This window comes from Bos taurus, chromosome X (genome assembly GCF_002263795.3).
Source record: "Bos taurus isolate L1 Dominette 01449 registration number 42190680 breed Hereford chromosome X, ARS-UCD2.0, whole genome shotgun sequence".
Classification (NCBI taxonomy): domain Eukaryota; kingdom Metazoa; phylum Chordata; class Mammalia; order Artiodactyla; family Bovidae; genus Bos; species Bos taurus.
The window spans coordinates 118,807,388-118,951,566 of NC_037357.1; the positions used below are offsets into that span (position 1 = coordinate 118,807,388).

The 144,179-nt window shown below is 41.8% G+C and overlaps 1 protein-coding gene across 2 annotated transcripts; it reads right to left on the reverse strand.

Annotated features, from left to right (window-relative positions):
• Window positions 1-8,360: 8,360 nt before the first annotated feature.
• Window positions 8,361-90,861, reverse strand: PDK3 (pyruvate dehydrogenase kinase 3). 2 transcript variants are annotated; one of them, XM_005228353.4, is made up of 12 exons: window positions 90,548-90,861; window positions 62,959-63,100; window positions 58,841-58,912; window positions 54,654-54,838; window positions 52,056-52,145; window positions 38,275-38,352; window positions 29,845-29,921; window positions 28,452-28,553; window positions 21,173-21,283; window positions 18,032-18,145; window positions 15,544-15,675; window positions 8,361-9,064 (listed from the first exon to the last, which is right to left on the reverse strand). In XM_005228353.4, exons 1-12 carry the CDS (start codon window positions 90,651-90,653, stop codon window positions 9,047-9,049), a joined length of 1,227 nt encoding a protein of 408 aa, XP_005228410.1. In that variant the 5' UTR covers window positions 90,654-90,861; the 3' UTR covers window positions 8,361-9,046. The 2 variants fall into 2 exon arrangements, with proteins under 2 accessions (XP_005228410.1, NP_001095404.1); NM_001101934.2 differs by having other exon boundaries at window positions 8,362-9,064; window positions 15,536-15,675; window positions 90,548-90,681.
• Window positions 90,862-144,179: the final 53,318 nt, after the last annotated feature.

Here is a 144,179-nt window from a genome sequence, read left to right on the forward strand (position 1 = left end):
CAGCCTGGTTCCTTGGCAGTGGCAGGTGGTCCCGTGTTTTCAGATCCCTACAGGCTTCAGTTGTAATGACTCTAAAACATTTGTCCTAATTAAACATGGCAGACAGTGACCTCAGCAGTGTTTTAGGTAAAAGTGAAAGTGAAGTCACTCAGTTGTGTCCAACTCTTTGGGACCCCACGGACTGTAGCCTACCACGTTCCTCTGTCCATGGACTGTAGCCTACCAGGTTCCTCTGTCCATGGGATTTTCCAGGCAAGAATACTGGAGTGGGTTGCCACTTCCTTCTCCAGATCATCTTCCTGACCCAGGGATTGAACCCGGGTTTCCTGCATTGTAGGCAGACACTTTACCGTCTGAGCCACCAGGGAAGTCCTAGGTAAAGGAAGTTTTAGGTAAAGGCACAGGCCAATTCTTAATGTAAATATAATGTCTTTAAAAATACTGACTGAGGTTTCTCATGGATATAAAGGTTCAAAGGGCAAAAGAAAATGGAATTTAGAAGAAAGCGGTGCCATGATGCATTCTCAGCAGCAATGTAACATTTTATACCCATTCTGCCTGTTTTTGCCAACTCTTCATCACTGTCCTTGTACATTAAGCATGGCTAAACGGCAAATGTCTGTGACTTCCGATCATGGCATGTATGAAGAGCCAAAACAGAACTGAATGTTAAGAGTCATTTTTTTCTCAAAAAGAATCTCAAGGTAAGACTATTTTAAAACATTAAGTAGTTCTGTTATTAATAAGCATTCCATTCTGAATGTGCCATTTTCAACCAATTTGGAATGCAGAGATAAACCGAAAGCCATTAAGCCACTTCTAAGTGCTAGGATTAGACATTTCTTTACTTGGCTAACTACAAGGCAAACACAGAGCTTATATCTTTGACATTTGTGCTGCTTTGGCCCATTTGCAAAAATTAGCAGGCCACTTGGAGGTTGTCAAAAGTTAGAATTATCTAACAGAATGTGCTTTTAAGTGAAATTTTGTTATCCCAAAAGGATTCAATTCCAGTGGGAAACAGAATCTTCAGTGAAAAGTCAAGAAGCAAAATGATCAAACAAAATCAAAATGCAGGGTTCTTCTATGAAAATCTCAGAGAAGAGTGATAAGGAGGTCTTTATACCTATTACACAAAGGACTTTTAGGTGTCCTTTTATTATGAAAAAGCACATCGAATCTGAGTGCCGATAAGGATGGAGTTCAAGTTTCTTGGGTAACCTTGTGTTCCTGAGATGACAACACGTTTCAAACTTTAGAAGTTTAGACGAGAATGATCAAATCTGAGCACACCAGGATAGACTTCCAGAGATATCCATGAGGAATCTTATCAAAGGCTATTCCCTGAGACAGGCAAGGGTAGTGAAAATGTAATTCTGAGCACACACACACACACAAAAAAACCTTCTAAAATCAATTGGATCTCTCTCTCTCCCCCTTTAAAGCAATTGTTAAAATTAGTTGGCATATTAAAGAATGCAACTATAATTCATCACTTTTGGAAACTATAACATGAAAAAGTTAAGCAGACTTAATGGAATCCTCAAATGATGAGAACTTTTAAAGAATGCAATCGCAATTTTGTACTTTTGAAAAATGTGATGTGAAAAACAAATCCAAAATACTTCTCTATGTAAATTAAAGCTTCAGCCATGGTATTCAAAATTAAAATGATTTATATAATCTACTATACTTTTTTTTTTGGTAATTAACCTTCCTGAGGCTGATTTTGTTCTTAGTGTTTGCTTAACTAAAGTGCCTAATAAAATTTCTACAGAATATATTACCCTCTTCATAGATGAATATTATTTTGAACTACAATCTGACAAAAATCTAACTACATTTAATTATGCTTGATTAATCCAAATGTCACTGAGAGATTTATAGAATAGAGAAATATTTTACAGGTTAAACTCATCCTCTTTTTCACTGCAAGCTTCCTGGATCCACTATTACCACAAACCTGCGACTCAGTTCTCTAACATTTTTTTAAAAATCCCACCCCAAAAAAAAAAAAAAAAAATCCCACCAAAAATAACTAGACCACAGGACTCCAGACATCAAACTCTACTGCTTATCCTTTTCCAGAGATGTGCAGACTCCACCAAAGACTTAAGGCACCACTTCAAATTGGGAAGCGAGCCACCCCTGTGGAGACAGCAGTGCTGGAGGGAAAAGAATAGAGACGAGGAGTTGTCAAACACTAATATGCGTTTATTAAATGCTGCAGAGTCTTAATGTGAGATAAGAGCTGGGCTTTCTTTTAATACAGGCACTTAACTGTATCCCACTTTCGAAGGCTTTCAGTAGTGATGCCCTAAGGTGCTTTCATTTATATGCAAACGCACGCCTAGCTACCCTCCCTAGAAACCAGCCGGGTAGGTTGTCAGAAGACCTCCTGAGTGTCCTCCTCAGCTCTGAGGGAGCAGGATCTCTACCGAGAGCCCCCACTCCCGCCCCAAGTAGCTACTTGCGCCCCAGCTCCACTGACCCATCACCGGCATCCTGGGCAATTCAAGTCCAGGTTTTAGAGATACATGAAAAGGCATAAACAAAGGTTTCTCAAGGATTCCAGGACCTCGATATTGCTGTCCTTTTATTTTCTTCATTTGGGGGGTGGGTGGGGGGCACGGGTTGAACACCACGGAGGCCAATTTGCAGACTTGAGAGGAAAGCCTCCTCGGCTAACCCTCTCCCCCACCTCTCAGACCAGTTTGCCAGTGTTCTAGACAGTCTTTCCTCTTGACAAGCGGCATCACCCTCCAGAGGCTTAGAAGTGGGAGGATCTGGTTTCGGTCATGAGTTCTGAAGTTCTGCAAAAACCCATATGGGGTGTGGCTTGGCCTGCATTTCCGTTGTGAGAAGACAGCGGCCCACACCATCAGTGCAATGTGATGATCGAACCTGGCTCATGCGCCCACCATTCCCCAATGGCCAGCGAGACAAGGAAACGCCAACGGGCTCAGCCTGGACGCAAGGCAGCAGAGCCAGGCTGGGAACACGGCCTCTCCAGATGCAGAGGAACACACACAGGAGACAGGGTGTCAGGGCCCACCGATGCCACCTCGTTGAACACACACAACCATACCATCCGTGAGGATGGAAATGCTTGCAGGGTTTTGTGTCCTCCCCCCTCACCTGGCCCTTGCCGGCCCCTTCCCGCCCTTTTCTCCCAACTCTACTAGAAACTCTCCCTGGTGAGGGTCTCGTCTGACTCGCCCACCTGAATGTGGACTTGAGAGGCTGGGACTCAGCCTGCTGTCGCCACAGTGTGTGCCCAGCACTGGGCATTTCAAGTGCATGGGAGACACTAGCTATTTAAAGGGAGGAAGGAACACAGCTTTCCTTTCCATGAATCCTCTTTCCACTCCCTTCACTTCCTTCGTCCCTCACATGTGGACACATGATCCATGCCGCGCTTCACACCAAGAGGGAACCAGAGCTGAGTCCCTGAATTGAGGGGAAGGCGGTGGCCAGGGCAGAGTCAGACACACTGAGCAAGACTGTTAACCCCTGCTTGTGGATCGTCTGCTTGGCTGAAGGAGGAAAGTGTGCCTAGTGGGATACGCAGTCCGCTGAGGGAAGGCGGCTTCAATTCTACAAACAGGCCAAATAAAACACTCCACCTGTGATCACCCTGTAAATGCACTTTCGAAACACCAATTTGTGTGACAGTAGGTCCCAGGCCTACGAACCATCTCACTGTACACTTGTGAATATCAGCAACCATCCTGATGAGGACTTAATGCCTTTCTATTTCTTAATGAATCACATTTTGAGATGGGTTGCTGAAAAGACAAGACAACCTGTGTCACAGTAAAAGCTCTCATAGGAACACCTCTCTCAGTCACGCAGTTTGACTAGCAACCTGTTAGTAAAAAAAACAAAAACAGTTTAAACTTCTCTTGATAACAACTGATTATCTGCTAGTTTGAAATATTCTATCATATTTAATGAACTAATACATCTGTCAATGGCTAGTCACTTTTGAAGTTCATTAAAACGTCATCTGCCCTCTTGTTTTCAAGCCAGAAGGTACTGATCTCTCTAAATGATGGACCAGGAACTCAAGGTAAAAGCTATCTTTTTACAAAGAATAAACAAACATCCGGTATTGATGAAGTTATTAATGGTCCCTTCCTAGCTAGCAGCATGGCTTCCATCTGCTGACTAACATATAGCTTATGGTTGGGAAGGACATTATCGTCAAAGTCAATGTTTAAGCACCTGGACTGCTGGGAAGATGGCAGAGTAAGTCCATGTTTATATACGTGCTCCTGCCCTTCAACACACACATCCAAAAGCTGAAAAGGAAGCTGTCTACGGGGAAACTAATAAAAGCCACCACGCCATACCAAGGACTCCAGGGAAGCATCTGATAACTAAGCTAGGACTCATCAGAGAAGGCTTCTTCAATCTGTCAAGCAGTCCACAGTTGCTGGGCAGTCGCTGAGAGGGTTTCAAGGGACTTGACCAATTATCCCTCAACTTGGAGAAACAAAGCCTGGTGGTGGTCAGGACAAGCTGAGGGCGCATTTCCCCCAAGCAAACCTAGGAGGGGAGGTTGACATCTCATGTGCCCCATCTGTGTGAAGAGCAGACCAACAGTAACGCAGGAGCTAAACACACAAACGCTGACTACAGGCGCAGACCCTCTGAACTCGAGGGGGCGACCTCTAGTGGAGACAGGGAGACTCGAGGGGAATGTTGAATGCTCAGCCCAAGGGCAGAGCATTCAACAGTGTCCATGAAGGCACTCCGGGAGGCTTTGCTTCCCCGCTCCTTCCCCCGCGTCCAGAGAGCAGAATGGAAAACAAAGACCGCCTCTGCCCCCACACACCATCAGCATCCAGCCTGCCAATTTCAGGGCTCAGGTGATCAAACGTGTTTCACTTGAAAAAGGAGGAGTTCAAGGACAACTTACTCATACTCTTTTTGGCAGACAGAATTGGTCCCATGCAAAGACCAAAATAATAAGCAGAAAAAGCTATTGCGATACTTGTGCAACAATAAAAAAGCAAAACGACACAGAAGAAAAGGAATGAAAGAAGCAAAAGATAGATACACACACTCTGGAAAAAAGAATGATCTCAGAAACCACAAAAATGGTAGACCACATAGGTCAGCTTTCCAAGAAATGAAATTAAGGGTCAAAGAGGACAACACAATGAGAGAAAAAGCTGGCAGAGCTAAGCAAAAGACACAGAGAAAAAAGATAAAACTGTAGCCAAAGTGAAAGCCACACGGAGGCCAAATCGAGGCCTAGAATCAACATCACAGGAAATGGAGTCAGTGAAATGGGAGGTTAAGATTGGAGGAAAAACATCACACAGCAGGAAGAAAAGACAAGGAGACCAAAATGATCAAAGGCAAGATAAACGTGGAGGACAGAGAACAGAGAGCCAATATAGGGGCAAACTGCTGAACAAAGAGAACCAACAAAGGGTAAGAAGTGAGGGAAGGCACGAGTGTCAATGTCTGATGCTCACTGCATACCAGAAAAAGCCAACAGATAACTTGGCTCCAAGATACACTCGACTGAAGTTACTGCATGTCAAGGACAAACATGAAATCACAAGTACTAGGGCCAATGAGCAGATCATCTACAAAAAAGGAACAAAAATCCGTTTGGACTCAGCTCTCTCTGAACCACCAGACACTAGAAGACAATAGAGTGATGTCTCTAAAGAACCGAGGGAAAAAAAGACGTGATCCAAGAATCTGATAGCCAGCCAAGTTACTGTTCATAAAAGACGCCATCTGAAATGATGTGAGAACACTCAACGGAAGCTGTAATCCCGTCCACTGAAAGATAAAAGCAACGACTCTCAAGTGTGGAGTCTTTGTATGAGAGGGCTGGCAATAAGCACTGACTTCATTCAAACACAGAATTAAGCCTAAATAACTCCAGTAATTACCTACAGTTAGATACTTTCAAGTTGCCTATCTTTCTAGGTAAAAGCTGCCAAATCCATTCGATGATCTCTAACTCTGCAAAATGACAATGCACCAAAGAGAACCTCTCCCAAATGAAATTCTCTGACACTAAAGAAAATTTTTGGTTTCTGTCTTACCCTTGAGGGTTAATATACTCAGGAAATTTCTCAAAAGAGATCATGCTAATTACCTGGGGCAGTGCTGAGAGCACAGGCCGAGGGCCAAGAAGACCCAGCTGCTAGCTTTTGTTCTTCCCTGCCACTGTGACGATCCACTGAACTGCTTTGGAACTTATATGAAAAACTGAGATAATACCTGCATGGTTCAGCACACAGCAGCGAAAGGATCAAACGGGATGATGTACGTGAAAGTTCTTTGGAATGTGTAAGCAAGGGTATAAAACCATGTTACCTGATTGGATGGAAAGTGAAGTCGCTCAGTCGTGTCCGACTCTTTGCGACCCAATGGACTGTAGCCTACCAGGTTCCTCTGTCCATGGGATTTTCCAGGTAATAGTACTGGAGTGGATTGCCATTTCCTTCTCCAGGGGGTCTTCCCGACCCAGGGATCAAACCCAGGTCTCCCGCATTGTAGACAGACGCTTAACCATCTGAGCCACCAGGGAAGTCCGACTGGATGGAAAGAACTTACTATATTAAGGAGTCAAAATCAGTCATTCAGAGACAAAGAAAGGATCAGATGGCTCCCGTGAATCCATCCCTAAGTCCATCCTTTCATGTCTCTCCATTTTCAAGTCATCTCTTAACACTTTTATAAAAAGGAAGTTCTGTACTTTCACAGCTCCTGAACAGAATTATTTTAAATTTGAAAACAAAGATAGTTTAAGAAGAAAGATGCTGCCCACCATCCGAGGTAAATGTCTGTCCACTTCCATTCACTGACTCAGCTAATATTCATTAAGCACCTACTATGTGCCAGCCCCTGCTTCAAAAAGTAGATGCTTGAAATTGAGGAAATGACAGGGAAGTACAGGGGAATTGGGAGAACTAAACAAATTTAGCTGAAAAACGGTTAATGTCTATGTATATTATAACATGTAGAAAGATGATAAGATACCTAGAGACAAAGCACAGCAAACAGAAAGGAGAAATGAATACTTGGGGTGGCCGAACTGTGTGAATGAAAGATGTTCCTGAAACTCTTCTTATGATTGCTTTGGAAGCAAAGTTAATTTCTTAATTCAGAAAACAAAGACACAATTTAAAAAAGAAAAAGAAAACAAAGACAGGAGAGGCAAGACTGTCCTGGAGTCAGACAGTTAAGCCAGAACGTACATCAGCAAAGGACTATCAATGAAGTCATTAAAACACTGAAAGACATCTTCAGTTTCAAGAAAGACCTAAAAAGAGAGGAATGTGATCCCCTCCAGTGTATCATGCATAGACGTGTAAAGGGCTGTGGCTGGAAAGGGAGGCCAAGGAAGAGGCTGAGAGACGAGCTGACATTTATAGGAAAGCTGGGGTCTTTAAACTCGAAGGCCATTTTTTTTACGTCTTTATATCACATGGAAATAATCACATGGAACAGCCCCATTCCCAAGACACTGACTCGACCTTCAAAAAACAGGCCTTTATGCAGACCATCTCATTACTTGTATCTTGGAAGTAATGTTGGTCTTTTTCTTACCAGACTAGATTATGAGTTCCCTGATGAGAGTCTTCTAAGGATGGAAGAGATGAGGTCTTCCGAAAGACAAAGGAATCACCATGAGCTCAGGTAATGTAATGAAAGAGTATTAGCTTTGGTGGAACAAAGAGAAACAGAGTCGTCCTCCATGCGAGTGCAGTGGGTCAGAATACGGCTCCATCCAGGGAAAAGCCCATTGAGATGGCAGCGGCGAAAAGAGGGTTAGTACTGTCATATGTCTAGAGGAGGAGGAATACTTTACCAGTGACAGCTTTTAAATCAGTGGACTCAACACTTCAACACTAGATGGAGAAACATTTATATGGATGTTAAAAGAGGGCAGAAGTCAAAGTAGATGATAAATATATGAAAAATATTAGTGAAGAGAAACACACCCTGCAGAGCTGTTTAAGTTGAGGGTTTTAAATCCAGACTCTCAGATGGCTTGTGTTTCTAAGGGTAAACATGACACGACGATTCTAAAGCAGGCTGAATGTTATGAAAATATAAACGATGACGACCTGGGGCATGTTCCAAATAAACCAGAAAGAACTCTTCCCTTTGATGGCCTATTTCACACCTAGTAGAGTGCATCACCACAGGGACTTAGAAAACTGCAAAGGAATATGACGTGACAAAAGGACCATATTCACTGGTAAATTGTTACATGAGCATAAAAACTTCACTTCCCACTCTTCACAAACTTGATAATGACTTGAAGGTAGTTTTTCACTTAAGATTTTTGAAACCAAGCAGCTAAGTGAAAAATCCCAAGACAACTTTTGGAACACTTTAATCAACAGAATGGAAGTATACAAATGAATTTCAAAATGAAATCAATGCACCCAAGAGGGAGATCTAACATGAGAGTATCTACAGCTCACAATGAGAATCTGGTCAGATGGAAGAAGGCCAGAGTCCAAAGCAGAGAGTGAAGAGGGATGCATAAGAGAGAGGAAGGGCTCTGGGACCGAAATATCAAGACGTGCTCATCTGATGTCTTCAAATTCCAGACTCCCCAAGGCCACAGTTGGTGGTTTGGGACAAACATGGTATTTGGTCACAAAGAGCAGCAGTAGAGATCGGCTGTATCTGGAATGGGGAGGGAGGCAAGACATCTGGGGAGACTGTAGATAGTCTATGATAAAGAAGACGGAGGTATGAGGGCACGGGCACTAATAAGGCTCTGTGTCCCCTTACGACAGGCGCCAACCAAACCACAGCAATGTACTATGAAAAATGACTCAAGTTACTGCTTTAGTGGAAGATATGAAGTAGCTACAGGAAACTTCTGTGGAAAAGGTCCAGCTTATATGGAGAAAAATACACATTCAAGCACTGGATTATCTATAGCGCCACATTCAGAGTTGGTGGAGGAAAGGAGCTCTTTCTGGGTGACTTGCAGAAGGCCATCTTTTCTTCACGGAGAGGACTGAAGCATTCAGTTCTTTACAAAGTTCTGTTAGTCTTCATCTTGTCCCTACAAAGAAAATAATGGGGACAGCTCCAGTGAGTTTATGAGGACAACCTTCTCTATTGTAACTGAAATGTATTCAGAGCATTTAGTTACAGTGACAATTCAAAAACCCACGTCTTATCTCAGAATTATTCTCTATAGTTACTACAGAAAAAGAATTAGCATTTAATGACATATATACTCTAAAGCTGTTCTTTCCTCTCAGTGAAAAACCTGCTTAGAAATGAGGAACCACTGCCAATGGGCATGGGGTTTCTTTGGGGGCTGGTGAATATGGTCTAAAATCAGACAGTGGTGAGGAGCACACCACCCTGGGAATTTACTAAAAACCACTGAGTTGTATGCTTTCAAAGGGTGACTTTTATGATATGTGAATTATATCTCAATAAAGTTGTAATTCAAAATCTGCTTAGACCTCAACATAATAAAAGCTATATATGACAAACCCACAGCAAACATTATCCTCAATGGTGAAAAATTGAAAGCATTTCCTCTAAAGTCAGGAACAAGACAAGGGTGCCCACTTTCACCATTACTATTCAACATAGTTTTGGAAGTTTTGGCCACAGCAATCAGAGCAGAAAAAGAAATAAAAGGAATCCAAATTGGAAAAGAAGAAGTAAAACTCTCACTATTTGCAGATGACATGATCCTCTACATAGAAAACCCTAAAGATTCCACCAGAAAATTACTAGAAATAATCAATGACTATAGTAAAGTTGCAGGATATAAAATCAACACACAGAAATCCCTTGCATTCCTATACACTAATAATGAGAAAACAGAAAGAGAAATTAAGGAAACAATTCCATTCACCATTGCAACGGAAAGAATAAAATACTTAGGAATATATCTACCTAAAGAAACTAAAGACCCATATATATAAAACTATAAAACACTGGTGAAAGAAATCAAAGAGGACACTAATAGATGGAGAAATATACCATGTTCATGGATTGGAAGAATCAATATAGTGAAAATGAGTATACTACCCAAAGCAATTTATAGATTCAATGCAATCCCTATCAAGCTACCAACAGTATTCTTCACAGAGCTAGAACAAATAATTTCACAATTTGTATGGAAATACAAAAAACCTCAAATAGCCAAAGCGATCTTGAGAAAGAAGAATGGAACTGGAGGAATCAACCTACCTGACTTCAGGCTCTACTACAAAGCCACAGTTATCAAGACAGTATGGTACTGGCACAAAGACAGAAATATAGATCAATGGAATAAAATAGAAAGCCCAGAGATAAATCCACGCACATATGGACACTTTATCTTTGACAAAGGAGGCAAGAATATACAATGGATTAAAGACAATCTCTTTAACAAGTGGTGCTGGGAAATCTGGTCAACCACTTGTAAAAGAATGAAACTAGACCACTTTCTAACACCATACACAAAAATAAACTCAAAATGGATTAAAGATCTAAACGTAAGACCAGAAACTATAAAACTCCTAGAGAAGAACATAGGCAAAACACTCTCTGACATACTTCACAGCAGGATCCTCTATGACCCACCTCCCAGAATATTGGAAATAAAAGCAAAAATAAACAAATGGGACCTAATTAACCTTAAAAGCTTCTGCACATCAAAGGAAACTATTAGCAAGGTGAAAAGACAGCCTTCAGAATGGGAGAAAATAATAGCAAATGAAGCAACCGACAAACAACTAATCTCAAAAATATACAAGCAACTCCTACAGCTCAACTCCAGAAAAATAAACGACCCAATCAAAAAATGGGCCAAAGAACTAAACAGACATTTCTCCAAAGAAGACATACAGATGGCTAACAAACACATGAAAAGATGCTCAACATCACTCATTATCAGAGAAATGCAAATCAAAACCACTATGAGGTACCATTTCACACCAGTCAGAATGGCTGCGATCCAAAAGTCTACAAATAATAAATGCTGGAGAGGGTGTGGAGAAAAGGGAACCCTCTTACACTGTTGGTGGGAATGCAAACTAGTACAGCCACTATGGAGAACAGTGTGGAGATTCCTTAAAAAACTGGAAATAGAACTGCCTTATGATCCAGCAATCCCACTGCTGGGCATACACACTGAGGAAACCAGAAGGGAAAGAGACACGTGTACCCCAATGTTCATCGCAGCACTGTTTATAATAGCCAGGACATGGAAACAACCTAGATGTCCATCAGCAGATGAATGGATAAGAAAGCTATGGTACATATACACAATGGAGTATTACTCAGCCATTACAAAGAATACATTTGAATCAGTTCTAATGAGGTGGATGAAACTGGAGCCTATTATACAGAGTGAAGTAAGCCAGAAGGAAAAACATAAATACAGTATACTAACGCATATATATGGAATTTAGAAAGATGGTAACAATAACCCGGTGTACGAGACAGCAAAAGAGACACTGATGTATAGAACAGTCTTATGGACTCTGTGGGAGAGGGAGAGGGTGGGAAGATTTGGGAGAATGACATTGAAACATGTAAAATATCATGTAAGAAACGAGTTGCCAGTCCAGGTTTGATACACGATACTGGATGCTTGGGGCTAGTGCACTGGGACGACCCAGAGGGATGGTATGGGGAGGGAGGAGGGAGGAGGGTTCAGGATGGGGAACACATGTATACCTGTGGCAGATTCATTTTGATATTTGGCAAAACTAATACAATTATGTAAAGTTTAAAAATAAAATAAAATTTAAAAAAAAGAAATTAAATTTTCTTAGCATTTCTCGTTCACCTAATGAATTTAATATAACTACTAAATACTTCCCCAGGTTGCCACCAATTATCCTATTTCTGTTAAGTGAAAAACTTTCAGCGTCAGGGTAGCCATTTTAGAATCTTAAAAACTGCTTTCTGATAACATTTGTTTGCCTAATAAGATATCAGAAATGAAGACTCAGGGACTTCCTTGATGGTCTCAATGCAGGGGGCATGGGTTTGATCCCTAGTCAGGGAACTAAGATGATGCATGCTGCCCAGCATGATCAATAAATAAATAAATAAAATTTCCCCTAAATAATAATGTATCATCCTTTAGAAAAAAGAAATTAAGACTCATACTTAATTACAGTATACAACCCGCTAAACTATTTAAATAGGCTTTAAAACAATATTCAACTAAAACCATCTTTTTACAATCCAAATGGACCTTAATGTTCATAAAGACCATTTTCTGTGCTACCCAAATAATTCCCCCTACCAGAGCCATCACTGGAATTAACTGCTCATACTGATAACCCAATATACTACCTGACTTCTACGAACTGAAAATGGAATCAAGGGAAATTGAGCCAGGTGTTTCAAGCTCATTTAGCTTGACCTTGGCCAGGGATGGTGTGTATATGTGTATACACACACCTGTGTGCACGCTCACACTTACGTGCATAAAACAAACTCCTCTAAATTTCATCATTTGAGGTGAGTGACCAATGCAACAACACTGCACAGAGGCCCATCACAATACTTCCAGAGGAAAAAAAGTAGCAATATAAATAACCTTTTACATCCTTCATCGGAAAAGATCAATGCTACTATAATGGTACAAAGTCACAAAGCTATATAAACTCTGCTGCTGCTAAGTTGCTTCAGTCGTATCCGACTCTGTGCGACCCCATAGACGGCAGCCCACCAGGCTCCCCCGTCCCTGGGATTCTCCAGGCAAGAACACTGGAGTGGGTTGCCATTTCCTTCTCCAATGCATGAAAGTGAAAGGTGAAAGTGAAGTCACTCAGTCGTGTATGACTCTTAGCGACCCCATGGACTGCAGCCTACCAGGCTCCTCCGTCCATGGGATTTTCCAAGCAAGAGTACTGGAGTGGGGTGCCATTGCCTACAAATACCTGTCTGTTGCACTGTGTTAGGAATCAAGGTTTTCAGGGTAAGAGGAAATATATACAATTAAAATAGATTAGGGAGAAATATTACAATGTTAAAAGAGAATTAAAAATCAACGTGAACTTATATATCTTAAACCATGTTTTATAGGTCTGTCCAGAAAACAAGACTAGAAAAGATGTCATGTACACCTCCAGCTCCCAGATTAGGGTCTCTAATACCCATTAAAAGTAAACAGGAGTCTTAGTATGAGATGAACTTAGGACATCCTCTTGGGCCAGAAAGTAAGGAAGCTTTCAAAGACCAACAGGATTTCACCAATGGAACATAAAGGATATGGCTAGAAATAGCTTCCAATGGCCAAAGGTGTGCCAATTTTAGCATCAAAAAGATGGCCACTACATGCAGTGACAGGGTAACCTCACAGAGAAGAGAGCCAGACACAAAAACAGCATGCACTGTATATTCCATTTATTTTAAATTCAAGAAGAGAAGAGAGTCAGATATAGTGATAGGTGATAGAGTTGGAGTAATGGTTACATGGTGGGGAGGGAAAAAGGAGAAAACTGTGACTAGGAAGTGGCCTTTTCGGGTCCTGGAGATACAGATGTAAAAATTCATCATGTTTCAAACTTTGTATCTGTACACTTTATATATATATATATGTTAAATACTGACCAAAATACACCAACAAAGCAATAAAAATCTACCACATCCATAATACTACTTAAAAAAAAAGGAAGCCTGAAACCCACCCGTCACCATTTAAAGTGGTTTCTAACTCAGCATCCGCCTGGAAAATTTGCAATTGAAAAGAAAGATTTAAATGCCTATCCTGCCTTGCCAGGAGGAACTGTACTTCAGAAGGTACCTAAATGACCTTAGTTGATGAGGAAAAACTTGATAGGAGAATGTCAGCTAATTGTCAAAGGAAGGACACTAACAAAAAACTCATCATTTTATACACATTAACAAAATTACTGATTCAGGCCAAGTTTTTCAACTGGTCTTAATAACCCCTAAGTGATGGTTGTATGGTGGCAAAGTAACACTACGCAGATCATTTTCTGATTAAGAAGGGAAAATTAACCACACTGTGGAGGGACCAGGCAGTCACCATCTGAATTATGGGCAGTCTTAACATTACTAACACTGGATCAACCGAACTGCATGGGTCTCAGAGTGTAATTCTGCATCCATATTTATGAAATATTCTAGAAAAAAAAAAATGCTCCACTGAGCCTTTAGATGAACTTCCAGTTTACGGGACAGCCAGGGTTTCAAAGGAAAAAAATCAAACAAATCAAGGTGGGACATTTTGCAGGACAACTGGTATGGTCTTTCAATAACAAAAAATTGTTCTACATTAAAATCTAGAGACCTATTCAGATGTGTTATGTGGTCCTGGAATCGATTTGTCTTTGGGACAAATCAGGGGAATTTTCATGATGAAAATATAATGACACAGAAAGATGGAGACGGTTAAATGAAATAAAACTAGGCTGCGTGACAGTATGAAAAGTCTGATCTCATTTGGGAAAAGATACATATACAAATAGAAAACACCTGGAAGGACACAGATACAGCTCTAAGAATGGTAATCTCTGGATTATCAGAATACAATAGTTTCTATTTTTTTGCTTATTTATATCTTTTAACAGTGTACATATACTGCTTTTTGATTATTAAAAGATTACTTTAAATTAAACAAATAATCAGAACCCTTACTGTTGCCAGTAGAGTTGGAGCTTAAAGGTTGTCAGAAGAAAGAAAACTGGAAACCAAAGACTGGATTATTTATTGTCGTTATTACCACCAAGTAGTAAAACTCGTTATTCTGTGATTGATCATTTTCTTCATTTCTTTTATTGTGGTAAACTATATGTAAAGTTTACCCTTTGGTTAAGATGGAAAAAAATGTTTTATTAAGTGTACAGCTCAGCAGCGTTCAGTACATTCACAGTGTTGTACCACCATCCATCTCCAGAACTTTTTCATCTTTCTCCAATGAAACTTGTCCTCATTAAACGCTAAATTTGCTTTTCCCCTACTCCCCAGCCATGGCAACCACCATTCTACTTTCTTCAGGTGCCTTACATAAGTTGAAGCATACAGTATCTGTCCTTCAGGGTCTGGATTATTTCACTTACCATAAGGACTTCAAGGTTTATCTATACTGTAGCATGTCACAACTTTATTCCCTTTAAGGGCTGAATAATAATAATTGGATATGGATAAACCCACTGTTTACCTTGATTGATAATTTTAACTTTTTTATTTTTCTGGTTTCAATCCATCTACAGACTTTCTCTAAACATTCTTCTGTCAATTCTATGGATGATGACAAACGGAATTACTTCTTAAATAAGATTCGTGGCAGGATACACACCCGGCTTACTGCTTTTAATACCTCCATAGGGCAAGGACTCCCAGAATATCAGGTCCTCTACTGAAATGGCTACTCTGGTGACCCAGTTCTTGCTATACTTCCTGTCTGGGGTGAAAAAATACTCCCATCTTTCTTTAGGGATCACTTTGCCTTTCCAGTGGCAAAACCACAAAGATGTGGCTGAAAATATCAATCATCTGAGGAAAAATCAGATATTTTGTAATAGAAAGAAAAGTAGTCAATTACTGTTTTGCCTTGTATTTGGAAGCGTCCCTGGGCTCACTGCTGGGATTGCTCCAATCGTCAGCTTCAGCTGTGCTCTTGTAATGGCGCCATGCGGACTTGTTAAAAACCGGAAGTCTCTCAAATGATTCACTTGAAAGGGCCTAAGGAGAGAAACAAAAATGTATACTAAAGGTCTACAGTGTCATCTTGCTCATGTGAAATACTAATTCAAATTTTACTATTCAAAGCATCAGAAACCTTAATGTGGAGGTACACTAAAATTACATTTTAGCATTTTACTTAGACTGGACAGGATGAAATTAAAGCATTTTTTAAAGGAATAAAAACATTCACTCATGAAAAACCAGTAAACATGACGAGAACAAAAACCATTTTCGTTCAGTTAATACTAATAAAGATATCCAATCGTCTTAAACCAAACACTATTGTCCACTGGGTAAATGCTCTCCCAGAGGGCCCAGAAGAAATAAAGTTTCACAGTAGATTTATAAATATAAACTCATAAAGTGATATCAAATAGCATATCATTTCTGTGTACTGGCATCTAAGATAAACACCCCAAATAAAGGGTTATTTTATGATACAGCATATAAAACACTACACAGCTGTTAAAAGGATGAGCCAGTTCTATGTGAATTGATATGGAAGTATCTCCAAGAGATATTGGAAAGTAAAAAAGAGCAAAGTGCTAAAATAATCACTGGTGTGAAAACAATTAGATTCTCTCTCCATATGTTTATCAATACAGAATCAACTTCTAAGAGGATTCACATGAAACTGGTACCCATGGTCACCCCAGAAAAGAGAACCCAGTGGCTCTGGGCCAGTAATGGAAGACAGTTTTCCCTTTCACAGCTTTAAAATTTCATACCATGTGCCCCTATTAGATAATGAAAAAGTACTCCAAATATTCTAGAGTTTCAGTTCAGTTCAGTTGCTCAGTCATGTCCAACTCTTTGCGACCCCATGAACCGCAGCACGCCAGGCCTCCCTGTCCATCACCAACTCCCAAAGCTTGCTCAAACTCATGCCCATTGAGTCGGTGATGCTATCCAACCATCTCATCCTCTGTCATCCCCTTCTCCTCCTGCCTTTAATCTTTCCCAGCATCAGGGTCTTTTCAAATGAGTCAGTTCTTCACATCAGGTGGCCAAAGTATTGGAGTTTCAGCTTCAGCATCAGTCCTTCCACTGAATATTCAGGACTGGTCTCCTTTAGGATGGACTGGTTGGATCTCCTTGCAGTCCAAGGGACTCTCAAGAGTCTTCTCCAACACCACAGTTCAAAAGCATCACTTCTTTGGCACTCAGCTTTCTTTACAGTCCAACTCTCACATCCATACATGACTAATGGAAAAACCATAGCCTTGACTAGACGGACCTTTGTTGGTAAAGTAACGTCTCTGCTTTTTAATATGCTGTCTAGGTTGGTCATAACTTTCCTTCCAAGGAGTAAGCATCTTTTAATTTCATGGCTGCAATCATAATCTGCAGTGATTTTGGAGCCCCAAAAAATAAAGTCTGACACTGTTTCCATTGTTTCCCCATCTATTTGCCATGAAGTGATGAGACTGGATGCCACGATCTTCATTTTCTGAATGTTGAGCTTTAAGCCAACTTTTTCACTCTCCTCTTTCATTTTCATCAAGAGGCTCTTTACTTCTTCTTCACCTTCTGCCATAATGGTGGTATCATCTGCATATCTGAGGTTATTGATATTTCTCCCAGCAATCTTGATTCCAGCTTGTGCTTCCTCCAGCTCGGCATTTCTCATGATATACTCTGCATATAAGTTAAATAAGCAGGGTGACAATATACAGCCTTGATGTACTCCTTTCCCTATTTGGAACCAGTCTGTTATTCCATGTCCAATTCTAACTGTCGCTTCCTGACCTGCATACAGATTTCTCAAGAAATTTCTCAAACAGATCAGGTGGTCTGGTACTCCCATCTCTTTCAGAATTTTCCACAGTTTGTTGTGATATTCTAGAGTTTAGAAGTAAATAAAAGTTTGGTATCACCACTGAATGAGAAAACTTGTATTACAGAGAACTTTGTTATCTGATCAGACTTTTAGGTAAACATATTATAAGCACTGAAATCTTGCAACTTTAAGTCAGCAAGTCTCTAAAATAAAAGACTTCAGTTTATGAAAATCTGTCTTTTAAATGAGTCCTTTTAATGGATATGCAAATTTTTAAAAAATCACAACTTAGAATTAAGGTTTTTAAAAATCAGTATTAAATTTTCATATCTCCATATTTCCTATTTGCTCTGAGCATAAAATCAAGGGTCATAACTTGGTTTTCACATAAAAGTGAAGTAAATCCTAGTTGAATATAAGAATTCATATATATATATTAAATCATATATATGATTATTCATATATTCATATATAATATGAGATGATGATACAGTGCTAATCTGCTTTAGTTATTAGAACTTACAGCTTTAAAAAGTAAAGATGCTTTCCTGTAACAGAAATGAAATGCAGTACCTTTAAATAAATGACAGCATCAGTACCCACGCCTTCCATAGAATAGAGCTTTAGATCTCCTTGAAAATATCTAGCATACAGACGAGAAATTGGCAAGCCATAACCAAATCCAGCCTATTGAGAAAAGAAAATTAATATACTGAGAAAGGCACAAAATGCTAACACGTTGAGTCTGAGAACCATCTGAAAGATTAGAATTAATTCTTGATTCATATTTAAAGCAAATACATTGACCCAACCCATACTATGATGTACATACATGGCATCTATGGCAAATAATCTATTTTCATCCTCCAAAAATATTTCTCAAGTGTTTGGAAAAGAATAGAAACACTCCTATTTTGACTAATGCTTTTTTTAAATATCACAAATAATGCTTTTAATTATTTAGCTTCTTATAGTACTCACATAACAGAAACTGACAAACCCATGTTGTTGTTATTTAGTCACTAAGTCACATGTAACTCTCTTGCAATCCCATGGACTATAGCCCATCAGGCTCCTCTGTCCATGGGATTTCCCAGGTAAGAATACTGGAGTGAATGGGTTGCAATTCCTTCTCCCAGGAGACTAATGCTTTTTGAATGTTTTAAGGCAACTGTTTTGCATTGTTTAAAAACAAATCCCAAATCATGTGGAATTTGAACTGGAAACTCAACTAAACGACATCATTCCAGAGTTCTATTAACTGATTTCTTTGCTCTTTATAGTGAACATTCAATTGAGTAGCACAGGAATTGAAACCTACCAGTACCAAGGCTAACACAATGAAAAGAAAGTGATCTCCTAAGGGCTACTTCCTAAAGCTGTGGGAACACTACAGTATTTTGACATGTGGTCATCCATGTATTTTTAGAGACAAGAAAGCAAAGCCAGTACCCTCCTGTACCTCTGTGTCATAGAACCCTGACTGTAACAGGTTGTTGGTGGGGGGGCGGAGATCTCCAATACTGACAAGAATAAGAACAATTGAGACTAATTTCAAAACCTCTGGGTTGGAGAGGAAAGGGCTGTTCCTCAAGCTTCGGCCCCTCTGATTAAGTCCACCGACAGGTTAGTGAAGGAGGCAGTGGGCAAACACACAGCAGTGGCTGGTGGGCTTTAGGCTCAGACAGGTGAAGCCCACTTTTTGTGCAACGAGCAGTTTGCTCAACCTAAGACTGTTTTCTTATCTGAAAAATGTAATAAAAAGCTTACATAAGAGCTGCTGTAAGAATGAAATGATATAAGGAGTGTAAAGTCTTGGGACAGTGTCTAAGACACAGCAGAATGAAAGAAATGGAAGCTGCTATGATGGCTACCACCCAGCAGTAATTTTACTAAGTTCTGCAGCTTTCAACTGTTTTCTAACAGCTTTCCTAGATTCCCTCCGTGGGGTTAGGGCCTAAACAAGGGTTGGGTGTGATAAGAGTCCACCATCATGGAAGGGCTGCAGGACAGGCAGAACACGGCCAGGAGCAAAGACGAGACAGCCGAAATGGTGACTGAGGTCACCACAGCAAAGAAATCAGTGGACTCTGGAGGAGGCTGAGGAAACCTGCCTCCTCCAGTCAAGCAAGGCCCGGAGCCGGCTCCCAGGGAACAGCTGAGACCATCTGAGCCCGATGCAGTCACGAGTGTGAGGAGACGGGTGACCCCAGGGTCCCACGGAATGCAAAGGAGGGGCCTCTACCTCAGATTTGGACAGGTTCTGGAAAGTCTTCCCAGGGTGTCAAAGGATCAATAGGAGTTGGCTGGGATGACATTTCCAAAAAAGAAATGCATGTGTCACAGCACAGGGCTGTAACACAGTAAGGTGCTTGATGATGAAATTACATTTCCTAGTAGTACATACCCACATGCCTGCTTACAGGCTGAGGAGAGCTAACGGGGAGACATGCTAGTGGAAGCATTTCTTCAAAAGTAGAGCCACACAGCACACTGGGAAGAATGTAGACAGACATGGCCAGCGCTGGCTTGACCATCACGAGCTCAAGGACCTTAGGCGAGCAGGTAACCCCTCATCTATAACGTGTGAGGTTGGATGCACACTTTTTACAACTCTTACTTCAACTGCTCAGTTTCATTCAAAAAAAATGACATCACAGCTGTCCTCAAGATGCTATTTTGAGACCTGGAAGAGATGATCCATATCCCTTTTAAACAACTGGTGAAGGCTCTAGATTTGCTTGTGGCATTTTGTTTTCCTTTTGACATGTGTTTAAGTAGGTACCAGAAACTAGTCAAGGTGATCAGTTTCAAAACTGATCTCTCAAATATTTTCTTGAATCCTATATAAACGACTTCCTCTCTGCTTTCAATATGCTGTGTTAACAAACTCTGTCTTGAATAAATGATGTTAAGTGTTGGATTTTATTCATACAAGTAAAACATAATCTCATGTGCTTATCAGGCAGGTAAGACTTGAAAATGAAAATGTACACCCTGAACTATTTCGCAGAATCATAGCTATGTTGCTGTGTTTAATGACAAAGCGTTCAACTGTTGTTTGTCAATTAGAAACACTCAGCGGGGGAAGAAAGTGTGGCCCTACCAGGATCTAAATGCTGCCATGGTAACCAGAGGCTTTCCTCACTGCCTTAATAGAGCTGAAGATTTTTTCCACATTGAGACAGAAAAGGCTCTGAAAATGCATACACAACCTATATGTTTCCTGCTTATGTTATTTCATGTAAAAAATGTAATGTGTTCATAATTTAACATTTAATTATATAAACAAATTTAGCAGGGGAAGTTCTAAGGCCCTGGCTGATCCAAGCCATGGAGGTGTGCAGCGCCCAGGGCCTGCTGCAGCCAGACACACGGTGCTGTTCCCCGTTCACCTGCTATTAAACTCCCACCCCCGCCAAGGGGAACGCCAGGTGGTAAATGGTGCTCTGGCAGCCGCCTTAACCATGACGTTTTTCTCTCTATTGGGAAGGTAGGCACTCAGCTCTGAGTGTTGTTTACACACAAATTAGAGAAGAAATCTGAGGCCAAAGAGTCATAAAGAAAGTGGCAGTAGCATAAAGCTCCCCCTCCTTCAAACCAGGTGGAAAACATGCAAATTCAACAAGGCTAATGCAACACCCTGGGGAGACAGCCTGCCCTGCCCGTCTCCTGTTAATGGTCCTTCCTCCAACAAAAGCTTGAGAGGCTTACCAATGGGGCAGCTCGGGTAGGCTCCAGGCTAGGTCTCGGAGCAGTTGAATACATGTAGTTAAAAAGGCGATCTATTTTTCGGAGTGGAACCCCACCACCTAGGTCACTTATCTGTAACATACAAAAACATTAAAAGCAGAAAAAGTCATCATCAATATACTTAGCAGGTGGCAAGGAGTTCATTACATAAAGTATATGACAGATTACTCTAAACTGTGCAAGGGCTTCAACTCCCAAAGAAATGTGGTCCCTTTGTGAATGGTATAAAACAAAGGAGGTGGGCAACTGGGGTCAGCATCCAATAGGCTTGGGTTTCAGATCTTGATCAGCTCCCTAAAAATGGGGTTCTAATGAAGTTTAAACAAGGAAACTTAAGCCAAGGATCTAATGTAGTACTTAGAAATAAAAACTCCCAAACTCATTCTATGAGGCGACCATCATCCTGATACCAAAACCACAGGCCAATATCAATGATGAACATAGATGCAAAAATTCTCAACTAAATTCTGGCAAACAGAATCCAATAACACATTAAAAGGATCATATATCATGATCACATGGGCTTTATCCCAGGGATGCAACGATTCTTCAACATTCGTGAATCAATCAGTGTGATATACAATATTAATAAACTGAAATATAAAAACCATATGATCATCTCAATAAATGCAGAGAAAGTCTTTGATAAAATTCAATACTCATTTATGATAAAAACTCTCCAGAAAGGAGGCATAGAAGGAACCTATCTCAACATAATGGGCTTCCATGGTAGCTCAGATGGTGAAGAATCTGCCTGTAATGCAGGAAACCTAGGTTCAATCCCTGGGTTGAGAAGATTACTAGAGCTAATCAATTAATATAGTAAACTCACAGGATATAAAATATACAGAGATCATTTGCATTCCTATCAGCTAACAATGAAAAATTGGAAAGAGAAATTAAGGAAACAATTCCATTCACCAATGCAGCAAAAAGAATAAAGTACTTAGGAGTAAACCTAAAGAGATAAAAGACCTGTATGCAGAAAACCATAAGACACAGATGAAAGAAATCAAAGAAGACACAAACAGATGGAGAGATATACCATGTTCTTAGATTGGAAGAAACAATATTGTGAAAATGACTATACTACCCAAAGCAATCTACAGATTCAATGCAACTCCTATGAAACTACCAATGGTATTTTTCAAAGAACTAGAACAAAAATATTTCACAATTCATATGGAAACACAAAAGACCCTGAATAGCCAAAGCAATCTTGAACAAAGAAAAATGGTGCTGAAGGAATCAACTTTCCAGACTATACCACAAAGATAGTCATCAAGACAGTATGGTACTGGCACAGAAACAGAAATATAAAGCAATGGAACAAGACAGTCTAGAGATAAACCCACACACCTATGGGCACCTTATCTTTGACAAAGGAGGCAAGAATACACAGTGGAGAAAAGACAGTCTCTTCAATAACTGCTGCTGGGAAAACTGGACCCCTACATGTAAAAGAATGAAACTAGAACACTTCCTAACACCATACAAAAAATGAACTCGAAATGGATTAAAGACTTAAATATAAGGCTAGAAACTATAAAGCTCTTAGAGGAAAACACAGGCAGTACACTTTTTGACATAAATCACAGCAGGATCCTCTTTGACCCAGATCCAAGAATAAAAATAAACAAATGGGACTTAATGAAACTTAGAACCTTTTGCCCAACAAAGAAAACAATAAACAAGATTAAAAGACAACTCTCAGAGTGGGAGAAAATAATTTCAAACAAAACAACCAACAAAGGATTAATCTCCAAAATATATAAGCAGCTCGTATAGCTCAATACCTGAAAAATAAAGAGCTTAATCAAAAAATTGGCAGAAACAGCAAAGGAAACTACAAATAAGGTGAAAGGACAACACTCAGAATGGGAGAAAATAATAGCAAATGAAACAACTGACAAAGAATTAATTCCAAAATATACAAGCAGCTCATATAACTCAATACCAGAAAAACAGCCCAATCAAAAAGTGGGGAAAAGACCTAAAAAGACATTTCTCCAAAGAAGACATACAGATGGCTAGCAAACACATGAAAAGATGCTCAATATCACTTATTATTCAGTTCAGTTCAGTTACTCAGTCATGTCCAACTCTTTGCGACCCCATGAATCGCAGCACGCCAGGCCTCCCTGTCCATCACCAACTCCCGGAGTTCACTCAGACTCACGTCCATCGAGTCAGTGATGCCATCCAGCCATCTCATCCTCTGTCGTCTCCTTCTCCTCTTGCCCCCAATCCCTCCCAGCATGAGAATTCTTTTCCAATGAGTCAACTCTTCGCATGAGGTGGCCAAAGTACAGTCAGAATAGCCATCATCAAAAAGTCTACGATGAATGCTGGAGAGGGTGTGGAGAAAAGGGAACCCTCTTGCATTGCTGGTGGGAATGTAAACTGATACAGTCACTATGGAAGACAGTATAGAGCTTCCTTAAAAAGCTAGGAATAAATTTAAAGAGGAGAATGAAAAAGCTGGCTTAAAACTCAACATTCAGAAAACCAAGATCATGGTGGCAAACAGACGGAGAAACAACGGAAGCAGTCAGAGACTTTAATTTTGGGGGCTCCAAAATCACTGCAGATGGTGACTGTAGCCATGAAGTCAAAAGATGCTTGCTCCTTAGAAGAAAAGCTATGACCAACCTAGACGGCATATTAAAAAGCAAAGACATTACTTTGCCGACAAAGGTCCATCTAGTCAAAGCTATGGTTTTTCCAGTAGGCATGTATGGACATGAGAGTTGGACTATAAAGAAAGCTGAGTGCTGAATAACTGACGCTTTTGAACTGTGGTGTTGGAGAAGACTCTTGCGAGTCCCTTGGACTGCAAGGAGATCCAACCAGTCCATTCTAAAGGAAATCAGTCCTGAATATTCATTGGAAGGACTGATGCTGAAGCTGAAACCCCAATACTTTGGCCACCTGATGCCAAAACCTAGAGCCTACTATACAGAGTGAAGTAAGTCAGAAAAAGAAATATAAATATCAAATACTGACACACATATATGGAATCTAAAAAAAATGGTACTGATGAATTTATTTTCAGGGCAGCAATGGAGAAACAGACATAGAGAACAGACCTATGGACATGGGGGAGGGGAGGAGGGAGAGGATGAGATGTATGCACAGAGGAACAAGAAAACTTACAATACCATATGTAAAATAGATAGCCAATGGGAATTTGCTGTATGACTCGGGGAACTCAAACAGGAGCTCTGTGACAATTTAGAAGGGTAGGATGTGGAGGCAGATGGGAGGGAACTTCAGGAGGAAGGGGACATTGGTGTACCGATGGCTGATTCTTGATGATGTATGACAGAAAACCACAAAATTCTGTAAAGCAATTATCCTTCAATTAAAAAAAACAGGCAGAAGACCTAAACAGATTTCTCCAAAGAGGACATATAAAAGGCCAACAGACACATGAAAAGATGCTCAATATCACTAATTATTAGAGAAATGCAAATCAAAACTACAATGAGGGAGGTGGTCCTAAGATGGTGGAGGAACAGGACGGGGAGACCACTTTCTCCCCCACAAATTCATCGAAAGAACATTTGAACGTTGAGCAAACTCCACAAAACAACTTCTGAATGCTGGCAGAGGACATCAGGCACCCAGAAAAGCAGCCCATTGTCTTCAAAAGGAGGTAGGACAAAAATATAAAAGACAAAAAGAGAGACAAAAGAGTTAGGGACAGAGATCCATCCCAGGAAGGGAGTCTAGAGGAGAAGTTTCCAAACACCAGGAAACCCTCTCACTGGTGGGTCTGGGGGAATTTTTCAAATCTCAGAGGGCAACATAACTGGGAGGAAAAATAAATAAATAAAACCCATAGATTACATGCATAAAGGCAACTCCCAGCAGAGAAGTACCCCAGATGCTCGCATCCGCCACCAGCAAGTGGGGGCTGAACGGACAGGAGGAAGAAATAGAAAATATTAACAGATCCATCACAAGCACGGAAATCAAAACTATAATCAGAAATCTTCCAGCAAACAAAAGCCCAGGACCAGATGGCTTCACAGGTGAATTCTACCAAAAATTTAGAGAGGAGCTAACACCTATCTTACTTAAACTCTTCCAGAAAATTGCAGAAGGTAAACTTCCAAACTCATTCTATGAGGCCACCATCACCCTAATCCCAAAACCAGACAAAGATGCCACAAAAAAAGAAAACTACAGGCCAATATCACTGATGAACACAGATGCAAAAATCCTTAACAAAATTCTAGCAAACAGAATCCAACAACACATCAAAAAGACCATACATCATGACCAAGTGGGCTTTATCCTAGGAATGCAAGGATTCTTTAATATCCACAAATCATTCAATGTAATACACATTAACAAATTGAAAGATAAAAACCATATGATTATCTCAATAGATGCAGAGAAAGCCTCTGACAAAATTCAACATCCATTTATGATAAAAACTCTCCAGAAAGCAGGAATAGAAGGAACATACCCTCAACATAATAAAAGCTATATATGACAAACCCACAGCAAACATTATCCTCAATGGTGAAAAATCGAAAGCATTTCCTCTAAAGTCAGGAATAAGACAAGGGTGCCCACTCTCACCACTACTATTCAACATAGTTTTAGAAGTTTTAGCCACAGCCATCAGAGCAGAAAAAGAAATAAAAGGAATCCAGATTGGAAAAGAAGAAGTAAAGTTCCCACTGTTTGCAGATGACATGATCCTCTACATAGAAAACCCTAAAGAGTCTACCAGAAAATTACTAAAGCTAATCAATGAATATAGTAAAGTTGCAGGATATAAAATTAGCACACAGAAATCCCTTGCATTCCTATACACTAACAATGAGAAAACAAAAAGAGAAATTAAGGAAACAATTACCATTCACCATTGCAATGAAAAGAATAAAATACTTAGGAATATATCTACCTAAAGAAACAAAAGAGCTATATATAGAAAACTATAAAACACTGATGAAAGACATCAAAGAGGACACAAATAGATGGAGAAATATACCATCTTCATGGATTGGAAGAATCAATATAGTGAAAATGAGTATACTACCCAAAGCAATCTATAGATTCAATGCAATCCCTATCAAACTACCAACAGTATTTTTCACAGAACTAGAACAAATAATTCCACAATTTGTATGGAAATACAAAAAACATCGAATAGCCAAAGCAATCTTGAGAAAGAAGAATGGAACTAGAGGAATCAACCTGCCTGACTTCAGGCTCTACTACAAAGCCACAGTCATCAAGACAGTATGGTACTGGCACAAAGACAGAAATATAGATCAATGGAACAAAATACAAAGCCCAGAGATAAATCCACGCACCTATGGACACCTTATCTTTGACAAAGGAGGCAAGAATATACAATGGAGAAAAGACAATCTCTTTAAGTGGTGCTGGGAAAACTGGTCAATCACTTGTAAAAGAATGAAACTAGAACACTTTCTAACACCATACACAAAAATAAACTCAAAATGGATTACAGTTCTAAATGTAAGACCAGAAACTATAAAACTCCTAGAAGAGAACATAGGCAAAACACTCTCTGACATAAATCACAGCAGGATCCTCTATGACCCACCTCCCAGAATATTAGAAATAAAAGCAAAAATAAACAAATGGGACCTAATTAAACTTAAAAGCTTTTGCACAACAAAGGAAACTATAAGCAAGGTGAAAAGACAGACTTCAGAATGGGAGAAAATAATAGCAAACGAAGCAACTGACAAAGAATTAATCTCAAAAATATACAAGCAACTCCTACAGCTCAATTCCAGAAAAATAAATGACCCAATCAAAAAATGGGCCAAAGAACTAAACAGACATTTCTCCCAAGAAGACATACAGATGGCTAACAAACACATGAAAAGATGCTCACCATCACTCATTATCAGAGAAATGCAAATCAAAACCACTATGAGGTACCATTTCATGCCAGTCAGAATGGCTGCTATCCAAAAGTCTACAAGCAATAAATGCTGGAGAGGGTGTGGAGAAAAGGGAACCCTCTTACACTGTTGGTGGGAATGCAAACTAGTACAGCCACTATGGAGAACAGTGTGGAGATTCCTTAAAAAACTGGAAATAGAACTGCCATACAACCAAGCAACCCACTGCTGGGCATACACACCGAGGAAACCACAATGGAAAGAGACACGTGTACCCCAATGTTCATCGCAGCACTGTTTATAATAGCCAGGACATGGACGCAACCTAGATGTCCATCAGCAGACCAATGGATAAGAAAGCTGTGGTACATATACACAACGGAATATTACTCAGCCATTAAAAATACATCTGAATCAGTTCTAATGAGGTAGATGCAACTGGAGCCTATTATACAGAGTGAAGTAAGCCAGAAAGAAAAACACCAATACAGTATACTAATGCATATATAAGCAATTTAGAAAGATGGTAATGATGACCCTATATGTGAGAATGCAAAAGAGACACAGATGTATATAACAGTCTTTTGGACTCTGTGGGAGAGGGAGAGGGTGGGATGATTTGGGAGAATGGCATTGAAACATGTATAATATCATATAAGAAACAAATCGCCAGTCCAGATTTGATGCAGGATACAGGATGCTTGGGGCTGGTGCACTGGGACAACCCAGAGAGATGGGATGGAGAAGGGAGGTGGGACGGGGGTTCAGGATGGAGAACACATGTAAACTCACATGTAAACACATGTAAATATGTATTGATTCATATCAATGTATGGGAAAAACCACAATACTATAAAGTAATTAGCCTCCAACTAAAATAAATAAATTAAAAAAAAACTACAATGAGGTTATTATCTCACACTAGTCAGAATGGCCATCATCAAACAATAAAAGTCCTATTGCACTGATGGTGAGAATGTAAATTGATACAGCCAGTATGGAGAACAGTATGAAGACTCCTTTAAAAAACTAGAAAATAAAACTACCATATGAACCAAAAATCCCACTGCTGGGCATATACCCTCAGAAAACCATAACAGAAAAAGACACATGTACCCTAATGTTGATAACGGCACTATTTACAATAGCCAGGACAGGGAAGCAACCTAGATGTCCATCGACAAAGAATGGATAAAGATGTGGTACATATATACAATGGAATATTACTCAGCCATAAAAAAGACACTCAAAGCCAGTTCTCTTTCCTTCCCTTTGATTCTTCAATGTCTACACACTATGAAACTAACTGATAATTCAAGAGTATGTACAAATAAAGCAGTTACCTTAATGGATAAGTCTTCTTTACCCAGAGTAACCAGGGTTTTAACAGCTGGGTAGCCCTCTTTTCTATCTTCATATAGTTCAACTGTTGCTCTCATTGAGTTCTGAAATCACAGAACCTTTTTTTTAGCATGACACCAATTCACAAACCACTACTTTAAAGAAACTAGCAAAAATTTACCAATAAACAACAATTCTTTTGTGGGGCAAATATTAGTTGGATTTCTATGGCACTTTTTTCTCCCTCTAAAGAACTTAACATGTGTTAAGATCTAGGAAAAATTTTCTGATGCTTTGTTTTTTCATCTCATTTCAGTCTCATCCACCATACTAAACGCTTATTTTTCTTTCCTTCCTTTTTTTCTTTTTGTTTTTGCTTTAGGGTATTTAAATTATTCAACTTTTAACCAAGAGGGATGTTTTTATCATGTGTAATGAGGCTGATTACACTGATACACTTTAAATTCGATTATCAGTCTGCATTTACAGAGCACTCTTCCTCTAAGGAAGGTGGAAAACCAGAGATGATTTTGGCTTCCCACAAAATAAATCATTTGGCTGGGGAAAAAAAAATCAAAGAAATGTCAAGTGAAAAGAAATTCTGAAAAAGCCACAGCTTTTGAAGAATAAGTTCACAATTGAATCCCCATCTCAACCTTAAGTGTCACATCAGTAACATTATAATTGGGGAGCAAATCAGCATAACTGATTTTTCTGGTGTTCAGTTTACGGTTTTACACATTGGAAGAAATGGAATTTTACTCAAATGCCTTGTGCTTGTAATACTGCTACTTATATGCCATTAGCTACCAGTTAATAAAAGCAACAGTTTAAGTTGTAGAGAGTCTATTTTTTTTTTCCCTATTGTTTACGTGTGTGGGGGGGGTCCTTTTTGGTCCAGCCCGTCCACATCTTTCCCCTCTGCCTCTGCCAGAGCTTCTGAATTTTCTAAAATGACTCAACTGTGTAAGGGTGTTAACATATCTTTCAGGACTGGAACAATTGCTAATGCATCAACATGGTTAACACTCAGAAGCATAAAAGAGGCATAAACGTGTTTTTATTTTGATCTGGCTACCACTAATCAAGCTTTTGCCAGGTTTGGAAATTAAAAAGCATCTCTAAGCTCATATCTAAAGAAAAAACAGTACGGATTTTACATAAAGTCATAATGGTACAACTAAGCTTCAAAATCAATATTCACGAAAACTACAGTGTACACAGCAATTTTTCATCTCAGTGTACAAATTATAAAACCCACAGGATATCAGAAATAGAATTTTTTAAATGGCTATGCAAAACCTTTTTCTTATGCTAATCTAATGAATCCATTATGCCCTGAATCAAAGTAATTTAAAATGAAGACTTCTTTCCATATTTTCAAATTCCACTTACCTTGAACAACTCAAAGAGCATGTGAAAGAGGTGTGAGGGCACATAAACTACCTGAATAGGTTTGTTTGGAGCTTTGGCTGAAAACAGAGACAAAACCGTCAATTAGTAAGGACCAAGACTAGAAGAAAGTCAAGAATGTTGTTGCATGCTTACTTCCAAGTACATAAAAAAGAATGCTACAAAAAGCTAATGGAGGATTCCAACTCTAAAAGCAGGATGAAATTCCACTCCTTCACTTACCAGCTGTATGATCTCAGGCAAATTTTTCTCTTTGGAACTTAAGTTGAGCAAAACTGGAATATCATTACCTATGTCTTAATGTTGAGCATTACATAAGGGCACCCAAACATCCCCTGCATGGTGCATGCTTAGTCACTCAGTTGTGTTTGACTCTTTGCAACCCTATGGGGTGTAGCTGGCCAGGTTCCTCTGTCCATGGGATTTCCCAAGCAAGAATACTGGAGTGGGTTGCCATGTCCTCCTCCAGGGTATCTTCCCAACCCAAGGATTGAACCTGCAGTTCCTGTGTCTCCTGCATTGGCAGGCAGATTCTTTATCACTGAGCCGCCATGGAAGCCCTCAAGTATCTCTTGGTATTTCTCAAAATGGGGGCTACCCTCCACCACCACCAGTGACCCTGGTGGTCAACCAGGGGGAGGTGAAACCACAGAGCAAAGGGGGCACATCCTCTTGGAGAAACGGACGAAATAGGAACATTAAGTTCTGTTAAAACTATGACAAACAAGGCATGCTGCCAGCAGCTAGCAGACCAAGCACCAGAGACCTACAGTCCTTTCGCCTTGTATCAGAGACGTTCTGAGGAAAATCTGTGAAACCCCGAGTCCCAGCATAGGCTTGAGAGTAGATACTGGACAACTTGGGCTTTCCTCCTCCTCACGATCCGGAATCATTAAGAGATGGACACTGCGTAAACTTTCTCAAGTAGAAATGTTATGATTTCAACTTAACTACTTCCTCTACTAAAGCAAGTAATTAACAGTAATATAAAGGAGAGTGAGCATTTGTTTCCATGTGCAGTTTACAAAGAGCTTGAAAATACATTACTCAACTGAACCCTCTTGACAAGAGAGAAGTTGAGAAGTGCTTCCTTTATATGAAAAGGTGAAAGTTCTCTACTTAATAAGGAAAGGGGAAAAAGAAATCTGTGCTATAATAGTTTTGCTGTCACACCTCAAATTGCAAAAGCATCACATGGCTGTAGAGTATGTATATACTTAGTTAAATGTACTCTGTACATTTCTACATTTTGAGAAAGAGCAACCACATTCACATAACTTACATTGTAGTATATTGATATAACTTTTATTATCAGTTACTGTTGTTAATCTCTTTCTGTGCCTAATTTTAAGTTAAATTTTATTATAGGTATGGATGTCTAGAAAAAAACAAAGTATATAAACAGGGTTTGGTACCATCTGTGGCTTCAGGCATCCACTGAGGGTCTTGGAATGTATCCCCTGTGGAAAAGGTAGGACTACTAATGATTTTTTTAATTTTTAAAAGAAGAAAAGTAAAAGTTGCTGTACCCTCTTCCCATCAGTCTGCACACACAGGCAGCTTTAATACTACGTATGCTTCAGTCTTTCAGTTCCTGTTTTTTCCATTCTATTCTGTAACCCTAATGAACTCTTAGGTACTTTGTCTACAGGCTCTTTTTAAAAAGCTGTAATTAGAAAAGATGCAAGCACCCCTATGTTCACAGCAGCCAAGAAATGGAAATAACCTAAATGTCCATGAACAGATAATGAAGATGTAGTACATATATCCAATGGAATGCTATTCAGCCATAAAAAAGAAGGCAACAATGCCATTTGCCACAACATGGACGCAACTAGATATTATCATGCTAAGTGAAGTCAGAGAAAGACAAGCATCATGATATCACTGATTTGTGGACTCTCAAAAATGATATCAATGAACTTACTTACAAAACAGAAATAGACTCACAGACATAAAAAAGAAACTTATGATATATGCAATATGGAAAATAAAAAAGCAAATTTATGATTACCAAAGGGGAAAGTGGGTAAGGAGGGATAAATCAGGAGTTTGGGATTAACATATACACACTACTATATATAAAGCAGATAACCAACAAGTATACTCTACAGCACAGGGAGGTGCACTCAATATTTTGTAATAAGCTATAATGGAAAATAATCTGAAAAAGAATATACACACATATATAATAGAATCACTTGAAACTCATACAACATCAACTGTTTCAATAAAAATTAAAAAATAAAATAAAGTGGGTTTCCTGTAAAAAGTATATATGTTGGTAACATAACCAGGTAAATATTGCTCACTTCAGCATGGCCACAGGAACGTACCAGAATGACGGTTCCTTCCTTGTAAGTCTAATGTGTCGAGTTATGCATCACTGGAAGGAGAATGTTCTCAGGCTTAAGATGAAATGGATTCACTTTATCCACCTCCAACAGCTCAAAATCATGATACCTTTTTAGGCTGCCAAATGTTTGGACCATGTATTTCTGAGACAGTTTGATCTATTTCCTAGAGTTTCGAACTCCTCCTCCTCTTGGGTAACTGGACAAGAGATGTAATAGAGTGCTATCCAAACATGCTGCACAGCCATCACTTCAACTGTTTTTGACTGAAGTTCTAGAATGTTGTCTGCATTTGAAATCACCTTCTTTTGGCATTTAGAAAAGCAAGAGGGTCTTCTGATCAGGACAATGCAGCTGAGAAGTTCAATGCCGGTCAGGTTTTCATTCATGCTGCTGGTATTTTGCCCAAAGTCTGATCTACATTGGTTGTAATAGTCTTGTTGAAGAATGAGGAACTGGATTATTCATTTGAGGGAGCTGGTGTTGACTTCCCCTGGCAGCTCTCCCCTAAGCGGGAAGGCTGACGTGAAGCTCTGAGTGCCTGGTCAAGACTTTTCCACTGGCTTTAGGATGAGCAGGACAGCCAGCCAGCCTCTGACTGGAGGGACCCCCAAATGTTTGAAAGGAGAGGGCTTTACTTTAGGAAAAGTTACACGAACAGCCCTAGTTTTTCCCAGGTTGTTCTGGAAGAAACTATTTTCATTGTTTGCCCCAGGGAAAATGCTAGTGGCTGTCAGCAGGAGAGCAGAGCCAGAGTCAAGCTGCTCCCAGTACCCATCCTTACCCCACCTTAGACAGTTCTCCATTTATCCCATCTTCTGATGTCCCAATCTAGTCCTTGGCCCCTCCCAGCTCTGCCCCCAGCACCCCTCCAGGATCATCCAGTGCCATTTCTGCCGCAGCCTTCTCCTTTGTGGCTTCTTCTGTTCTGTCCCGTCAATCAGCCAGTGTGCTTCCGCCTGGTTACTCTTTGGCTGGAGGTGGGATCAAGGACCGACTGATGAGTCCCCCTGGGTTCTCAGCTGTTTCTGTTTGTATTCCCTGTGGTCTTTTTAATGGAGCCCCAGGAACACGCTGAATGCTTGGTCCCTCTTGTACCAGAAGGCATGATTAGTTATATAAACAGTCTTCTGAGATCAACCTCTTCAGTTCAAATCTCAGGGAAATTAAGGTACCTTTGATAGCTTTTTTTTCAACCATCATTCTGTAGGAGCCATCTGAGGGCTTGCTCAATTACTTGTACTTTTCTTCAAGAACATCATAGTTTAGATATCTTTCCTTTTTTTTAAACCATGTCAAGTGTTTTGGTCCATAGCTCTTCCCTAATACTGGGCCTAGCCAGGGGCTTGACAGAGTGGACCCTTAATAGATGTTTGCTGGCTTTCTAAAATAAGGCATAAATGGAATATGAATTTTCATCTAAGGGTGCATTTCTAAAAGTCAATAGAAAAAGTGGCCCAGATTTTTCATGCTCAGGACTCAAGAAATAATGAAGTCTCTATTTGTATAGTCACTGCTCCAAACATCATTAGTTGAAAAGACATTTAATAAATGCCAACAGAACTCTATTTTGGATATAAAGAATTTAATTTTCAGATAGTTCTCCTATAAGAATGAAAAAAAAAAAGGAGACCAAGCAGAAAAAATAAGAGAAACTTGATCTGTGATTGGTTGAACTCGTGGATGCAGAAGCATTGGATATAGAGGGCTGACTGTACTATGCCAATTCATATAAAAGACTTGAGCATCCATAGATTTAGGAATTTACAGGCAGTTGGGGAGAGGTCCTCGAACCAATCCTCTGCAGACACCAAGGGAGGGGTATATAATAATAGGAATTCAATGCATTTGGGTCTCCAGCATTCCATTTCTATAATGGGCACAATACAAGGATGGGAATGGGGGGAAGGGATAGTGAGGGATGCACATGTACACACAGCTATACTTAAAATGGATAACCAACAAGGACTTACTCTCTACCACAGGGAACTTTGCTCAACATTATGTGGAAGCCTTGATGAGAGGGGAGTTTGGGAGAGAACAGATGCATGTATATGTATGGCTGAGTCCCTTTGCTGTTCACCTAAAACTATCACAACATTGTTAATCAGCTATATTCCAACATAAAATTTAAAAGTTTTAAAGAAAATAAATAAAATTATTTCTCATATCTCACTGGGTTAATGTAAGGATTAAACGAAATAACAGTGATAAACTAGTTTACCCAGAGCCTGCCACACAGTAAGCCATCAATTAATAAATGTTGGCTTTTACCATTACTAAAAAATTAACCTCAACAGTGTCAACACAGCTACAGTAAGGGCTTTTTCAATTCTCGAGCAGAAGCACCTAACTAAAAATATCCACAGAAGTATCCAATATGAGGAAACTAGGCATAGGTCACAGATCCCAGGATAGATGCATACTTTTTCTATGAACCCTCTTATAACAAAATACACATAGTATGAACAGAAATTTTTACTTTTCCAACAAAACCTAAAGCTATGAATCAACCTCTTGACAAGAAAGACTAATCTAGAAAAGGTGAAAAAAATGCCAGTGTGGTAACCAGAAGTTTTATCTTTCTTGACTTCCAGTAGCCAGCCTTTATTACATTTCTAGCACATGCTTATGCTCTATTTGAGGACTTAGAAAATTTATCCTTCCATCACCTCACAAGGAGAGCTCACAGCTGAGGGTCAGAGGTGAAGTGACTTGTCTCCTAAGTGTCAGGATACAGATTTCCACCCCCTGAGCTGGCTACAAACTTCATGTCTTTCAGCCATGTTGCTTTACCATGGGAATGCAAAAAAAGGTAAGTAAAAAGGTTTACTTACTTCATGTTTTGGCAGTTGCCAAAAGAGAAAGAGAACATGGAAATGAGAAAAAGCACAGTGGGATAGCCACCTGTCTTTGGAGCAACCACATGGGTTGCTGTGGGTAACTAACCAGTAATATTTGAAACCTGATGTAAGGTAAGTAAAATTCTGTTATTTTTAATGTTTCTTGAAATGTATTACTAAAAGAAAAAAAAAAGGAAGATTACTACAGCTAGCCCCCCATATATAAAATGCTAGTGATGACTGTAAATACTGATGGTGTTCACACACTATGTTCTGCATAAGCCTATTTACTCCTTTCTCAGGGGGCTGCCGTGGGCAAGAAAAAAAATCAAACAGTCAGAAAATGAGATGAGGGGTCAATCTAACAGAACTTAACATTCTCAGGTAGCAACAAATTGTTCTTTGAGCGTTAATGGCCGCCTTACTCCTCTGAAGTGCAGAGCAGAGGGCAGTGAGTGCCATCACTGACGGCTGGTTGTTCGAGGGACCCGGTGGACCCAGCAGGGCTGGAAAATGGGAGCGTCCTGAAGAAGGTGCTATGCTAGTTCACACGGGCTCTGAAAATGAATCCACAGACTCTGGATCTGATTCATAGCTGGGAAAGAGTCTGCTACAAAGCCCCAGTGTCTGCTTAAGGTATTCATGACTGACCTCTGACCTGCTGTCTCTATGATGAAGCTTGTGAGAGCTCCAATGCAGTCCTGAACTGCACTCGCAAAGAGTTTTGGCATTCAAGAAATAACAAGTAGAAATCCTAACTACACCACCCAAAGCCACAGGAAACTAGAGGCTACCTGTAACCACCAGCATTCATTTCTCTTAGTGATGGCAGAAGGGGCTTCAAAAATCACGCATAAGATGGTGCCAAAAACGCTTGGAAAGCTTCTCTTTTGCTGGGGTGGACTGCCCAGAGAGACAGGGAAGGAATGCGCTGACCTGGTTGGCACCAGGTATCAGCAAGACCAAGCGAGTGAGGCTGCCACTCATGCCAAAGAGCAATTAATTACTACCAGTGAGTGCGAGTTGCACGTCTGATGAACAGAAATCTGGACGGTGAGGTCAGGTTCCCCCTAGCCAGTAGGGAGAAATAAAGCTGCTTCTCAGAAATACTCGAGCAAAATCTACTTGGTCCTAGAGGTATATTTCGGTAAAATAGGGGTGCAACTCTTTTCAGAGAACCCAACAGACTTTTCAAGCAGCTTTGATTCTCTGTCTCCCAGTAGAATATTGGGGCAGGAGTCCTGTCATGGCAGCCTGAAGTCTTCACATTCTGAACTCATTTTAAGAGAAATAGATTTTTGGAATATTTTTGAGGGAATGTGGTTTATCTTTAATGCATAGCCTAAGAACCCATACCCTAAGACTCAGTCACTCTGCTTCTAAGAATGTAACCAACAGAAATACCTCCATACATTCATATGTTTTCCCACCCTCCAAATACACACCCACCCACCCACACACATACCCCTTCATACCCCATCAGATGGAACATGGGAAAATTAGAAATCTTAGATGCGCATCCAATGGAAAAATGATTACATAAATTAAGATAATCTACACCATGGACAATCTCTAGAAGACAGAAATACATGCCAAGATCTTTAAGGTGAAGTGAAATACATAAGTTAAAGAACATGTATGGTTTTAGACTCATTTATGTAAAAAACAAAACTGTATGGGAGACAGTAGTGGGGACTTTTACTTATTCTACATTTATGCTTGTATTTTTATGATAAGCATGTCTCTTTCATAACTTACAATAAAAAAGTAACATGTAAATATAGTTTCATACAACTAATAGAAAAATCAGCTAAAATGCCACTATTCAGGGAGCTGCTATTTGTATTATGGTGGTAATAAATCCTTTGACATATTATCCAATGAACCTGCACAATAGCAAACTTTTATAGCCTATGTTTACAACTTTTCTCAAATATTAAATATTCTGTAAAGCATTATTCTGAATGGCTGCATAGTATTCTATCTTATGGGTATGCCTGGCACCCCACTCCAGTACTCTTGCCTGGAAAATCCCATGGATGGAGGAGCCTGGTAGGCTGCAGTCCATGGGGTCGTGAAGAGTCGGACACGACTGAGCGACTTCACTTTCACTTTTCACTTTCATGCATTGGAGAAGGAAATGGCAACCCACTCCAGTGTTCTTGCCTGGAGAATCCCAGGGACAGGGGAGCCTGGTGGGCTGCCGTCTATGGGGTCACACAGAGTCGGACACGACTGAAGTGACTTAGCAGTAGCACGGTGGAAAACTTGGGTTGTTTTCTAATTTTTCTGTATAAGAAAACCACTGTGGGGTTTCCCTGGTGGCTCAGTGGTAAAGAATCCACCTGTCAGTGCAGGAGACACGGGTTCGATCCCTGGTGCAGGAAGCTCCCACATGCCACGGAGCAACTAAGCCCATGCACCGCAACTACTGAGCCTGCCCTCTAGAGTCCGAGAGCTGTAACCACCAAAGCCCCCGTGCCCCAGAAGCCACTGCAGTAGAAGCCCATACATCACAACTAGAGACTAGCCTCCACTCACAACTAGAGAAACCCAGGCAGCAAAGAAGACCCAGTGCAACCATAAATAAATAAATAAAATTATTTTTTTTAAACCCACTGAGATCATCATTCTTATACACAGATCTGTGCGATCTCTATGTTCTTATAATAAATTTTCTGAAGTTTATTTACTGGATCAAAGAATATAACCATTATTAATTTAATGTACTAGGCAAAGAGACAGAACACTGTTAGCCTTTTGTTAAAGAAAGGCTGTACCAATTTAAACTTACACCAGGAATATGTAAGTGTTGGGGAAAGGTATTTTTCTGGGCATCAATTCAAAGCATTAAAATGTTTTAATCACTGCCATTTTGAAAGGCAAAAATAGCATTTGTTTTCCTTTGTTCCTTTTTGATTATTAAAGTTAAACACCCTCCCATTGTTTAATGACTGTTGGCATCTGTTGTTTTGAGAACTGTCTGTTTATGTCTTTGTGCATCTTCTACCTTGATTACTTCTGTTCCAAAACCTGGGGGTTCTCATAGATTACTGTATAAAAACTCGTTGACCAAAGACACAGAAAGGGTTTTAAGAACACATAAAAGATGAAAAAACAACACAATTTGAGGATCTCAGTGAAATATAGCTCAGGTAGAGTCAGTTTTTTAGTCAGCTCATTTGTATCTAAGGTTAAAATTATTTTTCTTTTACCATTGAATTCTTCAACTTCCAGCTCTGGAGCTACCAGATAATACTGTTCACAAAGCATCTTGGCGGTTTCATACGCATCTGCAAAGAGAGAAAAAAAAGTCTAGCTGATGCACTAATACCATGGACTCAGACAGATAGGCTTAATAAACAAGGACAATGTGTAACCTGACACATTTAGAGTTAATCACCTACTGCCTTTAAAAAATAACCTGACACATTTAGAGTTAATCACCTACTGCCTTTAAAAAATAGCCTTTTTTGGCTATAAAAAAAGAATTACAGTAACTGAACCAAAATTCCTCTTTTAATGACCACAAGAATATAAAAATGCTATATTAATGACCACAATGTGCTATGCTGTGCTTAGCTGTGTCCAAGTCTGCAACCCCATGGACTATAGCCCATCAGGCTCCTCTGTCCATGGTGATTCTCCAGGCAAGAATACTGGAGTGGATTGCCATGCCTTCCTCCAGGGGAATCTTCCCAATCCAGGGATTCAACCCAGGTCTCCCAATGACAACATAAGCCAGCTCTATACAAAACAAACTTTTAAATATTCCTGCAAGGCATTTTTCATGATAATCTATAAATTCAAGACTGTATTTCTGACCAGTCTGCAACCTGACTAAACTGTACCAAAAAGATATTTGTTGCAATTTCAAAAATAGTAAGGCCAATTCTCTTAAGATCTTCCAATTCTTTGTAAGTGAAACACCAATATGTATTTTCTAAATGAACGGATTTCCATGAGCCACACAATTTAAGCTACTGGAGATACTACTCTTGCTTTAAAATGTCCTTTAAATCACCTACACTTCAATAAAATATTTTTTTTATGTCCTTTAGGTAGTTAAAGGTAACAGGTTGTGCTATGCTTAGTCACTCAGTTATGTCCAACTGTTTGTGACCCCATGGACTGTAGCCCTCCAGACTAGAATCCATGGGGATTCACCAGGCAAGAATACTGGAGTGGGTTGTCATGACCTCCTCCAAGGGATCTTCCCAACCCAGGGATCGAATCCAGGTCTCTCACATTGCAGGCGGATTCTTTACCAGCTGAGCTACCAGGGAAGCCCAGGCAACAGATTGGGGCTGTTATTTTTTCAAAATCTGAGGATTAATAGTTTGCTTTTGAAAGAAAAAACAAAGGGTTAGAAAATCAGAGCCATGAAGGTCGAATGGAAGAGAGAAATCAGGAAGTTACAACCCAAAGATGGGAACAAATTCAGAAAGCTACAGTGAATTGTTTTACACTGCATGTGTGCCTTTTCTCTTCAACTGTAAGCAATCTGAGGTCAGGGTTTGTACTGGTTTTGTAACTCACATAGAACTCATGCCATGACTGTTAGATAGTCAACAAATATTCCTTGACTTGATCAATTGTGGGCTTCCCTGATAGCTCAGTTGGTAAAGAATCCGCCTGCAACGCAGGAGACCTCGGTTTGATTCCTGGGTTGGGAAGATCCCCTGGAGAAGGGAAAGGCTACCCACTCAAGTATTCTGGCCTAGAGAATTCCATGGACTGTATAGTCCATGGGATCATAAAGAGTTGGACATGACTGAGTGACTTTCACTTTCACTTAATCAACTGTAAGCCTTTTGATAATTTATTTTTTTAACAAACAGGCTTACTGAGATATAATTCTCATACAAGTTACCCATTGCAAGTGCACATACACTTCAATGATTTTTAGTTTACTTGCAAAGTTGTGCATCCATGACCGCAATTAATTTTACGCTTCCAATTCCCCCAAAGGAAACTCCATAACCATGAACAGTCATTACCCCACTCCCATCCAGCCCCAGGTAATCACTAACCTACTTTTTGTCTCTACAGATTTTCCTATTCTGGACATTTCATATAAATGAAATCATAGAATATATGGCCTTTTGTGACTGTTTTCTTTCACTTAGCATAAAGTTTTCAAGAGTCACCGATGTTGGAGCATGCATCGGTAGTTAGCTTCTTTTTATCACTGAATTACTATTGCACTGTGCAGATATATCACATTCTGTCTATTCATTTATCCATTGACAGACATTTGGATTGTTTCCACTGTTGGGGTATTACATGTGGACATTCACATGTGCATTCACACTGCTATGAACATTCATGTGCAAGTTATTTTGGTGAAGATTTATTTTCATTTCCCTTGGGTATATACCTAGGAGAGAAAAACTGCTTGATCATCCAGCAGCTTTATGTTTAAATGTCTGAAGAACAGTCAGAGTGTCTTCCAAAGTAAGGAGATTTTTTTTAAAGTTCCATCTTTATCATTTCTAAAGATCAGATATTCAAATTGCTTTAAAATGCTTCGTGGTCACATTTGCAATGTCCTCCACCGGCTATCAGCTCTTTGGAGACAGGCTCACATTTCTTTTCAACTCTTCACATCAGTACTGTGCATAGAGGAGCCACATTCAAGATTCAAGAAGGAAGAGGAAAAGATGGAAGGAAGAAAGGGGGGGGAAATAAGCCTGACAGAAATTAAGCATATAAAAAATTGACAATGTCAACCTAAAACAATACAAAAGATAAAATTAGGGTATGTTCAGACTGTAAGTTTTGGTTCATTTACCTCCTATTACTACTAAACTTCAATTTTGCCTAATATTTGACTTTAGAGTAAAAATTCTTACTTTATTAAACTTTTAGAATTAAACCACTATAAAGAACCACAGAAAGAGACATCAGAATCTCTTTGACAAGATGAAATAACGAGGGCTAGCCAAAAGAAACATTAGCCAGAGGAGAAAGAAATTTAAAAAGAGTTCATCAGTGTAAAAACAGACATTAAAGTAGGACTGGATTTAAACCTTAATGAAGAAGAGGATAATTTAGAATTATATTAAGTTCCCAAGTTTTTTCGTAGGGTATAATAAAACTCATCAAATATCTCTAAAGTTCTTTTGAAATAAGAAAAGAAATCCAGACATACTCTTTGGGCTGTGGCTATACCACCAAACAAGGCTACATCTCCACCTAGTGACACGACAGCACAAAGCTGACCAAGAGCTTCCAACACTTAACCAATAAGTACCAAAATCATAAAGTGATGCTTTGTGATCCATATGCAACGCCAATACATCTCCACAAAACCACTCCAAGTATATAACACCATAACTGCTCTTCCATTCACTACAAAACAGGAAATGAGTCCAACTCCGCTAAAATGTGCTAGCTCTTCATGACATTAGCTTGCCCAGTAGCATGAGATTATAACAGCATTTTTTTTTTTTAATTTGATACAAACATAACATGTGGAAGATGGTACAGTCCAGATAGACGCAGCCAACTTCTGAAACTCAAAGACCCACCATGATTCCTAAAACCACATGTGAACAAGGATTTTTCAAGCATTTCCACAAATCACAGTGCATCAGTGCTGTAATTAGGAACTGCATCATGATCCTTGAGAAACTCAAGAAGACTCACATGTACCATCAGCCAGCCAGAAGTATTTTGGGGGCAGTAATGGCAAAATCTGTATTTGCATGCATCCTTACAAATTCCCATGGCTCTCTTAAATAGAACAACCCCACCCATATGAAAATTCTCCAGGTTCAATCAGTTATAATGATCAGAGACGTTCTTTCTGGTCAGATGGGGAACTAGTGCCCTAGAGGGGTCCCCAAAACTGCATGTGCAGAATTCATTAGCAAGTTCACAGGTAAAATGAACCCCTGGAGATTCTGATGCAGCAGCTCTGTGTAGCCTAGGAATCTGTGGTTTAAAACAATAAAAAAACTTATTTAGCAAGTAATTCTGAAAAGAGAAGCTAGATTTGGGGACTACTGGCCGAGAAAGTCAATGCTGGGTCATGCTAATCCTGTCACTGTCACTCGTAGGATATGAGTGATCATGGGCGCTGGCAAGTATGACAGCATATATATACTCAAATAGGACACTTCTGTTCAGGTAAAATAACATAAAAATGAAAAAGTTTTTAAAAATCACCAACATTACAACCAAACTTCAACTACTGGCTTAAAAATTCATTTCCTTTATATCTAGAGTAAAACGCAAATTCTACTAATAAGCTTTCTAATAAAACTTTCATATTTCTTAAGTAGAAACCAAAACTCTCAAACACAATAATTTATCAAATTACTTTTATACACTGAGTTGGCTAAAAAGTTCTTCTGAGCTTTTCGTACCATCTTGCAATAATACCCAAATAAACATTTTGGCCAACCCAATATTTGAGCCACCAATCTTTTTTTTCCTTTACTTTTTATTTTATTATTAAAAAAAAATTCAATCTTTTTAAGACGTTTTTTCTTTACCATCAATCTTTAAAAGGAAGTATTAGGAAATGATTATTACTGCCACTGAACACGTCATTTTCATTAAGAACCTGTTTTCAAGAGAAATAGAGTACTGATGATAAAGTAACTAACAAAACTGCACGTGTAGCACATTTCTACTTCCCCAAGGAAGAGTACCCTAAATGTTAACACACAGATTAAAATTAAAAAAGACTGAGTCATTAAGAGTACAGGGAAGGTTCACATAGCAACAAGCACAACAGATCTACTATAGCCAGGAATCCTGCATTAGATGTTAAGAAAAGCACAAAGGAATATTTAATACTGTATGGATGTTATGTTATTCAGTTCAGTCGCTCAGTCATGTCCGACTCTCTGTGAACCCATGAACCACAGCACGCCAGGCCTCCCTGTCCATCACCAACTCTCGGAGTCCACCCAAACCCATGTCCATTGAGTCCGTGATGCCATCCAACCAACTCATCCTCTGTCATCCCCTTCTCCTCCTGCCCTCAATCTTTCCCAGCATCAAGGTCTTTTCAGATGAGTCAGTACTTTGCATCAGGTGGCCACAGTATTGGAGTTTCAGCTTCAACATCAGTCCTTCCAATGAACACCCAGGACTGACCTCCTTTAGAATGGACTGGTTGGATCTCCTTGCAGTCCAAGGGACTCTCAAGAGTCTCCTCCAACACCACAGTTCAAAAGCATCAGTTCTTTGGCACTCAGCTCTCTTCACAGTCCAACTCTCACATCCATACATGACCACTGGAAAAACCATAGCCTCGACTAGATGGACCTTTGTTGACAAAGTAATATTTCTGCTTTTTAATATGCTGTCTAAGTTGGTCATAACTTTCCAAAGAGTAAGCGTCTTTTAATTTCATGGCTGCAATTACCATCTGCAGTGATTTTGGAGCCCAAAAAAATAAAGTCTGACACTGTTTCCACTGTTTCCCCATCTATTTGCCATAAAATGATGGGACTGGATGCCATGATCTTAGTTTTCTAAATGTTGAGCTTTAAGCCAACTTTTTCACTCTCCTCTTTCACTTTCATCAAGAGGCTCTTTAGTTCTTGTTCACTTTCTGCCATAAGGGTGGTGTCATCTGCATATCTGAGGTTATTGATATTTCTCCAGGCAATCTTGATTCCAGCTTGTGCTTCCTCCAGTCCAGTGTTTCTCATGACGTACTCTGCATATAAGTTAAATAAGCAGGGTGACAATATACAGCCTTGACATACTCCTTTTCCTATTTGGAACCAGTCTGTTGCTCCATGTCCAGTTCTAACTGTTGCTTCCTGATCTGCATATAGGTTTCTCAAGAGGCAGGTCAGGTGGTCTGGTATGCCCATCTCTTTCAGAATTTTCCACAGTTTATTGTGATCTATATAGTCAAAGGTTTTGGCGTAATAAATAAAGCAGAAATAGATGTTTTTCTGGAACTCTCTTGCTTTTTTGATGATCCAGTGGATGTTCGCAATTTGATCTCTGGTTCCTCTGCCTTTTCTAAATCCAGCTCGAACATCTGGAAGTTCTTGACTGACATATTGTTGAAGCCTGGCTTGGATAATTTTGAGCATTACTTTACTAGTGTGTGAGATGAGTGCAACTGTGTGGTAGTTTGAACATTCTTTGGCATTGCCTTTCTTAGGGACTGGAATGAAACCTGACCTTTTCCAGTTTTGTGGCTACTGCTAAGTTTTCCAAACTTGCTGTCATACTGAGTGCACCACCTTTACAGCATCATCTTTTAGGATTTGAAATAACTCAACTGGAATTCCATCACCTCCACTAGCTTTGTTCATAGTGATGCTTCCTAAGGCCCACCTGACTTCATATTCCAGGATGTCTGGCTCTAGGTGAGTGTGAGTGATCACACCATCATGATTATCTGGGTCGTAAAGATCTTTTTGGTAATGTTATGTTATTAGATGTTATCATTAGAAGACTTTCCTATTCAAAATTCACCAGAGAACCCTGTTATCCATATTAGTCTCTATCCCAAACACGTGCCATTGTCTGTTTACAAATATCAGAGTCTGGACAAGGATGAATCTGAGTGAACGCTGAAAAAACAAATGAAAAGGATACCAAAAATCATAAAGCTCATGCTTAAGAAGCACTACCCAAACAAGGTAAATTCATATGACCACAAAGCATTACAGTCACAGGTATGCTTCTTTTAAGACAAGCTGAAGTCAATTCTCACAAGGTTTATCTATCATCATCTACCCAAAACTCATCCTGAGAGGAGAGAATCAGGGTTTTGTTTTTTTTAAGTGCCAGAACCTCTGCCACTGCCCAAAACACAGCCAACTGGAGAAGTGAGGAAAGAACATCTAACACAAGAGCAACCAATCCACAGGCTGATCAGACGCATAAGCGTCCTGGGCAAAGAGATAGGCTGAGTTGATGAAATTCATCTTCTGCGCATTCAGGATGGAGACAGTCAGGCAGAGCAGAAGACAAAATGATACATGGAGAGTTATGATGAGTAGAAAGAAGGCCTGGAGTGCCTGTTCTCACCCTTAACAAGCTGCCTTAAACGGTTTGCCTGTCTATAGACAAGACAGTGGGGTGGGCAGCCATGACTTGACCAGTTCAGTCACTCAGTTGTGTCTGCAGCATGCCAGGCTTCCCAGTCTATCACCAACTCCTGGAGCCTGCTCAAACTCATGTCCATTGAGTTGGTGATGCCATCCGACCATCTCATCTTCTGTCGTCCCCTCCTCCCCTTCTCCTCCTGCCTCTTTCCCAGCATCAGGATCTTTTCCAATGAGTCAGTTCTTCACATCAGGTGGCCAAAGTATTGGAGTTTCAGCTTCAGCATCAGTCCTTCCAACGAATATTCAGGACTGACTTTCTTTAGGACTGACTGGTTTGATCTCCCAGTCCAAGGGACTCTCAAGAGTCTTGAGAGCGACTTGACCAACCCACTTACTAAGATACATAGGAAAAAACCCTGCTTTCTGCTGCCCAGTTCCAATCTCTAGAGCTCCGACTGGAATGTGTTTCTTGCCCTAGGATTACCATGGGACCTACTAGGTTCTCTGAATGCGTCTGTCTCCTGAGTTGGCGGGAGTAGGTCTCTCTTACTCATCACCTGAAGAGCCCGAAGTGAGAGCACAAGACATTATTTCTGACCAGAATAATGACATACTCTTCAGATTCCATCTGTGTGCTATTAGGCTAAGCTGAGCAATAACAGCATTTAGGAACAACACAGGTGAGCTAACGTTGCTGTGAGAGCTGACTTTTGTACCAAGTACTTCAGTCTGTACCTTTAAAATGATCTTACCATAGGATTCTCCATTTTGTTTTTGCAGTTTCTTACAAAGAAAGGAGGGGAAACAGTCACAATGGAAGGCACCTCCTAGAGGATAATGGGAACTGCTCTACAACGCTAATTCTAGCATTCACTGCCAGGAGGCTGTAATTTGCAGATGTGTAAAGGTAGATATTAATGTGCTAAATAAGCAGCAAGGAGGCATGCTTCAGTGTGCTGCACATTCAATTACTGTGATGCAGGATGCACCCCACTCTAACACATTTATACAACTGTCTAGTCAAAAATAAAAATATTGTCCCTACCTTTCTACATAAAAGTTCCCTAGAGTCTCAAGAGATCTAAGTATGGGATCACTGTTAGTTCCTTCAGGCTTCCCTAAGGCTATAAAACACACATGTGCATGTGCATACCCATGTACAGGCACATATGTGTACATGCACACGCGCCTGCACGCACACACACACAGGTCATCTGGTGCTGACATCTGACTATGCTTACACCATGCAGGACCTTCACCGCTGAGAAAATCAACAGCAGAGCTGTCATTAGAACTTAGAACCCCTATACCCTCTACCTCAAGCTTCCTAAAACAAAAGGAAAGGAAAACAAATATGAGAGACAGAGATGCTGAGTTAGAAGATTAACTGAGAAATCTCAGAAGCTAAGAGGAGAAGGGGAAAAACCAGTGAAAACAATACTGTCTTCAAAAAAGGAAGGCAGTGGGAAGACATCACTAAGAGTTGTGGGTGCTGACACGCATCTCTTCCTCTTCTGGCGGTACTGGGGCGGATTGGGAAGAAGAGCTGGAGAGGCCTGGAGCCTTGAGGACTCTGCCTGCTGCCCCTGGGGCACCTGGCAATGGAGGCTCCAGTGTCTTTTTACTAGAAGACATGGAAGAACTTCTAGGCCTGCTGAGAGCCAGTGCTCTCTGCCTTGTTGACTCTTTCTCAGACTTATTTTGAACCAGAAAGAGCTTCTGCTTGGGTATCCAGACACTCCGAGAATTAAGAATGGGGTCCACAGGCATGAAACAGAAAGCTGCCTATTAAAATGTGCTTTGTCCACAAGGAGGAAAGAGACTTTCATGTTTCCTGCTAGGCTGTCAAGCCAATTCTGCCATGGCAGGAAAGGCAACTGATTTAAGACTAGTGCCTCACTGAGGAATAAGGATTATATGTACCTGGCTGGGAAAACCAACTAATATAGAGGTTATGAGTACAGAAGATCAGATACTGAATTCATCCAGGAAGGTGGTGTGTGGTGGGCACTGGAGATGGGGAAATACACACGTACTATGGATTTCATAGAGAGATGCATGTTATTCACAGTTATATACCAATCTGTAAAGTGGGTATGAATTCAAATGTAGAAAACAATGTTCTCACTGGGTTATGAAGACAGGTGATTTTTAGTCTCTTCCATCTTTTCCCACATTTTCTCAGTTTTCTTCAGTGAGCACTTTTTATGGTTAGATAGCATCACCAACTTAATAGACATGAATCTGAGCAAACTCCAGGAGGTAATAAAGGACAGAGGAGCCTGGTGTGCTGCAGTTCATGGGGTCACAAAGAGTCAGACATGACTTAGTGACTCAACAACAATATGGTATTAGTCCTCTTAACTGACCAAACTGGGAACAGGAGTTGGATGACTGACAAAAAAGTTGCATAGTAAGAAACCATAAAATATGACTACAACTGTAAATATTAACCTAAAACACACATATGAATACACAGTTTATTCCTCTACCAATCTTCTCATGTAAGGCCAAAGCCCCTCCTTTGAATAGGGGTTCCAGGTCATATTTCTTAGATAAACAATACTGCACACAGCTATGAATTCCAATTTCTTTAAAGTGCACTAGAGATACTTGTCAAGCAATCTGAGTGCAGATTCCTACTCATATTTTTACTCACCGCTGCCCTGTCACCTAATAGTTACCTTGTTCCCAGTTACTTCATTACATTTTTAAGAAACTTTTTTTATCAAGCCTTTCCAGAGCATTCAACCTGATTTTTATGGAAATCAGTTTCTTTTCTGTACTCACATTTCTTCAGTTTACATAACGTATAAATAAATTGTGTATGTTTATACATATTGATGTGGTATAATTTACACCAACAGTTTGAAGACAAGTGACCCTTAGTTAACACAGGCCTCCCCAAGCGGAAGAAGCACCACTGCATTCTAGAAAGTATGTCCAAGCCAAGCATCCTCAGTGTGCTGTGGTGCAATTTATGATTTACGAAGGTGGAAGAAGAGCTGATGGTGTGGAAGTTGCTTCAAAGGTTCGTGCACTTTCAGAATCTAAAACCAGCCCCCACTGTTGTCTTCCTCAAGGAAAGAGGTTATTAAGAAATAAAAAACAAGGTTTGAAGGAAGTGGTGGGGAGTGGGAAGCAGGGCAGTCCTTGCCCCACCCTTCCTGAGTGTGAGGTGTAGCTGTGCGTTGGGGGAGGCGGCAGAGGGGCGTGGGGTTAAGCTTTGCCTTTTAGTTGTACCAGACAAGTAGTAGGAATGATTCCATGAGAGGATGGATGGAATAAACTGTGTTCACCCTAACAGGTGGGTTTGCTGAGTACAAAGTCAAAAAGGGCAGGAGAAGGAGTGAAGATAAAGCTGTGAGTGAGCCCAGAATGAGGGAGGGAGCCATCTGGCCCAGGTCAAAGCCTTGACTGAAAAGGCCCAAGAAAGCAGGAGACACAAACTTCTAGGTTTTTTCTTTCAAATACTGATCCAGCTGTCTTGCACATAATCCTCGGCTAGTGTTTGGTACAAAACTTCTGTCCCCGAGAAAAGTGATGCAAGCATGAATGAGAGTTAATTCCAGCCTTTTAGGAATTTACACCCCCGTTAGAGCTTCCCTTGTGGCTCAGCTGGTAAAGAATCCACCTGCAATGCAGAAGACCTAGGTTCAATCCCCGGGTTGGGAAGATCTGGAGAAGGGAAAGGCTACCCACTCCAGTGTTCTGGCCTGGAGAATTCCATGGACTGTATAGGCCACGGGGTCACAGATAGTCGGACACGATTGAGCAACTTTAACTTTCACTTTAGAGAGACCAACAGGAGCATCGCTACAAATGACGCCAAGTCCAGGCAGGATTCAGGAAGAGCCACACAGACAATAAGGGCTGCAAACACCGGCCCTTGCTCTCCACCAGCGTGCAGCCGCCTCCTCTGACTCACTGGACAGCAGCACTAACGACTGCCAAGAATGCCCATTAGTTCTCTACTTACACTGACTCATGGCTACGACCTCTCTAAAAATGAGCGAGACGCTTTTTGTAGAGAAACACTGAGATGATAAAAAAGGAGTGTATTTTTACAGCTTTATCATGAAGAACTGCAAACACAGACAGAAGCACAGAGCACAGTGTCAAGAATCCTTGTGTGCTCATCACAAGACTCAATGCTTCCCAACACAGCCCAGTCTTTCTCACTGCCCACTCTCTGGAGTCAATCCCACATGGCATTTTGTATCAAGTGTGGTATCTCAAAGAATCTCTCTTGAAGCTAAGGATGCCTTTAAAACGAACATAACCACAATGCAAATATCACACCTACAAAATTAACAATGTTTCTTGGACATCTGGGCTTCCCTAATGGCTCAGCTGGTAAAGAATCTGCCTGCAATGCAGGAGACCTGGGTTCGATCCCTGGGTTGGGAAGATACCAACTGGGTTGGAGAAGGGAATTGCTACCCACTCCAGTGGGTATCATCAAATATTCAATTGTTTTATCAATGTCCTAAATGATTTTAAATATTTTATAATTTACGCCTGAATATTCATTAGAAGGACTGATGCTGAAGCTGAAGCTGAAGCTCCAATAACTTTGGCCACCTGATGTGAAGAGCTGATTTGCTGGGAAAGATTGAAGGCAGGAGAAGGGGATGACAGAGGATGAGATGGTTGGATGCCATCACTGACTCAATGGACATGAGTTTGAGCAAACTCCAAGAGATGGTGGGACAGGGAAGCCTGGCATGCTGCGGTCCATGGGGTCGCAAAGAATCAGACAAGACTTAGTGACTCAACAACAACAATTTATGCCAGAAACAAACCAAAGGCACCAACTTATTACACAATCAATGGTATAAGTGAGAAGGCACATGACTCATGGGATTGCCCCAGGATGCTCATGAACTTGTCTACCTCCAGCCCTTGTTGGGTGCTTGTCCTGCTTCAGGAGCTCTACTTATGTCAACTCATTGAACCCTAGGATACAGGTGAATTGCCAAGAGTACTATTTTATTGATGAAGAAACGGAGGCCCAAAGATGTTATATAACATGTCCAAGGTCACCTAGCTCATCTAAATGTCTATCAGCTGATGAACAGATAAAACAAAATGCAGTCTATTCACACAATGGAATAGTATTGGACCATAAAAAGAAATAAAGTGCCGATTTATGTTACAACATGGGTGACACTTGAAAACATTACACTAAGTGAAAGAAACCAACCACAAAAGACCACACACTGTATCACTTCATTTACATGAAATGTCCAGAACTGGAATATCTGTAGAGACAGAAAGTAAACTAGTGGTTGCCTAGGGCTGGGGAGAGGGGTAGTGGGGAGTGACTGCTAATGAGCATGGGGTTTTCTTTGTGGGGTGATGAAACACTTCTAAAACTGGATTATGGTGACAGCTGCACAACTCTGTGAACATACTAGAAATCCCTGAATTGTACATTTTAAATGAGTGAATTGGATGGTATGTGAATTGTACTGCAATAAAGCCTTTCCTTTTTTAAAGTAAATTACCAGAGGTTGGAAGCCAAGGAGTATTTATTGACCATGTACACAGGCATATACTAAGTTCTAGGTGAGGTGCAATGTAAGTATAAGACAAAAACCCTGACTTCAAATTGCTGGCAGTTCAAGAGAAAAGGCATCTATGCAATGTATCAATATTATAATGCCCTTTTGCTTTATGGATATGTGTCTTGTCCATAAGACACATGTGGCAGTCAACTATGTGAACCAGGTTTTCTAGATCATAAAAGCTACTGGGCCAGGGCCAAGTGAACATACAGGCCCTGGTCAGATGGATCCTGCTTCCCTCCGCTGCCGGGGGCCTGCAGAGGGTTATCTTGTGAGAGAGAAACTTACAGGTATCTTCGGGAGCTGAAGCCGAGCCTATTCACTTATAACTGGAGTAATGTGAGTACATGTTTTCTAACTAAACAGAAGCCAAGGCAGTCTGACAAGCCTTGGCTGAGCTAAGGCCACCAGGGGGATACCCAGGGTAACCAAATATTAGTAACACAGGTTTTCCTTAGCTTCAGCGGCTGAAGATCTGGTCTGTTCCCCCACCAGGGAGGCTGCCGACACTGGGTCCCCTCCCTTGGCCCTCTAAGCTTCGATGGCAAGGGTCACTCCACTTTAGGCGGGCTTGAGAGCTTTGCCAAAGAGACCAAGCCCTGCTCTACCTGTTCTCACCTAGCTACACAATCCAGACAAAGGACAGCAAGAGAGATCCTGATGACGATCTGGGAGAGCGATGGTCATGACAGGGTAAGATGTGGGTTTAGAGGAAGGCTGCAGGAGACACGATCCAGGAAAGGGGACAGTCTCAGAATGTGAGGCTGCGCAGGGTAACCATAACACCAAAAAAAAAAAACTGGAGAGGGCCAGGAACCCGCTCAATGATTTACAACCAGGAAGGCTTTTTGGAGCTAGCATTTACCTTAAGTGAAAATTGAGGAAAATGCTGTTCTAATGCACTCTGTTGTACCCTGAGGCTAATGGAACAGAGCCCAGCTCAATGTCCAGTGAACCCGTGAGCACAAATGCCTCATAGAACCTACAACCTGGAGGGCATGTCGGCAAGATGTCTACTTTTTAACCAATGTGTGAATTCAGCTGAATTTTACAACAAGGGTTTATATTCTCAAATTTTCAGACAGTGGTGGCAATCAAAACTTAGACTCTTACCTAAACTCATAAATATTTACTATTTAGCTAGAACTATAAGAAAAACCCTGGTCCATGAAGTAGAAAATCCCATTTTGAGCATCACAAACTATGCATCATTGCCTGAGCTGCCAAGAAAGAACAGATCATATTTGGATCATGTGGCTTGGGCCCACAGTGGTCTGATGAACCAGCAAACAGTTCAATGCCATAACCCTACAGCCAAGCTGCCTCAACAAAACTGCATCCCTAACGCATCCCAACGAAACAAAATCTCTAACATGACACTGGCCTCCTTACCTTTCACAACATCAGCAACGTTGCAGGTGGGATCAATACTTCCGATGTGTTTCGGATGCACAGGATTGGTGTCACCGCCAAACAGAAGTGCTAAACACACCCAAGAGAAAAGGGAGAGGATTAAAAACACTTGGCTAGGATGGTCAGGCAGAGGAATTCAGGGCTTTTAAGTTTTGAAACGATCCTCTCATTGTGAAAGCTGTTTTAGCAGCCACAGTGACTTAGAGTAACAGAATCCACTCAACTGGTTGGTGATCAGTTATCGTACAGTGGAGGACCTGCCATGCCGTGAGACCTGCCACGTGCAGTTAGCCAGTCCTAAAGCAGCAACATGAAGCACGTATCCAACCTGCTCTCCCCGACCCAATGTGATCTGGTTGAAAAACTGCTTCCTTTCATCCTGAATCAAGTTAACCCACCTTCTCAGCAATATCCTAGACAGTTATTCCAACATTCACTAAATATTTACAAAATAGTCTACAGCATTAGGCTAGGCTTACAAAGGGTCTTTTACCATGAACACTTCAAATGCCTCGATCATAGAAGTTACTTTCACCATACTACACTATTTGTGCAAGCATTTTTAAGAGAACACTCAACTACTTTCATAATATACAAGGTTGGCAAAATTTTACTTCTGAAAAAAACCTAAGTTGTGGTACATATATACAATGGAATGGAATATTACTCAGCCATAAAAATGAATGAATTTGAGTCAGTTCTAGTAAGGTGGATGAGCCTAGAGTCTCTTATACAGAGTGAAATAAGTCAGAAAGAGAAAAAAAAAGTATCAGATATTAAAGCATATATATGGATTCTACAAAAATGGTACTGATGAACCTATCTGAAGGTCAGGAATAGAAATGGAGATGCGAGAACAGACTTATGAACACAGCAGGGAAGGAAAGGGTGGGACAATTAAAGACAGTAGCACTGACACATACACACAAAGTGAAGTCGCTCAGTCGTATACAACTCTTTGCGACCCCATGGACTGTAGCCTACCAGGCTTCTCCATCCATGGGATTTCCCAGGCGAGAGTACTGGAGTGGGTTGCCTTTCCTTCTCCAGGAAATCTTCCCGACCCAGGGATTGAACCCTGGTCTCCTGCATTGTAAGCAGACGCTTACCGTCTGAGCCACCAGGGAAGTCCTACAACCACGTGTAAAACAGACAGCTAGTGGGGAGTTGCTATATGACACAGGGAGCTCAACCTGGTGCTCTGTGACAACCTAGAAGGCTGGGATGGGGTGGGAGGGAGGTTCAAGAGGGAGGACAATTTATACAATTGTATACTTTATAATTATAAAATATGCATAATTTTGGATGATTCATGTTGTTGTATGGCAGAAACCAACACAACATTGTAAATCAATTATCCTCCAATTAAAAATAATTTTTTTAAAAAGCCAAAAGGAGACCCCTTCAAAGAAAAAAGCAATCTGAATGCAAATGTTTATATGTGTGACTATTTTTAAGTCAAACAAGAAATGGGAAATAACTTAGACTCCACGAAAGGAAAATGCTTAAATAAAATAGGTGAAGGTTTTAATTATGAAAGAGGACAAACATGGGCATTAGGCCAATATGTAAAGTGCCAATTGATTAAGTGGAAGAAAAACAAGAGATGCGCAAGTTTAATGATCGAAAAACATGTACATGGTTTAATGATCAAAAACCATGTGGACATACATATTCAGGTCAGAAAGAAAATGCAGTTATCTAAGTAGTTTAATTCAATAGTATTGGGGTTCTTTATTTTTTTCTTTTAAATTTCCTGTAAATTGCCAAACATTTACATTTTCAACAGACATACATTTAGAACAAACCCACATTTAACAGCTGCATAACATTTGTTTATCCAAATAAAGTAATATTACTAAAATAAAGATGCTCTGTCCATTTTCTGACTCAACAAAGAGGATGAATTCGACTCTAGACACTAGATGCTTTTTCATAAAAATTATGAAATTGGACACAGAGACACGCTGAAAATGAGTTTAAAAGTTTTTGTGGAGAGAATTTTAGTTATTCTTTTCTTATCTGCTTATCAGCCTAGAGAGGAGAGTAAAACTCTCAATACAAGATTAGTGTTTGACAATTCCACGTAATCTGATTTCACTGATCACTGTGAAATGTAAGATCAATTGCTCATATTGCCAACATGCCAATTCAATATTCTCAGTATCATTATGTCAGGTTTGTTTTTAAAACCAAAAAAGGAAACCATGTGCCATCCTGGATAAAGATTAGAACTGACTCTAGAGACACTGAAAGTATTCGGAGATGAACACCAGGCTGCCAGGTGCCTGTCAGATACTATGCCCCACCAGGAACATAACAGCAGAGGCTTAAAAGGCAGGCAGTGGTCCTGTCTGTAATATGAGTATCCAAAAAGCCTTTCAAGGATTTCCTTTAACTGAGAGTTCTAAAGATTAGCTTTTTCATAGATAGAACTCACTTAGGAAAAACTGACCTAGAAGTAAAATTTCTAGACAAAAATGCAGATCAGTAATTGAAAGTGAAGCAATAGGAAAACATTTGGGTGAAATAACTCTGATTATCTTTTCAAAACTGGACCAGGAAAACCCAACTTACTGTGCTGGTTAATAAGCATGCGGAAAGAGATGCGGTTGGTATAAAATCGGTCCAGAAAATACTGGATGTTACTGCTAATGAATGGATCAAACCCAAACTTCTCCTTGTACTCGATCACTCCTTGGGCCATTGTAGGAACCACATCATTGTGTCTATTTCTGACTTTAATTAGGACTTGGAGAAAGCTGCATGGGAAGGAAACAAAAAAAGTGGTCAGTCTTTATGTTTCATGGACTAATGCACAAATTTCCCAGCTTTATTTCAGAACTATTTACCTGCTGGTATTTTTATAGGCAGAACCATCATTATCATCATAGGCTACAAGGAAGTACTCACAAGAAACTAAAGGATTACCCAGTTTTTGCTTGAAACTTTCTATAGAAAGTCTTCCTTCGGAAATACTTCTTAAATAAAGAAACAGAATGCTCAAATACCTTTTTAGGAATCCACTGACTTTCTAGATAAATAATTACATATGAAACAGACCCTATAAATGTTTGCTGAATACACAACTGCAGAATTTATTGATGTTTCTTCTGACAACATGAAGACAATACCAAAAATCTCCAAGGATTTATGATGGACTCTTAAAAAGATAGCTTCCATGAAGAAATAAATGGTGCCAAACTGTTTAAAAGCAAAAATTTGAAGCAAATTTCTCACAGCAGTACAACAGTGATGGAACACAGATAGAACAAAGGTGATTAAGACAAACCTATTCAAATATTTGGGTACATTATTGTAAAGGTGTAGAGGGAAAACTATATTGAGAATGGTAACTAAGAACAGAAAGGCAAGTCAATGGAACCAAATAAAAACCTTGGAACCAGAATCAAGGATGAATGAGAAGGTGTGTGTAAAAATTCAGCAATATTGATGATGAAGTGACAATGTAAGTCAGTAGGGAAACAAATTAGTTGGGATAGCTGACTAACAATATAAGTCATGCTCCAATTTTAAACCTTATGCCCAAAAATGGATTAAAAAACTTAAATGTAAAAGGGTGAAATTGTAGAAAAGAAAGAAGAAAATCAGGTGAGTAAGTATATAACCTTGGGAGTAAGGAAGACTGTTCTAAGCCTAATACCAAAGGCAGAAACCATGAAGAAACAAATCATAGGCCTGTCTAGGATCTCGGCAATCTTATAAGGACACAAGAAAAGTTAAATCTGAGAAATATACATTCACAAGAGTTACTATTCTTAGTAAAGGAAAAGATGACCACACTCTAACAGAAAACTAGGCAAGGGGCCTGGTATCAATAGAAAATGTACCAGAGGGCATGCAAATGCCAATAACTTTACCTTTGAAATAATAAAAGGAAAGCAAATTAAAACAATGCAACACTATGCTTACCGGACTGGCAAAGAATAACCACTGCTGGCTAGAGAGTGGGCACGTAGCTGATGAATTTCTAGGGGCGACTGAGCAGCCTGTATCAAAAGCCCAAACAAAGTTATTCCACTCCCAGGAACTGACTCTAGGAAAAGAACTGGATAAGGTCAACAACCGTATTTCAGAGCTGTTCTTTAGAGCACTACTTAGGGTAGCAAGAAGACCACAAACTATTCTAAACCCAGTAACAGGAGATCAAGTCATCTGACTTATCTACAGGCGGACCACTATGTAGACCTATAATACTGACACTGTTATTTTTGTAAAAACCAAAACAAAACATTCTGTACATATAGAAACACGTACGCCAAGTTAAAAGTATGGATGGAAGGAAAATGTTAACAGTTTAATTTCCAGTAATGGAAATTTGGAGTGACTATCTGCATAGTCTTATGTTTCTCAATGATGAAACTCTTCTGTAATAAATACATATGTACAGAGACAGCAAAAATGAATAAGTCAACTCAGAAATTAGAAGGTCAAAATTATTCATGAGAAATTTTCTAATGGACCATTTATCCTTTACATAATGCTCTTCCCAATGTAATCATAATGAAATATTACTAAAGTGTAACAATTCATTACAGTAGGAAAGTGACTCAACTTATCTGTAGGGAGGAGACTTGCCTCAATGGTTCAATTCTCAGACTACTTACCCAATCTTCTGGGGCTCCTTTTCTTTTTTGCAACAAGTCTTATTTAATTTTACATTTTTGGCCACACCCAGGGCTTCCCTGGTGGCTCAGACAGTGAAGAATCTGCCTGCAATGCAGGAGACCTGGGTTTGATCCCTGGGTTTGGAAGATCCCCTAGAGGAGGGCAAGGCAACCCACTCCAGTATTCTTGCCTGGAGAATTTCCACGGACAGAGGAGCCTGGTGGGCTACAGTGCATGGGGTCACAAAGAGTCGGACACAACTGAGTGATTAAGCACAGCACTGTGGCACATGGGAGCTTAGTTCCCTGATCAGAGATCGAACCGGCACCCCCTGCATAAGAAGACAAAGACTCAACCACTGGACCACTGTGGAAGTCCCGGGCTCTTCTAAACTTTGTCACTATGATCAACATCCTCATCTTCCTTGCTACTTTCACTTTACTTATGATTTCCCTGCTCACGACTCCTATATAACCTCTCACTGAGCAGAAAAGGCTGCTATGATGAACAGGACTCCCCATTCCTTCCTTTACCACAAGCATCTGGCTTCTACAACCTCAAGTCTCCCAACTAGCTTCATGGCAACCTGGGCAGGTTACTGAAACTCACTGAGAGCTGTTATCATTACGATCTTGTACACACTGGATCCAGAAGTTGGCAGCTTCTAAAGGCTTGTGTCCACAAATTACAGGACTGCAGGAAGTACACAGCAGAAATGTAATATCACAGATGCTCACAAACCTACATCCCCAAATCTGAAGCTAGAGAGGTCAGTCCTTATTTGCAGGATACCAGCCAAACAAACTGTCACTAGCTAAGGACTTTGGTGAAAACAAAGCTTCTGGATTCGATTCATTTAACTTCGATAACTTAAATGACAGCAAAGGCCTGTAACAAGGAAAGCGTTACAGCCGGGGCCCTAATCCAACGCCTCTTCTTCCACATTTCATAGACCCATTAAGAAAACATCTCACGAAGTAAAAACAGGTCAGGACTTTTTTTCCTTTGCATTTTAATTTACAAGTACATCTGACCTAGCGACTCAGACTCAGACCAGCAGTTCTGGCAATATGGTGCATTGCAAAGAGCAACTGTACTGAGGGAGAGTGAATATGATTTAGAGACTCAGCTCTGCTCCAAACTGACGTTACGATCTGGGGGAAGTCACTTCCCATCTTGGACCTCATTTTCCTTATCTGTGAATTGAGACAGCTGGGTTAAATGCCTGGAGCTAAGGTCACTTATGTAATGTGATATTTCTTAGTTCTTTTTATGGAACACCTACATGTAAGGCATTTGGCCACAATGATGTGGGCCAGGTTTCTACTTGGAAATTCCTCAGCACAACAGGCCTGCTGTATGCATTCAATGATGGGTACATGAAAGAGGAGAAAATTAATGGGAAGAGGACACAATTTCTCCTGGCTGGGGAAAAAACACACTCAGAGCTGGGTGTTTTCTGGTTAAATGAAAAAGAAAAACTGGAAATATTTTCCATCAGCATGCAAATTTAGCAGTCTCCATGCCTAATAGCAGCAATGGAATTCAGAATAGTTATGTTAATAGCATACTTTTATGCTTCTCCATAATAAAAGCATTATCTTTTCTCTGAGCTCAAATGTAATTACTGCATTGAAACTTTAAAAACAAATTATAAGGGACTAAGTACATAAACTCATGTATACACAGAGGTCAGTGCATTCTTAAAACTACCACTAGGTGGAACATTTACTGCAATATTTACGGTGGGTGCCCAGCACCAGTTCACCAGAAAGAAGCACAAGTATTAAGAATTAGATCATGAGGTGTAATTTGAAGGGTCTTCTGGTACTAGTTAAATTCTTAGCTCAAATTTAGAGTGGGGAGGGAGGTGGGAAGGGGGTTCAGGATGGGTAGGGGAAGAGACACACATGTATACCTGTGGCCGATTCATGTTGATATATGGCAAAAACCATCACAATAAGTAATTATCCTCCAATGAAAAATTAATTAATTAAAAAACTGCAATGTTGAGCTGTTACCCATTAAGAAACCTAATGCTTCCATCCCACTTGTACTTCTTGGCTCTCAGTGATGTGAGTTCCATTTACCAAAACATTTTTTTGACTTTCAGGTAAGTTTAGTATCCTACTTACTTATCCAAGACCTGCGGATCTTCAGGGCTCTTATTTTCATATTCTAGAAGTTCAAGAAAACTCTGCATATACCTGAAAAAGAGATACTGTGTTAGTTGCCTACCCAACATCCAGCCTCCTTCCCCTCTTCCTTTGTCACCAGCCAGTTCAGTCGTGTCCAACTCTTTGTGACCCCATGGACTATACAGTCCATGGAATTCTCTAGGCCAGAATACTGGAGTAGGTAGCCATTCCCTTCTCCAGGGAATCTTCCCAACCCAGGAATCAAACCCAGGTCTCCCGCATTGCAGGCAGATTCTTTACCGTCTGAGCCACCAGTGAAGCCTTGGAATACCTTAAATTTCCACCCAGGTATCCATCCAATCCCCTCGCTCTCCCATGGAACTCAAGTGCTTCAGGGGAAGCTCATACTATGCAGAGCTCCTGAGTGGCCAGTTTTCCTCTGGGTAATCCTATTCCTCTTGTCACTAATTCCTAATTGGTCTGATAGTCCTGGTCTAAGCCTGTCACTGCACTGCATTCCCCCGAACTCAGGGGTTGGCTCAAGAATGGAGCCTCAATTCAGGCCACTAAAATGAGAGCAGATTTGCTGGTGGTCTTTGGGAGAGAGGTGCATGTAAAGCCTGCAACTGCTGCAGCTATTCTGTCACCAGGAGAAAATCCAGTCAGGACAGAGGACAAGATGGTTGGATGGCATCACCAACTCGATGGACGTGAGTTTGAACAAGCTCCAGGAGTTGGTGACGGACAGGGAAACCTGGCCTGCTACAGTCCACGGGGTCGCAAAGAGTCGGACACGACTGAGTGACTGAGCTGAACTGAATGAAGTCAATCCCATGGAAAGTAGGACCTTGAAAATCTCGTGACTCTCTGAATTACACCAACTCCAAAAGCTCATCCTATGGGAGGATCTTAGTCACCATTTATTGCTTCAGTCAGGCTTAGTTGGATTTTCTGCTAACTTGCTAATACACATATCCTAACTGGGACATCAAGTCTATAGTTTGATTACCAAAAAAAGTGCATAGAATATTTAATAAGCAAGTGTGTGACCCTGAAAAGGATGCTAAGAAGTTAGAATCAGAAATAAAGAGGATTCCTTCTTAGAGTTAACCTAAATTCATCAACATGTAAATGGAAGAGAAAGAATGCCTCTTCTCAGTTCAGTTCAGTTGCTCAGTCGCATCCAACTCTTTGCGAACCCATGGACTGCAGCACACCAGGCCTCCCTGTCCATCACCAACTCCAGGAGTCCACCCAAACTCATGTCCATTGAGTTGGTGATGCCATCCAACCATCTCATCTTCTGTTATCCCCTTCTCCTCCCATCTTCAACCATTCCCAGAATCAGAGTCTTTTCAAATGAGTCAGTTCTTTGCATCAGGTGGCCAAAGAATTGGAGTTTCAGCTTCAGCATCAGTCCTTCCAATGAATATTAGGACTGATTTCCTTTAGGATGGACTGGTTGGATCTCCTTGCAGTCCAAGGGACTCTCAAGAGTCTTCTCCAACACCACAGTTCAAAAGCATCAATTCTTCGGCGCTCAGCTTACCTTATAGTCCAACTCTCACATCCATACATGACTACTGGAAAAACCATAGCCTTGACAAGACGGACCTTTGTTGGCAAAGTAATGTCTCTGCTTTTTAATATGCTGTCTAGGTTGGTCATAACTTTCCTTCCAAGGAGTAAGCGTCTTTTAATTTCATGGCTGCAATCACCATCTGCAGTGATTTTGGAGCCCCCCCAAAATAAAGTCTGTCACTGTTTTCACTGTTTCCCCATCTATGCCTCTTTTAGGCCCTTTGAAACAGGTCCTGTTGCTGATTACCAACATATCTCAGTCAGGGCCAGCGTAAGCAATAATGTGTCCAGTAAAGATCTGGAGAATGGAGGAAATAATGCGATTCAGGATTCCAATTACTTAGAGGTGTGTGAGCTCTGCTTTGGGTCTGAACACGTCTGAACAAATTATCCCTTATCCCAATTATTTTTAGTAACTAATTACAACTAATCCTACTCTTCTGCGTTGGATAGAGGATGAGGGCATGCCAACAACTAACCATGACCGTTTAGCTTATAAACACATAAACAGGAATGATGTCTTATTAATCAGCCTCACCTGAACTTTGTGACAATGCATGATACTAAAGCATGTTCATCTCGGGATAATTTTTTAATATGGTTTCTGAGCATTTAAGGCTATGAATCAGACACTGTTAAAATCATTAGGTCAAGCCATCCTAAGAGGCCACAGGCAGCCATCCACAGTGATGCCCTCAGGCCTGCCACATGTCAGCAGATTTTCAGGCTGGCACACCATCCTTACGGAAGGGGATGTCATTTAAAAAAATGTTATAAGTGGAAAGAGGTCGAAGATTATGCTGAGCTTCTCATCCTGCAAGTCAAGAAGGCACAGAGAACACACTGACTCAGGTGAGCTTCATGGCCCAGTATACTTAAGATTCGCTTTCGAGAAGAAAAGGAAACGACAGGTCAAGATGACACATGCTCCTGAACTGGATTCCGAGATTGGGGCGATACAGTAATACTGAAAGATAGCTAGCCTATCCAGAATTTCCGGCCCAGTAGCAGGCCCCTAATAGTGCTTATATACTTCGTGGTGGAAAATCTCTTATCATGGTCTCAGAGCAATAAGAAAGTCTCATGCAAGCAAGAATAATACTTGCTGCTTCTAAAACAAGCTATGAGTTCAGGGCAAAATCCAACTGACTCTGAGATGGAAGCCAAGGTCGCTGCCTCTCTGAGCTATCCTGGGTCCTGGGTCTGCTGCGCCAGCCACGGCTGCCTGTCTGGGAGAGGAACTGAATACTGTACCTCTAAGACCACCCATAGACTGCTTCTCAGATGACTCATTCTCAACCCTAAGAATGTACTATAACCAGCATTACTGAGGAATGACTGGTGAATGGCTATCCTCCAGTAGCCCGGTCTAGCCACCAACTAATGAATGGTTCCACTCTCCTTGCATCCGGCCTCACGCACTCCTCCAGCTCTCTCCATGGGGACTTGCTCTCTGCTTGGAGAATACAGAGGAGACATGGAAGCATTTCCATGTAAATCCCTTTCTAAAAATACACCACCTGGTCTTCCCTCCTACCACTCAGCCACTGCCTCACACTCTGCCTACCGAGTGGGCAGTTCAGTCACAAACTCAACTTCCTCAATTAGACAGCACATGCTTTAAGCATCACATTAAGTTATCCTGTTAAGATTTTTCAGACTTTTCATGGGGCAGATGAAGCACAGCAGGTAGCTGATCTTTTTCACTTGGGATGCTCCCCTTCAAATGACTTAATTTGTCCTAAAATAAGTATGATCTTCCAAAAACTTTTTTAAAAGGAAAAACAGAAAAAACCATGACAGAGACTGGATCAAAGTAGCAACATTCCCCTAGTCAAAGAAAGAATTGGGAGACCTGCCCACAGGGGCCACTGCATTGGTATTCTTTCCATAATTTTCTTCACTTCCCTATTTTTTTTTCCAATAAAAATCACATTTATAACCGAAAAAATTTTAAGTCAAGAAAGTATCTGGTACAGTTGAGAAGTTATTTCCCTTAGGACAATTATACACTATGTTGAGACTTCTCCACTACCACCCCTCCCCCTCAGAAAAACTTGGGACTTCACTGGTGGTCCAGCGGTTAAGACTTTGCCTTCCAATGTAGGGAGTGTGGGTTCAGTCCCTGTTCAGGGAGCTAAGATTCCACATGACTCAGAGCCAAAAACCTAAAACATGCAACAGAAGCAATGCTGTAACAAATTCAACCGACTTTAAAAATGGTCTGCGTCCAAACCAAAAAAAAAAAAAAAACTTAAAACTCTCAATTACCTGAAAATTCAGATTTATAACCAGAAAAAAACTGAAAAGTCAAACAAGTGTCTCATACAGTTGAAAAGCATTTTCCTTAGGATAATTACACATTGTTGTATTAGTTTAGAAAAAAAAAACCCTTTAATTACCTAAGAAACCCAGCTATCCTGAATGAGTAATACCCACAGGAAGCAGTACGTGTACTTTTAGGGAGAATGGTCCCAATGCCAAATGTCCTGAGCATTCTGGGTAGACCCATCTGCCACATACTATGTACTTACCAGCTCTGAACCAATCCCACCGAAGGGCGGTTAAGCAAGTTCTCCGGCAGAAGATTAACTTCTCTCATTGTGTTAGCCAGGCGCACAGGAAGCTCCTTTCGTAGGAACATATACGAAGTTTTCTCACACGCATTATCTCTCCCTATTAACAGATGAAAAATGTTCCGTGATTTTATACCCTAACAGATGGAATAATAAGGGTTCTCGTGGTAGCCCTGGAGAAGGCGATGGCACCCCACTCCAGCACTCTTGCCTGGAAAATCCCATGGACGGAGGAGCCTGGTAGGCGGCACTCCATGGGGTCGCAAAGAGTCACTTTCACTTTTCACTTTCATGCACTGGAGAAGGAAATGGCAACCCACTCCAGTGTTCTTGCCTGGAGAATCCCAGGGACGGGGGAGCCTGTTGGGCTGCCGTCTATGGGGTCACACAGAGTCGGACACAACTGAAGCAACTTAGCAGCAGAAGCAGCAGCATGATAGCCCAGTGACTGGCTGGGAAGAAAACATTAAGTAACCCTGCAATCTCTAGTTAAATCTTTATCCTCTGAAATAGCAAGCTTAAGAAAATAATTTAATTAGAATAGAAAAGGAGCGTTTATTCCAAGAGGCAACCTCGAAAGCTGTGTTTTTTTCCTCCGCACAAATACATCCCTAGTGTTCCCAGTGGCGGTATAAAAGTGACCTGGGATATAATCGGAATTTGTTTTCAAATAAACGCTGTGGGAAAACTGCCATGTAGAAAACTAGGAGAACGTGTAAATTCACTCCTGTTCACAGGGGTTTCCAGAAGGCAACAAACCCATTCATTCCACAAACATTCACCTACTGTGGGTCGACTGCTTCCTAAGACTTTCTTCAAACATGTTTCTCTCAGGACCAGGAAGCAGCCACAGACCCTGGGTCTGACCAAGACACAGGACTCGGGAGGTGCCCAAGAAGCCAGCTCACAGGTGCCCTCAGCACTGGAGTGGTGGCACAGTGAGAGAAAAGATACCAGACCACGTGAAAGAGGAGACCCTGGGCCCCTTCCCTGGCTGCCACGTGACCCCAGCAGTTCCATGATTGGTCTTGCTCCCAAGCCCCACCCTGCTGTAAATCCAGCAAGGATGTGACAGCAAGGACAGGAGCTCTGGGGACAGAAATGTGCTTCAGCCTCAACTCTGCCCTTGTGTGGGGTAGGAAACCCTTCTTAAGCTTCTTAACTTCTGAGTCTCAGCTGCCTTAATCTGTAAAATAGGGATGAAACATCCATTTTTGTAAAGACGACACGTGACAAGTACAGAGCCTGATACAGAGCCAAGTGTTCAGTGAATGTTAGTTCTTCTTCTGTCCTGATACTTACAGGTCCGGCCCAACTCCCTCACGATCGGATAGGCCTTCCCGATGCCCCATGTCCCCTGCAGGCTGCTGGGAAATGGGCCACCTCAGGGCCAGGCCTGGAGAGAAGGAAGCAGGGCTCACCTCCAAACTCTCCACTTTCTTCTGCCTATGATGAGGCAGCAAATTAGAGGTTCAGAAGTAAATCCATTCTAACACTTCCAGCCCAGTTCTGGTTTCTTCCTTTCCTGTCCTTACCAAGTGAGACTGGAAATAAAAGAATCCACTTTTGAGGCTCATCTGCAGAACCTCTTCTGCCCAATGCCCCCTGCCCCCTTCTCTATTTCCAGAAAAGTCAGAATAAAAGATTAAAGTCTTAACCCATCCCTCACTTTCCCCATTCTAATTGAGTAGTATATTGAAGGCCTCTGATAAATCTGTAATTAATCAATAATTCTGCTTTTCCCTTTTCTCCTAAGGGAAATACTGCAAAAAGGAAGAGAAGTGTAGCATCTCAGCAATGACCTTCCAACACTTACTCGATACACATTTATCTGACTTAGATGATTAACACAATGATTCAGGCTGCTTTGCTTCAGATTATATATATATATATATATACATAAAATCATTCCTGAAATGTTCTGCATAAATATAATTTTTATGGATGAACCATTGTTCATCCAAGTGCATTAAAAATGCTGATATTTCAAAACAACTTGTGGTGAACCTCATTATAAAATGAAGGACCTATTATCGAAATTAAAATGGGCATGTACATCTGCATGTACCAGGAGAAATAGTTTGTATCCTGATTATATAGAAAGGACATTTTCTTTTTAAAAAAAAAAAAGCACAAAAGAAATGATGACGTTCTCCTTGCAAAGGAAGTTAGGGAATGGGCAAGAGCGAGAACCCTGTGGTGTTGAATTGGAACTGGAAGTTATCAGCATGACCTCGGTCTTCTGAGTTTTGGGGGTAACAAAAGTTGACGTGCTTAAGTCGCCATGTCCACAGCATGAGGAGCCGCAGATGAACAGCACAGTGGTGGTGGGGTGGCGGGAAGCAGGATGAGAGGGAGGGCCAGGAGAAGTGACAGTGGGCTGGCAGCTGCCAGGTGACAAGGGGTGATCAGGTTCCCATCTGTTCTGGGAACCCACAGGGCTAGATGGCTTCTGAGTTGAAAGGTTTTCAGATTTTAGGAAGTTAAAAAAAAATACATCCACTGCAAGAAAGAGTCCAGTCTACACAGATACAAGTGTGGTACAACCTGTGAACACCCACACCGAGCAGGGAGGATCATGCCCCAAGCCACTTCAGGCCAGGTTTTGCCACAGACTGAGTTTGAGCACCAAGGGTATGAAAAAAGAACTTCCATTTGTCAAGTTTTGTGGATTTCAGAATTGAGATCAAAGGTGACAGAGCCTGCAGAAGAGTAATGCCAAGATCGGATGCCAGAGATAGACTTGGGTTTAAATCCTGAGCGCCCACTGGCTTCACGAATGCCACCAAGCGTCAGGACACGTCTAAGAACCGGACAGAGCTCACAGAGGTTGCGGCCAGGGTTAAAAAGCGCTTAACATTTCACATGAACAGGTTCTTTAAATTGAGAAGAGGGGACTCATTAAAGCACAATCACTAATAACACCGGATGGCAGAAAGCACAACAGCCCGAGGCCCCGGGGTACCAGATCAAACAGACTGATGCTAAGCCCTGCGAGCGTGACTGCATTCCCGTTCAGCGAGGTCGCCTGTGCTCATTTGATGATTCTACGTAATTAAAAAAGGATTAAAAAGGATTAAAGTATGTTCTGTGTCCCTGCCACTCACTTTTCTTTTCTTCCTAAACAAAAGCCTTGAGGTTTGCACTGGTCAACCCTGCACTAACTAGAGGGCAACTAACTACTGGGTGTGGCCTGAATTAACCAAATTTCAGGAAGCTTTGATTCTAGCCTTCCTGGATGATCAGCCTTTCATAAACTAGTGTTGAAAGAAATCTTATTTGTCTGTATACCCATCCCCCACCCCCATGGCACTCACTGGAGTGCCTCACCTATGGAAGCTTTTCAATGATTTACTCCAAGTATAGAGAATACTTTCAGAAGTTTTTTTTTTTTTTTTTAAGAGTACCTGCAAAAATCTCAGGTTTTGCCTCCTACATTCTAATTTAGCTTCAGAGATGAATTCTTTGTACTTGGATACCTTAATTATACATCAGCTTAAACAGGGGGGTGTCTTTTATCGTTAGTTAATTAGTGAGCCTAAAAATATATATGGAATGCCCGATTTTTTTTAACCTTTCCGTGGTTTTCCTCTTCAAAGTTTTTTGTCCTATGTGTTAATATGAAATACTCACTTTAAATCAAAGGGTTTCAACCATTTTTTTTTTTCAGTTAACTTACCAAAAAGACACTTTGGGTTTTAATTGAATGTCCTCTCAAAAGGGTTGTGTTTTTCTAAGGCTTCTGGCATACTGAGTATTTTCCACTTATTCTTCCCAGTCATTTGACTTCATTTTTTCCCTGCTTACTTGGCTTCTCCACATTCCTTAATTTTGATTTTCTATTTTTATTCTGCATTCCTCCATGGACTTCATCTTATTCAAATTTACCAATCAAATCTTTCCCTAGTATTAGTTCAGAAAATGAAAAAGAAGCATTGGGTGAGAGGCATGGAAAATTGTCATTTTATGAATTTAAATACACTCGTGTATTTCTTCAATTTTTCCTTCTTTTTTGATGAACCTTTAATTCTCTTTTGTTTTCTGTTTGGTTTTCATACTTCATCCTTTCATTGAGAAGTTGGAGACCGTTACTACATTTGCAAAAAAATGTGATTGCTCTGTCTAGAAAGGTTCCAAAGAGCTTTCCAATTCACCAAGACACAGGATAAATAGACACAGAAACACAAATGACTTTTTCCCATAAATGACTTCTGATTTAACATGGTCACCAATAAGTGATGGTCACCAATCAGAAAGCAGCATTTGACCAGCCTTCTGAGAGCAAGAGTTCTAACTGGTTATTCTCTTTATCCAGTTTCCACTATGGCCTATATTTCTGGTGAATCTCTAATCCTCTATTCGACCAGTTTACAGCAAGTAGGAAAAAATTATTATTTCTTCAAGTAATGGAGTGATCTGATAAATAAAGCATAGGGCTGAGCACATGCCTCCCAAAACTGTAGTCTCCTGTCTGGATTACTTAAAGGCTATCTTTATCCACATCTTTCAGCTTTAATACTTGGTGGGAAATGTTTTGGGAACCAAAGCAAGGGAATCAGAGAATAGAAAAGCAACGCAAAAATAGAAAAATTAGCGGCAAGGCACGAAAATCCAACAGAATGATCAGCTCATTCTGATAATGCTGCTTTTTCTAAATATCAATTAAATGTTTGTGTTTACAATGCATTTTTACCACTAACCATGTTAGAACCGTACACGGAACAACAGACTGGTTCAAAATTGGGAAAGGAGTGCGTCCAGGCTGTACACTGTCACCCTGCTTATTTAACTTACATGCAGAGTACATCAAGTGAAATGCTGGGCTGGATGAATCACAAGCTGGAATCAATACTGCTGAGAGAAATATCAACAATCTTAGATATGCATATGATACCACATTAATGGCAGAAAGCAAAGAGGAACTAAAGAGCCTCTTCAGTTCATATCCGACTCTGCGACCCCATGAACCGCAGCACACCAGGCCTCCCTGTACATCACAAACTCCCGGAGTTCACCCAAACTCATGTCCATTGAGTCGGTGATGCCAGCCAACCATCTCATGTCGTCCCCTTCTCCTCCTGCCTTCAATCTTTCCCAGCATCAGGGTCTTTTCAAATGAGTCAGCTCTTTGCATCAGGTGGCCAAAGTATTGGAGTTTCAGCTTCAACATCAGTCCTTCCAATGAATATACAGAACTGGTCTCCTTTAGGATGGACTGGTTGGATCTCTTTGCAGTCCAAGGGACTCTCAAGAGTCTTCTCCAACACCACAGTTCAAAAGCATCACTTCTTTGGCACTCAGCTTTCTTTACAGTCCAACTCTCTGTGAGAGTTGGACTGTAAAGAAAGCTGAGTGTAATGGAAAATGGACTGTAAAGAAAGCTGACTGTAATGGAAAAACCATAGCCTTGACAAGACGGACCTTTGTTGGCAAAGTAACGTCTCTGCTTTTTAATATGCTGTCTAGGTTGGTCATAAATTTCCTTCCAAGGAGTAAGCGTCTTTTAATTTCATGGCTGCAGTCACCATCTGCAGTGATTTTGGAGCCCCAAAAAATAAAGTCTGACACTGTTTCCACTGTTTCCCCATCTATTTCCCATGAAGTGATGGGACCAGATGCCATGATCTTCGTTTTCTGAAAGTTGAGCTTTAAGCCAAGTTTTTCACTCTCCTCTTTCACTTTCATCAAGAGGCTCTTTACTTCTTCTTCACCTTCTGCCATAATGGTGGTGTCATCTGCATATCTGAGGTGACTGATATTTCTCCTGGCAATCTTGATTCCAGCTTGTGCTTCTTCCAGCCCAGCGTTTCTCATGATGTACTCTGCATAGAAGTTGAATAAGCAGGGTGACAATATACAGCCCTGACGTACTCCTTTTCCTATTTGGAACCAGTCTGTTGTTCCATGTCCAGTTCTAACTGTTGCTTCCTGACCTGAATACAGGTTTCTCAAGAGGCAGGTCAGGTGGTCTGGTATTCCCATCTCTTTCAGAATTTTCCACAGTTTATTGTGATCCACACAGTCAAAGGCTTTGGCATAGTCAATAAAGCAGAAATAGATGTTTTTCTGGAACTCTCTTGCTTTTTTGATGATCCAGCAGATGTTGGCAATTTGATCTCTGGTTCCTCTGCCTTTTCTAAAACCAGCTTGAACATCTGGAAGTTCACGATTCATGTATTGCTGAAGCCTGGTTTGGAGAATTTTGAGCATTACTTTTCTAGCGTGTGAGATGAGTGCAATTGTGCGGTAGTTTGAGCATTGTTTGGCATCACCTTTCTTTAGGATTGGAATGAAAACTGACCTTTTCCAGTCCTGTGGCCACTGCTGAGTTTTCCAAATTTGCTGGCACATTGAGTGCAGCCCTTTCACAGCATCATCTTTTAGGATTTGAAATAGCTCAACTGGAATTCCATCACCTCCACTAGCTTTGTTCGTAGTGATGCTTCCTAAGGCCCACTTGACTTCACATTCAACATGAAAGAGGAGAGTGAAAAAGCTGGCTTAAAACTCAACATTCAAAAAACTAAGATCATAGCATCCAGTCCCATCACTTCATGGCAAATAGGAAAGTGGAAACACTAACAGATTTCATTTTCTCGGGCTCCAAAATGACTGCCCATGGTGACTGGAACTATGAAATTAAAAGACGCTTGCTCCCTAGAAGAAAAGCTATGACAAACCTGACAACATATTAAGAATGAGAGACATCACTTTGCCGACAAAGGTCCGTCTAGTCAAAGCTATGGTTTTTCCAGTAGTCATATATGGATGTGAGAGTTGGACCATAAAGAAGGCTGAGCACCAAAGAACTGCCTTTGAACTGTGGTGCTGGAGAAGACTCTTGAGAGTCCCTTGGACAGCAAGGAGATCAAACCAGTCAATCCTAAAGGAAATCAACCCTGAATATATTCATTAGAAGGACTGATGCTGAAGTTCCAATCCTTTGGCCACCTGATGCGAAGAGCTGACTCACTGGAAAAGACCCTGATGCTGGGAAAGACTGAGGACAGGAGAAGGGAGAAACAGAGGATGAGATGGTTGGATGGCATCACTGACTTGATGGACATGAGCTTGAGCAAGCTCAGGGAGATAGTAGCAAAGGACAGGGAAGCCTGGCATGCTAAAGTTCATGGGGTTGCAAAGATTCAGACTTAGTGACAGGACAACAACAACATTAAAATGGGTAAAATATAAGTGACAAAATAATATTTCAGGGGAATCTTTTTTGTTTTTCTTCAGTTGTATTTATAAGATTTCAATCTTCTGAAGACACTGAATTTTAGGATAGATAATTTATTTTAGAACTTACCAGAGCTATAAGCAATGATTAACTGAATAGTCCTTCCAAAGAAACAGTGGAGAGCTACCAAATGATTGTAAATTCAAAAGAATCCCTCCCCGCTCCTTCTAGCTTCATTTATACTTCATTTATACATTTATTCCCAGGCAGCACTAGTGGTAAAGAATCTGCCTGAAAATGCAGGAAACACAAGAGACACAGGTTCGATCCCTGGATCGGGAAGATATCCTGCAGTAGGAAATTCTTGCCTGAAACATTCCATGGACAGAGGAGCCTGGCGGGCTACAGTCCATGGGGTCACAAAGAGTCCGACCACCTGACTGAGCACACACACACATACTTTGAAAATGTCTGTTTTACTCCATGTCCAAAAGTATTATTTCACTGCCTGGGAAGTTTTAAGTTTTCCTTTGGGAAAACATACTCCTGAATTTCAGGAGATCAAGATAGGTAGTAGGTTTGGGATCTAGCAAACTTGAGGCTGAGTCCACTCTAGGCCAGACCATTTGGGTTATTATTACTAACAGCAAGCCAGAAACTTCAGAGCCAAAGAGTGAAAGATCAGGTATCTCACACACGCCTCATTCCCTACCAAACTCAATGCCCCAACAACAGTCAAGTCAAAGTGAAAGTCGCTCAGTAATGTCCGACTCTTTGCAACCCCATGGACTAGACAGTCTATGAACTTCTCCAGGCCAGAATACTAGAGTGGGCAGCCTTTCCCTATTCCAGGGGATCTTCCCAACCCAGGAATCGAACCCTGGTCTCCCGCATTGCAGGCGGATTCTTTACCATCTGAGCCACACAACAGCCAGCTATCATAGTATTTCTCTCAGCCCAATGTCTATTTTATTATGCTCACAGATGCTGTGGGTCAGGAATTCAGAAAGGACACAGGAGGTAAGACTTCTCTGGAACCTCAGCTGGGAAAACTTAAACATTGGGGGAGTAACTGGACTGTCGGGAGCTGAAAGCATCCGAAAGCTTCCCACTCACAAGGCTTCAGCCGACTACTTGCAGACTGAGACTGCCCACTGCAGCATCTTCTGGTGGCCTCTCCAAGGGCCTCCTCACAGTATGGTGGCCTTGGGCTAGCTGGATTCTGGGATGGCTTCCATAAAAAAGGCAGAGGCTGCATGGCCTTTTATGACCCAGCCACAGAAGTCACACTGCTAGTCCCCTTCTGTCATACTCAAATGGTCTAAGCAGCCACAGCTTGCCCAGGCTTCAGGGGTAGGAGACCAGACCTCCTCTCCCGACTGCCCCCCACTTGGTGGAAGGCTGGCAAGGGCACATCATAGAATAGCATCACATGGCCATCTTTGTACAATGCCATCTGTCCTCTAAGATGTTCATAAACAGGTGTAGAAGATGATTTATTTCTCAAATTGCACTTCAAAGCACTCTTCTACTACCTGAATTTGTTTTCTTTGGAGTCATTTTTTGGCTATTTATTTTAGTTTCTCTCACTGTGGGCTCTCCTCAGATGGCAGGTAGCCCTTGCTTGCTCAGTGAGGCAGCCTCATGACTAAGGGAGCACCCCAAATGCCTCATGGATTACATAGGTCTTTTTGGTGGGGTCCTAACACCATACCGTGTCAGACTTTATTTTTGGGGGCTCCAAAATCATTGCAGATGGTGACTGCAGCCATGAACTTAAAAGACGCTTACTCCTTGGAAGAAAAGTTATGACCAACCTAGATAGCATATTCAAAAGCAGAGGCATTACTTTGCCAACAAAGGTCCGTCTAGTCAAGGCTATAGTTTTTCCAGTGGTCATGTATGGATGTGAGAGTTGGACTATAAAGAAAGCTGAGCGCCGAAGAATTGATGCTTTTGAACTGTGGTGTTGGAGAAGACTCTTGAGAGTCCCTTGGACTGCAAGGAGATCCAACCAGTCCATCCTAAAGGAGATCAGTCCTGGGTGTTCACTGGAAAGACTGATGTTGAAGCTGAAACTCCAATACTTTGGCCACCTCATGAGAAGAGTTGACTCGTTGGAAAAGACCCTGATGCTGGGAGGGATTGGGGCAGGAGGAGAAGGGGACGACAGAGGATGAGATGGCTGGATGGCATCACTCAGACTCGATGGACATGAGTTTGAGTGAACTCCGGGAGCTGGTGATGGACAGGGAGGCCTGGTATGCTGCGATTCATGGGGTCACAAAGAGCTGGACACGACTGAGCGACTGAACTGAACTGAACACCATACTGTAAGCTTCCCTTATTCACCTTAAACAGTTCATTCAGCGTCTTTAGAGAAGAATCCTCTTTTTGCCCTTCACTTTGCCTAAGGGTAGCTGCCTGCCTACTAACGTTCTCATGGTCAGGTTGGAAGGTAACCCTTCATTTTCATACTTCTGGTTCATTCTCCAGTTTTCATTCAGCCAGCTCTACCTGTTACTCCCGCCCTGTATCCCTGGTGCTGCCTTACTAAGGTAGGAGACCCTCTGGAGGTCACAGTGCCTCCTGAGTAGGCTCTAGACCCCAGCTATCCAATATAGGAGCCATGAGCCATTAGGGAAAATGTGAATTTTCAATTACGTTATAATATCAATGATACATTCCCCAAGTGTGATCACTGTGTCATGGATATTAGGAGAACACTTTTTATACTTATATTAGGTTGATGCAAACGTAATTGCGTTTCAGATTGTGAATTTAAATCATTATAATTAGGCTCAAACATACCTTTATTCATCAAAATAGGAACCGTTACAATCAACACATTTTTGCCAATGAGAAATAAGTTCATTTATTCCTGTAGCATAAAAATCCGTGCATTTTCTGCCTCCTGCTGGTTGTGGAAGCACTTTCCCTGCAAAAAGTTGTCAAGATGCTTGAAGAAGTGGTAGTCGGTTGGTGAGTGGTCACGTGAATATGGCAGATGAGGCAAAACTTCACAGCCCAATTTGTTCAACCTCTGACGTGTTGATTGTGCGACATGGGCATTATTGTGGAGAACCAGGCCCCTTCATCTTATTGATTTGTTGAGCATGCTTCTCAGATACAACGGTTTTGCTGGGATTCAAAAAGCTCTAGTGGATCAGACTGGCAGCAGACCACGAAACAGTGACCCATGACCTTTTCTGGGAGCAAGTTTGGCTTTGGGAAGTGCTTTGGTGCATATTCTAGGTACAACCACTGAGTTGGTCATGGCCAGTTGTAGTATAAAACCCACTTTTCATCACACGTCACAATCTGATTGAGAAATAGTTCACTGTTGCATAGAGTAAGTTAAGATAAGACAATAGTTCAAAACGACAATATTTTTATTTGTGGTCGGCTCACGAGGCACCCACTGATCAAGCTTTTCCACTTTTCCAATTTGCTTTAAATGTCAAACGACCACAGAATGGTTGATGTTGAGTTCTTTGGCAACTTCTCACATAGGTGTAAGAGGATAAGCTTCAATGATGGATCTCAATTGGTCGTTGTCAACTTCCAATGGCCAGTCACTACGCTCCTCATCTTCAAGGCTCTCATCTCCTTTGCAAAACTTCTTGAACCACCATCGCACTGTATGTTCATTAGCAGTTCCTGGGCCAAATGCATTGTTGATGTTGCAAGCTATCTCTGTTGCTTTACGACCCATTTTGAACTCAAATAAGAAAATTGCTTGAACAAGCAATAAAGGTTTACTGTATAGCACAGGGAACTACAGTCAATGTCTTTTAATAACCTATAATGGAAAATAATTTCAAAAATAATAAATGTGTATATGTATAACTGAATCACCTTGCTGTGCACCTGAAACACTGTAAGTCAACGATACCTCAATAAAATGTTAAAAAAAAAAAGTGGTCGAATTTGCTTTTTGTCTAACATCAATCACTTCCATAGTCTAAAATACATATAAAATACACAGCAAGTAATGTCATTAGCAAAAAAACAAATCGAGAAATGAACATTAAAATGATGTATAACATAACCACATTTATTTAAGAATGCATTCCAATATCAAATGGCAAAGTTCAACAATGCAAAACCACAATTACTTTGGCACCAACCTAATATGTAAGTATCTAGAGGTAGTCATTACACCTGCAACTTACTATCAAAGTGGTTTGGCCAAAAAGGTGTTTATGGAGAGGAAAGAAACATAGGAGTAGGATGGATAGAAGGGTAAAGAGATTGAAAAGCAAATATGTAAAGTGGCTGATAAATCTAGGTGCTAGACACAGGTGTTAACTGTATTGTTATCATTTTTTCTAAGGTCTGAAATTTTCGAAATAAAAATTTTGGTTTGGGAGAGACACTGTGAATAACCTAATTATCCAATAATAAGGGAACAGTCAAATAAATTACAATATTGCATATTTACATGGGGAAATACACAGTCATTAAAAGGAGTTTTTAAAACTCAACAACAAAAAAAACCAAACAACCCTATCCAAGAATGGGCAGAAGACTGAAACAGACATTTCTCCAAAGAAGACATACAGATGGCCAACAGACACATGAAAAGATGCTCAGTATCGTTAATTATTAGAAAAACGCAAATCAAAACTACAATAAGGTACCACCTCACATGGGTCAGAATGGCTATTATTAAAAAGTCTACAAATAACAAACACTGGGCAGAATGTGGAGAAAAGGGAACCCTCCTACACTGTTGGTGGGCATATAAGCTGGTGCAGCCACAATGGAAAATAGTGCAGAGATTCCTCAGAAAACTAAAAATAAAATTAGCATATGATCTAGCAATCCAAACAAAACTATAAATCAAAAAGATACATGCATCCCTATGTTCATAGTAGCACTATTCACAATAGCCAAGACATGGAAACATCCTAAATGTCCACTGAAATATGAAAGGATAACTAAGATGTAATACACATATACAATGGAATGCTACTCAGCCATAAAAGAATGAAATAATGCCATTTGCAGCAACATGAATGCAACTAGAGATTATCATACCAAGTGAATTAAATCAGAAAGATAAATATCATCTGATATGACTTATATGTGGAATCTGAAATATGACACAAATTAACCCATCTATGAAGTAGAAACAGACTCACATAGACAACAGATTGGTGTTTACCAAGGGGGAGGGGGTTGGGGAAGGGATGAAGTGAGAGGTTGGGGTTAGCAGATACAACCTTTTATACATAGAATGGAGGCTTTCCAGGTGGCACAGTGGTGAAGAATCCGCCTGGCAATGCAGGACACGTGGGTTTGATCCCTGGGTCGGGAAAATCCCCTGGAAGAAGGAAATGGCAACCCACTCCAGTATTCTTGCCTGGAAAATTCTATGGACAGACTACAGTCTGTCCTCTATGGAGGAGCCTGGCAGACTACAGTCCATGGGGTAGCAAAGAGTCGGACATGACTGAGCACTCATGCAAACAATAAGATCCTACTGTGTAGCTTAGGGAACTACATTCAATGTCCTGTGATAAACCGTAATGGAAAAGAATATGAAAAATGTGTGTGTATATATGTGTGTATACATACATATATAATTGAATCACTTTTCTGTACAGCAGGAATTAACACAACATTATAAATCAACTATACTTCAATTTAAAAATGAAAAAAAGTTTTTAAGGAAAAAAGCAGTCGTCTGAAAAAGGTCTTTCTATAATTAGAGCCATTCTACTTAAAAAAAAACAAAAACCCTACCAGAGCTAGTGTATTCTAAAAAAAAAATCTCAAACAGAACATGCTACTGTATGCGGATCTTCCTAATGGGGTCTGAGGCCCATACTACCTTCATGAAATGTTTTTGATGCTCTTGTAAGACAAGAGGGTGCAGGGTGATTGTGACGAGGTTCTCAATTAAGGTAGGTGAGGGTTACTGGATCCTTCCCTGAAGGAGATCTGTGTTTGGCTGAGGGAAAGTGAGTGACATCAACTAGCACCTTGATCCTCTCTCTCTAGAGATCTTGTTTGTTGGCTCTTAAAATACATGTGTCCTTGAACTTCCCAGGTGGCTCAGTGGTAAAGAATCTGCCTGCCAATGCAGAAGATGCAGGTTTGATCCCAGGGTCGGGAAGATTCCCCTGGAGAAGGGAATGGCAACCCACTCTTGCCTGGGGAATTCCATGGACAGAGGAGCCTGATGGGCTACAGTCTATAGGGTCGCAAAGAGTTGGACACGACTGAGACTGAGTGCACACACACAAACACACGAACAGATTAGTGAGAAACCTGCCCCTCTCTATGCCATAAGGTCAAACCAAATTATAAGTACATTTCACCACAGGGCCACAATTTCTGCCCTTGGCTTGGGCAATCCCTCTCCCATCAGCCCTTGTCACTCAGTTCTATGTCCCGTGGATCTCAGGATTCCTCAGCATAATACCTGGCACATTGCAGGTGTTTACTATTTCCTGATGAGCACTGAAAATTAAAATACCTAGTAAGTTTCAGTATTAACTTACAATAGCAAATAAAATTCAGGGGTTCAAGATAACATTTGCTGGTAATGGTAAATTCCTTTAATAGATGATCACTTCATTCTCTATATCTGCCTGGGAGTATTCCAATCTTTATAGTTAGGGGAGGAAGAGCCAGAAGGTAGACAGGAAGGTGATAATAAAGTGGCAGTATGGTGTGTCAGGCCAGAGGGACATTTTGAGAATGACTTCCCAAATAGAGTGGCTGGAGTATGTGAGCAACAATCACAGCCAAAGTCACCACCCAGATTCACGTCATTTTAATTCCAGAAGCGGGAGGGTGGGGGGGGGGGTGTGGTTAGGATCTAGTCCTAACAGTGGATGGTGAGTTAAGGAATGTCTTGTTGTCATGGAAGCAGGAACAGTTAAGTCAAGGTCACAATGTACTCATCATCGAGGTTAACTGAGGCAAAACCTTAAGTTAACCATTTCAGTGAATGAAGAAGCTTCAAAGCCAGTCACGCTAAAAGCACTATGTTTCTTGGAAAATGATTAGTTTACAGAGCTGGGACCTTCAGCCAACAAACTTGAAGATAATTAACATTCGAGGTCAAGAGCTCCCTTTGCAGGAAGCTGGTTTCATCCAGGAAACACTGTGTCACTAACTTCCCACAACAAAAGCACGGCCAACATCTACTGAGCACCAACCACGAGCCATGGGCTGTGGGGCATTTTTTCAAGTTCGCGGGTGCCACAGGCCTATGGTTCAATGCTATCATTTCCATTTTGTAGAAAAGGACACTGAAGTGTATGTAGTGGGATTAAATGATTTGTCCAAGCCCACACACATGGTAGGCAATGGAAATCAAGCTTTGAGTACAAGTCCACACAGACCAGTTATGGTATTTCCAGAGAGAGACAACAGGCACACTAACAAGGGTGGGTCCTTCGAATAAGTAAATAAAGTAAATGAAGTGTAAGTAAGTGAAGGAGGTAGCAATCTGATGGCTCCAAAGTGATAACACTAGACAAACATGAGATTATGCAATTTCCTGATTGTTTAACAGAACAAATTTAGACAAAACCCCAGCATTACTAATAGAGACTGTTTGCTAGAAAGAACTGCACTGGGGTTTAACAGTACATTAGGTAGGAAAAAATGGTATGTTATATTGAAAGAAAAAAAGTGTACGTTTAAAAGCTCAATCTACCTGAATTTTAACTGTGGTTTTGCTCCTAATTTTGCTTAGGTAAGATACTTAAATCATCTACGCTCCAGTGTCCTCCTTCAAGAGAGGGAAACATCTATTTCACCTGGATGGAATTGAGCTCCATCTGTCTACTACTGTGTCTGGTCAAAAGTGGTATGCAAAGGGAAGTTCCCTTCGCCTCCTAGAAAGAATAATTTCTGGCTCCCTCTGGAAGAGGTAGCCAAGATGTTAGGTCAAGGAGCTGGCGCTGTGGGCAGCCTCTTCATTACCTGGTACACTGCCTTTCTTGTGTGTAAAACTGGGGAGGTTGGACAGGGGATCTCTAAGCTCAAGCGCCCACTGAATCAATCTATGGGGATAAGATTTTCATTTAGACACCTTGCAATTATTTATCCTGCACCAACCTTGCCTAATGTACAATCTGGGACAACTCTGGAGAGAGCATTGCTAGGAGTGAGTAGCCAAGAAAAAGAGCTAGAAATCAAGAAAAAGAGTACATACATATATTTACATTTGTTTTCCACAAACACACACACACACACACACACAAAGAAACAAAGCCTCCAACGATGCTTTGGATAAAGGACAATTGGGTTAGGGGCTTCCCTAGCGGTCCAGTGGTTAAGAATCCACCTTGCAATGCAAGGGATACTGGTTCAATCCCTGGTCCGGAAAGATCCCACATACCACAGAGGAACTAAGACCATTGCCACATCTACTGAGCCTGCACTCTAGAGCCCAGGAGCCACAACTACTGAAGCCCATGCACCTAGAGCCTGTGCTCCACAACAAGAGAAGCCACTGCAATGAGAAGCCACACACACAACAGAGAGTTGCCCCCACAACTAGAGAAAAGCCTACGCAAAGCAACAAAGACCCGCCGAAGTCAAAAAATAAAATAATCTTTAAAAAAAAAAAAAAGGACACCTGGGTTAACACTTCACGTATACCCAGAAACCACCTCTATTACACAAACCTCCAAGGGAGAGGTAGAGAAAGCATGCCACAAACTCACGGGATGCAAACATTCTGGCTAGCTGATATATACTGACGTATTTGTCCCAACTTCTCATTCATTTAGAAGCCCTTCAAAGGCAGCAACAATGCCTCAACGATTCCGCAACGCTTCTCAGTTTCCACTTCATTCTGAATTCAGAAAGCTTGACAAATGCTGACGGACTCCTGGGAATTCCCTGGTGGTTCGATGGCTAGGACTCGGTGCTTTCACTGCCAGGGCCCAGGTTCAATGTCCGGGAACTAAGATCCCACAAGTCGCATGGCACAGTCAAAAAAAAAACAAAAGTTGATGGACTCCTAAACATCTTAAGTGTTAACCTTCAGCACTCAAAGACTTTATCGCTTAGTGTTTCAGAGCTCTTGGGCAAAAATTTTAACAGATCTAACACAGTTCTTAACACTGGAAGCACATTATAGTCACCAGTAAGTAAAAAATACCAGCACCTAGATCCTACTCTCAGAGACTAATTTATTGGCGTCTACAGGGTTTTTTTTGGTGGTGGGGAGGGGGGCAGGCAGAGGGCACTGGTTTTAGGAGTTCCCCAGATAATTCTCAGGAGTGCTCAGGGCTGAGATTCACTGACCAGTATCTAATCACAGAAAATTCAACAGCAGGATAAACCAAAGACCTCCTCAGGCTAAGACAGTGGCTGAGCATCCCCAACTTTTTCACTGACCCATCTATTTTTAGTCTCTATTTTCCTGTTTGAGTTTTGTTTCAGCCTCCTAGGAAACTGAGCACACTGGAGCACATGACAGGACCGATACAGGAATGTTAATACAGCAAAACTTTCTGCTTAATGCTTTTTACTTCACCTCAGAAGCAAGAGGAAAAATTAACCAAATCTATACAAAGTGCACAGTCACGTATTAAGGAATATCTGCTACCAAGCTTGAGGAAACCAAACACTGTACTCTTCTAGGACAGATCCAAGGTAGGGTCGGGTAAACCCTGAGTCTGCTCTGGTCAACGAAAATGTAGTAATTCGCTGGGAAAAGATGTGCATGTTACATAGCTCTTGGGATACTTAACTTCACGCCTTGAGAAAATGTTAAAAGAGATACATAGTGATTTATTCCCAAGAGTGACAACTGTTCTACACTGACCTCCATGCCCTAGTAAGAAAGAAACAGTGACACGACCCAAATGATGGAGTGGAATCAGAGGTCAAGTCTAAAAACGAAAAAGTCCCAACTACTTGGGTGATGCTTAGGGAAATAATCTACCGAGTTAGAACCCCAAATATTCAATCACAAGGAATATAAACATCAACCTGTGTAACAGATGACAAATAGCTTACTGTAGTTTTTGTGGTATTTATTATAGCAGAAAGAATCATCTCCGACAGGATGAGACACTGACTGGGAAAGGAGGTATCCTCAAGGGATATGAAGGAAATCAAACCCAGCTCTGCCACAAATATGGTGAAACGGGCTCCCTGAAGATGCTTTCAGGCTAGCTTCAATGAAGCCAGATACCCATTCATAGTTCCCAGGTACCCATTATAGTTCCCTTAACACATTTTCTCTAAGTTAGCTAATTTACCAAAAAGAATTAAGTGGGCAAGAACAGCAAGAATCTCAAGTAATAGACAAGGAGCTGCCATCACCAAATTTTACCAGAAATTACAAGGCAAAAGTTAGCATATGATATTTAGCTGAAATCAGCAAGTTCTCCTTTTGGAGAGAATTTATAAATATTCTACTCTGTGACAAAACAGCAACGAGAGAGAAAGATACAGGGTCTTGATCATTGCTGCTGTGCAAATGAACAGCAGAACTGAGTAAGAGTTGACTGCAAACATCCCAGCAGAGAGGGCAATGAATTCCAGAGGGATTTAGTAACAATTTACATACTGCTCTAGGTGATAAATCTGACCATGATAAAAGCATTGTAAATGATTGAGTATATTAAAACTCAGACTGTGCACTAAATAAAAAGGAAACATATTCATTGTCAACATATGTAAATAGATGGGCAAAAGCTGTAAGCCTACGGCACAAAAAATGAATAAAGAATTAGAGATGATATTCTTCTCACAAGCCTTTAATTGTATACTTTGATAGTTATTTTATTAAAGAAGAGAGCACAATAGGAGACAATAGTTACACAGAACAATAGCTTACTGTGCAAAGTAGACACAGGGAGTTCACACAAATGATTAAAACTCCAGAGCCCGGACAGACTTTTTTCTTTCTGGGCTCCAAAATCACTGCAGATGGTGACTGCAGCCATCAAGTTAAAAGATGCTTGCTCCTTGGAAGAAAAGTTATGACTAACCTAGACAGCATATTAACAAGCAGAAACATTACTTTGCCAACAAAGGGCCGTCTAGTCAAAGCTATGGTTTCTCCAGGAGTCATATATGGATGTGAGAGTTGGACTATAAAGAAAGCTGAGTGCCAAAGAACTGATGCTTTTGAATTGTGGTGTTGGAGAAGACTCTTGAGAGTCCCTTGGACTGCAAGGAGATCCAACCAGTCCATCCTAAAGGAAATCAGTCCTAATATTCATTGGAAGGACTGATGCTGAAGCTGAAACTCCAATACTTTGGCCACCTGATGTGAAGAACTGACTCATTTGAAAAGACCGGGACGCTGGGAAAGATTGATGGCAAGAGAAGGGGATGACAGAGGATGTGATGGTTGGATGGCATCACCAATTCAATGAACATGAGTTTGAGTAAAATCCGGGAGTTGGTGATGGACAGGGAGGCCTGGCATGCTGCAGTCCATGGGGTTGCAAAGAGTTGGCCACAGCTGAGCGACTGAATTGAACCAGAGCCCGGTGAATAAATGGTCAAGGGCACTTTACACACATCAAAATGAACAAAATAAACCCACAAGGGAAAAAAAACAAAACTTTTAGCTTCTACGTTACCTATTACACAAAGTCATAAAACCTCATTTTGGGAGGGCTGCAGAGAAACCGGTACACTTCAACTCTGGGGACAGCCCTATAGATTAAAGCTATACAATCCCTCGAAGTCTTTCACGTGGTAATTCCACACAGGGGCACAGATCCTAGAGCTAAGCCACCGATCACCTGGATGAACCTTAGCTATCCCAAAGTCACCCTCCAGATAGCCAAGACTGAAGCGACTTAGCAGCAGCAGCAGCAGCAAGCAGGGCAAACAGAGCTTAAACAAGAACAACAAAAATAAATAAATAAATAAAAATAAATGCAAAATAAGAGCAATCACAGCACACTTCTTTAACAGGGAGCCAAACTTAGAGGTTGCAAACTTTCTGTAAAGGGCCAGAAGGTAAACAGTTTGGCTTTGTGGGCCAGTCTCCATGGCAACTACTCAACTGTGCTGCTGCAGAGGTTCAGAAGCCACATATGCTATGTAATGAATGGACATGGCTGTGGTCCAATAAAGCTTTATTTACAAAAATAGGTGTTGCCAAAACCTAGAGCATGCACAACATAAAGACCAAACCCTAATGGGAACTATGGACTTTGGGGGATAATGATGGATCAGTGTTGGTTCATCAGTTGTAAAAAACGGCCCACACTGATGCCGGATGTTGATGGTGAGGACGTTTTATTTTTGGAGGTGGGTATGGGAGTTCCCTCTACTTTCTGCCCATTTTGCTGTGAACCTAAAACTACTCTTAAAAATGAAGTCTATTAACTGTAAGACAAAAACAGGTAGCTGGCCCTTAAGACTATAGCATTCCAAGGGGAAAAAAAAAAAAAGGATTTGCCCAATTCTGGAATCAGATAATCATGGAAGCAAAATATCAGTTAACAGAACGCACACAAAATGAAAAGGAAAAATGGTGGTATTTTCTGCCTCCATCCAGTAATAAGACCAAGGTTTCCCAAATCTTGCCAACAACCCGATCAATTTCCCGAGGTTTAATGGGAGGAAACCACTCAGTCATCCGTAGGTCGGTATTGTGACCTGTCCCCCCCTTCGGAAGCATACCTAACTGCCAAGACAACAATCAGAGCCGGAACTACACCTGAAGTGCTCAGAGTCTCATAAACCATGTTGAAATCCAGTCATATCAGATCTTTAGGGCCCAAAAGGTCAATTTGTCCTTTAAATTTAAATACTGACCCCATGACGTCTATGGGGTCGCACAGAGTCGGACACGACTGAAGTGACTTAGCAGTAGCAGCAACATGCATTAAGCCACATTAGATATCTGTCCCCGAAATGGAATTGTTCTTGTCCCCTTTCAATTCTGAATCACTGGCTTTCGTCTCTAAACAGGTGAGTCGAATTCTTGGCAGCGCCTTAGAGCAGAATAGCCTGACTGCTGACAGAAAACCAGAGACAAATCCATTCTCCTCCCCAGTAGTAATCAGGCTTTAAGAAGTATGACTTTACAAACCCAAGGCTTTTCAAAGAGCAGTCATTTGGAAGCAAAGTCAACTTTTCAGTGGGCACTGGAACCTTAAAATACCTTCTCAAGGAAAAGAGAAGGTAGCTGGGCTTTTGAACCTCAAAAAGAGTCCAACAGGGAAACTGGCTGCTGCCTCCTAATAGCTGAAGGCTCCAAAGTTCGCAGAACCAGTGTTAATTATGGTAGAAATCTTTTCTGTGAAAAGGCAGAGTTGTCAGACAACCTCTTTTCTGGCGGATTTCAGAGATGCTATATTTAAACATGGGGACCTTAGAAGTTTGCACTTATATAACCACTGACTAAATTAAAGTGACATGATGTTTAATAACCTTTAGATGGAGTCAATAATCACCACTTACTGAGCGCCCACTCAGGGTAGAAAACAAACAGCTGAGGTTGAGAGAGGTTATGGAGAAGAGGTGAGTGCCCACCCTCCACAGAGAGACAGTTTAGAGTAAAATCAAGTAACAGAAGCAAATATCTTTAACACAAGTGTGGCTGTGCAAAAGACAAGGGCAAAGGAACTGGAAAATAAAACAGATGGTCTGTAGAGAGAGGATCAGAGTGATTAATGAAGGAACCAGAAGAGGACAGGGTAAAGCTGAAAGATGAAAAGCATGTCCAGGTGAAAATGTGAATCATTTCCTATGAACACATTTGAGATCCAGAAGGTTCTACCTTTAAGTTATGTTGCACAGTCCAAGTTCTCCTTTTCTTACACCACTAAGAGAACTTTTAACTCATAACAACCACTTAATAGGAAGACCTCGGGCTTTTGCAAATATCACAAAGAACCACCATAACATGAACTGCCATTTAAAGACAGTTAATTGGTCCAAAATTCCTGAGAGTACCAGATTTATAGGGGGAAAAGAGAGTAAAAGTTGTACTGAGATATAAAATCAATAAATGTTTATTCTGAACATTAAAATGTAATATTTCTATTACTCTTAATAAGGAATACATACCGTCTGAAGCCTTATTGTCCAATAGAAATACGTGAGCCACACATCATTTTAAACTTCACATAAAAAGAAACAGGTGAGATTTTTGATGCTTTGTTTAATGCAAATGCTCCCAAAATTACCATTTCAACATGGAATCAATACAAAAGTATATTGAGATATTTCACTATTTTTATATTGTCTTTGAAATCCAATACCTTATACTTCCCTGGTGGCTCAGATGGTAAAGCGTCTGCCTACAACGCGGGAGACCCGGGTTTGATCCCCGGGTCAGGAAGATCTCCTGGAGAATGAAATGGCAACCCACTCCAGTATTCTCGCCTGGAAAATCCCATGGACAGAGGAGCCTCTTAGGCCGCAATCCATGGGGTCGCAAAGAGTCGGACACGACTGAGCGACTTCACCTTATACTTAGATCTCAATTCACAGGCTAAATTTCTATCAGAAATAATTGGCCTACAATTAGATTTCATCAAATTTACAGTTCAGGTAGATTCACATATTTAAACTGTTCTAAACATACTTAAAAGTTTTCCAATTAACTGAATCAAGTTTAAACTTAAATTAAATCAACTCAGTTTCCCAGTTTTAATCACATCAGCCACATTTCAAGAGCTCAATAGGTTCAAGTGGCTAGTGGTGATAAAACTGGACAAAAAAGGTCGAAATACAAAGAAAGATAATCCCTGGAATCAAAAATTCAAACCTAATTACTAAAAGAAACATAAAAAAACCAAAGCAAAATGTATAACACAGTATAAAATTAAAGGATTAAAGACAGAAAATGCAAGGAAATTATAGACGTTTATCATTACAGATAATAGATCCGTCATATCAACTAATACAAACTGGTTGAACTTAGCCACATAAAGAAATGGTCTGGCTCACAAAGCAAAACCCAACTTTAAGTTTTCAAGACAATATTTAAAACAAAGTAATTCAGAAAGTTTCGGGAAAATTTAAACAAGGAAAAAAGGGCTCCAGATCTCAATGTCAAATAAAGTTGCATATTTAAGACCAAAAAGCACTGAACTAGTAAAAGCATAGCACTCTGTATCCTAAAGGGTGTATCTCGCAATGACAGTTAAGGCTATCTATGTGGCAAATGTAACATTAACAGGCACAAAGCAAAAATCATAGGCAATGTGTGGAGAAACAGAATCGTATTACTAGGAGACTCGAACCTCTCTTAGCCCATGACAGGCCCAGTAAATTAAAAAAAAAACAAAGGTTATAGAAAATTCAAATAACATAATACAGCAGATTTGATATATCAGACCCTGTAACCCGAGAAGAGAACACAACCTTATTTTTGCTTCCCAAGGAACAATGACAAGAAATGAGCCCTGACTGGACTACAAAACAAAAATCAAGAAATTAAAGAAATAATGATTCAGATAGCATTCTCTGATCACAACGCAACAAAACTACACATCAACAAAATGAGAATACAGGGTACATTTACACTGGAAATTTAATAACTCTTAGTTAACTTAAGAAAATGAAGATGAAGAAGAGCTGCGGGGAAACAGGATCAAATACTATACATATCAGCTGCTAAAGCAGTGTTCAGAGGAATGCTTGTCACCTTAAATACTGAAATAAATAACAAAGAAATGAATTTTCCCATTCAAAAAGAAAAAAATAACAACACTGAGCAGATCAGGGGGGATTAATAAACCCAAAGTAGACATTAATGAACTAGGAAACAAAAGTCATAAAGCTAAGAACTGAATCCAATCATATAAATCAACAACTAATCTCATCAAGAAAGAGGGGAGGGGGGGGGGAATATAGAAGGAATAAAAGGGGAACAGCCACAGAGAAAATTAAGACTAAGAGACTACTATCTCAGCTATGCAAACTGACTTTAAAACCTTGATGACTAGGATAATTTTCTAGAGAAATAAATCAAAATGGACTCTAGCAGAGACATAAAATCTATACAGATCAATACCACAGGCTAGAGAAACCTGTCAAAGAGCAATAGTTCCCAAGACACACTAGGTTTAAAAGGTTCTGTAGGTAGATTCTACCAAATCTTTAAAGAACAGATAGTTCAAAGGATAAACTATGATCTTAGGGCAGAAAAACAATTTCTCCTGAAACAAGCATGACACTGACAAGAAAATCTAACAGACTGCACATACACACAACACCCAGAGCCAAACAGCACATGGAGATCAATATAATGAACCCAGGAATTCATCATACTATTCTCTCTAGTTCTGTGTATGCTTAAAATTTTCCGTAATAAAAAGCTAATGTTTGACTCAATAAAAAATACTGAATCATTACACTGTACACCTGAAACTAATCTTATAAATCAACTACTCTTCAATTTAAAAGTTTTCTTTACTCAAACAGAAAATAATTCTATCGAGATACCCTTCTTCACTTATCAAAAGTTTGACAACCATGTGGTAGAACTGTAGGAAGACAGGTACTCGCAGAAACTTCCAGTGAGAGGATAAAGAGACAACCTTGATATGGAAGGCAATTTAACAATATTTATCCAAATTTCAAGGCTTCCCTGGTGGCTCAGACGGTAAAGAGTCTGCCTGCAAGGCGGGAGACCCAGTGATCCAAATTTCAAATGCACATAGCCTTTGATGTAGAAATCCCATTTTGAGGAATCTGTCCTATACAAATACTCACACGTGCATGAAATGACGGATGCAATAATTCACTGTAGCATGGGTTGTCACAGCAAAGACTGGAAACAACTTGCTAGCCATCAACGGGGAGCTGGCTAATGACTATAGTACATCATACAAACTCTCAGATGCCATAAAAAGAAAAAGGAAGTTCTGCAGTTATAGATATGGAAAGTCGTCTGAGGAATTAAGTAAAAAGCAAGGTAGAGACAAAAGTATTACGAGTTGCCAGTTATGTTAAAATGGGGAGGCAAGTGGACGAATGTTGGAAGCTGACTTTTCTATGTCGTTTTGTACCTTCTGAATCTGGAACCATGTAACTATAATCTCAGACCAAAAAGAACCTTTTTTTTTTTTTAATCACACCCTTTGGAATTGCATTATTGCAATTATAAACTCATAATCCATTTATAACACCTGCTATTCTTGTGACAGTTGCTAAGTGTGTGAAAGGCCATGTTTTAAGTAAAGACTGAGCTCAAAAGGCATAGAGAAATAAGACCCACAGATCAAAGGGGGACAACTCCAGATCCAGAAGATCATCTTAACTGGTGGTTCTCAACCCTGGTGATGCTGAAGAACCACCCAAAATACCAATGCTCTATACCCCCCCCCCATAACATTTATAGTAAAGTTTGGGGGATGGGGCCCAGGCATGAAAACCATGCCTCTAAATGCTTTATATAGCAGTGGTCTTCAACAGAGACTGATTTATTTTGCTCCCCTGCAGGACATGGTGCTATCTGGAAACATGTTGGCTGTCACAACTCAAGGGTGAAGGGAGTGGTGGGTGCTACTGGATCTAGTGAGTAGAGGCCTGGGAGGCCCACAGCGCACAGGACAGAGCCCACACCTGCCCCACCCCTAAAAATGTCAAGAGCGCCGAGACTGAGGAATCCTCCTTTCAAATAAAATCAGTGCTTCTGCAGTAACATGCAGTTTTAGCCTTCCTTCTTAAACAAGGAAGATCATCTTATTTACTAGTGTGGATATATTCGCATAATAAAGCTATTTCTGTGCCCATAAAAACCACAATTTGTCAGTGTGGTTGTCACAAATACTCTAAACGTGAAATTCCGAGTATATCCTCTCTCCAGTCCAGGTATTCTAGTCAAAAACTCGGGTCCCATTTGTAAAGCAGCCAGGGGGAAAGTCACGAAGTTCACCAAGTGGCAGCCTGTGGATCGACATGGTCCAGCATCTGTTCTGAGCCCTGCGTCTTTTAAAATATATTGAATTGGTGCCAATCAGCTTCCCTTTCTGGAGCCAGCACATATGGGGTGGGGGCAGGTAGGTTGCCACAGTCCCCCCACCCCAAGCTGACTGCTCCCCACCCAGGGCCTTTAGCATTTGAGGTGGCCCTCCCCTGCCGTGTGCTCCAATCACTCTGGGCCATAAAAGCCTCCTAACTCTTGTGCCTTCTCTCCTTAAAAATACCCCCACACCCCTTCTAAATTCTCAAACTCCCACATCACTTGCCAAAATCAGACTGCTATCCAGGGCTGGAAGAACCAAGAGAATGGTAGAAGCTGAAATGGCCTCTTTGTGTGATAACTGTCTACTGTTGTCATTAAAGATAGGTTGCCTGCCACCTGATTCACCTCTGGGCATTACAAAGGAGGCCTGAGTTTCTAGCAAATTCCACCACAATCTTATATATATATAGCACTTCTGTGAGCTTCCTTATAAGGAAGATTTCAGTTAGTAAGCTTCTTTCATTATCCGAGATTAGAGTACCCCTCCACTACTCCCCAAATAGGTCAGAAGCTTTATACGGGAAATACCTATCCAAAGATTTGTTAATTTCTTTGTAAAAAGCTCATCCCTCTTCCTTTGAAATTAGGATCACACAGTTTCGGAGCTGTGCTTTAGAGATGACCTTATACAACCCACATGTGTTCTTGAGGAGGACAATGAACTCCAGTGAATTCAGTCCCTCAGCCAAGGCCAGCAGGCTCTTGAGTCACTGGCACAGCAAGAATTAGAACATTTCTTTCCAGATAATGGTCCCATGGGTTTTCCACAATAACACTATCCCCCACTGTGGTTTTCCTCCTCAAATAACATCTTTGCTAGAACACCTATTAATGTGGTAGATAGGAGCTGCTACAGAAATAAATCAGCCAAAATGTCTCCAAGCTACCAGGGCTATCACTTCAACTTGGGAGAGTAGAAGGAGGGAACTAGGAGTCTCTAGATTCTTTTTATGTCTGTTATTGTGAATTAACCTGTCTCAGTTTACCCCACTGAAAAGTGGATACCTTCAGACTCTCTCTAAGCCACATACTAGGGATGGAAACGTGCTATTTATAGCAACAGAGACATTTTCTTTTTAAACTTTGAAGGGGGCGGGGGCTCTGCCTGAAACCTCTAAACTTCTCACAAGTGACAGAGATGGTAAAGTAAAACTAATGAAAAGCTTCTGGGAGAGAAGTTTAAGATGCAAAGGTTCACCTATCACCGAATTCTGATTTCCCTCATCATTTGCTGGCAAACTGGTTTCTTAACATTTAATTTGGTCTCAACTAACCAATTCCGCTCGTCCTATCCCAACTGTGAACATCACACGGTGCTCTGGCTCTCCACAAAAAGTGCTACCTACTCTGCACTTGGGTTTTTATGCCCACCTGACATCATCTCTTGACATTTACCTAAGATTCATTAAACGACCAGCTGCCCCGTTATTCTCCCTTGAGAGCTTAGAACATCTCTGCTGCTCCATGTTCTTTCCCTTCCAGGATGCCTTGCTCTGACTCGATACCTGGCTGCGCACTTCGGTTTTATCACTTTCACGTGTTTCACAACCAGCTGCCCCGCATTCAGCAATTGTGAGTATTCCCTACGTGCTTGCACCGGCACCACTCTGGGGAAACACGGTCCAGTTTTAACAGAACGTCGTGGACTATTCCCATCTCAGCTAGGCCTCAGGCAGGTTGGGGGCAGGGTCTTCTGTGCTCGCACCTCACTTCGTGGAAGCTACCCACCAGCCCACCGCACAGGGGAGAAGCGAGGGGACGCAGGAGAGGCACGACGAAAGGTGTGGCACCTGACCCTGCTCTGGCGCCAGGAGCCCACACGTCAGTTCTTCCCCAGCATCTAAGGCATTCGCAGCCCAGGCCTCCAACTGCTTTACCAGAACACCACCAAGACAGCAGTTCGAGTCCGGCCGCTCCGGCCGCCTTAGGTGGTGCCTCAGAGCACCTTAGAGCAGAAAAGGAACGAAATGTCATTGCATAATTTATTCGACCGCAAGGCGTTTCTAAACAGGTCTTACCCAACGCAAAAAAAAAAAAAAAAAAAAAAAAAACCACACAAAAAACAAAAAACAAACCCAACGACCTAAACATAAAACCATTGAAAAGCCACCCACATTCCGCTCCGAAGTTTTAATGGCCCGGAGGTCTGTGTCAAGCAGATTGGAAGCTAACGACGGCAGGTTTGGGAAGTCCAGCCGCCCGGGTTGATGCTCCTCAGACACCGTTTCTGTGTGTCGGGGTGAGCCCCCGGCGGGTGTGCGGGTGCCAGGCCCTACCCCTCCGTGCCCCCAAATCCGAGCCTCTGGGAGAGGCCCCGGAGCCCCGCCCGTGGTTCCCACGGACTTTGCCCGGAGGCCGCGGACACCCGCAGCGGTGGGCCCGGAAGGTAGCGCCTCCGCACCCTGGGGTCGTGGGGACCGTGGCCCCGCACTTACCGAAGTCCAGGAACTGCTTGATGGAGAGCGGCGACGGCGAGAAGCGCGAGTAGCGCTCAATCTGCTTGGGCACCGGCTGCTTCAGCAGCAACCGGAACAGCCGCATCCTCGCCCCGGCAGCGCAGAGACCGGCCGAGACGCTCAGGCGGCCGCAAGGACCGGTGCAGCTGAGCCGCGCGGATTGGGCACGTTCGCCAAGCGCGCACCCCGGCCTCCGCCTCCGCCTCCGCGCCGCTGGTGCAGCCTCCGCAGCACCAGCAGCACAGCAGCTCCGAGCCGCGGCCGGTTGCCCGCGGCTTTCCCAGGCCCCGCCCACGGGGGCGGAGCCGGCCGCCGCACGTACGCGGGGCGCGAGGGGCGCGCGGCCGCACGCGCTGGCTGCTGATTGGCCGCTGCCGCCTTGGCTTTCTTTCGCCCGGGCACAGCCCGGCGCCGGTGCGTCCCTCCTTTCTTCCTGGGACCCAAACAAGCCCGGCAAGTGCAACTGACCCGGGTCCCGTCCCGGGCTAGGTCCTCCGCGGCTGAAAGGTGGCGGAAGTGCAAGGAGACTGGGAAGAGACCCGAAGCCCTCGCCCGGAATCCGATCCTACGAGCTGCTCAAGGCATCTCTTCCGGGAAGCCCTCTCTGGATCAGCTGACTTTGACTTCAGGGTATTCGTTGCATCTTGATACGTTTTCATTTTCTGTTTACCACTTAATTATAGAGATTGCTTCATGCCCACCACCACCATCACCACCGTTGGGCAGAAATAAACTCACTGGTTCGGATTTCTGCCTGCCCATCACCATTGGACGGAATTCATTATAACGTCATTGATTCTGTTTCGTGCCCCCCCCCCGCCCCCACCCTTCACCTTCGGACGGGATTGTTAGGTCAGTGCCTCCCTATTTCGTGACTCACCGCCCCTGGTTCCCACCAACCCTCCCTTCCCACGCTCCTTCATGGGCCAACACCTTTGGGCAAGATTAATTGATAAGTCACAATTTCATGCAACCACCACCACCAGCAGTGGACAGGGTCAATTATAAGGTCACTGACACTTCATTTCGTCCCTACCCCTACCCCCCTCCCGTGAATGCCCCCTAACATCATTGGACAGGATTAATTGTAAGGTCACCGTCTGTTTCGTACCCCCCCCCCTGCCCACCCTGTTTTGAAAGGATCTACCTTTCAAAACACTACTCCTGCAAAGGACCAAATTTAAGGTCTTAGGCACTATCTTTCAGACCCCTTCATGACCACCACCACCATAGGACAGCCCCCTGACTCTTTTTCATGCCTCACCACCACCACACCACTTATTCTGGACAGGAGCCTGTGTTTACACTATGTTTACACACTGCGTTATTCTTTGTGTAAGAGTGAACTTGAACTCAGGGCTCAGTATGTGAAATCATTATTTCCCAAGTGAAGGTATAAAATACAGCTTGCTTTAACCGTTTCCACCAAACTTTGCTTTATTTTTAGCAATGTATCAACTAAATGACCGGTAGAATAGGACTTCCCTGATGAAATGACTAAGACTCCATGCTTTGATCCCTGGTCACAGAACTAGTTCCCACATGCTGCAAGAAAGACTGAAGATCCTGTGTGCCACAGCTAGGACCCTGGCATAGCCAAAGAAATAAATATATTTTAAAAATGAAAGAATATTCTCTAAGGAAAGATAAAAATTTAACTGGAAATCACTCCTTTGGTCTGGTTGGACTGGTTTTCTCAGTAGGATTATTGGTGTGTAGCTGTTTAGCTTCTGTGCCTTCGTTGGGTTTTTATGCACCCAATTCTCTACTCTGAACTTAAAAAGTCATACGTATACTCAAAAGACATCCACTGGTCTTCTCTCACTTCTAGATTTTTAAGTACACTTTGGTCATCTTCATGGTGGTATGTTATGTAGACTACCATGTCTTTCCCATTCAAAACAGAAGCCTAAAAGACATACTAACAATCTTGTTAACCAGGAGCTTTGCCAGAAGAGCTAAGCAATGCTAATGGTGTGCATGGGCAGACAAAAAGACCTATTGTCTGTGATTCCCCCAGTGACTTTCTCGGGGGCTACCTGGAGGCACAGTGTACTTGGTGGCAATGTGGGAGTAGATGAACAGGAAGACTGAGTATCCATGGAGAGGGAGTTTTTCCCAACCTAAGTTGCAAATCACTGCTGATCTTTCTGAGCTCAGAAAGACTTGTTTCACTCCTTTCTTTTTTTAACTGAACAAAATGCTACTTTACATCTATGTATTCTGATTTACTAAACTTTCATGTGCCTAGTTTTATTAATATTTCTCCAAAAGGTGGCAAAGTCTTAGAGGCTGGGAACAATATGAAAGAGCCTGGTATAATAGAAATTGTCCTAGTCCAGGGCTGAAATGAATCCTAAGCTTGGTTCTATCATTAACTAGCTGTGTGACCTTAGACTAGTGGGGGGAGATAAATTAGGAGCTTGGGATGAACACACCCACTACTCTTGCCTGGAGAATTTCATGGACAGAGGAGCCTGGCAGGCTACAGTCCATGGGATCGCAAAGAGTCAACACAACTGAGCAACTAACACTACTATATATAAGACAGATAACCAACCAGGACCTACTGTATAGAACAGGAAACTCTACTCAATATTCTCTGATAACCTATACAAGAAAGTTATCTAAAAAGAATATATGTTAATGTATAACTGAATCACTTTGCTGTACACCTGAAACTAACATGACATTGTGGCAAATCAACTACACTCCAATAAAATTTTTAAGTGTGAGAACCAGTGTGCTGCGGTATGCACTCTAACCCAGGGCCCTATTCCTTCTTATTAATGCCTCAGACCTGAGCGCACGCATCACTTAGATCTACATCAAGGGAGGCCTTCCCCCATCATAAATGCTACTCATTCCCCTTGCTATATACTTTCCTGGCTCTCGTGCCTCCCACTGTAACACGCAAAACACTTTGTTATGATTTTATTATTGCTGTCTATTGACTAGTGCTGCTTTTGTCGGCAATAGCATCACCCTGTAACTACTGGATCCAGGTCTGGCTTATTCACTGCTTCATCCTCAGCATCCAGCGTAAGTACCAGCCAGTATTTAGGTTCACAACAAATATTTTTTAAATAAATGAAAACCAGCAACAACAACAAAACCTACCCCAAATCGCATTCCTTTTGATCAGCTCTCAATGGAGAACAAAGGCAAGGGTAGTGTTCTGAGTAATTAAAACGATAATGGACACTTCATTACATAATAATTAGATAAAGCCAAAATCCAAAGTGGACTCCAACAGATGATGGGAAAAAAATAACCCCTGATTATCTCACCATCAATCACTGGTGGGTGGATCTTATCATAAAATGCCTCCACCTTCATTTGACTCTATGAAATCCTGGTCTCCCTGTCTTTTCCTCTACTCTCTCTTCACTCTCAACAAATATTTTTTTGAGCACCTACTGTGTGCTCTGTGAAAGTACCTATGTTGTCTTTTCACAGTAAATCTGATGGGTGAATATTATCTTTATTTGATAGGTGAGTGAACTAAGACACACAAAGCTTAACCTAATTTAAGATTACACACCTTGTAAATGACAAGCCACATTCGAATCAATATCTCCTGACTCTCAATTCTATGTTCTTTCATAATACTGGCCTGAATTGTTCTTAATAGACATTTTTTAAAAAGTATTTTTAGGTTCATAGCAAAATTGGGTGAAAAGTGAATTACCACACATCAACAACCTCCCCCACCATCAACAAGCCTCCCCCACCATCAACAACCCACACCAGATGGTACCTTTGCTACAGTGAGCCTACATTGACACATCATTATCAATCCAAGTCCATAGTTTACACTACTATTTATTCCTGGTATTGTACAGTCTATGGCAATGGACAGAAGTATTCCCTGAAAAATCCGCTGTTCTCTGCCTACACATCCCACCTGCCACCAAACCCAGGCAACCATTGATCCTTTTACTGTTCCCATAGTTTTGCCTTTTTCAAAATGTCATATAGTTGGAATCATACAGTATACAGCCTTTGCAGAGTGGTTTCTTTCATTTCCCAATGCGCATTTAAGACTCCTCCTTGTCTTTTTGTGGTTTGATGGCTCATTTCTTTTTGCTGCTAAGTCGAATCAGTCGTATCCGACTCTGTGCGACCTCATAGACGGCAGCCCACCAGGCTCCCCTGTCCCTGGGATTCTCCAGGCAAAAACACTGGAGTAGGTTGCCATTTCCTTCTCCAATGCATGAAAGTGAAAAGTGAAAGTGAAGCCGCTCAGTCGTGTCTGACTCTTAGTGACCCCATGGACTGCAGCCAACCAGGCTCCTCTGCCCATGGGATTTTCCAGGCAAGAGTACTGGAGTGGGTTGCCATTGCCTTCTCTGCATTTCTTTTTAGGTCTGAGTAATATTCTATTGTCTGAATGTAGCAGAGTTTTATTTATCCATTTGCCTCTTGAAGGAAACTGGTTGCACCCAAGATTCACTAGCCCACCTTTTGATTTGAAAAGTGGAAAATAAGAGTGTGGAGATGAGTGAACTAGAGGAGCAACAACTATTTACGTGTCACTGAATGTATACTTTGAATCAAATATTGGTGTATTTGAAGCAGTAGCTCTATTTTCCCAAGGGTCAAGATTCTTGATTTTTTTTTTTTTACAATTTATTTTCAGTGGTTCAGATCCTCTTGAAGTCCATTTATCCTAGTCTTTTCAGTTCTAATTAAGTTTTTTTGGTCTCAGTGGTCTTTATCTTGCCCCAAAAGAGGTCAGAAAAGACTTTAACTACAGGGATAGTGTGGCAGATTAACTTACTGAGAAATGAAATCTGGGTTTTGTTTTTGCTGCTCTTTTAGGGAACAAAACAAAGGGAAAGCTGATCTTCGCCCACCTAAAAGACAATGGATACTTTGGATCTCGGCTTTGGGCTCCTGTGCCTTGGGAAATTTATTAGCTGTTCTGTAGAGAGGGTGCTTTGGTTTCTAGGGCTGAAAACAGGTTGCAAGGTATTAAGAGACATTCTGGTAGTCTCTGTAATCCCACCTCGGATAAACCTCACTGGCTATAATACTGAGCAAAGCTGGTAGTCTCTGTAAATTCATTCCCTCTTCCGTTGGTAACTACCTCCCACTGCCTTTTGTTTACTTCCCAGTGCGGTGCAATTGTGCTTTGGGGGTGCTGGGGAGGTGTCCAATGGGGAATAGCCCACTTTGATGGTGTTAATAATAAATGAGATATATGGCTCAATCTAAAAACTCAGGAGCTTAATTCTGAACACTGGCCATGGTTCATGGTTTTTGGCACATGACCCAGTTGAGGCCAATAAAAAGCAGAAGAATGGACTTCTCTTGTGATCCCGTGGTTAAGACTGTGCACTTCCACTGCAGGAGGGGGTGCGGGTTCCATCCCTGATGGGGGAACTAAGATCCCACAGGCCAACTGATGCAGGCAAAAAAAAATTTAAAAGGCAGGAAGCATTTCCTGGGAGCTTCTGTAAAAGAAACTTACTTGCCATTCAGAGAAAAACCTTCTAGACAGATTTCTCACTCTTTCTACCTCCTCCCCATCTCTAAGCACACACTCAGAAGAATCAGTGGACAACCATCTTGTGAGCAGGGTGAAGCTGACTGTGTAGAAAGCAGAGCACAAGTGGGAAGGTTAGGTCCCTGGTGATGTTGTCAGGCAACTAAACCAAAGCAATCCTGAAGTTTCCTCCGAGCTTCCAGTTACACAGGCTAGTACAAACTCCTTTATGGTTTAGGCCAGCTCTGGAAGATGCATATTACTTAGAGTCAGAAGTATCCAAACTGGCACACAAAGCATTTTCCAGATACCCTGCCTACACAATTAGGAACAAGACCCACATTGATGTCTGTTGATGGATGTCTCTCCAGCTTTGCAAGTGGGAACTCAAACTCAGATTTAATATGATTTTTTAAAAATAAAAGTAATATTTCATGTATCCAAGTGTTATAGAACAAAATCACGTCTTATAATATTCAGAAGAAAAGAAACAGTTCTGGAGGATGGTTAGTAAGTCATGGCAGATGCAGTCAATGGATCATTATACTGTCATTAAAAATTCATTGTGTGAAGTCTATATGAGAACATGGGAAATGCAAACATTTTAAGTAGGTTAAGCCAAGATACAAAACTTTATTTGAGCTCAGCTATGAAGAAATCACAAAGGCTTCATAGAAAAAAGTCTGGAAGTAAACAGAGTGAAATGCCCACAACAGCAACACCCTAAAGAGTGTTTTGAGTGATACTGTTTAGGAAATTCTCAGAGTTCTTGGGTGGGAAGTGATTCCAAAGCATGAACCAAACTAGGTAACATGAATGGCCTTATTCAGTCCTCCTTCACCCCAAAAGAAGAAGGCTTATTATACAGAGACATGTTGGAATCCACTGTTTTTATTCAAAGCATGATTTTATCAGTTCCGATTAATATTTACTTAGCACCCATAATTAACTGAGCATGAATCGTTATGTACAGTGGACTCTGATATGTAAGGTGCCACCTCTTATCTGGAAAACTTGGTGTTTCTTACATGAGTAAGTCTAGTACAGGCTTCACCCATCCAAGCTGTTTGCCAAGAAGCAGCCGCCACCCTTACCCCTGACTATCACCACCCCTAATAGTGAACTTGACAGCAAACCTGAGTCAGTTCTCAAGTTGCTAAGATTTCATCAGACAGCCTTGTTGTGTAGCTACCAGGAGGGCCTCTTCCTCAGGAATTCCAGAGTCGTCTTATCAGCCCCAGTTCTTTTCACCTTCCTTCTCCTTCCACTGATGCCAGTGTTCTAGAGGTGTGAAGCTTTGAGGACAATCCAGCCAGCCATTCCTCACAAGGAGATGGAGGATTCCTGCTCTCAGATAATCTGGTCCCATGTACCATCCCATGCCTGAATGTGAACGTGCGTGAATGTGAAAGTCACTCAGTCGTGTCTGACTTTTTGCGACCCCAGGGACTGTAGCCCACCAGGCTCCTCTGTTCATGGGATTTCCCAAGCAAGAATACTGGAGTGGGTTGCCATTCCCTTCTCCAGGGGAACTTCCTGACCCAGGGATTGAACCCGGGTCTCCCGCACTCCAGTTAGACCATCTGAGTCACCAGGGAAGCCTGATGCCTGAGATAACTCTAAATCAGTGATACTAAAGAAACGGGACTGGGGCCAATTGCCTACCACGATTTGAAATGTGCAATAGAATAGAATCGAAAAGGCCAGATCTCAAAATCTAAAGAGATTCAATCTCATCAGAAGTATGACTACTAAAGCCCATATGGGGCTATTGAGCACTTGAAATGTGCTGACCTGAATTGAGACATGTTGTAAAATTCACACCAGATTTTGAAGACTTGGGATGCAAAAAAAAAAGGGGGGGGTGGGGGAGAAACAGGGAGGGAAGGAGGAAGGAAGGAAGTAAAGGAAAGCAAAAGAATATACAAAACTGTCTCATGAATAATTCTTATACTGATTACATACTGAAATAACAGCATTTTACATATACTGGTTAAATTATATACATTACTAAAATTAATTTCATCTCTCTCATTTACCCTTTTTAAAATGTGGCTTCCAGAAAATGTCAAGTTAAACCTGTGGCTCACATTTGGGGCTCCTGTTAGATTTCCATTGGACAGTGCTGCGCTTGATATATTGCAGGGTGCCCCTTCTACCTCTGTGTATAGACAAGGTAACTAACATCTGCTGCTGGGCTTCTCTGTGCCAGAGCTGTGCTGGGTACGGTTAGCTCTTTCAATCCTTGTATCAATCCTGCAAGGCACTCGAGTAGACCCACTTACAGATGAGAAAACTAAGGCTCAAAGAGCTGAAGTAACTTGCCTAAGGTCATCCACTGAAGTATGAAAGAGCCAGTAAATTCAACACTGGATACTTTTTCAGGGAATTATTCATTTGCCAAGGCTTTTCTCTCTGCCATGGCTCGGTGACCTATACAAGCAGAAGTGATGCCAAAAAAAATGGGAGGAGACGTGTTTTCTAAAACTGAAATTGCTTCACACGGACTAGCCTCATTAAAAAAATAAACTACACCTCCCTAGTCCTTGAGGCCAAGTTCCAAACACATGACTGGTGACAAGTGATACAGCCCTGCTTTTCTTTCCCTCAGATAGTAACCTGGAAAAAGGTTTTCAGTGGGTGCTATTGAAGAGCTAGACCTGCCCCATTCAAAAAAGATTGCTATACGTTTTTTGTCATTTTATGTTGTGTGTGTTGCCATAGGGGCATTTAGGTTATTTCTACACTGTCTTTCCTTCCTTCCTTCCTTCTTTTTACATATTTATTTATCCACTACAAATAGTAAACAGTACGGTTGTGAATGTTATCTTTGGACAGGTATATGGACTCCATGAGAAAGTCTAATACTACAAGATAATGCAAATCAATTAAACCAATTTATATCCTATGGATGAAAAAGAGATTTTGTTAATCCACATTCTCTTCTTCGAAACTTGGTATTATCATTAATACAACATTGTAAATCAACTATACTTCAGTAAAATAAACATGGTATAGTCAGCTTCATCAAATGCTCTACTTTAGGGTTCGGGTGTTGGTTCCTGGGTGTTCATACTGCTTTATGTATTTCATTAAGAAGAGAGGCACGCATGGACCTGTGGATCTTGAGTCCAGGATTATTAACTCGGTTCTATGCAATTATGGAACCCCTCGAAAGCAGTTAGAGTCATAGCACACATATCTCTAAATGCACATGATCAGCTCCCCTAAACACCTCAGCCCAGTGAGGGGCACAAAGACCCAGCCTCAGTCTTGATGCTGTTCTGAGCTGGGCAGTGTCTGTCCTTTCTCCAGAGACCCCTTCCCTTCATTCAGCCTCCACCAGATCAGCATCACACTACTGGACCTGGAGTTTCCCTTCCAAGCAGGACACAACTTCAGTGTCCCATTTCCTCACCCGCTTTGCCCTTTCCTAGCACCACAGCCAAGGAGTTGGGTCGATAGTTTTGGCTGTGTGGGTCTTTGAGCGGTCCTCATGACACCAGGAAGGCCATCTTCTGTTCCTCACTGAGCTAAAGGATCACCCCTAGGTACTAGTAACCCCCACTTGGTTATCCCGCAAGATGAGGCATGTTGCTATTTAGTGACAGTGTGGTTTTAGGCAAAAGTTATTTAACCTCTCTGAGCTTTGGTTTCCTCACTTGGAAAATGGGAGTGTTAAAGACTCCTACAAAGGTTTGTTCTGAGAACTGGAGATGGTATCCTCCTGGCCTCAGCAAGCTTTCCGTTATGGGGGTTAATGCCAAGTGGCTATACACTGTGCGTGACAGCACAGCCCACGAGATACCTGACCTCAAAGGTCCAGGCCTAGATCTGCCACTAACTAGCCCTGTGGGGTTTGGAAAATTGCTTCATCTTTCCATGGCCAGTTCCTCATATGTCAGGTGAGAGAGCTGGACTTCAGCTGATCTCTAAAAAGGAGCTCATGAGTCTATGAGAAGAACTCTGACTACAATACTCAATTATTTATTGCTGCCAACGTAGTCACCCACAGCTATCATTCCTCAGGTACTAACTTATTCAACAGATCCTGAGTGAAGAGTGAGGACAAGAACTTTCCCAGGAAAGGAGACAAAATAATTTTGTTTTACCCAAGGGAATAATTTCCAAGTCTGAAGGGCGAAGGAAATAGTAGAAGGGGCGGGGGGAGGGATATCTACCCTAAAATTTATACATAAAACCTATGTTTGTATTCAAAACCAAGTTCGGAACTTTTTGACATTGTTCTCCAATTATTTTTTCACCACTCAAGATTATTAGATGAGTCAGAGCTATACCCTGTTTCTCCTTGTATAACCCTTTTCTTCTTTTATTCCTTTCCCTCAAAATGGCTTCCTTCTTTCACTGCATTTTTTCTTCTTCTCTGCATTCCTGCTGTTGCTTTGGTTTCAGTGAGAAAGTTACTTTGGTCTCGAGTTAGTTTTCTTTGGCAGCATGACCTAGGGAACACCTGTTCTCATTCTTCAGCTATGTTCCCTTGTAGCCACAATCAAAGAGTTCCATTTGAATTAGACTTAAGCTGAATTTCAGTAGACAACTGTAACAGAAGACCATTTTTTCTTTCCAATATTTTAACCTTCAACCTCAGGCAACTTTTTGGCTTTTCCCTTAGCCTCCTTGGCTTCTCACAAGGTGGGAGCCTGAGCTGTATCCTCCCCTTAGACTACTCTGAACTCACCAACCTAAGAAATAACCCTGTGGGCCTTTGCCTGCCCGCAGGGCTGGCCCTGTTCCTGATGGAGAACCACCGCGTACACACCAGATGAGAAGCGGTTGCAATGAAATGTTCATTTACTCAGACTCCTGGAGACACAAAATTTCTCCAACCACGTCAGGAGAAGGAAAGGAAGAAAGAGGAGGAGAGGGTGAGTTCACAGGTCGAGTCTCAGAATAACTAAGGCTCGAGACAGAGACAGCAGCTATCAAAGACTAGAGAGCTACGAGGAAGAGCAAGTGATGGAGTGCTTGTGGCTAAAGGTGAACAAGTGAACAAAGAGATGTGGTTAAGGCCCCAGGGCTACTGGTAGGGCAAAGCTCATGTGTTAAGTATTTCAGCCCTTCCCCAAGAGCAATTTCCCATTGGACTTCTCACCACCACAGCGCGTTCCCTGAAGGCTCTGTTCTCATGAACATCTGCTAGAAACACTCTGAGGAGATGAGAATCCCTAGGTTCTCTCCCCATCCACCCACCATGCCACATTTATAGTAAGGTCACCCATCATCTTCATGTCCAAAGGATATTTTTTAGTTCTTATTTTTCTTGACCACATGGTCACTTCCTCCTTGCTGAAAAACTCTTGTTTGAATTCAGTGGCTCCCCACCCTCGCTGTTTTTCTCCATGCTTTCTGGTCACTTCCGGGTCTCTTTTCCTGACATCTGCTCCTAGGCTTCATCGTAGAGTTCCCTGGAGCTCTTTCCTTGCTTCTCTCCTCCCAGACAATCTTTCACTATCTCCACAGCTTCATTTCCATTAAAACTCTGACTACCAATAAATCTTCTGCTTCTGTATATGCAAATGCCAATTTGCCGTTTCCACCTGGTGGGCTAGGTGACCTCAAGCTATACAGGTCCGAAATTATATTCAAGATCTTCCCACCAAATTTCTTCTCTTTCAGCATTATTCCTGTCTTTAGAAAATGGCAGTTTTGCTGACTGGACTGATTCAACTAAGAACCCTGGACATCATCTTTGGCATCTGCTCGGTGTCACCTCTCACACCCCCTCAATCATCAAGTCTTTTCAATTCTCTGTCCTATAAACCTCCTGAATCCTTCCTTTTGCATCTCTCCATCCTCCTGCCAGCATCCTGGCCTCAGTGACCATTACTTGTCACCTGGGCTGTGGCGGTGTCTTTACACATTGGTCTCCTGGCATCTTCTCTTGCCCCTCATTCCATTCTCTCATCTAATGCAGCCTAGTGAAGTGAAATTCGCTCAGTTGTGTCTGACTCTTTGTACATATACAGTTCATGGAATTCTCCAGGCCAGAATACTGGAGTGGGTAGCCTTTCCTTTCTCCAAGGAATCTTCCCAACCTAGGGATCGAATCCAGATCTCCCACATTGTGGGCGGATTCTTTACCAGCTGAGCCGCAAGCCTAAGGGATCTTTAAAAGTGTGAATGTGGTCACGCCACTGTCCTTAAGGGTCTAGGAGGCCCTGCCTAGTCCAGGCCCTCCCTACTCAGCTCGCCATCTCCTCTTGTACAACTCTCGCTCTCATTCTGTCTGCTCCAGCAATACTGGATTTATATGAATGCCTTAAAAGGTGATGTTTTACCTGCCTACAGCTATTGGACGTGCTCTTCCTTCTGTCTGAAAGGTTCTTTCCACCCCCAACTAACCTGAGAGCCGATTCTTGCTCATCTTTAGAGTCTGCCTTCAACATTACACCCTCGGGGGGAGGGAGGGAAGGACAGACTGGGAGTTTGGGGTCAGCAGATGCTAGTGTATATAGAATGGATACACAAAAAGGTCTACTGTATAGCACAGGGGACTATGTTCCATATCCTGTGATAAACCAGAATGGAAAAGAATAGGAAAAAGAATATATACGTGTTTAACCGAGTTGCTTTGCTGTATAGCAGAAATTAACACAACATTATAAATCAACTATGCTTCAACAAAATTCAAAAATAAAGAAATCTGATTCTCAGGAACACCTTCTCTGACCATTCAGATGGACTAGGTCTCCTCTGAATCACTCACATAGCGCCATGTGGTACTGCTTCATAGCACAGTGCACACTTGAAGTTAATTAACAGCAGTTTTGGCTTAATGCCAGTCTTCCTCCGGAGAAGGCGATGGCACCCCACTCCAGTACTCTTGCCTGGAAAATCCCATGGATGGAGGAGCCGGGTAGGCTGCAGTCCATGAGGTCGCTAAGAGTCGGACACGACTGAGCGACTTCACTTTCACTTTTCACTTTCATGCATTGGAGAAGGAAATGGCAACCCACTCCAGTGTTCTTGCCTGGAGAATCCCAGGGAGGGGGAGCCTGGTGGGCTGCCATCTATGGGGTCGCACAGAGTTGGACATGACTGAAGCATGAGTTTACTTCAAACACTCTGTGAAAGAAAAGCTTACTAAGCAATTAATGATGTAAAAAAGATCATTGAACATATTATTTGCCTATTTTCTGGGACAAACTCTTTAAAGGACACTTGCCTTTAACTGTATGCAGCTATACTTTTGATTTTAAAATAAATCATTCAGGTAGGTGTTGCAAAACTTTAAAGTCATTTTTCATTTTAATCCTCACTGTAACACTTGCAATTTAAAAAATGATTTTTTTTAAACAAAGAGCCTCAGAACTTCCATTGATCCCAGCTTGATTATCCCTTCTATTGATTCAGAATTAAATGGGTTTAACTGTAGGGTTTCAAAGGGAATCAGAAATTGTGTGGCAAGCCCTATCCTTCCAGAGCAATGGCTCTTGCTTACCTTGAGTGAATGTTGGCACCTTTGCTCTGATGAATAAGGGATTGTGGAAGTTTAGGAACTTGCTTTTCCCCACCAGAATGAATGTGGTACTTTTAATGGCATCCCTTATTTTTACACATCACGGACTTCTTCAGATGAAAACTGACAAGTCATCACCAGGTGCTAGGCCTTTCAGAAGTCCTCTGCCCTTCCTGCCTGCAGCCCACACACTATTATCATAGGTCATTTCTGCCACCCAGCTCTCTGGGAAACAGTGAATGTGATAGGACTTTTTTTATTTTATTGGAATATTTATTTATTGGAATATTTGTTTCTTTGTTGTTGAGTTGCTAAGTCATGTCTGACTCTTTTGCAACCCCATGGACTGTAGCCTGCCAGGCTCCTCTGTCCATTTGATTTCCCAGGGAAGAATACTGGAGTGGGTTGCCATGCCCCTCCTCCAGGGGAAGGAAATTCAAAACACAGGGGACATATGTAGGCGTATAGCTGATTCACTTTGCTGTACAACAGAAACTAACCTGGCTTCTGTGGTGGCTCAGTGGTAAAGAATTCACCTGCCAATGCAGGAGACACAGGTTCGAACCTTTCCTTCCCATTTAGGCCACCACAGAGCACTGAGTTCCCTGTGCTATACAGAAGGTCCTTATTAGTTATCTGTTTTCTACACAGTAGTGTATATATGTCAATCCCAATCTCCCAATTCATGTGGCAGCATTTCATTTAAACACTGCACCCCTATCCATTCAAGAAAAGTCCTCTCATTTTTGTTAATTGCAAAAATCAAACTGACTCCCAGTGCAAAGCCCATTCCTTCCTCTAGGACAAGGATGCTACTATTAGGTACTTCCCAGACAATCTGATTTTGGGGTGGCTCCCTGTACTGTAGAGACATTTTTCATGTTTCCTAGGACTATATCTCCTTCCCTGGCATCTAAGGTTGCCATGTAAAATACAGGACATCCAGTGAACTTTGAATTTCAGATAAACAAGAAATAAATGTTTTGTACAAGTATATCTCATGTGCTATTGGGAACATACTTATACTTGAAAAACTTACTTGGTGATCATGTGAAATTCAAATCATACTGAATGCCCTGTATTGATTGACTGCTTCTGTTTGTTTTTTACTAGATCTGGCAACTCTACATGATTTTCTTCATCCAAATTTGTTTTGTTCTTTATCCTAAAATGGCATTTTTTGGGTCTTAAACAATAGTCTTTATTTTTACAGAGAGCAGTGCAAAATGAGGCTGTTCCTCAAAGGGTGACTTGGAGCTAGAAAATCCATCCTGAGCATAAAAGGGAAAGTGTTAGTAGCTAAGTCGGGTCCGACTCTTTGTGACCCCATGGACCATACCCCACCAGGCTCCTCTGCCCATGGGATTTCCCAGGCAAGAATACTGAAGTGGGTTGCCATTATTTTAATGGACTTCCTTCCCTATTTCATTCCCCTCTTTAAGAACAGTTATTTATTCACCTTCTACTCTTATTTGGGGAGATTAAGTTTTAGTGATCAGGGGTTGTGATAGGACGGACCCAGCTTTCTGTATAAAGAGCCTCAGAGCCACACACACGTCAGGTGAGATTAGAAGAGGGCCGATCTGGAGCCATTTCTTCTGATCTTCTACCATTAATTCTACTCCTTTGAATTCAGCAATGCTGCCTCTAAATTGGACTTCTAAAGCATCTCTGGGACACAGTAATACAAGTCACTAATACCTTAGGAGAAATGGTGGTGATGATTTTAAAATTTTATCTCCATCTACCTTTTAAAAATAAACTCCTCTTTGGAAGTATAACAGGTGTGTCCAATTAATAAGTGAACACATTTTCTCAAAATGAACATACTCAGGTAAGCAGCACTCAGATCAAGAAACAGAACATTGAGAAGGTAATCCTGTCACGCGCTACAATATGGGTAAGCCTTGAGGACGCTCTCCTATTGGAAATAAACTAGTCACCAAAGGATAAATACTGTATAATTCCACTCAGATGAGGTATCTAGGGTAGATACCTCTTTATTGATTTCAGATTGGTAGAAATAAAAAGGAGGATGGAAGGGTAGTTACCAGGAGCTGAGGACAGAGGAGATGGGACGTTCCTGTGTAATGGGTATAGAGTTTCAGTTTTGCAAGATTCAAAAGTTGGAGATATTTGCTGTCCAATATGAATATACTTAACACTACTGAACTGTACCCTTAGAAGCAGTTAAGGTGCTAAACTTTATGATAGGTATTTTTTTACCACAATAAAAGCCCGGAAGTCCTCATGTCCCTCCCCAATAACTCCTCCTTGTCTAAGATGACAACTATCTTGATCTCTAAAAGGAGCCCTTCTGAAAAGATTCTAGAGTTAGTAAGGGGGGAAATCGTTTATTAGCATCCCTCCATTCAGACAGGGAGACTCCTTTGTATCAGAAAAGGATTTGATCATGGATATCAGAGTGCCTGGTATACAGGAGTAGCAGCTCAAAACTGCGAATTCCCTGCTGAGAGCCCTAGGCACGCGGGTGTGGGAGGAGCTGAAGGGAAGTAAAGGGCACCGAGGAACGAAGATGAAAGTGCTGGAAACAAATGCCAGCCGCTTTGCAAACCTGCCAAAGGTTAGCCCTGCATATTCATTACAGGTTTATTCACCGATGATGCGTTTTTTTCTCTTTCACTGTGTTGACAATATGATCTGTAGGTTCATATTTGAATCCAGCCCAAAATATAGAGCTATTTTTTGTTACTGTGTGCATAGCTCTAACTGCTTGTTTTCTTACCAGGGTGTTTACTGCCAATGTATATGGCATGAGACAAAAGAGATGTGCTTGTTAATGCTTGCCTCTGAACTCCTCAAGGGAAAATTCTAAACTCTAAGCAAATTTAGGTTCACTTAATTTTACAACTGCCTTAAGATTTGATCCACTGGACTGTTTGATTATGTCCTTTTCCAAGAGGGCACCAAGTGTTTCAAAGAACAGATGACAAAACTGTAAACATTGATCAAGAAAATGGATAAAATTGCTATTTTAGACCACAAATGGTAGCGACTGGGGCAGAGTTGGACAATCTTTTACAGTCTTGCAGCCAAGGGAACATGATACACCCTCTTTGATATCAGATGGTAGGTAGATATGCTGGGAGCCTGGGAAAGAAATGATCTTGTCAGATTATGCTAAGGATTAGTTATTTAGACCAGTGATCTCAGACCCAATGATCCCTTTTATAACATAAATTTAGTAGTCCTCCTGTACTGACCTGAAAGGAAATTCAAAGGTGATACCACATACTTCTACAATCACTGTAAAAAAAAAAAAATCAACATAATGACCTAGTAGAAAGGAGAAATAAAAGGAAAGTTATTTATAATAAAATAGCATGTACCTCAAAACATAAACCCTTCAGCATGGCAACACCAGACCACAAAATAAAATAGCCAGAAAAGTGAAAGTGAAAGTCACTCAGTCGTGTCTGACTCTTTGCAACCCCATGGACTATAGAGTTCATGGAATTCTCCAGGCCAGAATACTGGAGTGGGTAGCCTTTCCCTTCACCAGGGGGTCTTCCCAACCCAGGGATCGAACCCAGGTCTCCCACATTGCAGGAAGGTTCTTTACCAGCTGAGCCACAAGGAAAGCCCAAGAATACTGGAGTGGGTAGCCTTTCCCCTCTCCAGTAGATCTTCCCGACCCAGGAATCGAACCAGGGTCTTCTGCATTGCAGGTGGATTCCTTACCAACTGAGCCATCAAGGAACTTAGGATAATCACATCATCACTGAATGACAGCTCGAGACACAGACCGACCCAGGTGTGCTTTGGTGGCGACTCAAATTACAAAAGCAGACCTGCCCATGTGGCTATGACTTCCCAACATGGTGAACAACTCTTGAAAAATTCTAAGCAAAATTAATTTAATCCTTTAATTTCCACAGTGCTTGCATTCTGGGAAAATTAGGTGCTTATTTTCACCTACACGCAGGTTCAGCAGGACATCTGAAGGTCAGTTGGAGCATAAAACAATTTCCAATTCCAGCATCTCAGGATCTCACCCTTTGAATATTACCTCCCAATCATTGTGACAACCAAAAAATGCCACCATCAATCTCTCAAATCCACCTTCATCCCTGGACAATACCCCCTCCTATTTAGTACCTCTGATTTAGAGTAAAAAAAAATTTACTTGCATAACCATTTTTTAAATCTTCAAATACATCACTGTTAAAGAAAAAAAAAGGATCCATATCCTCAGAAACTCCTCCATTTATGACTCACATTCCTTCATGATTTTTGAACAATGTGATCTTCACTTTTACAATCCCACCAAAAAGGAATTTCCCAACATGTGAATCAAGAGTCAAGATCAAGAAACAAGATCATCAAGAGTCAATAAATAAAATTATATAGTATTTTTCTCTTGGGCATACTTAGTATTTTAGTCATTAAAACAAGAGGTTGACAAAGGAAAAAAAAGCAAAACCCTGCAGGTTGTCTCACCAAGAAAAGCAATTTATTATTTTTTTTATTTTATTTTATTTTTAAACTTTACATAATTGTATTAGTTTTGCCAAATATCGAAATGAATCCGCCACAGGTATACCCGCGTTCCCCATCCTGAACCCTCCACCCTCCTCCCTCCCCTCCCCTCCCTCTGGGTCGTCCCAGTGCACCAGCCCCAAGCATCCAGTACCGTGCATCAAACCTGGACTGGCGGCTCGTTTCAAACATGATATTATACATGTTTTAATGCTATTTTCCCAAATCTCCCCACCCTCTCCCTCTCCCACAGAGTCCATAAGACTGATCTATACATCGGTGTCTCTTTTGCTGTCTCGTACACAGGGTTATTGTTTCCATCTTTCTAAATTCCATATATATGCGTTAGTATATTGTATTGGTGTTTTTCTTTCTGGCTTACTTCACTCTGTATAATAGGTTCCAGTTTCATCCATCTCATTAGAACTGATTCAAATGTATTCTTTTTAATGGCTGAGTAATACTCCATTGTGTATATGTACCACAGCTTTCTTATCCATTCATCTGCTGATGGGCATCTAGGTTGCTTCCATGTCCTGGCTATTATAAACAGTGCTGCGATGAACATTGGGGTACACGTGCCTCTTTCCCTTCTGGTTTCCTCAGTGTGTATGCCCAGCAGTGGGATTGCTGGATCATAAGGCAGTCCTATTTCCAGTTTTTTAAGGAATCTCCACACTGTTCTCCATAGTGGCTGTACTAGTTTGCATTCCCACCAACAGTGTAAGAGGGTTCCCTTTTCTCCACACCCTCTCCAGCATTTATTGCTTGTAGACTTTTGGATCGCAGCCATTCTGACTGGCGTGAAATGGTACCTCATAGTGGTTTTGATTTGCATTTCTCTGATAATGAGTGATGTTGAGCATCTTTTCATGTGTTTGTTAGCCATCTGTATGTCTTCTTTGGAGAAATGTCTATTTAGTTCTTTGGCCCATTTTTTGATTGGGTCATTTATTTAAGAAAAGCAATTTAATGAGAAGGTATGCAGAACTAGGACAGCAGTACCTATTGTAATTAGTTTTGTTCCATTTTTGCACTTATTCTGTTTGTGTTTTTCCAAAATGCTCAGTAATTGTAAAAAATTTTCATTAGCAACATAAATCTAAATCAAATATCTTACAAACACTATCAGTTCCTGTCTATAGAGCACTGCCCTCAGATGGGGTTTCATGCATTTTGGGGCCAGTGGCATGCTGGAGCCAACTGGTTCTGGCTCAGGAGAGTTCACTGCACTCAGCTCTTCCTAAGTCTGCATTCGGTGATGCCTTGTGGGTAGGCTGAAATCAGCAGTGATGGAAATTGTCACGCCATGGAAATTGGAAAAAGCTACTAATCAGGTCCACCCTCTCCCACACATTTACCAGATACCACTGCATGGGGCTGGCTTGCAGGAAGGAACCTGACACAGAAGTATGAAAGATGAAATTTGTTATAAACTCTCTTCGAAACCCTCAGTCCAAACTGGGCTCTCTAGTGTTCCATCAAATTCTAGCAAAGTATAAAATGACAGCTCATAAATAACCAAAGAGCCAAAACAGAAACATTAATTCACTAGCATCTGAATATTTAGTACCAAGTATATGCAGAACAGCCTCCTCAGGATGGGGAACACATGTATACCTGTGGCAGATTGATTTTGATATATGGCAAAACCATAATATTGTAAAGTTAAATAAAATAAAAAAAATTTTTTAAAGTTAAAAAAAAAAGTTACAGAAAAAAAAAATCTAAAAAAAAAAAAAAAATTGTCCCTGGACCAAGGCAAGGTACAAATTAATTATTTGGTGTGCAATGGACCAGTGGATAAGCTGCCAATTTGAAAGAGATAATTAAACATCGATATTTAATATTTTTCATTTTTATCAAAGGGGATTCTAACATTTAATAGGCATTGTGCCAGGTATTAAGTAAATATTATCTTGTTTGATCTTCACAACCACCATGCAAGGTAATCATTAGGGGAACCATATGAGATTGCTGATGGTTGACCACTTTTGACCTCTACAAGTGGCAGTTTCATAAGGCTTCACCTAGTATTATGTTCTCTGTGTTACAGACAAGGAAGCCGAGACCCCAACATACCAATCTTTCAAATGTCAAACAGCTATTAAGCGACTAAGCCAGGATTCTGCACAGACCTGACTGGCTCTAGAGCCCCTGTGTATTCCACTACACACACTTACCAAATGAACAGACTGTTAAGCTTGTCTATACACTGCCAACACTAAAAGAAATCTTAGAATTAAACTGCCTTGAAATAACTCACTGTAAAAAAAATAATAATAATAAGGACGTGTATTTTGCCAACATCACTAAACACTGGCTTCCTGGGTTTCTTAACCATAAATGATTAGAAATAATCATCACTATTGATACATTTTAGAGACTGAATAATGTTTTAATACAGGTCACAACCACAATTCTTAAGAAATCAAATTAATGTTTATTTGTACTTAATAAATTCCATTAACATTCAATTTATACTTTGAGAAGTTAAGGTTTATACTTAACAAATGACTTTTTAAAACGCTGGGCTATATTACTAGTACCAGCTAACAAAGGTCTTATGGTCACAGTCTGTGATTCTCAACCCACCACTAGAATGATCAATGCTTCAGAAGAGCATTACAATCACAAATGTTTGAACTAACGGGTATACTACAGAACAGTGAGAGTTGCTCAGTCATGTCCAACTCTTTGTGACCCGGTGGACTACACAGTCTGTGGAATTCTCTAGGCCAGAATACTGGAATGGGTAGCCATTCCCTTCTCCAGGGGATCTTCCTGACCTAGGGATTGAACCCACATCTCCCACATTGCAGGCGGATTCTTTACCAGCTGAGCCACCAGGGAGTACAGAAGCGTCTCTTAAATGTTTTAAATTAAAACTCACAGTAAAATCTTGACATAATACACATATGCCTCTATATGATATAAACGAAACAGAGTGTCATGGTGTGTAAAAAACACTGATATTTTCTATACTATTTCATTTTTTAAAAACATGGGTCACAACTTAGTATTTCCCTTTCACAAACTCACTAATGTGCTGTAACCCCCAGTTGAACAAACACTGTCTTGGAGAACTTTATTTTACAGACCTCATCTGCATCCTCCATTTTATTCCTTTCCCTCTAGGTTACTCTGTTCTGTTCATCTAGAACTTTGGCCCCTGACTTACCAACTTCCTTCTTTGGACACACATTTACAAACCATCAGCCCTGTGCCAGACACTGTGCTAGATACAGGAGAAGCAGGATTTGTACCCACACCCTGGGATCGCAACACTCATCCAAACAACAGGCAAATAAATGCAAACTTTCAACTGTGCTTGTTGCTACAAAAGGCTTCAAGACTGGGACTTGACCTACTAAGGGAAGACTTCCTAAGGAAATGGTACCTGAGCTGAGATGTTAAGATATGTTCTATTCTGTTCTATTTCATTAAGAAAAGGCTAGCCACTCCTCATTATCTTCAACCCCCAATCTACTACCAGCTACCACAAATCTAATTTCTGTGTCTATAGATTTGCCTATTTTGGACAGTTTATGTAAATAGAATCATATATCATATAACATGTGGTCTTTTGTGACTATCCACCCAGAGTCATGTTTTCCAGCGTCATCCATGTTAGAGTACTGTATGGATATACCACATTATGTGCATCCATTTGTCAGTTGATGTACATCTGTGTTGTTTCCACTTTGGGCTATTAAGGCATGCTACTATGAACATTTGTGTACAAGTTTTTGTATGGATTTACCCTTTCTTTTCCCTTGGGTATATATTTAGTAGTGCAATTGCTAGGTCAAATGGTTAACATTTTTAGGAACTGCCAAGCTATTTTCTGAAGCAGCTGCACAATTTCACATTCCCACCAGCAGTGTATGAGAGTTCCAATTTCCCCATATTTTACCAATACTTGTTTATGATCTGATTGTTTGATTATTACCATTCTAGTGGGTGTGAAGTAGTATCACACTGTGGTTTTGGTTTGCATTTCCTTGATGGCTAATGAGGTTGAACATATTTTCACGTGCTTACTGACCATTTGTGTATTATCCTTGGAGCAATACCTATTCAAATGCCTTGCCTATTTTTTAATTGGGCTTTTAATCTTTTTATTATTGAGTTGTAAGAGTTCTTCATATTTTTTAGATACAAGCCTCTTATCATATAATTTACAAATACTCTCTCCCATTCTGTGAGCTGTTTTTTCACCTTCTTGACAACGAACTTTGAAAAACAAGCTTTTAATTTGATGAAGTCCCAACGCCGTATCTTACACCACACTTCACACTACAACCATCAACTCCATTTTACCTCAACAATGGACTCTGATAGCACCCAAAGCAGTGAAAACTCTGCTTTCTTAAATTTCAGTGTCCTCTCTCTCAGAGTAAACCCTTTGTCCTTCTAGCTTTCTCTACCTGGTTTCTATCACATTTGCTCTGTAAACCCTCAAAGACCTCCAACCACCAGCCTTCTGCTTTCTCCCTGCTGGTCACACTTGCCTCTTGCCAACCTTACCATCTTCCACTCTCATCCAGCCTAACCCTTCGAAAATAACACTACAGACTCTCCACTCCCAGTATATTCCACTCCTTGCCCCACTATCTTTTTCTTACAGTTGTTCTGCAACTTCCAACCACATGTCCATCTGACCATCCACCCTCTCTACTTCTGCTATTAATAGTAAGCAGTGCTGAAAAAAGTCAGGGAACTAGGTAAGTAAACTATGGCTTATGTACTCATTGGAATGTCACCAAGATGATGTCTGATTTCTATGAAAGATAATCATATGGAATGAGTTTATGCTATGACACTTTTATGAAGAGAAAACCTGTACACAGAAAGACTAAAAGAAACTAAACTAATGCAATGCTGGGTTTTCTTTATGCGTGAAAAATAGAGATGTTTTTCTCCTTTCCTGAATTCTCATTTTCTCTGTATGTATAATGCTTTTACTCTGAAATAAGCCCTAATACTTTATTTCTAAAAAAGATATAGTCACATTCTTTCTTCAGTTCATGTAACTTCAAATATTTATTTATTTAATATTTAATTCAGTTTTTAAAACTGAAGCATGCAGAGTCAGAGGTTTACCAGCATCCCTCAAGAAACTAATGACAGAAAAAGAAATATAATAGTAATCCTAAAGTGATATTGAGGTACACAACTTATTTCCTGTAGGTTCTGTATCATCGATGCTGTATTTCAGATAGTCCTGTGTTAGTTGCTTGATTAGAGATTCAACAGCACTAGTATTGATATAAATAGCATAAAAAGAGGGAGGAGAATATAGGTGAAGTCCCATCTAAATCAAAGTGGGTATATGTATGGGTGAGTCTCTTTGCTTTTCACTTGAAACTACCACAACATTGTTAATTGGCTATACTCCAAAACAAAATAGAAAGTTTAAAGTTGAATTAGTTTGAGTTCTAAATTCCCCTAATATATTTAAAACATGGCCCCACTCACGTAAATTACCAGAGAAGACATTTACCAAGTAAAAACCCATCTATGATTCAGATATCTAATAGAACAAATTCCAATCTACCAAAGGAAGTGCCTTAGAGTCACAAAAGGATTTTTATAATCTGGGTATACCTTGTATGGAACACATCATTTGGAGGGAGGAGCCACCCCAACTTGGCATTGAGTTTGAGAATGAAGAGCTTAAAGGAAAGTGAAACCTGTTGATACTAGTGAAGAGAGCCAATTTCAATGAAACAGATAGAAGGGGGAGGATGTCTTAGTGTGGGTTCGTCCAGAAGTAGGCCCTGATACATCTGAACAAGGAATCCGGTGCAAGTGGGCGATTTGGGAGGAGATCGCGGGGTGCTTGGGCAGGGCAGTGGGGACTCCACAACAGGAAGGGGCGGGAAGGAAGCCACTTCAGAGGGTGTTTTCAAGCTAGCTGCCACCATGGGCCGCTGGAACCTTATCCTGCTGGGGGACACAGGGTGACCAGCAAGAACACACGCACCCGAGCCACCCCTCCTGAGAAGCCCGGGCCCTTTGGGGGCTGCCCTGGCATCCAGATTACGTCTCGGAGCAGAACAGCAGTGGCAGACTGTTGGAAGGTGGAAGGTGTGTGGGAACATGCAGAGAGCTGGCAGTGGAGAAACAAGCGTCTGCTACAGCTTTTGGTTTCCTGTTGTATTGTTTAGTCACTCAGGCATGTCCAACTCTTCTGCGACCCCCCTGGACTGTAGCCCACCAGGCTCCTCCATCCCTGGGATTTTCCAGGCAAGAATACTGGAGTGGGTTGCCATGCCCTCCTCCAGGGGAATCTCCCCGACACAGGGATCAAACCCGGGTCTCCTGCATCGCAGGTGGATTCTTCACTGCTGAGCCACCTGAGAAGCCCCATTGTTCCTTTTGGTGCTTTTGAAAAAGTGCTCTGAGTGACTTAACAGTCATGGCCGACTTTCTGACATCCTCTTAGGCACACTTCCGTTGTTCCTACACCAGTGTGCACAGCGTTACACCCGTCCTGCTGGTGACACGCCGGCTTCTCCCACTTCATGGCAGGCTGAGGGCCTCGGTTTGCGCAAGTGGCTCATTCTGGTCAGACCTGTTGTCTGTTTTTGGTGGATGTGGTTCCGGGCGGTAGAAAACACGGCCTGCCCTGCTATTAGAGCAAAAGCTCTGGAACCTTCAAAGCTTTCCTGCCAACAACCTGCTCATTTTAGACTTGTTGAACATGTTCCCCAGGCAAGGAACAAAAGATCAAATGCGGTTAGTCACTCTAGAAGGGAAGCCGGCAGTTTGCATTCCAAGAGGACTAGGTCTCTCCTCTTTTCCTCCTTCCCAGCCTCTGCACCCTCTCTCAACAGGAAGCACTCAGCTTCTAAGCACTCTTCAAAGGCCCAAGAAAGATTGCAGAGTTACTAACGTGCAGTTTATGGCATGAAAACACTTGGCAGAGGAAACAATAACAAAGTCAACGCCACCTTGCCCTTCCTGTGTGGTTATGTAATCAGAGGGCAAGCTGCTCTCTCAGGCAGAGCTGGGAGAAGGCTGGGTGGACAGTGCTGCACCCTCCATGCCCTGAAGGGTCAGCGGTGGGGGAGCCCCCTTCCAGTTCTCAGGAGGCTTTGACCCGGGCAGTGTCTGGGCGCCGCTCTCTCCCCGATCATCTGGAACTAGGACGGCCCCTATGACACGTTCCTGAGGATTTCAAAAGGCGCCCATCCCTTCCTCTGGGAGCACAAAGCCCCATGCTGGGGACCGCAGTTTGGCAGGGCTTGGGCTAGATTTCAACTCCTGCTTGGCGCCCTCGGTCAGGCATGTGAGGGCAGAGCAGACCCCACCCCACCCCCAACAGTGCACATGAGGACCTTGTCCAGAGTGGAAACTCTCCCAGGCACGGCAGAGATCACTCCATCCCAGGTCAGAGCTATTGCTTACTCTGTCTCACTTCTCTTGAAGTTCAAGACCCTGAAAGATTTTTTTCCCACTTCAAAGGCTAGCTCCTGGCTCCGGCTACAAACTGCTCTCTTTATAATTTACTTGGAAATCTCTGCCTTTTGGTGAGTTTGTTTACCTAGATCATTTGGCCTTCTGTATCAGCATTTCCCCCCAAGGCTATATATAATCACTTTCTGCCCCAAGTGGCATCACTTTGTGGACAAATATTTAGGGAGGCAAGTGTCCCTTTTTTTTAAGATTAAATAAACAAAAAGCCTAAAGGCAGGGAATTGGTCAAATCTGGTTAAGTGGGAGGAGAGAAATTTGCATAAGAAGACCAGGTGCCTCATGGGAGGAAAGTAAGAGATGCCAGTGCAGGGTCATTTCCCAAAGCTGAGGTAGAGACCAGATGACTCCTAAGAAGTCATCAGCAAGGGAAAGGAGACAGAGGAAGCAGGGCTGATCCTTCACTGGATAAAGCAGGAAAGAAAGCAGGGTTTGGGACCCCTGACCAGTGCTAACTTTTTTCTCTTGACAGCAAGCCGCCATCTTCAGGAAGAGGTGGTGAGAGCAAACCGGCAGGCTGCCCTAGCAGCATCTGGCTCCGGGATCTTGACCCCAGATGTGATCTGGGGATTCAGGGAGCTGCTGCTGGAACCACTGGCTTCAGAGACACACCAGACCTGTAGTAAGCTGTACCCACAAAACAGAAGCTTCCCACCATGCCTCTTTCCCTACTTAAGAGAGGTCTGAGTTTGTCTCATGTGACTGTATCTGATTGGTGGAACTGAAATTACTCAGCTGCCAGGGAGTCTGGGAAATGTAGTTTTAGATGTGCAGACCCTGCTATATATAAAGGCACACTGAAAGGAGGTTGAAATAGATGCTGAGCAATCATTTCCCCCATGATTCTTCCATTTGAAAACCTTCAATGGAAAGCAGGGCCTGGGCCCAGGAGACAGCAGACTCTGGCAACTATGTCCAAACTGTCGACCCTGGCAAAGGGACTAGGAGATGTTATAAGATGTTCCTGAAACTCCTTGCACCCTAATCATCCTGTAGACTGGCAGGGGAAAAGAAAAAACCACACTGTAACTCCCACATATGCGTTCACCTACCTTTCAAACATGGAGAGAAGGGAACTATGATTCCAAAAAATGCAATCACTTAAAAACCTTCCTTAGAAACATGTTTCTCACCCACAGACCTTGCTGTTCTGCCTAGTATGAGAATTCCATCTCCATCCTTTCTTGCCAATTCCTATTCATCATCTGAGACTCAGCCCAGGTCACCATCTCCCCTGACCGGGGAGGTGACTCTCTGACCTCCTCAGGCTGGGGTAGATAAACCTCATCTGTTCTCTAGTAATATCCTGATAGTAATGAAAATTACAGTGAACTGTGATTGCCTTACTTTGTGCCAGGCTCCAAGAGGTATGTCCTCTCACTATCTCATTTTACAGATGAGGATGCTGGTGCACAGAGAGGTTGCATAACCTGCCCACAGTCACTTATTAGTCAGTGACAGCTGTGACTGTCCCAGGCAGCACTCTGTCTTCAGAATTTATGCCTGTGGGCAATACACTGACTTCCTCTCTTTAATCTGTTGTTACATTGCCCCCCCTACCACAGTGATCTGCCGGTCAGTCCATCTACAGGTAAATCTATATCTCTGTCTTCTCTACAAATAAGCCATATTTTTGTAGATGTTAAAATGGGGGGTGGGGGTGGGAAAGGAACAAGCTTTTCCTCTCTACCTAACACACTGAAAGTTCCAGGACCAGGGTCCAAATTCCTTGATCCTTCTCTCTCATCCTCTACTGTCTGTTAACACAAGGACTATTTTCTCCTTCAGCAGAGAATACCAGCCTAAATTACAGAGCAGGCTACAAAATTACTACCCTCAGCTCTCTTCTCTGCCTGTTTTCTCCAAAATAGATTCTTTCCGTTGGTTGTATAAATACAAGACAGAACCCACCACTGCTTTGAAACCACGTGGGAAAGTGTATTATCAACTTGGAGCTCTGTTGGAGCCCACTTTCTGGCCAGGGTCCACCGAGCACTCCTTGAGAAAGGATGGGGTTCATAGACACTCCAGCCCACGCACCAGCACTCTCGGGCAAATATTTGGGAAAGCGCGACATGCCCCTGGGAGTCAGGAAGCATTTCCGTGTCTGCGCTTGTGCCTTAGCTGTTTATTACCCTTTCTAACAGAGATGACACTTGCCAACAACCTCACCAGGGAAGCTAGCTGGTCGGTCCCTCTACTGGGGATTAGTCACACCTCTTTCACACCCTCCAAGTGCCAACTTACCTTCTTGCTTTACTCAAACTCCTTTTTCTTCCCTTTGTCTGATATTTGCTCGGCCCATTGATTTTGGCTCAGTTTAGTTTGGTTCAGTCGCTCAGTCTTGTCCGACTCTTTGCGACCCCATGGACTGCAGCACGCCAGGCCTCCCTGTCCATCGCCAGCTCCCAGAATTTACTCAAACTCATGTCCGTTGAGTCAGTGATGCCATCCAACCATCTCATCCTCTCTCATCCCCTTCTCCTCCTGCCTTCAATCTTTCCCAGCATCAGGGTCTTTTCAAATGAGTCAGTTCTTTGCATCAGGTGGCCAAAGTATTGGTGTTTCAGCTTCAGCATCAGTCCTTCCACTGAATATTCAGGACTGATTTCCTTTAGGATGGACTGGTTGGATCTCCTTGCAGTCCAAGGGACTCTCAAGAGTCTTCTGCAACACCACAATTCAAAAGCATCAATTCTTCGGCACTCATCAACCAGGTATTTCCTTTGCCCTCTTGAGGGTAACTTACAAAAGAAACTCTCTTTAACCATCTTTCAAGCACACTGTCTGGGCCTCTCTTTGGGAAAGTTCCCCCTGCCTCCAGAGTGCCCTTCTGAAGCTTTGTGTCCTCTACAGGAAACAGAACAATTCAGATGGAGCAGGCGTGAGGGCTTTGCCTATCTCCTTTTGTGTGATTTACACATCAGAAAGCATCATTTCTTCTGGGCAGCACACTATTATACCAAGGCACATTGTTAGCAGAAGAGACAGGAAAACACATAAACATGTTCAAGGAGTGATATTTGTAACTCATTATTGTTTTAAGACATCTGAACTCCCATCCAGGCTAAATGACCAGCTCTATCCACAACTAGCTTAGAGAATGTCAGTTCAATCTACAGACAGAGTGCGATGTTGTCAAAACAGTGTTGAGCAAACCCTCTAATGAAAAACAAAAGAAGTTGGAGAGAATGAGAAAAATATGATGGAATCAATGAGACATGGCATTTCATCTTCAGCTAATGGTGACACCAAGCAGTACATGCACAAAAGCCAAAGTGAATCTGAGTGGAGAGCACAGGTTCTCAGCCTTGGCTGCACTTTGGAACCACTTGGGTATTTTTTAAAAGATCCCCCCTGTCCAGGCCATACCCCAGGCCAGTGAAATCAGAATCTCTGGGGATGGGTCTCGGGCATCATTATATTTGAAAGCTCCTCAGGGATTCTGATATGCAGCCCAGTTCAAGATCCACTAGTTTAAAACGTCTGACCTTTGCTCACACCACTTAGGCTCTCCTTACAGGTGTTGTCAGGGATGGAGGGTGAGGAAGAGGGCACCACCTGCCTGGTTCTGCTGCTCACCCATGCCAGCTCAACTTGCCAGCTGCCCACTCAGCTCCTGAAGCTACCCAAAAGGTAGAAACTCAAGGTCAAAGTGATGCTCAGGTGAGGATTAAGTTACTAAATATTAGAGCATTAAAAGCCGGACAGCCAAGGCACAAACAGAATAAAAAGACACGAGTGTACGTTAAGTGGCAATCTGTGACACCTTTATTGGTTCTGCTCCAAAGGAAGGTGTTGGATTTGCCTATTTGATGTACTGCTACCTGATGTTCAATTGAAAAAGAAAAAAACAGACCTGGAGGGCAGGAGGGGGCTTCTGAAGTGCTGGTCATTATCTGTTTCTTCAGCTGGATTCAGGTTACACACGTGTGCTGTTTGTGAAATATGGCCACCTGTACAGTTACGATATGGGAACTTTTATACATATACACTGTGCTTTAGTAAAATGTTTTAAAAAGAGAGAAACCCAACACTGGTCAGTGAAAAAAGGTCATAGATGTTGTCAAAAATAGAAAGTCCCATGAACAGTATGAAGAAGCCTGTTAATAGCACTGAGCTTGATAATGGCCCCATATTAGAAACCATTCAAATCATAGGGATTTGGCTGGATAAATTAAGGTTCAGCCATGCAACAGAATACTATGTAGCTATTAAAATTTTATGTGGTAGGAGACTGTATCATGACATGGAAAAGTGTTCACAGTCTATTTTAAAGTAAAAAAAATGTGGATTATAAAACATTGTTAGATATACATTACATATTATCATGCATCTTCACGCACACTGCTTTTGAAATAAACAAATGTGTTAGGCATATCTAAGATATGAAGTCAAACAGAAAGAAAGAGAGTATGCCGATAGGACCTGGACTCAAGTCCCCATTCAACTTATCTACTGACAAGTGTTTGCCTTTGGCCAACTTGCTCAACCGTGCGAAAAGAGCTTTATCAGGATGAATTCACATAGTATACAGTTCATCCATGTAAAGTGTATAAGTTAATGTCTTTTAGTATATTCAAAGAGTTGTACAACTGTTACCACACCCTAATTTTAGACATTTTTATCACGCTGTAGCATGGCAACCCACTCCAGTACTCTTGCCTGGAAAGTCCCATGGATGGAGGAGCCTGGTTGGCTGCAGTCCATGGGGTCGCTAGGAGTCGGACATGACTGAGCGACTTCACTTTCGCTTTTTACTTTCATGCATTGGAGAAGGAAATGGCAACCCACTCCAGTGTTCTTGCCTGGAGAATCCCAGGGACGGGGGAGCCTGGTAGGCTGCCATCTATGGGGTCGCAGAGTCGGACACGACTGAAGCGACTTAGCAGCAGCAGCAGCAGCAGCAGCAGCCACTGGCACTCACTCTCCATTACTGCCAAGCCTCCTAGCCCTTGGCAACCACTCATAGATTTTCGGTATATAGTTGCCTATTGTGGACATTTTCTATAAACTTAATTGTACAATGTATGTTTTTTGTGTTTTTGGCTTCTTTCCCTTAGCTTAATGTTTTCAAAGGTCATCCATGTTACAGAATTCATCAGAATTTCATTCCTTTTTATTGCTAAATAATATGGCATTGTACAGGTGTATCATATTTTGCTTATCCATGCATCAGTTGGTAGACATTTGCATTTTCTATTTTTGGCTATTATGAACAATGCTACTATAAACACTCACACAGAAGTTTTGTGAAAACAGAAAGTTTTGTGAAAAGCATGTGGATGCATGCTTTAATTTCTCTTGGATATATATCTAGGAGTGGAATTTCTGGGTGTGATATAATACAAAAATATATTTAGTCTTTGCCCACAGTTCCTGGCAGAGCTCCTAAAACCCTTGCAATTTCCTGAGCGATAGGAATTTTTTTTACTGTACACAACTAGCGCTTTTCAATCACACCTGAGTGTATGCTAACGAAGTGACTTAGAATGGCGACCAGAAAGATCAAGTGATCAGAGGGTTAGAAATTTCAGCCCCACCTACCAACCTCTGGGACAAGGAGGTGGTGCTGAAGATGGAACTCTGTAAAAACTCAGTGAGATTCGAAGAGTTTCCAGGCTGGTGAAGACCTGGACTTGCTGGGAGGGTGGTATAACTGGAGAAGGCGTGGAAGCTCCATGCTCCCTCCCTTCTCTATACCCTGCCCTATGCATCTCTTCGCTCTGGCTATTCCTGAGTTGTATCCTTTATAATGGGCTTCCCTTGTGGCTCAGCTGGTAAAGAATCCGCCTGCAATGTGGGAGACCTAGGTTCGATCCTTGGGTTGGGAAAATCCCCTGGAGAAGGGAAAGTCTACCCACTCCAGTATTCTGGCCTGGAGAATTCCATGGACTGTATAGTCCATGGGGTCTCAAAGAGTCAGACACGACTGAGAGACTTTCATTTCACTTCATATCCTTTTCATAAAGCCATGAGTTCAGTTCAGTTCAGTTCAGTCACTCAGTCATGTCCGACTCTTTGTGACCCCATGGTCTGCAGCATGCCAGGCCTCCTTGTCCATCACCAACTCCCGGAGTTTACTCAAACTCATGTCCATTAAGTTGGTGATGCCATCCAACCATCTCATCCTCTGTTGTCCCCTTCTCCTCCTGCCTTCAATCTTTCCCAGCATCAGGGTCTTTTCAAATGAGTCAGTTCTTCACATCATGTGGCCAAAGTATTAGAGTTTCAACTTCAGCATCAGTCCTTCCAATGAATATTCAGGACTGATTTCCTTTAGGATGGACTGGTTGGATCTCCTTGCAGTCCGAAGGACTCTCAAGAGTCTTCTACAGTTCAAAAGCATCTCTTTCTTTATGGTCCAACTCTCACATCTATACATGACTACTGGGAAAATCACAGCTTTGACTAGATGGACCTTTGTTGGCAAAGTAATGTCTCTGTTTTTTAATATGCTGTCTAGGTTGATCATAACTTTTCTTCCAAGGAGCAAGTGTCTTTTAATTTCATGGCTGCAGTCACCATCTGCTGTGATTTTGGAGCCCAAGAAAATAAAGTCTGTCACTGTTTCCACTGTTTCCCCATCTATTTGCCATGAAGTGATGGGACCAGATGCCATGATCTTAGTTTTCTGAATGTTGAGTTTTAAGACAGGTTTTTCACTCTCTTCTTTCACTTTCATCAAGAGGCTCTTTAGTGCTTCTTTGCTTTCTGCCATAATGGTGGTGTCATCTGCATATCTGAGGTTATTGATATTTCTCCCAGCAATCTTGATTCCAGCTTGTGCTATAAATCTGAGTAAAGTATTTCCCTGAGGTCTGTGAGCCATTTTAGCAAACCATTGAACTTGAGGAGGGGGTTGTGGGAACTACAGTTTATAGCCAGAAGTACACGTGGCCCAGGACACTGGAACTGGCATCTGAAATGGGGGCAGTCTTGTGGGACTGAACCCTTAAATCTGTGCAATCAGCTGTTAACTCCAAGTAGTTAGTGTCAGAATTAAATTGAATCATTGGACATCCCATTTGTGTCCAGAGAACTGGTTGATTGGTGTCAGAGTACACTACAGACTGGGTCATAAGGTAATTCTGTGTTTAGCATTTTAGAGAGCAGCCAAATTGCTTTCTAAAGCAGTTGCCCTATTTACTCCAGCAATACATGTAGACTGCAATTTCTCCATATCCTTTCCAACACTTGCTATATTGTCTGTCTTTTTTATCACAGCCACCATAGCAGATGTAAAGTGATACCTCGATGTAGTTTTGATTTGCATTTCTCTAATAACTAATGACATTGAGCAGCTTTTCATATGTTTATCATCCATTCATGTGTCTTCCATGGAGAAGTGTCTAATGAGATCCTTCATCCGTTTTTAAATTGGGTTGACTTTTTATTATTGACTTGTACTTTTTTTAATATATTCTGGATATGAGTGTCTTATCAGATATATGATTTATAAGTATGTTAACCCATTCTGTGAGCTGTCTTTTCACTTTCTTGATGGTGTCCTTTAAAGCACAAATTTTTTAAATTTTGATGAAATCCAATTTATCAATCTTTTCCTTTAGTCATTTTTTTCCCTTTGGTGTCATGTTTAGGAGGCTTTCAGGAATCACATCTTTTAATCTTCTTATTTTGGGTGCCAGGCACAGAGCCTGGCATATAGCAAGCACACAGTATTTGAGAACTGGGACAACATATTTTTCTTTATCTAAACTTGGGAATTCACTGATCACTGCATCATTCACCTAATATTGTGTAACAAATAACCTCAACTGAGCAGCAGAAAACCACAAACATATATGATTTGGCTCATGAGCCAATGGGATAGTCGGGCAGTCCTGATCCAGACTGGCTCTCATGTCTGTGTTTAGCTTCTAGCTCGGCAGGTGGTTGAATGATCTAGAATGACCCCACTCAACACATCTGGTGGTTGGTAGACTGTCAGATGCGATGCCTCGGTTCTTGTGTAGCCTTTCACCGACTAGCAGGCTACCTCATGGTCAGAGTTCCAATTCCAAGTCCCAATATCTAAGCACTTTTCAAGTCTTTGCATATATCACATTTGTTCATGTCCTGTTGAGCAAAATAATTCACATAGCCAAGCCTACATTTGAGAGATGGAGAACTACACTCCAGCTCTTAGGAGAAAAGAAGGATTTGTGGCCATTTTTTCAATTTACCACAAGCACCTCAGTGCTCCTACACTGTTAGGCTCTTACAAAGGATGTAAAAAAAGACCCTCTCCTCCTTTCAAGGAGTTTACATGTCACTATGGGCATTCATTCATTCAACAAGTGTTTACTGAGCATTTCCTATGTATCAGGCACAGTTCTGGGCTCTTGATATATCTCAATAAGTAGAGCAGACTTATAAAGATCCATCCCCTTTCCCCATGGAATTTACATTCTAGTGGAAATTGCAATAGAAGAGATTTCAAATAGAGTTCAAATTGTCCTGGTGGTGGGGAACATTTCTTTGGCTATACCTATATACAATCAAGATAAAATCCAAAACTTCACCCCGGGGAACAGGAGGGAAGGAGAAATATTCCCCTCGAGATCACAGAGCAAAAGAGTAGAAGATTGCAAGACATCAAAAAAAAAAAGCAAACTCCTATGGAAAATGGAAATTTGTTCTTGTATTTTCAAAGTGAGCTTCTATCAGTCAGGGTTCAACCAGTGACATATAAATGATAGGAGATATATATTAAGAGATTTAGGGAATTCCCTAGTGGTCCAGGGCTTAGGACTCTAATTGCATGAAGAGTGACTTTGTGCAGTTACGGGGCTGGCTAAGCAAGTCTGAACTCCAAAGGGCCAGCCGTCAGGAAAAACAGGCTGAAATTCCCAGGCATGAGCTAAAGCTGAAATCTGCAGGCAGAATTTCTTCTTCTGGGAAACCCCAGGTCTGCTCTTAAGGCCTTTCACCCGACTGAATCACCCAGATTATCTAAAATAATCTCCCTGATTGTGGACTTTAATCATATCTACAAAATACCTTCACACAGTACCTAGATTAGCATTTAATTGAATAACTGAAGACTGTAGCCAAGCCAAGCTGACATGTAAAACTGAACATCACATGAACTGATTGCCCAATTCTGTCAAAAACCACTGTACACGTTAAATGGGTGAATTATATAGAATGTGAAATATATCTTAATAAAGCTGTAAAAAAAAAAAAAAAGAGTGGTTCATTCTATGCTTTGGGAGATCTAGTTTCAAAAATAAATGTGGACTTGGGACTTATCTGGTGGTCCAATGGTTAGGGCTCTGCACTTCCAATGCAGGGGGCGTGGGTTTGAGCCCTTGTCAGGGAACTAGGATCCTGCATGTCACATGGAAGCCAAAAACAAAATTTATTTTAATTCAGAATTAAAACAAAAATTCAGAACTTAAACTGCCCATGTAGAAGAGTTCTCATGGCAGCACAGTAAGTGACAAAAGGACCAAAAATAAACGTGGGCTTAAAAAAGTCTTATTATGAAAAGTGTTTGACTCAGTCTGAAAAGGCAGAACAGAAGCTGTAACCCGTGAGAAATATGGGCTAGCTCACCCTGAGCGCAATGCTGTTCTGTCCTCTCAGCTGGGAGTTGGGAGTCATTTCTCTGTAGCTTCCTTACTGCCTGCGTGCCATAGATGGATTAATGTTTTCTTTCCCCAGCCAGTCACCAGAGGAGACAGATGCTGGGAGAGCCGAAGAGCACGGTTTGTGCTAAGAGCCCCAGAGGGTCCTTGGGCCCCTGGGCTGGTTATGGGATGTAGAATCTGGCGCCACTTAATAAAACCCATGTCGCCTCCAATTAGCTCTGTGTACCGTCCGCACTCAAGTGGCTCTAGTCTGTGGGCAGCGGTGAGAGCTCCGCTACTGACATGTAGGTGGTGCATTAAAAAAAAAAAAGTGTGCTGAGGGCTAGACATGTTCCAGGGTCTGGAGCAGAATGAGCTCATTCTAGGCTCCAATAGCTTGGAGGAAGCCCACGGGAAAGGAAAGATGAAAACACCGAGGATGCAACTGGGGTGGGAGGGAGGGCACACGTCAGAACTGGGAACAAACGAAGGAGGGAAGAGGCTGGACTGGCTGAAACACTGTCCTGGGGAGGTGGCTGCAGGGCACGGAGGCTCTGGAAGAACAGGCGAAGGAATGGGGACCAGATACAAGCAATCAGTGGTGTCCAAGGCGGGGGCACACACCTCAACAGGTGGTCAAGATGGATGACCCACTGCCGTGGGGGAAGGAAAGGCATTAACTGTGATTGATCCAAAGAATAAGAAAATAGACGCAACTAGTAGGTAATATATGGGTTCCTGCCAACACTCACCTCCCCACCTCCCCCATGTGGAGGTCAGACAGGCACAAGACAAGAACACACCAATTATTTTGAAGACAGAGTGGGAATTCCTCAGTTGAAGGGAGGAGAAGCTTCACATTCACTTCCTGCATGTTGCAACATTGATAAGGGTGTTTACAGATTCTAGTCTCTAGTTATGATGAAACCAACTCTCGTAAAATAAACCAGTGACTTTGAAAAATCCCGCAAAGGAAACCCTGGTTAGAAATAATACGCATAAGACAAGACGAATCAAACAACCAGAAAATGTTAAGAATTCTCCTTCTCACAATGCAACAAATGATGCATTTCTCCTCCTTCTAGAACCTTCTGTGTCCACCACAGTTATAGTCAAAACAATGATTATTTATTCAGATCTGAAGTTATGCAAGAATTCAAAATTATCCAGGTGCTTATTTAAAATATGGATATAAAGCTAGCCCAGGGTATAGCCCATATCTTAATATACTAGTTAATGAGAGCATATCATTAATAAACAGGTAAGAATATAATAGGTGTGTGTACTAAGGAAGGTATACAGGAAAAAAAAAAAAAAGTGGAGTTCATTGCTATAAGCAACATGAAGGGCTATTTCCAGAGAATATTGTATGGTACATGGGTTGTTCTAGGTTGGGTTCATCTAGAAGTGGACCTGGAGATGATTTGATGTGAGTAGCTGAACCGAGAGATGGACCCAGGAAGCACGTGAGGAAGGAAGATGAGGAGTGAGACAGACAGGGAAGGGAAGAAAATCAACATAGGGTGTGTTAGTGAGCAGGTCATCACTGTGGGCAACTGAGATGACTGGAAATTGGTATAGAACATGCCTTAGGCTTGTTCCTCCTCCCCTGGGCCATGGACCGGGCTGCACAGCAGGAGGCGAGCAGCGCGCAAGCTAGTGAGTTTCATCTGTATTTACAGCCGCTCTCCACAGCTCACATTACTGTCTGAGCTCCACCTCCTGCCAGATCAGTGGCGGCATTAGATTCTCACAGGAGCAAGCACCCTACTGTGAACTGTATATTCAAGGGATCTAGGTTGCGTGCTCCTTATGAGAATTTCTAATGCCTAATAATCTGATTCTGCATTATGGTGAGTTGTATATGGTGAGTTGTATATAATTTCATTATATAACCCAATGTAATAATAACAAAAATAAAGAGTACCATAACTGTGCTTGAATCATCCCAAAACCATCCTCTCCCACTCCTATCCCCACACCCCGGGTCCAAGGAAAAATTATCTTCCACGAAACTGGTTCCTGGTGCCAAAAATGTTGGCAACCACTGCCCTAGGGGAAAGGGAGATGGTGAAACTACTCCAGCTTCTGCCATCAATCATTGAGAGCCACTCACAGGGCATTTATTCCCCACTCTGCCTGTGCTTGGACCATCCCAAGGAAGCCCTCAGAATGACCATCACAGGGGCTTAGAGGAGGACGCATGCATGGGAATGGTGAGGGCCAAGAGACATGGCCATGGCACCACCAGTGTCTGCTCCCTGGACTTGTTTACAGTTTGACTTTTTACAATAAGCAGCATTTATTCTCTGTCTCATTATTCTGTTTTTTAACTTTTCACTTGTCAAACTCCGGGCAGGGCAATGAGCCCAGGCGTGGGAGTCCTGAAGGCCTCGGAAACAGTCTATCAACAGACGCTGAAAGGCAGCACGTGGTCCTCCCAGCCCATCTTAAAGGACCTCCTGGACTGTTGGGCTTTAGAGAGGAATGTGGTTTTTATAAAACTTTGCTGAGGACTCTAATATGTAACGCTGAAACAGAAAAAACTGAAAGGAAGGGTTAGGACTGGGTGGTCTCAGGGAGACTCTACAAGGTTCAGAAAGTTCAATTCAGCTAAGAATGAAGCGAAAGACACCCAGTGTGGCCCTAGTTCAGAAGTCAAGCTGAGTGAACGCCAGGTGCTGAGTGAACGCCAGGTGCTGAGTGAACGCCAGGTGCTGAGTGAACGCCAGGTCTGTCCGACAGGATCAGAACATTTATGAGTTGTAGGCAAGTCCAGAGAAGTCTGGATGACAAAGGAGACATTTTGAGGGGCTCCAACACCAGAGAATAGGGTGGACTTTGCCCAACACCTGCCAACACTAAGGCCATCCCATCTACCAAACAGAGCCTTTGACATGCTGTGCTGGAAGCAAAGATAAGTACTATCGACTGTATTTGGCCACCACTTTGTGCAAGTAGAATTTCAGGACCCATCTAGAAGGGTGTGCATGCGTGCTTAGTTCTGTCTGACTCTTTGCCACCCCATGAACTGTAGCCCGCCAGGCTCCTCTGTCCATGGAATTCTCCAGGCAAGAATACTGGAGTGGATTGCCATACCCTCCTCCAGGGGATCTTCCCAACCCAGCGATTAAACCTTCATTGCCTGCATTGCAGGCGGATTCTTTACCCACTGAGCCACCAGGAGAGCCCCACTTAGAAGGAAGGTACTGCCAAGTGGGAATGAAGTGCTCAAAAGGAAGTTCCAGAGCAGCATGGAGAGGCAGCCAGAGCCATCATTCCTAATCTCAGCTTCCCAGGCGGGCCCAGCCTATGGGCAGGAGGAAAAGGTAGATAAATACACAAGAGGCATGAGCCACCCTCACTGGCATGTCCTCCGTGACAACAGATCCTATTGGGGGCATAGAAGAGACAGCTGAAGTCTATTCGTTCCACCACTGAAGCAGTCGGAAGAGAACTTAGGAGGTTGCCAAATAAACATCATCATCTCATGATTTCTTTAACTTGTTCTATAGAACAGGGTTTCCCTGGTGGCTCAGATGGTGAAGAATATGCCTGCAATGCAGGAGACCTGGGTTCAAACTCTGGGTCTTGAAGATCCCCTGGAGGAGGGCATGACAACCCACTCCAGTATTCTTGCCTGGAATCCCATGGACAGAAGAGCCTGGTGGGCTATAGTCCATGGGGTTACAAAGAATCGGACATGACTGAGCTTAGTGCCTAACCACACATCATTAGAATGACTGCAGGTTATGCCAGAGGATCATGTTAAAACACTGCTCTTATTAGTATATTAACAAAGGTAAATTGTGGGGCAGGTAGGGTGCATCAAATTCATTGATCCCTTGGGAGCTGGAAGGAAGAGCTACAAGATACCATGACAGAGACAGTCAATAGGTGTGAGCGGGAGTGGGCAATATGAAGGCCAAAAACTGGGAATGAATGACGGACTGGGAATGAATGCCAGCCATGTTTCTGAGGTTTTTTCCATTGATCCTCACTGCAACCCTAAAGGGAATTAACAGATAAGGAAACGGAGCCAGAGAGAGGTTGGGTGACTAGCTGTGTTAATTCATTGGGTCCACCAAGATGGGATGAGGAGTGCAAGAGCCATATGGGTGAACTTCCAGGGAAAGGTTGAGGGTGGGGAGGAGGAGATCACAGAGCTCGCCTTTGGGTGGCTTGCCAGTCTGCGCCCTGTGGAGGACAGAGGATCGCTAGGAAGAGTCCTCGAGCCGTGCAGCTCTAGGGAAGTCTCAACTAGGCTGATGAGGAGACCTTGAGCCAAGGTGGCCCACGGGAGGAGTCCCGCATGTCCTCAGGATGGACTGCACCGGTACCGACTGTGCCTAATCTTTGGCTGGGAGCAGCCCATCCGGGAAACACAGCCTCGGTGCAAATGCAGCCATGAATTCAGAGTGGCACGAGCTGGGCCCTCAGTCAATTATGCTCCCAAAGCAGGAAGTCAGAGTGGCGCCCTTTCGTGGCTGCCTTGACAACCTAAGATCGCATGACCAGCATATAGTGGGACAGGGATCTGAGCTGAGATCTTTCTGACTCTAAATCCCACCGGTTTTTTCGTGGCGGGGGAGGGGGGGCGGGGGGAGTGGGTGGGTCACTGCACTATATACATGCGTATATATCTTGGGCATGAACTAAGCAGCATCACAGGACTGAATGTAGCCAGGCAGGACTCTGTGGGGTCTTCCCAGAACAGGACTCCCCTCCAATGTCTTCCACCTGCCTTTTGTCTGTAGAAAAAAGTTTTTGTAGGATAAATTTAATCAGAGAAGTGAGAAAATGCAGAAAGACAGGCAAATTGTCAAGCAAAACAAAACGGTAATAGTCTAGCCATTAAACAAAGTCAAGGACCTTTAGCTCTTCCTCAAGGGCTACAGATAATATTATAAGCCATGGCCTTGAGCTCTGTGGCAGACCCTGAAACCCTCATCAGGCAGAAGAACTTAACTGTATGTTGTCCACAGTATGTAGACCCCAGCCTGGTTGGAATCAGAAGGTTGATGACGTTGACTCTCAACTACCTCACCACCAACCAGTCAGAGGAATGTCCACGAGCTGATCACATCCTCCAACCTCCTCCCTCATGCTGTTTTTTAAAATGTTGCCCAGAAAGCCTTTGGGGAGTTCAGGTCTTTGAAGCTCTGGCTGTCCTGGACTCCTTGCTTGACACCGTGGAATAAACTGCACTTTCCTTCACCACAACCCGGTGTCAGTAGAATGGCTTTACTGCACATGGGTAAATGGACCCAAGTCTGGTTCGGTCACATGAAGACAAACTTGAGACATTCCACACCAACGCCTGCAGCACGTATTTCTCAAAGCGAATCTAGCTGGGCCACATGCACCTTTATGAAGAGATCAAAAAGACGAAAGATTTTCATTCCTATTAAAATTGTTTTTTAGATTATCACCCACTCCTCTCTGTTCTTCACAGGAACACATAAATCCACAAATATTTCCTGAGCACTCACCGTGTGTCAGAGTCTGCATCTGGTACTGGATATCCACCCATGGAATTCACAGCATGGTGGCAGAGGCAAGCATTAACAAGTAATGAAGAAAAATTATGGAGAAGGTTGTAAGAGAAAGTTCAAGGTGTCTTGAGAGAGAAAGCAGGGGGAGATCTAATGGAGATTGGAAGGTGGCATGTCCAAAAATGTCAAGCAATGAATGCCCCAGAAGGAATGGCACTGGGGTCTAGCCCAAAGTGAAAGTAAAGTCGCTCAGTCGTGTCCGACTCTTTGCAACCGCATGGACTGTAGCCTACAACGCTCCTCCATCCATGGGATTTTCCAGGCAAGAGTACCGGAGTGGGTTGCCATATGGCATGTGTTATTGGTCCTTTGAGCATAGAAGAGCTGAAAGCCAGGTCTCCACACCTGACTTCCCTTCAGGTAAGCTCTGTGTGTATCTTCCAAGGAGCTTAGGGTATCATTCCTAGTAAGAGGGCGTTACTTGACAGCTATGTTTATAGAATTTGAATTCTTAATCCTTTGCAGTCAATTTGAAAACATAAAGATAAGATAAATACACCATACAATTCTAAGCTTGTTCTTACCCCTGAGAATAAACTGGACTTGAGCTTCCTATCAGCTGGCTGTTTAGCTATTCCAGTGTAATGATTAAAACACATGTATTTTGTGTTGCCAGTTGGTAAGATGGCAGGGGTGCTTGCAGATTATATTCTTTAACGGCTGTACAGCTCCCCTATTGCCTGGTTACAAAAATGTTTGCCTTTTGGTTCACTAACTGATTTTGAGGCTCGTTTGTTATACTGCTTGTTCAGGTTTAGAAATCTTTAAACAACGTGACAGCTGTTGGTTTAAGAGGCCACCACCTCAAAACAAAATGCTTACTACTGAATTCTCATCAGTTTCTCACTCCTATTAAAAATAATTCTTTTCTATAATCGGAATCCCATCACTGAAGTACTATTAACACTGACATATTTTCTTCCAGTGTTGTTTGTACAGTTGTGATAATACAGTAGTGACAAATTTCTGTTCTTTTTTGCTTACCATCAAACAAAGCATTCTAGGGGGATGAAAATATTCTAAAATTGATTGTGGTGATGATTGTACAACTATGAATATTCTAAAAATCACTGAATTGTACATTTGTAAGTGAGCTGTATGGCATGTAAATTAGAGCTCAATAAAGCTGCTATAAATTTTTAAAATAATGTTTCTTGTCTATAAAAATGTCTGTATGCGTATAACTGAGTCACTTCGCTATATAGGAGAGACTGGCACAACACTGTAAATCAACTATACTTCAATAAAAAAAAAATTCTTTTCCCATACAGAAGCCCATGAGACCAAGCTTTTCTTCAACAGGTTCAAAACACTCACTAATCCTCATTAATCCTCCTCTCTTCCCTATTAAACAGGGAAAAGTGTCATTACATCATGAGAGGCCAAAACCAGAAAGCAAACGGTTCGGTGGGCAATTACAGTTCTTACAGGAGCAAACGGGGCACTGAGTTCCCACTGAGGCATCAAGGCTGAATCAGAGGACAGAGTATTAAAGCTAGAATTTTCCATGGAGATGGAGTCAGTGCTCTCCTTGAATGGCAGCTCTGATTTTCACTCCCTTGGGCAAGGCTCTGAACCCCCTTAGGCCTGGTGTTCTCTTCCATAAAATGAAACTCAAGAAACTATCTGCTTCCTCATGCGGGTGTGAGGATTAAATGAGACGGCGCACATTAGCACTTAGCAGAGCACTTGATAAATGGTTGCTTGTTATTAGGCTCAAGGTCAATTCTCCAGGGATTTTAGAGATGTGGATACTGAAGGCAGAGAGGTGGCCCGGGGTGCCCAAGTCAGGTCAGAGTAAGGGAGAGACCAAAACCTCATCCTCTCAGTGACAAAGTAGTGAAAGGAGTTTAGCAATGATATCCATGACCGCCAACAATGCTTTTCTTTTTTTTTTTTTTTAAAGAAAAAATAATATTTATTTACAATATAAACAAAGTCCCATCACTGGTTTGGGATATATATATGTATGTGTGTGTGTGTGCACATCCACACGTGGGTGTGTAGGGTCACAAATTTTCCTTCGTAAGATCATAAAGCAAAACTGGCCACCCTGTTGGCATACCCTCATTTACACAAATCTGATGCATTTTTCTGGGTTTTTCTTTTTAAAGGTAAAAAAGAGAGAGAAAGAGAACCATGTACACAGCATGGAAGCTTTTTGTCAACTTCTCAACTGTGGCAAGATTTTCACCTGCTGCCTTAAAAAATCCTTGAAAACCAGCCCTGTCCAACAACGCCTTTCTAATTCAACACTCTTGACAGACTGGAGCAGACCCGTCCCTCTAACCCTCTGAAATGGCCTGAGAGTCAGAAGACCTTCAGGCACAACTCCTATCATCTTGCTACATCTCTAGTCCCTCTTTTGAAAATGAGGGCTTGGCTTGACTCAAAAGGACTCAGTCAGTAAGGGAATCTCATCTTCCATTACATATTGAAGACTGTGAGATTTTCAATTCTAAATTTGTTGATTTTTTAAAATAATGATAAAGTGAGCTGGTTACATGAACTCAGAGCTGAATGGTGCATCCAGGATCATAAGGACCGAGGCAGGGAGGTTTCTCTGGAACAGTCTCATGGAGCATTTGGGAGCTCTGTCTGCTTCTCCAGCTGTGGAGCCTCCAAGTCTGACTCCTCTGACCCTCAAGACTCTGAAAACTATTAAAAGTGTTCAATAAACATCTTAAACTAACGGGACTAGATTCTGATGCTGATAACTAAGAACTCTGATGGTTACAGAATAGGATATGTTTAAAAGTAACCCAATATGACCCAGCAATCCCACTATTGGGCACCTACCCTGAGAAAGCCATAATTCAAAAAGACACACGTAGCTCAACGTTCATTGCAGCACTATTTACGATAGCCAGGACATGGAAGCAACCTAGATGTCCATCGACAGATGAATGGATAAAGATGTGGTACATATATATGGTGAAATACTACTCAGCCATGCAAAGGAGCAAAACTGGGTCATTTGTAGTGATGTAGATAGACTTAGAGTCTGTCATACACAGTAAAATAAGTCAGAAAGAGAAATACAAATATTGTATATTAACACATAGAGAAGACTCTTGAGAGTCCCTTGGACTGCAAGGAGATCCAACCAGTCCATTCTGAAGGAGATCAGCCCTGGGATTTCTTTGGAAGGAATGATGCTAAAGCTGAAACTCCAGTACTTTGGCCACCTCATGCGAAGAGTTGACTCATTGGAAAAGACTCTGATGCTGGGAGGGATTGGGGGCAGGAGGAGAAGGGGACGACAGAGGATGAGATGGCTGGATGGCATCATTGACTCGATGGACGTGAGTCTGGGTGAACTCCGGGAGTTGGTGATGGACAGGGAGGCCTGGCGTGCTGCAATTCATGGGGTCGCAAAGAGTCGGACACGACTGAGTGACTGATCTGATCTGATCTGATCTGATGGAATCTAGAAAAATGGTGCAGATGAGCCCATTTGCAGGGCAGGAGTAGGGGCCCAGACATAGAGAATGGACATGTGACACAGTTGGGGAGGGGAGGGTGGAAAAAATCGAGAGTAGCACTGACATTTGCACAGTACCGTGTGCAAAACAGAGAGCTAGTGGGAAGCTGCCATATAGCACAGGGAGCTCAGCTCAGTGCACTGCGATGACCTAGAGTGGTGGGATGTGGGGCGGGTGGCAGGGAGGCTCAACAGGGAGGAGATACATGTATACTTAGAGCTGATTCACACTGTTGTACAGCAGAAACCAACACAACATTGTAAACCAATTAGCCTCCAATTTAAAAAAAAAAAAATAATAATCCAATGATGTCCACACACATCCCGAAAGGTTCAGAATCAATGTCTCAAAATATTTTTTTTTCAAAGTAGAAGTAACTCTGTCAAATAACAGCAAAATAAGAATGTTTTTGGTTCTTCAACATGTGCATTTACTTCCAAGAAGGTCAATAATCTCCAAACTGAAGAATTGCCATAGGCAAAGAATCTGTTGAAAAAGAGACTCCTACTTTGCAAGATTTTGCAAATACATTTCTGGCTGTTCTACAGCATGTCTAAGAGCCTCACAAGAAGATGCTTCACATTGACCTGTAAGACGTACCTCAAAGTCAGAACTTTGCCTTTACTTGTACCACCACCTCTTACTGTGAACTTGGTGATCACTATGATACAATATACTCACTATAATCAGAAGTCCCCACAAGTCCTAACACAGTGTTTTATGTTCTGCACTGGCATGATGAGACTATTTTATGGTTATCAGAAATCTCCCTAGGATAAGGGAATAGAAATGTCATTGAAAGCAAAAATGTCTCATGCATGAATATTATAACAGATTAACTGACAAAGTCTGCCCACTTCCTCCATTATATAATGGACAATGGGAACTATTATACAATTACTCTACTCTTTTTTCTTTTAAGTCAAGGGGGAAAACTGATGGTGCCATGAATTTTGGATTTATTGAAATTTGGATAAACTTTCTCTCTGGTAAAGTTTCAACATACTTTCTCAAGAACTATTTGGAGACTCATAATTTCAGTCATACATTATTTTGTTCATACATGATACTGCTTTTTTAAAAATCTGTACCTCAAAACCCCAAATACTCTACCAAAAAAAATCTGTTAGAACTAATAAACTCAGCAAAATTGCAGGATATAAAATGAATACACGAATAGGGAGGGTGATGGGAGGGAGGTTTAAGAGGGAGGGGACATGTGTATGTATACCTATGGCTGATTTATGTTGAGGTTTGACAGAAAACAACAAAATTCTGTAAAGCAATTATCCCTTGATTAAAACATAAACAAATTTTAAAAAGAAAAAAAATGAACACACAAAAATCAATTGTACTATTCACACAAGAGCCATGATGTGGAAGCAACCCAAAATCCACTGACAAATGAACAGATAAACAAAAGAAAATATACACATACAGTGGAATATTTTTCAACCATAAAAAGGAAGGAAATCCTATCACATGTTACAATATGGATGAACCTTGAGGTCACTATAGTAAGTGAAATAAGCCTGTCACAGAATGACTCAATGATTCCACTTATATGAAGTACCTGGAGTAGTCAAACTCATATAAACAGAAAGCAGAATGGTGGTTATCTGAGGCTGCAGGGAAGTAGAAAAGTAGTTGCTTTTCAATGGGTATAGTGTTTCAGTTTTGTAAGATACAAAAGTTCTAGAGAACGGACTCACAGCAATATGAACATATTTAACACAATTAACTGTACACTTAAAAACTGGTTAAGATGGTAAATTTTAGGTGATGTGCTTCTTATCATAACAAAAAAAAAAAGACCCCCAAAATTTCTACTTCAAAAAACATAAAGGTGCATTTCAAATCCAGAGCCGTCTACCATAAGAATGTACCCCATTAACATTTGAGAATACAAAAATATTCCCATATTAGTTTTTTCTCACCCTATCTTGACTCTGCAACTGAGGTATCAGACTTTGGTTTCCAATTCAAGTGAGCACTCCCTCCCCCAAGAACTATTCAGAAAGCCATGCTGAAGCTCTTACCTGCCCAAACTAGTAGAAGTCCATCTCTTCCTATAGGAATCCCTTGGGATTTTTACTGTCTGACCTGAAAATCCCTACTACTCTCTGTGGGAAATCAGAACCATCTTGACATGAAGGAACGCTACAGTCACCACCAGTTGGCCACCAGACCAGACGAGCACTGCAGCTGAGGCACTCATTTCCCCAGAGCTGCCCAAGGGGTGTGACTAAGCAGCCATGTGATGTGAGGAAGAACAAATCTGGATGCCAGAGGTCTTTGGGCCCATCCCCATGGCCACTTGTCCAGCTAAGCCTGACCACAGGCGGACTGCACTGGGACAAGTTCGTTGGTGCCCCATGCTCTAGACCTGGGAATACCACTTCTGGTTCAAAGCTGCAGCCAGCGCACTGCTCCAGTCTCATCCGCCCTTGCCCTCGGGTAGTAACTGCACTGCAGGAGGCGTGCTCCAGTCCCCCACCTCCAGTGTCTGCTGCAACAGATCTTATTTCTGAAGCTCAGGGAAAAGACTCTGTGCACAGCCAGCCCTTCCAGAAGGCCCTCGGCCTTCTCACACAGATTTTCCCACCCTTCTGCAAGCAGCCTTCAAACTCTGTATATCAGGAGTTTGCTGAAGGAGAAATAAGAAGGGAAACTGACCAGTGACTCAATGACAAGCCTTCTCTCTGTTTAGCGAAAGGGATGGAATGGAGGTGAGGTCAGGTAGAAATATTAAGGTGGGAAGATACACAGAATATTCTTCACCACCGACTTTTCCCCTAGGCCCCTGGGTTTATCACCTCTGAAAAGCCCAGAGACCTTTCTTCACTACACCACTCTTTCTCATTCCTGGTTCCCTTTGGATCTCCCATTTGTCACTGAAGAAGTGCTTTAAGTCTTTATTGAGTTGAATTGTAGGTGAGGCTGGAGAGACAAGGGTTATCCAAACTTCCATGGCTTCAGATAAACTATCAGTATATCTTCAGATCAGATCAGATCAGATCAGTCACTCAGTCATGTCCGACTCTTTGCGACCCCATGAATCATAGCACGCCAGGCCTCCCTGTCCATCATCAACTCCCAGAGTTCACTGAGACTCACATCCATCGAATCAGTGATGCCATCCAGCCACCTCATCCTCTGTCATCCCCTTTTCCTCCTGCCCCCAATCCCTCCCAGCATCAGAGTCTTTTCCAATGAGTCAACTCTTCACATGAGGTGGCCAAAGTACTGGAGTTTCAGCTTTAGCATCATTCCTTTCAAAGAAATCCCAGGGCTGATCTCCTTCAGAATGGACTGGTTGGATCTCCTTGCAGTCCAAGGGACTCTCAAGAGTCTTCTCCAACACCACAGTTCAAAAGCATCAATTCTTTGGCGCTCAGCCTTCTTCACAGTCCAACTCTCACATCCATACATGACCACAGGATAAACCATAGCCTTGACTAGACGGACCTTTGTCGGTAAAGTAATGTCTCTGCTTTTGAATATGCTATCTAGGTTGGTCATAACTTTCCTTCCAAGGAGTAAGTGTCTTTTAATTTCATGGCTGCAGTCACCATCTGCAGTGATTTTGGAGCCCAGAAAAATAAAGTCTGACTCTCCTTCCACTGTTTCCCCATCTATTTCCCATGAAGTGATGGGACCAGATGCCGTGATCTTCGTTTTCTGAATGTTGAGCTTTAAGCCAACTTTTTCACTCTCCACTTTCACTTTCATCAAGAGGCTTTTGAGTTCCTCTTCACTTTCTGCCATAAGGGTGGTGTCATCTGCATATCTGAGGTTATTGATATTTCTCCCGGCAATCTTGATTCCAGCTTGTGTTTCTTCCAGTCCAGCGTTTCTCATGATGTACTCTGCATATAAGTTAAATAAACAGGGTGACAATATACAGCCTTGACGTACTCCTTTTCCTATTTGGAACCAGTCTGTTGTTCCATGTCCAGTTCTAACTGTTGCTTCCTGACCTGCATACAGATTTCTCAAGAGGCAGATCAGGTGGTCTGGTATTTCCATCTCTTTCAGAATTTTCCACAGTTTATTGTGATCCACACAGTCAAAGGCTTTGGCATAGTCAATAAAGCAGAAATAGATGTTTTTCTGGAACTCTCTTGCTTTTTCCATGATCCAGCAGATGTTGGCAATTTGATCTCTGGTTCCTCTGCCTTTTCTAAAACCAGCTTGAACATCAGGAAGTTCACGGTTCACATACTGCTGAAGCCTGGCTTGGAGAATTTTGAGCATTACTTTACTAGTGTTTGAGATGAGTGCAATTGTGCGGTAGTTTGAGCATTCTTTGGCATTGCCTTTCTTTGGGATTGGAATGAAAACTGACCTTTTCCAGTTCTGTGGCCACTGCTGAGTTTTCCAAATTTGCTGGCATATTGAGTGCAGCACTTTCACAGCATCATCTTTCAGGATTTGGAATAGCTCAACTGGAATTCTATCACTTCCACTAGCTTTGTTCGTAGTGATGCTTTCTAAGGCCCACTTGACTTCACATTCCAGGATGTCTGGCTCTAGGTCAGTGATCACACCATTGTGATTATCTGGGTCATGAAGATATTTTTTGTACAGTTCTTCTGTGTATTCTTGCCATCTCTTCTTAATATCTTCAGTGTATCTTAATAAGGCACAATTATCTCTAAAGGTGGGGGAAGGTGGGTTCATTCCAGATCTGGCAGTGAGGAGTCACCCTAAGCCTTGAACTTAGGGTGTCATCACCACCCCCCCGCTCACCGCCAAATTCCTTGCCTGGGCCTCAGTAGAAACAGTGATCCATTTTGGAAACAATGTGACCAGCTGCAGGAAATGCATGGGTGTGTGTGTGTGTGTGTATCGTGGATAGCATCACATAACCCAGCTGTGGGCATGAAGAAAGATGCCAGAGACTGAGAACCAGGTTAGAGAGGGAATGACCTGTGGGTGGCTTCCAGGTGTAGAGCACTTTTCCACAGAGTAGTTCAAGGTCATCCTTACATTAGCTGATACCTTACACCTTCCTGGAAGACAATGGGCATTTTCCCAGAAAGTAGCTTACAATTTAATGCATCTCTACAGGTTCTGAGGTTACAATCTACATTTGAAAACGTATCCAAGATATGATGTTGTGACACTTTGCTAATGACCTTAATCGTTTGAACCATACAACATCCTGTGAAATATGTAGAATTATCTCCACTTCTGTGAATGAGGTTATTGCCAGTCAGAGCAGCTTTCCCAAATTCACAGGACTCCTTAGTAAAATGTGTAGATTTCAAACCCAGGGTCGTGGCATGGCAGCACCTAGAATTTCCTGCTTTCTGCCTTCATCCCTGTTCAATAAAAAAGTATTCAGATACTTGTAAAAGAAGGTAAGGAAGACAATTCCAGAAGGGGCCTACTGCAACGGGGGTTTGCAGTGGGGCAGAGAGATTTGGCCAACCCAGGACAAGAATAAGTGGAGATTTATAACGAAGGAGGAGGGTAGGGGCAGTGCCCAGAAAACTACTAAGAGGAAACCACAAGGACAGTGGGGTTCTTGCTAGACTGACTCAACAGGATTCTTGCTGTAGGCAGGTGTGATGAGAGATATGGAGGGCGAATACTGAGAAATTTGATCAGATTAAGGATGGGGGTTTTAACTAAACTGACTCAGCAGGACTTTTGCCAATTAAGGACCAAGCCTACAGTTGAGGCAGAGTCAAAAAGAGAACTCAGGGGAAATTGATTCAAGTTTCGTCAAAGAATCATTGTCACCCCTTGGGATGGAGATGGTAGCAGCCCTAGGGGATGGAGAGAGATGATAGGTGGACATCTAAGCATGGCAAGGGTGACTTCCCTCGTGGTCCAGCGGTTTAAACTCTGAGTTTCCAACGCAGGGGACCCAGGTTCGATTCCTGGTCAAGGAACTAGATCCCACATGCAGCAACTAAGAGTTCACATGCTGCAACCAAGACCTGGCGCAGCCAAATCAATCAATCAAAATAAAATATAAGCAGAAAAAAGTGGCCAGATCAATCACTAGCTGAGCACTGATGGAGAAGTGAGTAAAGGCCTACTCCTACACATTCCCAGATAGGACACAGCCTAAAACGAGCTGGAAAAAGCTTACACTGAGATCCAAGATCTGAGGAGCTGCGTCCTCCGGGGTACTGTGTATTAGTACAGCAGTTCGAAACAGTGAGGTCCGACTGTACAGCATAAGGAACTATATACAATCTCCTGGGATAAACCCTAGTGGACAAGAGTATTTTAAAAAGAATCTCTGTATGCGTAAAACTGAGTCACCCAGCTGTACAACAGAGATTGGCACAACATTGCAAACCAACTATACTTCAATAATAATAATAAAGAATAACAATTCTCCTCTGGCTACATAGTTCAGAGCTTGTTATTTCAGAAGATTTGAACAATGAGTTTTAGGGTCAAAAGCTCATCCCTAGGTGACTGTGTTTGACAAACATGTGGTATGGAAGATTTCATTATTGCCTTCGATTCTGGACCCTTCCCCACATCATACCCTTCATGTTGCTGCTGCTGCTAAGTTGCTTCAGTTGTGTCTGACTCTGTGCAACCCCATAGACGGCAGCCCACAGGCTCCCCCGTCCCTGGGATTCTCCAGGCAAGAACGCTGGAGTGGGTTGCCATTTCCTTCTCCAATGCATGAAAGTGAAAAATGAAAGTGAAGTCGCTCAGTCATGTCCGACTCTTAGCGACCCCATGGACTGCAGCCTACAAGATTCCTCCATCCATGGGATTTTCCAGGCAAGAGTACTGGAGTGGGGTGCCATCGCCTTCTCCGACCCTTCGTGTTAAGGCTCTGCAATTCCTCTCATGAGAAGCAGAGTGGATTTCCCCATCCCAATGATGCAGGACTTGGCCATGTGGCAAATTTTGGCCAGTGGGATATCCCAGGTAGCCTGCTGGTTTGAAGAGGACGACAGGCACTTGGAGTAGACCTATACCCAACTATACCTTACGGCCAAGCCTAGTCAAGGCCAGCCTGAGTAAGCCAATCCCCAGGTGCACGAGGAGGAATAAACAATGGTTGTTCTAACACAGTGAGTGAGTCAGGGTGGTGTAGTGCGTATCACTATTGTGGCCCTAGCTGACATGAGCAGGACCTGACAATTAGTATCTCATGATGTGTGTGGTGCTCCTGCTCTCTGATGAGATGTAGCATCCCTTTTAGAACACTGCTTTCATAACCAAAGGACAACATGTCTTCATACATACCAGTATTAAGGGAATTTCTTTGTTTTTTAAGCTAAATTACAGGACAGCTGTTTCTTTTTTTATTCCTTTCCATTATGGTTTATCACAGAATATTGAATATAGTTCCCTGTGCTATATGATAGGGCCTTGTTGTTTATCTATTTTATATATAGTGGTGTGTATATGTTAATCCCAAACTCCTAATTTATCCCTCTCCCAGTTTCCCCTTTGATAACCATAAATTTGTTTTCTATCTGTGAGTCTGTTTCTGTTTTGTAAATATATTCAGTTGTATCATTTTTTAAATTCCACATATAAGTGATATCATATGATATTTGTCTTTGTCTGACATTTCACTTAGTATGCCAATCTCTAGGCCCATCCATTGCTGCAATGGCATCATTTCATTCTTTTTTATGACTAAGTAGTATTCCATTGTGTATATATGTACCACATCTTCTTTATCCATTCATCAAGACAGCTGTTTCTATAATGCCCTTAAAGCCTAACCATCAAGTCTAAGCTCTTAACCTGAACTTAACTTTAACTTCTAACCTAACCCTAATCCAAATCTCTAACACTAACCTCAAATCCTAACTCTAATGTATCCAAATCCTCATCCTTTATTCAAATACAAAACTCTGCCCTCAACCCGCTCACCCCAAACCCTATCACATAACTCTAATCCATAACCCTAACCCCAACATGTAGCACTAACCCCTGGCCCAAACCCCAATCCCTTTCTCCGTGACACTCTGCTTACATGCCACAACTCTACTCTCCTAGGGTGAGCAGCTTTTCTAGAGAAGGACTTGCTATCTCCCAGAACCCTTTAGGCCAGGCTAGGCCAACCAGCTGGAAACTCTTTGGTTTATACTTGCAGCTTCCCCCAAAAAACTGAGCCTTTTAGGCTTGACCTTCCAATTGCCCTTCCTGTCTCCTCCTGCTCCAGGAGACAGGATGACAAGCTTCAGGTATCTGGGAAATTAATTCAGGAGGAAAAACTCTCCCTTCATAATGCTTACTCAACTTACTTAGTTTAACTCCAACTGTGGAGCCAGTCTGCCCAGGCGCTTCAATCCTGGTGTAACTCAAGCAAGCTTCTTTGCTTCTCTGTGCCCCAACTGCCTGTCTGATCATTTATTTGTTCATGTGTGCTCAGTTGAGTCTGACTCTGTGCAACCCCATGGACTGTAGCCTGCCAGGCTCCTCTGTCCATGGAATTCTCCAGGCAAGAATACTGGAGTGGGTTGTCATTTCCTATTCCAGGGGATCTTCCCGACCCAGGGATTGAACCCATGTCTCCTGCATTGGCAGGCGGATTCTTTACCACTATGCCAAATAAAATACGTTTAAGGAGAGCACCTCTTTCATAAGATGACTAGAAGGATTGGGTTAATATATAAAAGCACCTAGAACAGTACCTGGCACCATAGTAACCACCAAATAAGTGTTTGTTTTTGTTAACATTAGTATGAGTATTACCCCCTAAAAAAGTATACATTTTCCTCTTCAGACGCCCACTTACTTTTATAATGAGGGCAAAAAAACCTAAACATGCTTATTTTAGAAATTTTACAAAGAACAGAAAAGTATAAAAAAGACGAAAAATAGCCCATATCCAGCCAATTACTTATATTTTGAGGACAATGGATAATTTGACTTTGCTCAGTTTGCATTTTAGTAGATTTTCAATTGTGGCAGCCCGGCCCAGACAAGCAGAACTGTACTTTGATTCTATTTTGCTCTTGGCATTCAACTATAATTCCAGGCATAACATGGGGTCTCTGTATGTTTGTCTTTCCTGCTAGGTTGGAAGCTCCTGGAGCAGAGAAACAGTATCTCTTTACTCTCTGCATGTCCTGGAACTCCCAGCACAGAGCCAGACCAGGGAAGATGCCTCCTTGATGCCAGTATGCCTGGCTTCTCCCAGCTGGACCACACCACAATTCCGCTTCAAGTCTCTGCTCAGAAACACAAAATTCTAACACAACTATCTTTGAAATAAGATGTAAAGAAAAGAAATTCCCATTTTGACTTTAGTGGGGGGTGTTCTGCACTACCTTTTCTCAAAGATCTTAGGGTACTTTCCTCTATTGGGTAATTTCAAATACTTTTTTCCTACAGGGTATGTGGCTCATCAAAGTGGTGATTTTCCACTTGCAGGCATAAAAATGAAGAGAAGGCCAGCCAAAGTCATGCCCCAAAGACACATTGCATGTGTTCTGAGATGACTTCTGTGAGATGTCTGCCAAAGACCACAAACCAATGGAGGGTTCTTTCCCAACACAAGATAACTGTATTCTCATCAGCATCACTCACTGTCTGAAGGAAGCCTGCCAAGTGGCAGCAAATGTCAGCCCAAGCAGTAAAATGAGAATCAGAAACATGAAGCTTAATGTACCATGAACATGGGTTCTGAAAAAAGGTGTTTTTGTTTTTGTTTTTGTTTTAAGAAAAAGTTGGAAGAAGCAAGAGAAGATGGAACAGACATGTCAGTTTCAGGGATAAGCCTGCGTTCCATCCATGTCCACTTCTGCCTTCTCCTTTCCCTTTCATCTTTGCAACTGGCCTGATATTCACAGCAGGAAAGCGGATCTGAGATTTGCCTTTCCCAGAAAGGCCTCGTGTGATGTTTCCGTGCAAACCGAATATTCTTACTGGAAATGAAGTAGGGGACAGACACAATAGAAGAATGAATGTGCAAGTTTATAGTCCAAAAGAAGAACAGGCTCTTCCCCCAAATTATAAGCAGCTTCTAAATCGCATAGAACATCAGCAGAGGCAGAAAATGTATGTATGTGGATGAAAGAAATGCTGACGTCTTATATAAA

Bases quoted from the DNA above. Each gene is read 5' to 3' on its own strand.
- PDK3 (NM_001101934.2), bottom strand. From the start codon at position 90,653: ATGCGGCTGTTCCGGTTGCTGCTGAAGCAGCCGGTGCCCAAGCAGATT. The intron at 63,101-90,547 runs GTAAGTGCGGGG...ATCTGTTAATAG, and splicing joins CAAGCAGTTCCTGGACTTCG to GGAGAGATAATGCGTGTGAG. The intron at 15,676-18,031 runs GTACTGCATTTC...TTCTCTCCTTAG, and splicing joins ATGCTGTCATTTATTTAAAG to GCCCTTTCAAGTGAATCATT.